At 41.8% G+C, this 103,246-nt stretch overlaps 1 protein-coding gene and 2 long non-coding RNA genes across 11 annotated transcripts; 1 reads left to right on the top strand and 2 right to left on the bottom strand.

The window, feature by feature from the left end:
- Window positions 1-267: 267 nt before the first annotated feature.
- LOC122462378 lies at window positions 268-15,888 on the bottom strand. Its single transcript, XR_006284886.1, has 3 exons — window positions 15,630-15,888; window positions 11,440-11,505; window positions 268-1,381 (listed from the first exon to the last, which is right to left on the bottom strand). It is a non-coding gene; the product is annotated as an uncharacterized LOC122462378 (long non-coding RNA).
- Window positions 15,889-22,135: 6,247 nt separating this feature from the next.
- On the bottom strand, window positions 22,136-43,343 carry LOC122462264. The gene is made up of 3 exons (XR_006284733.1): window positions 43,237-43,343; window positions 41,779-41,892; window positions 22,136-22,717 (listed from the first exon to the last, which is right to left on the bottom strand). It is a non-coding gene; the product is annotated as an uncharacterized LOC122462264 (long non-coding RNA).
- Window positions 38,454-102,435, top strand: STAT4 (signal transducer and activator of transcription 4). 9 transcript variants are annotated; one of them, XM_037912536.2, is made up of 24 exons: window positions 38,454-38,687; window positions 45,254-45,382; window positions 46,287-46,431; window positions 70,868-70,966; window positions 72,580-72,672; window positions 75,022-75,100; window positions 76,556-76,641; window positions 77,609-77,760; window positions 79,317-79,475; window positions 80,344-80,436; window positions 81,381-81,440; window positions 82,841-82,858; window positions 82,945-83,038; window positions 84,163-84,207; window positions 88,708-88,791; window positions 89,628-89,726; window positions 91,329-91,464; window positions 93,398-93,450; window positions 94,470-94,564; window positions 95,036-95,172; window positions 95,301-95,492; window positions 96,547-96,613; window positions 97,374-97,482; window positions 98,763-102,435. In XM_037912536.2, the coding sequence occupies exons 2-24, from the start codon at window positions 45,255-45,257 to the stop codon at window positions 98,787-98,789; spliced, it is 2,250 nt and encodes a 749-aa protein (XP_037768464.1). In that variant the 5' UTR covers window positions 38,454-38,687; window position 45,254; the 3' UTR covers window positions 98,790-102,435. The 9 variants fall into 9 exon arrangements, 7 of the variants coding, with proteins under 7 accessions (XP_037768464.1, XP_043380811.1, XP_043380808.1 ...); XR_006284732.1 differs by having other exon boundaries at window positions 38,546-38,687; window positions 97,391-97,592; XR_005227332.2 differs by having other exon boundaries at window positions 38,546-38,687; window positions 97,374-97,592.
- The last annotated feature ends 811 nt before the right edge of the window (window positions 102,436-103,246 follow it).

Genomic DNA, 103,246 nt, shown 5'->3' with positions numbered 1-103,246 from the left:
CCCTGTCTGGCTTTTCCATTGTTGTACCTGAAGGGCTGGTTGGGGGTGACACCCAAAGTAACATTTGAAATACAGATACATAGTCAATATTCCTAACTTCAGATACAGAAATGATACAGGCATACAAATTGGATAATCACATTCAGTTAATCATAACCTTTCCAATGATATCTCATAAGCCATCTTGCATAAGGTATATCATAAGCATATTTTCATAAAGAATATGGAGTGAAACATCACACATCATATACAGGGGTTACAGTTTTTCAATGGCTCTCAGCACCCGCACTGTACAAATTGTTCCAGCCCCCGTCTCAGACTGATCTACAAGATATCCATTGATATATATTTTACACAAAAATCATTTACATTTATGATCACACTGAGGTGTCTGGTATTGAGATTTGAATACATTGTTTTAATGATCCTACAATTCTGGTAATAAGGAAGTGTAAATATTAAAAATAAAGTTGTGCACAGAGCAAGACGCAGAGCAAATACACTTCAGTGTTTATGGAAATGTACTTACGGTCATCTATCATATGCTTTCCCAGAGCTTGTTAGTAGATGGTAGATTCCATGTTCCCTCCAAAACACGTGGCTTGTTAGGTTGGAGTCCCTCTTACCCCACAACAGTAGCAGAAGAGTACTGGAGGTAGGGTAAATTTAACAGACTGCCAACTTCCAAAGCAACACTGTTTCAGGTTCTGATTCAGCAAACTACTTAAGCCCATTTTCAACTTTAAGTACCATTCATATGCTTAAAGTTCGGAATGTGTTTGTACCTTGCTAAATTAGGGCATCGGTCATTAAAATGCTCCTTTTAAAAATGTGTAAATGGTTACTCAACAGAAGTGGCCATTGGAATCCACCAGGTAAATATGCATTTACAAAACACTTCATACTGGGTGTGGTGCTTGTTGCCTCACAGTAGCAAAAAAGGCAACTACTTAACTTAGGAAGCTCTATTCCACATGGCAAGTATTTATAGGATCAGGAGGACTCAGAGTAGTTTGAGCATTTCAGAACACACCATTAATCAACAGACCATAACAGTTCTCAAAGTCAGATTAAACATACACAAATTCACATAACGGATTCAGCCAAAAATGTATATTTAGCTACGTAAATAATACTTATTAAAATGCTGACTATTTTAGCCAGACCCTAAATAGGTATTAAACAAGCTTGTCTGTAGATGCTGCTCGGTCTTATCTGAAGTAACTAAAGATGTGGGAGTTACCTTGGGCCTAAATTGGCTGATGGAGTGCCTTTAAAAATAGAACAGGTGCCTATATGAAGTGAACTGTCTTACCCTATTAGTATAATGTGACGGTGGAGGATGCCAGCAGGTGATGCTCTGGATTCCCTTAGGGAAGTACTATCAGAAAAGGGGAGAGAGAAAGAAAATAGCCATAAAACAGCTCATCATATCAGTGGTAGGTGCCTAGTTTGTCTGTGAGCTCTGCAGGCTCTCCTACCGAAGGGCCAGGTTGCTCCCTGTGGCATGGAGGATGGTTCGGAAGAGAGGGCACAAAGAACCATTTAGTCTCCCCACTACCCACCTCACACCAGGGTGGGGGGTGGTCAGCAAATGTTGTAATCCTTGTACTTAGGAGTGTAGAGGGTCTGCTCTATCCAGGCCTCCCGAAAGGGGCAGGGGATGGCAGAGGTGTATAAAAAAAGGGTTCTGTCTTTCCCTCTACACCACCCAAATGTAGATGTGACTAATGTGCTTCCCCTGCAAGGCAGAGAATCAGGGGAAGGAATAGTCTCCCGAGGTATAACCCTTTACCAAGTTCCTCCAGAACAGGGTGTCCCTGCCCATCCACCTGATAAAGTTGTGACTAAATGCCACAGTATAGCCCTCTATGTGGAAACTCTCTCTGACCTCATTTGTTCTGTTACTTTTGGCCACTGCAAGGAGAATGAAAGGAGTCAGAACTGGTCTTAGGGCCAAGTCTGTTTCCTTGGTATGTGGCTTTTTCTATGGAACAGTTACATAAACAGAGGCAACGACAGTAACCGGTTATGTAAGGGATGCATGCTCTGAGTTACTGCACCATTTGGAAACAGGAGTGAGCATGCTGCCCAGGACACAGCAAGTGTTAAACAAAGTGGCCAAGGAGCAATGTGAGGCCTAAAGGGCAACGCAGGTATTGTTGGCCTGCTCCACAGCTCATTCAAATCAATGGAAGGATTCCCAGTGTCTTGAATTAGGCCCAAAATGCATTCACAGAGACGTCAGGATGCCTCACGCAGGTTTTTAAGGATATTGGTGTTAATGAACAACCGACTTATTTGAACAACCAGAGTGGGATTTGGGTAATTACCCTGCTTCCAAATTTATTGGTTTGGATTTGATGGTGGTGGTTTCAAACAAAAAACAAAAACAAAAACACACACCACACCACACGAAAAGCCTGTGGTTTTTATTTGCTAAGTGTTGACCAGGCAGGGATGAGGGGGTGTCAGCCTGAGCCTGGGACATTGAATCCAGACACCACAGCGTTGGGGTTCTGCTGCCCTTTTGCTTGACTACATTTATAAGCAGGGAAATGGGGCCAACGCTGTAAACACAAAGCCTACTGGGAATTGGACTGGTTTAAGGAAGATTGACAGGAAAGCCAAGGGACAACTTGTGACCATATAGAAGACTATCGTTACTGTTGGTTTAGTTTTGTAAATAAATGTTAAAAGGCCAAGAGCTGAATCTTTGTAGCAAGAAAGATTGATGTGCTAGTACTGACTACAGCTTTGGTTATTTTGTGTCTGTGTTAAGGGAACACTGTCTGATTAAAAGCATATATTTAAAGAGTCAGAATGGGTCTCCTTATCTGTTTTAATATGAACACTTCTGAGCTGAAAGAATCTTATTTTCCTGTATCTCTTTTAGAGACAGGTGCCATCCCAGAGCTATAGGTGCTAGAACAGTGGTGCTGGGGGTGCTATTGCACCACCAGCTTGAAGTAGTAACAACAACCCAAATACATGGTTTCCGCCTTCCGCATCCCCATTATAAAAATTGTTCCAACACCACTGCCCAGAGCACCCCCTCATGGTTTGCAATGGTCCTGCAGGTACCCTGCCCTCCATTCCCTCTCACATTCTTTGCAATAATTGATTTGAAGACCAGAATCCTTACAATAAGATTCCCTTTTTTGCGATCTCAATTATTCAGTCATTTACCAGCTACAGATCCTTTGCCCCTACTAGGTCTTCGGCTCATTGGCTAAGGAGTCCCACAGCCCTCCTTCCTACAGCCCCGTAGCTTTCAGCTCAGTGCCTCCTGGATTCCTTTGAGTTGCCCTCTAGTGAAGAGCAGCTTCCAGGGCTTGCTTCCTTCTCTCTCCCGCCCGTCAGGGCTCTCCTTGATTTGCCCCAGAGGCCTGATTGGACCATGTGACCCATTCCCCCCCCCGCCTCCACAACTAGCTGAAGGGGGAGGTGAGTTAACTATGACACAGATAGGAGCTGAAACCCATCCCCCCTTAAAGGGCCAGCCACCCTGTAACACCATTTATAAGGTGTACTTTCTACACTTCAATCAACTTGGACAATTAAAAATTAATTAATTTCACTTTGTGATCCTCATCCATTAGTACAAAGCTGCAATGTTTGCTTTCAAAGACAAGGGAATGTTTACATTCAAACAAAAAAACCCTGTTCATTCTAATAACAAAAAAGTAAAATGTTTCTTTTAGTATTAGGTTTTATACAAGCTTTTTTGGTGGGGAGAGGGCTTATCCGTAACCTAAGTGTTTGGCCTAAACAACCTGACAATATCCTTTTAATAAACTGCATTTGATACCCCATATTCCTGACTTCTGAGATTTAGGGCTGTCCAATAATGCGATTCAACTTCAACCCCACACAGAATGCGAAGTATTTATTTTCAGAATGTTCAATAAGAGTGAACAGTGTACTCCTAGGGGAATCTTGTCATGCTTTAGATGTATTAACATGTGAAACAGGAGCTAGTCCTGAATATACAGAGACATTCCAGGAGGTAGGATATTAAAATAGCCCTGTGTAATTAAGAACAGAATAAAATAGGGTTCTGAAACTGCATTTTCATCAATCTACTCAAGGTATTGTTGCACAAATAGAATTAAATTCCTCCTTGTTAACTGCAGATAATTAAATAAAATGTGGATATATTACCCCACAAATTGCTTAAAATGTATCATTAAGGTATTTATCACAGGGCAAGCTTATGTGGCCACCGTACTCCGTGCCTGCGTACCTGCAGCTGGTAATAATTCTGCAGCTGTACATGTTTTAGCTTTGTTTTTCCTCAGAAAAGCTAAATCAAAAAGCAAATTATGCTGTGGTGCGAATACTCACGGTCTCTGGAGGTCAGAGTCAACTAAACTGGAGGGGGATTTCCACCAGGGTTCTGTAGGAGCGCTGCCAGCTGAGGCTGCTGAAAGGATGCATTGAATCAGTGCCATCCTGGCCTGTGCTACCCACTTAACTTCCTGTGCCCTCTCTGACCCCAGCAGAAAGAAGTTTGTGGCTGCCTCCTATTGCTGTTCCTTCCTATGCTTGTTCACTTTCTACCACCAGAGAGAACCTCCATGACCCTGAGGGGAATTTAGCCCAGTTAGCATTCAACAAATGAGTGTTTTGGTTAGATCATGCTCGTCTTGTGTTTGGTGACCCAGTATACTCTTAGGGTTGGAGCTTTTCTTAAAGATGTCTCAGTTCTGCACAGATGCACGTCCTCTGCAAATCTAGGGCAAGGCAGAATTGGTACCTCATAGTTTGATCCTGCAGTTGAATTAATTTTCCTTAATTTAAAAAAAGTAGTTAGTTTTCTTCTAATGCCCCTCATTAGCCATCTCTCCAAACACACAGTGTGTCACCTATTTTTAAATAAAGTGTTGGCCATATAGGTGTCAACATGGCCGCCCTTTAGGTGCTGTTTACACCTTGCTGGCTCCAACATGGCTGTTCCTACCAACCATTTCCATGCCTATTGGGAGGCTGAACGAAGGTACCATATTTCCCACAACCTAGATAATAAAATAAGGAGCAGCTATTAGAAACTTTGTACATGTAACAAACTGACCAAAAAAAAAAAAAAAGATATGGCTAGGAAGAATGCTGTATGTGTAAGTCCCTTTAAGACAAAGTATGCTCTTCGGGTAAAATTCACACACCATGCCTTCTACTTACTGAGAGACCTACGTGGGTTCAGACCATGCCGCATACAGGTGGACATTCACCCCTGTGCTGATGGCCACCAGCACAAGGTCAGGTTTCAGAGTAACAGCCGTGTTAGTCTGTATTCGCAAAAAGAAAAGGAGGACTTGTGGCACCTTAGAGACTAACCAATTTATTTGAGCATGAGCTTTCGTGAGCTACAGCTCACTTCATCGGATGCATGCTGTGGAAATTGCACAAGACATTTTATACACAGACACCATGAAACAATGCCTCCTCCCACCCCACTCTCCTGCTGGTAATAGCTTATCTAAAGTGATCATCAAGTTGTGCCATTTCCAGCACAAATCCAGGTTTTCTCACCCTCCGCCCTCCCACAAACAAACTCACTCTCTTGCTGGTAATAGCCCATCCAAAGTGACCACTGTCTTCACAATGCATATGATAATCAAGGTGGGCCATTTCCTGCAGAAATCCATGTTCTCTCACCCCCTCATCCCCCTCCAAAAACCACACACACAAACTCACTCTCCTGCTGGTAATAGCTCATCCGAAGTGACCACTCCCCCTACAATGTGCATGATAATCAAGGTGGGCCATTTCCAGCACAAATCCAGGTTTTCTCACCCCCCCCCCACACACACACAAACTCACTCTCCTGCTGGCAATAGCTCATCCAAACTGACCACTCTCCCCACACTGTGCATGGCAATCAAGGTGGGCCACTTCCAGCATAAATCCAAGTTTAACCAGAACGTCTGGGGGGGAGGAAAAAACAAGGGGAAATAGGCTACCTTACATAATGACTTAGCCACTCCCAGTCTCTATATAAGCCTAAATTAATAGTATCCAATTTGCAAATGAATTCCAATTCAGCAGTTTCTCGCTGGACTCTGGATTTGAAGTTTTTTTGTTTTTTGTTGGCGGAGGGTGAGAAAACCTGGATTTGTGCTGGAAATGGCCCAACTTGATGATCACTTTAGATAAGCTATTACCAGCAGGAGAGTGGGGTGGGAGGAGGCATTGTTTCATGGTGTCTGTGTATAAAATGTCTTGTGCGATTTCCACAGCATGCATCCGATGAAGTGAGCTGTAGCTCACGAAAGCTCATGCTCAAATAAATTGGTTAGTCTCTAAGGTGCCACAAGTCCTCCTTTTCTTTTAGCACAAGGTCAATACACCTCTCTATTCCCTCTTACATTCCCCTGAATTTCACCCTTGCAAGACCTATCCCTTGGCAGACCCCACTAAAAGGGGGCTTTGACAAAGCTGGTGAGATTTGCCTTCCTCAAAATTATCTTCCCCTCCAAAAAGTGCCAATGAAGATACAGCCTAAGGAGCGGAGGAGAGGGGAAGTACTGAGGCCTACAGATCATTTAAAATCATAGCATCTAGCTACGACAGCAATAGGTGCATTAGAGTTAGATCTGTTGGATCTAGAGCTAGTCCTCTGAGCACGTGCGCCTCTTTTTTCATATTGGAATATTTTTAATTGGGTAGCAAGTGTTTATCTAGTCATCCGATTCAGCTTTCCAAATTAAAAAAAAAAAATGTAATAATACGTTCAGCTCAACCCCATCATCTCCCAAACGGCACTCCAAAAAGGTTAAAATAAAAAGGATTTTAAAAAGAGGGAAATTCTGCTACCCTGTTTGTCATTCCACTCACTGTACTAAGGGTTCTTCAACTGAACATTACACTGATGGCACCGCAAAACAATTCACAATATCCTATTTCAAACATAGCTGTTATCTATAACAACTTATTTTATGCTCACAAGGGATATGTGAGGTGCCTCACTTCACACACAGTGCTAGAATATGTAATGTTCTCCTCTTTTACAAAAAGAGAAATTACATATTCCAGCTCCACAGGAGGGGGACAGCTTACATATCTTCTGTGCACATAAATCACCCTGTATAACTTGTACATAAAAGAAGAAAATATAACATTAAAGAAATCATCCACTACACAGCTAGAAACAGTAACTGAAAAGCTTAATAAACACCAGAGTGACACTTCTGCACTGGGTATATCTACACATTTTCTGCTGTCATTATTAAAGCAAACAGATTTCTTTTGGGGGAGATTTTGTATACCAAATTTCTCTCCCTTCCCCCCACTCCATGCTTTGATAGCTGGAGATGAGAGCCAGCAGTCACTCAGCATTAACACTGTATCATGTGTCTCTTGATTGAATGTCTGACATACAACAAAATCAGAAGCTAACAGCCTGAGAGACTCACTTTGGCAGGACCTAGAATCACAAAGAGCGACCAAACACACCACTGCTGGCATCCATGCATGGAAATTTGAAGCCAGCTAAATCATAGTTTGCTTCAGCATAATTAAGGCAGACATTCAAAGGAGGCATTGCCAGGCTAATTTAAGAAATTATAAGAAACATGTTTTAGCAATCAAAATGTCTTCAAAGACCAAGGAAGAGGAGGAAATGGCATTTTCTATATTTTGAAATGAAATAAGGAAAATTAAAAAGAGTTAAGCATATATTGCTGTGATTAAATGTTGGCTCTTCGTGGAGGCAGTTGTTTCAAACTGAAGTGTTTGGTGGTAAAACTTTCATTCCTACAGCCCTGAGCCTTTGGAAGCCATGTGTCAGCTGTACAGCTGTCAGCAAGAGGGGTTGGCTGCTGCTCCAGTGACTTTATTCATAGCATTTTGCTGCCCTGGCACCAAACTCAAGAAGATGGCAGTGTACACTGGGCACAATCAAAGATGGCTGCAGATAGTTTCATTTGCTGTTTACCTTGGGCCTCATTTTCACAATTCTGAGTATTCACAATTCTGACAAAAGCCAGTAGGAGCTGTGACCCCCGCCCCCCCCCAAGTATCTGAAAACATAATAATAAGGCTCTTTGTGAATCTCAGCTTCTTGCTAAGTATCCAAACATCTGCTTGCTGCTCTATACTCAGGCTAGGTCACTGATATGAGGAAAGGCAGCTGCTTTTTCTCAAAAGTTTGGGGTTTTTAAATTTTTACTGCTGAATTTCATTTAAGAAAGCAGGTCTCACGGGACCCTTCCCCCAACCCTCTTCAGGATTCCTTGCCTCTTTGCCTACAACTAGCCTTGCTCTGTGAACAAGTACCTATGCGTAAGGTCCACTTCTATCTGATCAGTCAACTGGGGCGGGGTGGCATGGATCAGCACTCACGTCCCACTCAGTCAGTACCCGGCCTGGGCTGGGGAAGCTAATGATCCAACCAGCAGACCAAATTCAGCGATGAATCTTGGTCATGTGCCACCTGAGGCACATTGCACATACACTAAGAAGTCAACCAGGGACAATGGTGTGAAGCAATAACCTGCACAGCCTCCGATGTAGGGGATATATTACTGGTTAGGATAGGAGAGCAGAGGAGACTTGTTTATCATTTAGGGATTTACACAAAATCTTTGTAAAACTCATGGCACTTTACAGAATTGGAAACTGTGGTCCTGACCCTGTACACACTTGAGCACATACATAACTATACAAAAAGAACAAAAAATCAATAGTATTGGTCCATTACCAGACAGAAATGGTGGAATTATCAATAATAATGCAGAAAAGGCAAAAGCATTTATAAGTATTTCTGTTCTGTATGTGGCAGGGGGATAGAAACAGATGTAGTGGGATCATATGTTAACACTATTTTGCTAGTATCTCAGAAGAACATTAAACAGCAGCTACTGAAGTTAAATGTTTTAAAATCAGCAGATCTGGATAACTTGCATCTAAGACTTTTAGAGGTGCTGGCTGAAGAGCTCACTGACTTGGAAGAAAGCGAATGCTGTGCCAATATATAAAAAGGATAAACAGAATGACCTGGGAAATTATAGGCCTGTCATTCTGATATCTGGGCAAAACAATGGAGAGGTTGATAGGGGATTGGATTAATAGAAGAATTAAAACAGGGTATTATAATTAATGCCAATCAACATGGGTTTATGGAAACTAGATCCTACCAAACTTCCTCTCTTTTTGATAGGATTACAAGTTTGATGAACAGATGAAGTACTGAACTGCTTTACTGAAAAACTTCCAAAGTTCTGCCTGCATATTGAATTTAGTATCCTGCTGTTATAATATTGCTATAAACTCGGTGAAACTTTGTGATGGATTGAGTTAAAACTTATTTGAGATTGATGGGTGTGAACTCATCCTTCAGTTTAGACAAGGATAAGCCCCCTCCTAAAACAAAAGAAGTATGTGAACCCCCCCCCCCCCGGAGCTTTGCTAAATACTGTTTTAGATGGGGGTGTGGCAGGGCTATCCCTACGCATATGGGTAGGGACGGCCCTGCCACACCCCCATCTAAAACAGTATTTAGCAAATTTCCTGGTGCCCTAGGCAGCTGCTCCAGCCCCTGCTCCCCCTCTTTCCCATTGCCCCCGCTCCGCCCCAGCCCTGCCTCTTCCACCCCTGCTCCACCCCTTCCCCAAAGCCCCCGCCCTGCTCTGCTCCGCCCCCTTCCTGCCCCAACCCCGTCCCCACTCCCCCAAGGAGTGTTGCAGGGTCGGGCCTGCACTCACCGGTAGTGGCAAGTGCAGTGACCCGCTGCACTGCAGGTGAGTGCTGGGGGGCAGTTCCCTGCTGCCCCCCAAGCCAGCCTCCCTCCCCACAAAGGCCTGGGGCCAACCCCCCACCCCCATGGGGGGGGGGCAGTATAGCACCCCAGAATGGCTAGGGATGGTCCTGGGGTGTAGGGAAAGGGAAGAGGCAGAAAATACAATAGCCAGGAAAGAGACAAACAGCCTGAAGGAGCAGCTGAAAGCATACGATCTGACCCTTGAAGAACCCTAGGGAGAGGTTTTTGGGTCAGGGGTGCAAGCTGAAAAAGCGTGTTCTTGATGTTCTTAGCGAAAGAAGCTGTTTGCTATTTGATTCCTTCTGTGCTCAGAGACACAGACCATCAGTGGCTATTGGTGAAAATAGTCAGGGATGCAACCCCATGTTCCAGTGTCCCTAAACCTCCAACTGCCAGAAGCTGGATTGGATGAGAGGAATCACTCAAAATTACCCTGTTCTGTTCATTCCCTCTGAAGCATCTAGCATTGGCCACTGTCTGAAGAAAGTCTACTGGGCTAGATAGACCACTAGTCTAATCCAGTTTGTCTGTTCATATGTTCTTACAACTTCGTAAATAAACAAAACTGCATCAAAAGAAATACCTATCATCAATTTCTTGTCCTAACTGGAACATTCACTAGACCCCACATTTTTGATTAGCCACTTGAGTCAAAAAGGGTAATAATATTCATATAGCTTAGAGTTGCAAAGTCATCTAGTCCAGCTCCCTGCCAGTGAGGATAGTCCCCTATTGTACATTTACGACTAGTTTTTCCAGTACAGTTTTAAATTTGCTATGTGATGGAGCTTCCAATACTTCCCTTGGAAAATTATTCCCTAGACTAATAGGTTTCTTCCATGACCTGAATATATCTACTTTATCTTCCTACAGCCTGAATTTTGAATATTCCCACACTTGTTTTATTGTAATAGTTTATTTCTTCTTATAATTGCATGTATTTGCAAATATCCCTTAATTTCTTTTTATGTTAAATAATGATGAAAAACAAACCTGAAGAGGATTTGTGTGACTGCTATATCTGATGTAAAATGAATCTCTGCAACGGAAACCAATTTTTCAGAGACAGAGGAATACTTGGCCTTTCGACCCAAATTAAAGCTTTGGCATAGGAGGGATTCTGTATGTGTCAGATGGATTCTGAAAGGCTGTAAGTGGGTATTTTCTGTGAAATAAAAACACGGTGGTGAAAGAGACTAACCCTTTATTTGAAATTGTTATCGTTTCATTTACTTTTTCACTGACCATTGATCAAATGTAATTTTTCCATGTGTAAAAAAGAAACAGTACGTAGCATACATTCCCACTAGCGACTCCAACAGCCTGGCAGTTAATGAGGATCTATAGTTGAATTGTGATTCAACTATGAGTCATAAACACAGAAATCAATCTAAACACTTTCATTAATCCTTGTTGCTTTTATTAGATACAAAATCCATGTAGCTTAAATGCTGAATTATATGATAAGCTTTCCAGCTTCTGCCATGACTCCCTCTTGAGTCTCGTTGGCTCAAGGAAGTTCAACCATATCCTCTGCTTTCTTAGTCAATAGAAGATTGAGAAACTAGTTTGGGCAAGATATTTTGTAAGACATTACCCCTGAGTCTGAATCAACAAAAAGCACATTTAAGGGCTCAGGTAATGCCTCTTTCTGTGGGTGATGAACCATATGCCTTTACCTTATAAAATCCATGTTATGCAACTTGTCTATGGACCAGCATCCCCACTGGTTAACACAGGCAATTCTAAGAAACAGTAAAATAATAAGAGAAAATAGGGAAATCACAATTTCATATGCTAAAACCAATGATACGTTCAAGACTGGAATGTTTTCTTGTCATTCACAGATATTCAGCCATAATTTATACAAGTATTATCTTTAGTGCATTATTTAAAGCACAATTTTTTTTTAGTTTAAAACCAATTTTTTGTGGTAACAAGTAAGAGCTGGTTGAATAGTAAAAATTAAAACAAAAAAGGGCGCTAAGACTAGCTACTTATAATACATAGAGGTCGTCGTTAGTCAGAAACATTTGGATGATAGGTTTGTGAATTCCAAAATCATGTATTACTATTGGCCTAGAAAAATTCATTAGAAAGTTGTATTATGCATAATTCATTGTTCTTTTAAAAAAAAGTTGTTATCCATTCAGGGAGCAGAAACAATATCATATCATATCACCCACCATGAAAACCAAATACTTGACATGACCAGTTTGCAGAAACCAAGAAGCTAAAAATTATTTGTTGAAACTGGTGAAAACATACTGTAGCGAATAGAGCTATTCATCAAAGTCAAGATTGGATAGCAAACAATTTGTTAACCAAAATGGGATAAAATTAATAACAAATATTTCAACCACTTCTAGCATTAGTGGTTGATTCCTGTGATGTAGTCAGACCTTATCTTCATGGGTATGATTCATGTCTCACTTATAATGGTGTGAATAAGGAGAACTCCGTGAAGTGAACGTAAAACCAGTGTAAATGAATTAGGGCCACCATTTGAAAAAGGCTGTTGGGATTTATATATCACAAATAGCTTTTGATCTTGTCCTGATACTTTGGTATTGTTAGGAGTGTTATTTTGAAGTTAGAATTAAAATAAAATGTACAAAAGTCTCTAGTGTGTTCCTATATGTGGTAAAAGAACTACTGCAAAAACCCAAGAGGGTTGATTGTAATGACATTACATCTCACTCCTTTTCAGCCTTGGCTCTTGTTCAGATCTAGAATACTCTTGTTCAGATCTGGATAGGCCTCTTTGTGAGCCAATCCCATCTCCAGTTTAGTATGTGTGACCACATAGACATGGATCAGACAGTAATTCAGGCTGACATGACCAAAGTCGGGAGGAGGTAGAGTTTGGGGAACCTTGGTGTTAGCAAACTGGCTTTGGGAAGTATAATTAAACACTAACACTTCATTAGAACAAGGTTTTCCCTTTATAGAAGGCTAAAAACCAACATGCAAACTCAGGCTGCAGACTGGCTGTTACAAAGGTGAAAGGCTGGCCAGCAGAGGGGTAGGGTAGATATTTCCTTGTTCCAGTAGTAATTGTTGGAATGCAAGGGCAGGCAATCCACTGCCAACGGGGGCTATCCCCACCCATTGGGCCTATGTTTGCCTTTGTCACTAGTATTATGGTAAATATAGTTAAGGGATAGATTCTACTCTTTATATTTGCACAAAGTTCGCACCAGTGTCAACGAGTTGCACGTGCAGAACAAGGGTAGAGTACAAGGCTAAGGGACCTTGAGTTGACGTATCAATTCTGCACTCCCCACCTCACTGAAAAGCAGCCAGCTCCATCATGCCCCCCGCTGCCCCAGAGGTGCTTCTATAACACTAGTAAATGGAACTGGATTTTGCCATAAACATAGTACCAAAACCAAAGAGAGAGAACATTTGATTTTTATAAAGTCACTTTCAAAAAAAAAAGGCGGGGGGGGGGGGGGAACAAGGTGCACATAATCCGTGTGCCTCCAAAACTCCATGTGTGTCACTTGCCTTTGTGGTACACAATGAAATGCAGTTGAATTAATTAGAAAATTGCAAATAGATATGATTCGCAGAGCTGGCTTTCAGTACTGCAGCCAAGAGCCATTCCCAGACTGGATTGGGCATGCTCTTGAAATGCTTGTGGCTCTCCCCAGTTAATGGTGATCATTTCAACAGTATTTGTACCTATTCAAGGCAGGGGCCGTGGCTTTGTATGCATTTGTACAGGGGCTCTAGCTGCTACAGTAAAGTAACTATTATATAGTAATAATTATCAGTGCCTTTTGTGACCATCTGTGCAGCGCTGGAGAGAGCTGAAAAGAAACGAGTTACAAGATTCAAGGAAGGGGCAGACCAAGAAGTGGGAGAGTTTGGCACTTGGATCAGGTTGGTCAGTTACCGATGGGGATGATGCAGAGAGCTTGCAACAGTGAGCGGGGAGTCAGAGCCACTTTCCAGCAGGGTGGGAGCAGGGCCAGCCTTGGTGAAAATGGTGCCCTGGGAGAACTTGTATTTTGGCACCCTTTGAGTCTGGATACATTGGGGGGGGGGCAGTTAACCATACAGTGACCCCTTCTCCCCCCATGGCTGGGGAGCAACGGGGGCAGGAAGTGGAGTAGGGAGCTTCCTACAGCCAGGGGAGGTTCTCGGAGGTGGGTCTGACCCAGCCCCAGGAATGGCCCGTGCAGGGGAAGAGGATGTCCCATTCCTTCCCAGTCCAGTCCCCACTAGCAGCTGGAGCCCCCAGCCAGGCCCCTCCCTGGCTCTGTGCCCAGGGTGTTAAAGGGCCCTTGAACTGGCTGTGGGCCAGGGGGGTTGACAACAGTGCCCCCCTCCACATCACCCACCCATAAGGCCAGCCCTGGGTAGAGGACCCAGGAGTGTTTAACAGCTGGGAGTGTGCTAGAGCAGGCTGCTTGGCACAGTAGGGGGGAGTGCTGACAGGTTTAGAAAAGGGCCGCACCAATCTTAAGACCATCTCTTATTATTGGCGTTTGCCACATACTTTTCCCACTTTGAGAATCATTTAAGAAACGTTAACATGTATTCACTGGCAACTTGAGGAATTGAGAGAGAGAGACTGACTCTCTCTAGAAAGGAAGTTAAGAGCAAAGCCAAGGAGAGCAGTACATTAAAGCAAAGAGCTGAGAAATCACCCTCTGGAATACATGTAATTAGGTGAATAAATAACCCTAAAACAATGGCCTGGCTTTATCCATAGACAGCTACAGTACATTCTCACACTATGGCAGAGTGAAGTCTCCCCACCCCGCAGCATTGTGCTTTCTGTCATAGTGACAGGTTGGCTAGGAACCAGGAACATTGTTATGTTGAACTAATACAGGTTATAGCAAAGGCACAACGTTTCTTAACAAGTCAAACCCTTTCTGTAGCAGGCGTATTTTCTAATAAAGTTTACCACAGCTAACACTAGTTAATGTCCATTGACACAAGCCCTGTTGCCAGTCAGTGCAGGTGGTTTGCCAGCTCTCGCACTTTAGCACCTTATTGAGTAGGCCTATTCCAAGAAATTACATGGTAGTTTTTAAACACACTGGATGTTGAAACTTTAACACCGAAATAGTTTCTCCAAAATGTTCATTAGTCACTAGACTCAGGTAAACCGCCCGGCCCGGCCCGCCAGGGGCTTTTCCTGAACAAGCGGTGGACCAGAGTTGAGAACCACTGGCACAGGTAGTTTTTATCTGAATGTAGCTAGTTGAGATCAAAGACTATATCCCCTCACTGGAGGTTGCCTCCACTAGCAACACGGAGGTAAAAACTATCCAGGCCTTGTCTCCACTAGGATTTTGCAGTAAGATAGCAAACTCAAGTTATGTCTTGCTGCAAAAATACCCCGTTTTTGGCAGCAAAAGCATTCAGCTGCTCAGCTTTCACTTTTCTTATGTCATTGTTGTTACCAGCATCCAAAAATGCAGTCACCTTGTTAAACTTTTAAAATTTGACTACAGCAACTTTAAATGGATTGGACCATCACCAAGGACAACGCCCCCCCCCCCCCCCAAAAAAAAAGTGTAACAGATCAAGTTTGCAAACGAAAAGGTTACTTGTTTGTAAACTCCCTTGAGCCTCATTTCAGTCTCCAACCAACTTTAGCTCTTCCAACAGACAAAGCACTTTTCAAGTCTGCCAGCCACACAAAATATTCCAGAGACTTTAAAGGTGCAGTAAACACACAGTCACAACCGTTTTTGCAGCTCTATATACCACAATAATTTTAGTAGTGTCCAGTGACAGTCTTTTAGGGTAGATAACACATTAATCTATCATTTAAAAAACGAAGCGTGCAAAGTAACTTCTTGTCCACTTTATGCAGTATATAAAAATAAAAAGCGCCAGCACAAACCCTATTTTTCTCCCCTTTGCAGGCCAACTTCAAATTAACCAGTATGCTGTAGAAAAGAAGTTGGAATATTCAGCCTCCTTCCCAAGCTCTTCTACTATTAAAACATAATGATATTCTCAGACTTTGGTTGTCCGTTAAGCACCACGGTTGATTTTTAAAATACAAAATTTTCTGCTGTCTGACTGTCTATAGATTTGCATTCTAGATGAAAAGTCTTGAGATTTGCAGGCTGAATTTATAGTTCATCCCAGTGCTCTAGCTCACTGGCTAGCAGCGCTGTGTAGGCATGGACGTGTTAAAAAGTGCATCTTTGAAGTGCTCGTTGGAATTGATAGATCAATAGAAGGTGACACACTGAATTCCACACTCTTACGACTCTGACCTCTGCATCACATCAAAAATAATGTTAGTAGTAACAAATAAAATGACTTTATAGGACTGATGACAGATGAAGAGGACCTTACGTACTGAGGTAATCTCAAAAGACAAGAGAAGCTAAGGCTATCAACTCAAGGATGTTGAGAGTGGGTATAATACTTTACAGGCAAACACTCAGACCTTTTCTGTGTTTAAAACACTTTTTAAATTAAGTTCAGAAAGTATCCTGTCGGTGATATGAGATGACTTAACTGGGCCTGTTTTTAAAGGGGTACAGGCATAAAAGGTGCTAAGAATTTATTTTCAAACAGTCCAAATGATTCTTTTATTCTGATGGTACATTTTGCATGGCATAACAGAGGGCAGAATGTGGCCCAGAGAGTTTAGCATGGCCACACAGGTCCAACTAATTGAAATAATCTGATGATTTATCAATGTTGAGAGAGGTGATACAAAATTACCAGTTAAGCCTATGAAGTCAGCATAGCCAGAGTTGTATTTGGGGAAATATCTAATGTACTTAACAGGGATAGTTTAGGGTTTGAGACACAAATAGTAGGTGCATTATTCTTCACAATGATGTCAGCTTGTGCTTTTATGAAAATATTTTTACAGGATATCCCAGTAAAGCTAGACAGCTTGTTTACAATGGGGCCTTGTCCAAGGGCAGCTCAAAGCTATTATACAGTACATACAGGACAATACAGTTACAGTATAAGCTACCAGCATGCAGTAAATCATGTCAAAGCTTCATGTTACACCTGATTAACCAGCTGGCTCCAATGCTACAAAATGATCCAAGACTGTTTGCTTTAAAATAGGTAAGCATGGTTGGACAATTAATGTCATCTGAAAGTGTTATATAAGATAATGTCTGTATCATTAGAGGAGCATTACTGGGCCTGTGTTTGAAGAAGATGCGGATCATACCCCCAGTATTCTCTGGTGCGTGTTCTTCTAAAGTAGATTCCATTTAGGTGCTTCATTTACTGGAGCAAATTCACATAATCTTTGTGTCTGTACTGCATCACTTAAACTTTTATTACAACTACTGCTGAATTCTACTTCACCAAACACTTGCAAAACGTTATCATAGAGTCAAATAAGACCTGAAAATGGTTTGTGCCAGTTGACTCCATTTGCTTAGCATGTTTTTGTGCTTCTACTTAATGCTTTAAAGCAAACATATCCCCTTAAAGTCAAGATAGAGCATATACCTCCTGCAAAACATAAGGCCCTACAAGTGGGCCAAATACCCACATTTGTGCATGGACAAATTGCAGACAATGGGAGCTTTGTCTGTGTGAGACCATCAAGATGTGCTTATTAGCAGTATGTATATATATATATATATATATATATATATATATATATACACACACACACTGTATTATTACTGCTGTAGCACATAAATCCATCTATAAAACAGGCAAATTCCAAAAACATGTTAGATTTTCATACAATGCAGCAAAGAAAATGAGTCTAAAATCTGATATACAATGTAATAGACCAGCCAAACTGTAGACTCAGTTACATTACAGCCTCGGAAAATAATGTGACAGCAGAAGGGCTGGTCACATTATCAATAATTTAATGTAGGACTGCTTATATGATTTTTATTTGTCTAGTTGTCAGTTGAAAAGCCTCATGCCTACTGAACTGATTGGTACACGTCACACCCTAATCAAAAGCTTAGGTGTTGTAGATCAAGTTCTTTTAGTCCTTAAACCAATCAGTTGGTGGTAACAGAGCATATGGGCACTATTTCTTTAAATCCATAGCAGGAAGCAGCTTTGGAAAGTTTTAGCAGCAGCTTTATGGTGGAGCAGAGAAGGAAAGGCTCAGCTTTATGGGCAATACTGGTTTAATGCTAATAAAACTCCTTTTGTGAAATCCCAACTGCCAGACAGACTCATATGTATTCTTCCTTACAGATACTGAAGTCACATCCATTCCTCCACACTCTATGGGCTTCTGCATCCTTTCCAAACAGCACACCTGTTTGCATATAACATTCCGATTTGATATGAAATGCTCACCACACTTTTTTTTTTTTTTTTTTTTTTAAGTGCAACATCTCATAATTATCAAGCTCCATGCTCAGTAAAGGCAAGTGATTTATAAATAGTTCAGCTTGATTCCTTGTTGCTATCATTAATGAGCCAACATGCACTTCACCACTCTCTGTATTAAGTTAATTGTAGCTTGATTTGGTGAAGTGCTCCTTCCACTCAGCCCATTTGTTGGCTTTATCAAATTCAAAGCCTTACAGAGAGCTTAACATTAGCATGTTTTCCTTTGTTTATTCAGGATGAGTCAACTTCTGACTTGTCACTTACAATAACTATGGTGAAGAAACACAGAGAGTCACTTTATTCTAACACCAAAGAAGGAAGTTTATTAGAATAGGATTATTTCTAAAGCTATTGGCAGAATGGCCAGGCCACATGGATTTTCTTACCTGGAAAGCCATGTGTTTAATTCTTCACTTTCCTGCATGTGTTTCTCCATGGCAAAGCTACAAATGGCACAGCAACTGGAGTTCCCTTTATTCCATCTCCTTGTTTTGGTAGAAACATGTGGAATGTGATTATCTTTCCATTACAATGCAATAGGAGTGACAACTGTAAAAATAAGTGCTGAGGAAATGGGATGATATGACAACAAGAACATGCAAACTCTGTAACAGTCTGGACACTGTCACGTCGGTCATCTGTAAGCCAGTGACCTGCAAAGATGAGGTGGGGGTAGGGGAGAGGAGAAGACAGCATCTGCGGGAGACAGTGCATTGGTGATCATGGACAAGGAATTGTTATAACAGACCATCAGTGAACGCAAAGTCCTGTGGTGAGACAGTTCAGTAGTGTTCACAGGTAAGCCACCAAAACGGGTTCAGAACCCTCATGGGATAAAGAATAGACTCTGAGCTCATCCTGAAAGCGCTGATGATTTGACCAGGATAACGATATCCTCACCAGGATACCAAGGGATAGCTCAGTGGTTTGAGCATTGGTGTGTTAAACCCAGGGTTGTGAGTTCAATCCTTGAGGGGGCCATTTAGGGATCTGTGGCAAAAATTGCGGATTGGTCCTGCTTTTTGAGCAGGGGGTTTGACTAGATGACCTCCTGAGGTCCCTTTCAATCCTGATAGTCATATGATTCTATGAATCCTGCATGGCTGCAAAGGATTGTGAGGTGGGTGTCATGGTAAGAAACCAGAGTATTTTCTTGAGTAGAGGGAGGCTAGTGGGCTCATTGCCGGGAGACAAACTCACTGGGCATTAGAGTGGGGATACCGGCTGCCAGGTGAGGGGTGGGGACTGGAGGTGCTAGAAGGGCTGTTTGTGGGTAGAATCGCTGATGCTTTCTGAGGAAGATACTTCTCTTCTGGTCCCCAAACTGCATAGTGCTCAGCTCTGGAGACTGCACTGCTTTGCTTGAAGAGGTGGTAAATCTGTTTCCCCAGCCCCTAATAGTGCCAGCTTTCCTGCCCCACAGCAAAGCACTGAACAGGTGAAGGGAAGAGGGAGAGGTCCACCCTAATGGCATTTGGCAGTAGGAGTGATCAGAGGGTCAGCAGGGCTGGGTGGGATTGTGCTGATTTTACAGTTAGTGGTTGGGGTATGACCTAGCAGCTGTGCCCTCATAACATGCTCAGGGATACAACCTACCAGCTAATACTGCACAGAACTGCAGAAGTTACTTCCTCCTGTGCTATGGAGCCAACCCTTGTGGCCAGAAGTTATACTGGCAGCTCAGAAAAGGAGCTATCTCAGCTACTGACAGAACTAGACCTGACTGGGAGACTGTTGGTTGTCACAGCCCTAGTGCCATTAGGAGCAGCTTGAGCAGCATTAACCCCTACAGATGTGATCTGGTGTCCTTCTAAAAGTAAAAGGACCCACAGCCATGTTTTTTCCAGCCCTAGCTATGAGGAAACTGTGAATGAATGCCTTGACGTCTTTTGGGCGCAGGCGGGGGGTGGGGGATTATTTAAAAAAAATAAATCAGACTACTTTTCAGTCTGCAATCACATTTTCAAGACCATCTTCAAATGGAAAAGGACTAGGAACATGGGAGGCTTTGTTTTTAAAAACAGATTCTGCTTTAGATTTCCTCATCCTCCTATGAGATGTATTGGGGCTGTAAATATGAGCTTCGCAGGATCTCACAGACTGGCTTTTAACCACACCATTCAAATTCAGCCAGTGCTGGATGGAACAGAGCAGATGCGGAACAGTACACAAAAGAGTCAGAGGGGTTTGGCACAGTGAAGGAGCAGGTCACATCAAACTGATGCTGCAGGCGAAGTTTACACAGGAACAAAAACAGTTCAAGTAAATCGGAGTATCCCTGTAAAGCCATTTGACTGGAAGTCCAGCTACAAGGCCCAGGCACGTGACATACCTTTTCCTTTCAACTAGTACCAAAATGCCCTACTCTGCTAACTGAGGTGTTCAGTCTTGACGACAGTGGATGGAGCAAGGTTTTTAAAAAAGGTGGGGCGGAACCCAAGACTGTGTCTGCATGAGTTCATCACAAGGTTCTTTACTCACCACTAGTGCGCCTCCTTGTGGCTACAGCTGGGGATTAGCTTCATGCAGTCTGATATACCCCTTTTCTATCTCTTGTTCACACTGCGGCTCTCTTGTGCTCCAGGAGTTACAGTGCTCCCTCTTCATGGTTTGGCTCTCTGGCCAGGACACTACAGTTTCCCCCTTCCAGGGTATCAAAGGATCACTGGACTGGTTGACCCAATATTGTTCCTGGCAGCCTTTCAATCCAAGGCTATGCCACTTCCAAGGTGGCTGGTAGGGGAGCCTGAGCCCACCCACTACTCCAAGTTGTAGCTCAGGTACCCTTGAATTAGTAACCAAGGTCTGCAAGATCCCAAACCTTCCTGCCATTTCCCTGAGCCTTTTCTTATTCCACAACTATTGGGCTTCTGGTCCAGCACCCTTCTGGGTAAACCCTTCCTCCAGGGCTAGGATCCCAGGACTTTGACTTCTACTCTCCCCCTAGCTCTGCTCTTTTCCCCCACCTAGGCCCAGAGAGCAACTGAAAGCTTCTACACTACAGCCCCTTCTGTCCTCACGTGGCCTTGTACCAGCCCCATCTGCTCAGCTGGGCTCCATCAGGAAGGGATTGTCTAACAAGCCTAACTCTCCCTCAGGTGTGGCCTATCAGGTTACTTAGCCCAGAAAGGGTTAATGTGGCTCAGAAGGGGCTAGTGTGGGGTGAACACCCCACCATAGGGATTTAGGGTGAAGGCTTCCTGTCAAAGGGGAAGAAGAGGGAACCTTGTGACCTACTCCAGACAGAGGAGAAATTATGATTCTTCAGTGTGTTTAAGTGTGTTCAGCAGAACTCTCATTTAGCATGCAACAACACCTTTTGTTGCACATTACCTGGCTCTGGAGTATGTACTATAAACATCTTGCTGCTGGTGGGGTGGGCCCCCTTGACCTGGGCCTGCCTAGAGCTGGAGATTTGGCAGCCTGCCTGAACTCACATGGGGTAGGAAGAATGTAATCACCTGTGTTGAAATCTTACCAGGCCATTAGGACTAAAACACAAAGTAGTGCTGTCTTATCACCACAAGTGGTCACAACTTTAGATACCAAGTATCAGTGCTTAGGAATAAGGTGACCGTTACATTATAAATGTCAGAGATGAGGTTAGAGCTGTCTAGATTAAATAAAACCTCAGTTTTAAATCATAGCCAAAAAATAAAATAGTGCCTCAACCATCCCAAAAATGAGGAGTCCTTGTGGCACCTTAGAGACTAAAAAATGTATTTGGGCATAAGCTTTTGTGGGCTAGAACCCACTTCATCAGATGCACGGAGTGGAAAATACAGTAGAGGGTATAAATACACAGCACATGAAAGGATGGGAGTTGCCTTACCAAGTGGGAGGTCAGTCTAATGAGCCAATTTAATTAACAGTAGGATACCAGTCCACCTCAGCAGCATGCTGGAGATTTGTTTAGTACAGATTCATGAAGGATACTCACTAATGGCAGCACTAAACACTAGTCTGCAAGCTTTGGCGGCATCATTCAATAGGGTGAGACCTATTAATCTGTTTTAGGAATTCATAATTTTATTTAAATTGCTATCACACCTTACAGCCCAATCACACTATTATTTTTCCGTCTGGGTAGAATATATTAACTTGCATATAGAAAAAAAAAAGGGGGAAGAAGAGGAGCAGAGTGGGGGCAGGAAAGACATTGCAGAATTAATGAACATCAGATTCAGCAAAGACCTTTCAGTCTGCTCGGCTCTGAAAATCTGTAAATCTCCTCAACAGTACAGCATCATTCTTCAGCGGCCAGTCTTGATGAGCCTCTGACTTTCATTATCATCCAACATCAACTTTAAGGTGTTTGGCTCTTTGACATTTCAGCTCTCTCTCAAATATTTTTGACCCAAACTCTTTGCCTTGACCAGGCATTTGTAAAAATCCATAAATGGAAGCAGAGGTATGTGCCTATCCTGATGTTGTCAGACTCAGTGACTAAGCAGAAATATTACTTACAGGTGATTTTTTTCTGGGCTCTGTGGCTTTGCCCAGAGCATAAAATACCAAGTTGATGAGGCACTAAAACCACCTTTTCCTGTTGAGATGTGCTGTACCATTCCACAGCATGTTTCCAAGAATTTCACATAGTACTTGTTTGTAGTGATTCACTCTGCATAGGAATTCCTAAGATAAAATTGAACAGAAACTGCTGTAGTTCTTTCAAATATATCTCTACACTTTTTAAACTAACTTTCAAAATTATTAGCGTAGACCAAACTAAAAGTGACAAGGATTTTTGCCTGAGGCAGTTGTATACATTGTATAGTATATTACTACTATAGCATTAGTTGATTTTTTTAGAGCCATTTCAAAAAGAAGCAGCAGACGTTCCTTAAATAACAAAACCCAGAGGTTGAGCAGGTTCGCTACTCTTCTTCAGCCATATATATTTCTGGCTGAAAAATTTTTGAATGTAAAAGTGATCCTCATGCTTGAGCTTCCCTGTTTTCAAAAAGTCTCCATTTAAAAGATCAATAGTGTACATGAGACATGCCCATTTTACTGTAGTAAAGAGGTAAATACTCTCTCCTTCAGAGGTCCATTCCTATTATTAGACCCCAGTCTGTATCCATTGCTGTTCAAAGCCTTGGTCCTAATTTACAAAGCCCCAGCTACATCTCAATCTACAACCCAACAAGACAGCAGCACTCCTCTAGGACAAGATAATTTAAAGATCCCGGAACAAAGTGTGGGAGACTGGAGATAGACTAAAACAAATAGTACAGAGATATGTACTGTATCCCCTCGGCCTTCTCTCCTTAACCCCCAGCCATGGCCCCTACTCCTGCAGCAGAGATATGAAGTGGGATAGGAGCTGTTGTGTTGGCTCTGCACTACCAGAGGATCTCCATATATTAGGATGATCATCCTTTGCATCGGGTGATGCAGCAAAAAGCAGCCACAGCATAGGGCCTAAATGTATCATTTCAAAATGTCAGGTGAGGAGTACAATATATGGAACTTTAAGACCTCTGCTAACAATGTGGGGTTACTGTGCCTTTGGTCTGTTAAAGTTGGGATGGCAGAGTTCCTAACAGCCTCCAGCTGGAGTTGGCTGTAGAACTAACACGATCTGTGGGTTATTGACTTATTTCCCTTGTAAACAAGGAGAGTTCTCACTATGCAAACTTGATTGTTTTGTTGTTGTTTCTTGTTGCCGTTATTCTGATACCATTAGAGTCACCACAGTAAAATGAACACACTTGATTGGATTTGAGAAACAAGAGTAGTCTCCTTTTTCAAAGCTGTACAGCTGATGAGGGTTTTTTTTGCAAAATCATCTTCCTGTAAGAAGATCCGTGCCCATTCCTGTGCCATACAGCAAGATAGCAAGAGTGCAGGGATTGGGTTTTCCTTTTTCTTTTCTTTTCTTTTTTTTTTTTTTAAATTATCATCCTATTGGGCAGGAGCAATTTGTGCTGACAAAGAAGATAAAGTGGGGTGATAGAATTCAGCATGTCTTGAAGTAACAAGGTTAAGCATCTGGGCTTAACCCTGACTGACTATTCAGCTCCATGTCAAAAGAGCCCAAAAGAGCAGACTTTCCCAAACTTTTTTGGCCACGGAACACCTGGTATATATTTACAGAACACTTATAATATTATTTTGTAGTTGTTTGCATTATTTATGCTCAAATATATTTTATTTTATAAAACAAAGCAAAAATACAAATTTAAAATAACTTGAACTAACAATTTCTAACTGGAAAGCGCATATAAAGTAGTACAAAAATCAAGTGCAAGACCCTTTTTTTTTTTTTTAATTACGATTCTTTCACGGAAGACCGAGTCACATCGTGCGGAACACAGTTTGGGAAACGCTGCAATGGAGGAACACCCACAAGAAAGTTTTATACCAATTGTAGGAGCTCAGGGATCCTAAAAATCAGGATTGAGCTCTTTTATGTTAAATTAAAAGATGATTATAATTACTGCCAAATTCAAGTTAAGTGATACTATGGCAAGTTTAAGCATGTGTTTGTGAATGGAATGTTACTACTTCTGTATAACCAATATGATGACGTTGCAGTCATTATTTCTGACTACATTACCCTGCCACTAACGCCATACCTACAGTATTTTCAGCATTACAACAGTTTTTTAAAGAAAACAGTTATGCAATTGCAAAAATCCTACATCACACCCAATCAAATAAAGCATAGGACTCTTCTACAAGTGACTGTTGTTTCAATGCAAACTAATAGATTTACACCACACCCTTTTTGTCATAAAAGTGTTTGATGCCTAATCATACACAGATCTGGCATCTATGTCTAACACCATGAATTACTAAACTGAAAGCAAATACGTTTCAACATTATTTTTTTACAGGTCATGGAGGCTGGTTGACAAAGTGAAATAATTTAATTATACAATTCTACATCATGTGTCATCACTACCTCAATATGTGAAAGGTATCTAATTAAGCAATAAGAGACAGTGATTCCTACTTATTAGCACACCTAGGGTGTGTTGAGAATGATAAGTGAAGGCTTAATTCTTCCAGAGCACCCGTCACATATACAAATTAGTATTGTAAAATGTTGTGACGTGTCCTCCTGCCATTATGATGGCCCCAATTCAGCAATGTGTATAAACATGTGCCTAACTTGAAGCACTTAGTCATCCCGTTGACTTTAACTGGACTACTCACACCCTTAAAACTAAGCATGTGTTAGGGACCCAGATGAACTGTGGGCAGTATGGCATTCTGAAAACAGGTGTGGCCTAAAATTATAGAGATTAGAGATTAGTTTAATCTCATAAACTAGATATGGGAAAGGTCATTATCTCATCTTCTGCATATCCCTGCCAGGGCAGTCTTGTTTCCTACAGAGCACTGCTTCACAATGAGAAATTACTATTGTCATACTCTGTGTGCAGGTCAGAAGGAAGAGGACAAAGTAGGAGAAAAAATAAAAATAAGGAACAGCAGATGAAGCGAATGATAGAGAACAGAAGAGTCTATTTTTATGCAACTCAGTTTTGCCTCTGGTGCTTAGAAAATGAAAGGCACATCAGAAATACTTAAGGTAGATATAATCAATCTGAGTGGTTTGTAATACATAAAGATGGGCCCAAGCTATAAAACTGGGTTTTGGATTTTGAGGGTGCTTGGGTTTTAAGGTTTGATGTCTTGGAAGCCACCAGAGGTAGAAGGAGATGCTAGGTACTACAGTGATTGGCCCCTTGTGACTATGATGATACATAAAGTTGGGAAACTCTCCTTTCCACTGGTAAAGTAGAGCTTCCTAAACAATTAATAGTATTTCTGGTATTAAGGTGCCCAGAACTGTACATACTATCAACTGTAGTAGGTGTGGTCTGACCAGTGGCTCCCTAATCTGTAATATGATGCCTCTTCACACCAACTCCAAAAGAAACGTCGGCTGGTTTTTGGTGCGATGTAGCACTGGAAACTCATGTAATTTGCTGTCCACTGTTACCACTAGGGAGATGTCATCCTAAACAGAGATTAGTAAAAGAACACATGAGAGGTTAGATAAAGTTCCTTAACTGGTGTTTGGTGAGTTGATCTATATAGTTTGTTATGGTTGTGATCAGATCATTTACTTGGAAAAAATAGTACAGTGGTCAGTGGCATAGTGCTAATTACATGCCTGGGTTAGCAATAATAATACTTATACTCCTACCTAGCATCTTTTATACAATAACTGCAAGATCTTTACAACCATTAATAAAGAAGCACAACAACCTTACAAGATAAGGACGAATAGTCTCATTTTACAGATGGAAAACTGAGGCACAGAGATGCTAAAAGAGTTGCCCAAAGTTGAAGTTAGACAGCGTCAGGGCCCTGAAGAGAATCCAGAAATCCTAAATGGGCAGGCAGCTTGTGTGCTATGACTGTTGCCAGGGCAGTCCCTAGCTATTCTGGGGCCCTAGGCAGCCCCCCAGGGGGTGAGTATGTGTGGGGCTCCAGGCCTTGGGGGGGGTGGGGGAGCTAGCTTGGAGGTCAAGGGGGAACCACCCCCCAGCACTCACAAGCAGCATGGCTGGGGCTGGGTAGCTGCACTTCCAGCTGCCGGCGAGTGCAGGCCCAGCCCTGCTGCAGTCCTCAGGGGCGGGAAGGGGTGGGGCTGGAGCAGCACACAGCTGCGCAGGGCACCAGGAAATTTGGTGTCCCAAATTTCATGGTTCCCTACGCACCTGCGTACTTTGCATATTGGACGGCCCTGACCATTGCTTATCATCTCATTGGTACATTTTGTTTTCCTCCTCTGTTGGTTGTATCCATCTCATCTCATCCTTGGATTGTAAGCAATTTGAGGAAAGAACTCTCTTTGTTATGTTTGTACAGTGTCTAGCACAGCAGGCCTGGGGCATTTAGTCACTACCACAACACAAATAATAAATGGTAATAATAATCCTGACTTCAAATCAGTGGCAGATTTAGAGTTAGTGGGGCCCTGTGCTCAGCTTCATTTTGGGGGGCTCCCCACAGGACCCAGCCAAGAAAAAGAACAATCTCCCTCATCCCAGTTTTTCATTCTTTTTTCCCCTTCATCCTCCTCCTATATTATAAGTAATAGGAAGTAAATGAAAATAAAGTGAGGTACCTTTGTAGCATTCATACGGGGTTCATGCACTTGGCAACATTCAGGGCACACCCGGAGTATTGTGTAGGAGCAGTGCACACACGGCTCCTCTCAAGGGCATGAACCTTGGAATCTCACCCTGATGACATGAACCGTGGGAATCCTCCCAGGACTGGGCTCAAGGCCCGAGAGCAAGGAATGCGGTAGATAGAAATTGGTAAATAAGAATATTATACAAAGCCAGTGTATTCCTTTTATCTGTTGTAGTATGTAATGCGCGGGGAGAGAGAGAGAAATAAAGGAGAGGGTGGAAAAGCTGACAGGCAGACCAGCCCGTCGGCAGACCAGCCTGCTTGCTTGCTTAAAGCTTGTCCTGTCTTGTATTTGAACTGCAACATACCTTGATTGTTTTTGTAGTCTAACTTTTTTTTTTCCCCACAGACCACTTGAAAATTGCTCAGGGTCAAGGCAGACCACTTAATGATCTTTCCAAATATTGTTTGTACCATTAGCTAGCTATTGTAAAGTGCTTTGGATAAGAGCGCTTTATTATTAAAAGTAAAAAAAACGTTAGGGTGCGGGGTCTGGCCAGGAGTGAGGATATGGGAGGGGGCTCAGGGTTGGGGTATGGGAGAGAGTTAGGATGCAGGAGTCAGGGCTGGGGGGTGGGCCAGGTGTGGGGGGGCCACCCCAGCCCACTGCCCTGAGTGGCTCAGGGCGGGGTGAGGGGGGGAGGAAGTGTGTATAGGGGGAGTCCCAGTCGCGGCCGCTGGGTTACCTTATCTGGCTGGTTGGTGGATGCGTCCCTGCCCCGCCGCTGCTCTGGTTCACTGCCAAAGGGAGCTGTGGCAGCAGCAGCCCATGAGAGCTGAGACCCCCTGGCCTGCCGCTCCCTTTCCCTGGCTTTTTTCCAGGGGCCGCCTGCCGCAGGACATGCCAGGGACTGCACCTGCACTGGCCAGAGGAGCGGGGCAGCAGGACAGGCGCGGGCGGGTGCCCCACCAGAGGAACGCGCCCGACTCCCCACCAGTAAGAGTCCCGGGAGCCAGCAGGAGCCCAGCTCTTAAACGGCTCCCTCCCTGCCCTCCCTCACAGCTTCTGCCCCCACAGCGGCTACACCCCCACCCCCCGCAGGGGGTGCTGGGCTGCCAGGCCCACCCTGTAGTTGGGGGGCCCGGTGCCAGGGCACTGTGTGTTTCATTGTAAATCTGCCTCTGCTTCAAGTCATGGGCTGTAATCACTGGATGCTGTATGGGAGGGAATAATTGCAATACAGAACTCATTGTCCATTATGTATTAATTAGGTAGAAGATTTGCTTATCTAAGCCCTGGTCTACACTACGAGTTTAGGTTGAATTTAGCAGTGTTAGGTCGATTTAACCCTGCACCCGTCCACATGACGAAGCTATTTTTGTCAACTTAAAGGGCTCTTAAAATCGATTTTGGTACTCCTCCCCAACAAGGGGATTAGCGCTAAAATCGACATCACTGGGTCGAATTTGGGGTAGTGTGGATGCAATTCAATGGTATTGGCCTCCGGGAGCTATCCCAGGGTGCTCCATTGTGACCACTCTGGACAGCACTTTCAACTCAGATTCACTAGTCAGGTACACAGGAAAAGCCCCAGGAGCTTTTGAATTTCATTTCCTGTTTGGCCAGCATGGCGAGATCATCAGCACAGGTGACCATGCAGTCCCCGAAAGCGGGGGGAACTGGATCTGATCATTGTATGGGGAAACGAATCCGTGCTATCAGAACTCCGTTCCAAAAGACGTAATGCCAATATATATGCCCAAATCTCCAAGGGCAAATGTGAGATGTTTACAATGCTCACAACTGCAGCGGTGAGCGGAGCGGGCTCCCGCTTGCAGTGGTATGGCGTATGTGCGGGCAATCCAGGAAAAAGGGCAAGAAATGATTGTCTGCCGTTGCTTTCACGGAGGGAGGGAGCGAGGGAATGGTCACTGACGACACGTACCCAAAACCACTGGCAGTTTCCTTGTCCGTTATGTCAATTTTTTTAAATTAATAAAGAATGCATATAAATGCATTAAAACAATAGTTACTTGATTTTGAAGGGGGGAGGGTGGTTGGCTTACAGGGAATTAAAATCAACAAAGGGGGCGGGTTTGCATCAAGGAGAAACACGCACAACTGTCACACCGTAGCCTGGCCAGTCATGAAATTAGTTTTCAAAGTCTCTTGTGATACGCAGTGTGCTTTGCTGTGCTCTTCTAATCAGTGTCTGGCTGCTCAAAATCGGACGCCAGGCAATTTGCCTCAACCTCCCACCCTGCCATAAACGTCCCCGCCTTACTCTCACAGATATTATGGAGCACACAGCAAGCAGCAATAACAATGGGAATGTTGGTTGCACTGGGGTCTGACCAACAACGCCAGCGAGCTTTTAAACGTCCAAAGGCACATTCTACCACCATTCTGCACTTGCTCAGCCTATAGTTGAACTGCTCCTTACTACTGTCCAGGCTTCATGAGCCATGGGAGCAAGGGGTAGGCTGGGGTAGGTGAAACTGCACGGTGCTGCCGGCTGGGAGAGCAACCTGAGGCAGAAGCCTCCAGCTCGCAGGAGATCAGGATAGCAGAGTTGCAGCGGAAGCGGTGGAGCGAGCAAAACGCCATTGATAAGGACGGCTAACAGTCCGACTGCACCATCTGCTGCAGAGTTGCAGCGGAAGCAGTGGAGCCGTTCACCATTGATGCGAAGGCACCCAGGAGCTGCTGCTGTGTGGCCAAGGCAAAAGAGCAGGAGCCCTGGAGCTGTTTCATGTGGAATGTGCGCCTGAAAGACTTCTTCACCAGTGACAAAGGACAGGAATATGATGCACCTAAAATCTAAAAAGGCCTGCACATTTCCCAGAGTCACTACCCTTGATAACAGAATGTCAATGATTGCATTGGCTACTTGGATCACAGCAGCCCTCACAATAGACTTGCCCACAACAGCAGTGGTGACAGTGAGCTGAGTGGGCTCCCGCTTGCAGTGCTATGGCGTCTGTGTGGTTAACCCAGGAAAAAAGCCACAAAATGATTGTCTGCCGTTGCTTTCATGGAGGGAGGGAGAGAGGGAGGGGTGACTGACAACATGTACCCAAAACCACCTGCGACAATGTTTTTGCCCCATCAGGCATTGGGAGCTCAACCCAGAATTTCAATGGGCAATGGAGACTGCGGGAACTGTGGGATAGCTACCCACAGTGCACTGCTCTGAAAGTCTACGCTAGCCACAGTACTGTGGACGCACTCCGCCAACTTAATGCACTTAGTGGGGACGCACGTAATCAACTGTATAAAACCGCTTCCAAAAAATCAACTTCTATAAAATCGACCTAATTTCATAGTGTAGACATACCCTAATAGACCTATGAATCCCACTTACTATAAAGAACCTCTTGTCCAGGACAAGCAAGTATTCCCATCTGTGATTAAAATGGACAAGACTTAAAAAACAAACCAACCAACAAACTGTGTGTGTGTGTCCGGTTGGTATCTACAGAGTTCCCTCAAGCAAACAGCATGACAAATGAAACTTCTCTCACTTTAGCCTTTATTACAAGGAAGAAACACTGCTTATTACTATTATCAGTCAGACATAATGTCATACACAAATCTGAACCCTGATGCAAGAGCCAATAATCTAGCACATTTAGAAATTGAACTTTGCTCCTGCAGTCCTTAGGGTGGTTATTGAGCATTTGATGAATAACAGGAGAATTATTCTTCCTTGCCTGATATTTATAGGCTAAGGGAATTATGTGCAATGCTTCTTGCTGAATCTCACAGGGGAAAATCATGCTCTCAGATCTTAGTGGTAGAGGCCACCTTGGATATTCTAATGTGTGTGTTTGTGTAGAATTCCTATTGATGCCAATGGGTGTCACACACACCTGAGACTAAAAATTTTTGCCTGCAGTTTGTAAAGTAATACATACATTGATAGCAGATCTAATCAAAGGTGTGCATTTTCAGACTGGAAATAAACTGGATTTGTTTTTGGTTACCATATTATTTGTTCAGCCTTCTTTTAAGAAGGTACTTAACATGTTTTCCACTGGAATATTATTTACATAACCTAAGAGATGGATCCAAACCAGAAACTTCAGATCTGGCTTCAAATTTCCCCAATATTTCCAGATCTGGAGTTTTGGCTTGAACCTGTCTCTATATAATTTGTTTAAGAAAAACTGTATATGGGCATATAAACTTTAATATATGGCTAATACTTATTGACAGATCTCCCTAAATGTTATGCATTGATGCAATAGCAAGAAATCTGTTGGAATTAACATTTTTTAATCTCATGCACCTTGTCAGAAGCATGGTATTAAGTGCCCTCTGCTGGCAGTTTATCCTCATAACAACCTGAAGCTGGGAGTGTTTTCAAAAAGAAAACACAACCTCTGTGGACCCGATTCTCCACTGCTTTGCACCTTGTGTAGTCACTAACACCTATCCAAAATGGCTGTAAAAATATCACCAGATCAGAATTTCCCACTTAGACATACCAGTTTATATTCACTTTGCATAGAGAAAAAGGCTTGAACCTATGCCCGTTGAAGTCAATGGGGCAGATTCTCCATTGTGTTACAGCTATAATGCTCTGGCACTGCAAAGTGACCATTAAGTCTTCAGATACAGCCCCCAAGGAATTCCCCCAGACCAGCCATAAAGGGATGCAGGTATGTAGGAGTCTGGCTGGAGAGCTGCAGCACTCTGGCTATTCCCAACTGCTGAAAGCCCTCTTGGGAATGGGAGCAAGCCCAAGGCTGTTCTAAGTGTTGGTTGCCAAACTGGCCCCTGACCATTCCAAGAACAGGGGAAATGGAGATATTATTATTTGGTTTTTTCCCCTCACGTTCCTTTTCTAAGCCAATAATAGCTCAGCTGGAGCAAAGAATCAGCCCCAGTGAGTTACAATTTGACTATCTGCATTCTTCTTTCACATGGCATTTGAAAAGCAATGGGCTGAGATTATAATTGAATCTAGAGATTTGAAAGCCATTCTAATGCTTCTGTGGTAGCTTGGTGTATACCCCTTATGCCACCACAGTAAGCATGAATGGGGCAGTTGTCTGTGAGATGTTGCATGGCTTGTACCTTACTAGCGTCACAATTTGGTGATTCTTATTTATGGAGGAGATACCCACACCTTCCATGTGTTGGCTGAACAAGGTTGAGTGCAGTCCACTGCCTATGGGAAAGATTGAATAGCCAACAAAAGAAGTCCTGGGATTCTATCAGGTCTTTGTCTGAGCTGTCCATGATTCAAGCCAGAGAGCGCTGACATCCTTTCCATTGGCCTGTAGTGTTGACAAGCATATCCAGAAAGGTTTCCTGGGTTTGAGTCAGGAGAATGGCAGTGAACTGAGGTCTTGGTGTATCGACAGGTCTGATGAAGCCAGGATCTTGTACTCCTGAACCACAGCAGCATCTCACCTGATGTTGGCTGGCGCAACACCTGCCAAAACTGAAAGCCACAATATTGCCTTTGCTTTGAGAGAACTGCTTAAAATTAATGCTGTGCTCAGGGTTTGTGTGTCAACAAGATTGGTGTGGGAGCTGTTGCACCAAACTGGGGCACGATACTCGGCCATTGGCAAGACCATGGCTTGTTCAAAGCATGCGTGCATCATATCCCAAGGACATACCAGGGAGCTTCTGGATGATGTTAACCCTTATCTTTTTTGGTGTTGTCAGGGTGTTGGAGATGGCAATAGCTGAATGTCTGATTGAGGCCATTACCAATAGCAAAAGATGATAAAGACTATTTGCATGAATAAGTCAAGTGGGATTTGGAACCAAACACTCCTCTGGACTTCAGTAAACACAGATGCAGGCTCTTGGTCCCTTTTATGCATAATATTTGTTTGTGGCATGCTAAGCAAATGTGGCTTTGCAATGGGCTGCACCCGGTCTTCAGAGAAGTAATAGAATATGGAGAAAATCCTGAGGTACATAAGTTTAGCAGCACTTGAAAAAATATTACCAAGTAATCACAAAAATCCACACTGAAGTGCACAATTCTATACATTGGAATTTTGCAGTGTTTGTGTTAATGATCTGGGCTCACAAACACGTTTAAGAGAAAATTAAACCTTTGCCCACAATCGTAAAAATTTGCAATGCTGACATCGAACAGGTTTAACCATGGTTACCGAAATGGTGATGACCACAGTTTGTCCTAGTTAACACTTGATATTTAGCACTGGTTCAGCTGTACCCACACTTGACACCTGTTGTAGCATTACAGTTTCCTAAATGTTATCGTATGCAATCTTCATACTTCAGAATTTCTCAGCTCTCATTGCGCCTCTCCTAACAATAAGAAAAGGAGTACTTGTGGCACCTTAGAGACTAACCAATTTATTTGAGCATAAGCTTTCGTGAGCTACAACTCACTTCATCGGATGCATACTGTGGAAAGTGTAGAAGATCTTTTTATATACACACAAAGCATGAAAAAATACCTCCTCCCACCCCACTCTCCTGCTGGTAATAGCTTATCTAAAGTGACCACTCTCCTTACAATGTGTATAATAATCAAGGTGGGCCATTTCCAGCACAAATCCAGGGTTTAACAAGAACGTCTGGGGGGGGGGGGGGTAGGAAAAAACAAGGGGAAATAGGTTACCTTGCATAATGACTTAGCCACTCCCAGTCTCTATTCAAGCCTAAGTTAATTGTATCAAATTTGCAAATGAATTCCAATTCAACAGTTTCTCGCTGGAGTCTGGATTTGAAGTTTTTTTGTTGTAATATCACAACTTTCATGTCTGTAATCGCGTGACCAGAGAGATTGAAGTGTTCTCCGACTGGTTTATGAATGTTATAATTCTTGACATCTGATTTGTGTCCATTTATTCTTTTACGTAGAGACTGTCCAGTTTGACCAATGTACATGGCAGAGGGGCATTGCTGGCATATGATGGCATATATCACATTGGTGGATGTGCAGGTGAACGAGCCTCTGATAGTGTGACTGATGTTATTAGGCCCTGTGATGGTGTCCCCTGAATAGATATGTGGGCACAGTTGGCAACGGGCTTTGTTGCAAGGACAGGTTCCTGGGTTAGTGGTTCTGTTGTGTGGTATGTGGTTGCTGGTGAGTATTTGCTTCAGGTTGGGGGGCTGTCTGTAGGCAAGGACTGGCCTGTCTCCCAAGATTTGTGAGAGTGTTGGGTCATCCTTCAGGATAGGTTGTAGATCCTTAATAATGCGTTGGAGGGGTTTTAGTTTGGGGCTGAAGGTGACGGCTAGTGGCGTTCTGTTATTTTCTTTGTTAGGCCTGTCCTGTAGTAGGAGACTTCTGGGAACTCTTCTGGCTCTATCAATCTGTTTCTTCACTTCCGCAAGTGGGTATTGTAGTTGTAAGAATGCTTGATAGAGATCTTGTAGGTGTGGGGTGGGGGGGGGGGTGAGAAAACCTGGATTTGTGCTGGAAATGGCCCAACTTGATGATCATACACATTGTAAGGAGAGTGATCACTTTAGATAAGCTACTACCAGCAGGAGAGTGGGGTGGGAGGAGGTATTTTTTCATGCTTTGTGTGTATATAAAAAGATCTTCTACACTTTCCACAGTATGCATCCGATGAAGTGAGCTGTAGCCCACGAAAGCTTATGCTCAAATAAATTGGTTAGTCTCTAAGGTGCCACAAGTACTCCTTTTCTTTTTGCGAATACAGACTAACACAGCTGTTACTCTGAAACCTCTCCTAACAATGACATTCTCCCTCCACTCTCTGGAAAATATCATTGCATTTCAGCAGCCATACCCACCTTTGCTATGACTACAGCTCCAATGTCTGGCTACTTTCATTTGTGAATGGATTGCCACCAGAATGTCCCTTCATGGGAAGAATGGAACACACTATGCTAGCTACAGTAAGTTTGTGAAGCCCAAGGATTCCTCTTTGTCAGTTTCAGTACAAAGATTGCTATTCAGTGCAATTGTAAATCACAGGTGAGCGAGTGTTATAAATGTTTCCCAGTGCTGATCCAGTGCTTTTCCCAGTGTTTCCCAGTGCTGAAGGCATGAATTGTTATAGCCTCTGGCTAGCGTGACCAAACAACAAGTGTGAAAAATCGGGACAGGGTGGGGGGGGTAATAGGCTTCTATATAAGATAAACCCTCAAATATCGGGGCATCTACCTACCTCCCTCCCTACCTCCGGCTGCAGAGTCCTTAGCTCTGTAGCAGCTCAGGCTTTTAGCTCTGGATGGTCCCATTTCAATCTCTGTGTCAGCCAACAGGGTAGCTATCACATAGGACTATCTCAGTGGTTCCCAAACTTGTTCCGCTGCTTGTGCATGGAAAGCTCCTGGTGGGCCGGGCTGGTTTGTTTACCTGTCACGTCCGCAGGTTTGGCCGATCGCAACTCCCAGTGGCCACCATTCACTGCTCCAGGCCAATGGGAGCTGCTGGAAGTGGCGGCCAGTAAGTCCCTCGGTCCACGCCGCTTCCAGCAGCTCCCATTGGCCTGGAGCAGCGAACCGCGGCCACTCAGAGCCATGATCGGCCGAACCTGCGGACGCGGCAGGTAAACAAACCGCCCTGGCCCACCAGGGGCTTTCCCTGCACAAACGGCGGAACAAGTTTGGGAACCACTGGAGTATCTCATACTCCATGCTTGGAATAAGTGCCTAGGACAATGGAGTCCCCATCTTGGTTGGGGCCTTCAGGGGTATGTCTATACTGCAGCTGGGAGCGCAGGTAGACAGACACACTAACATGAGCAGAGCTAGCACACTCAAAATAGTGTTGACTTCCCATGGCATGGATGGCAGCATGGGCTAGCCACCTGCATACAAGCCTGCCTGACTCTCTGGGGCTGTACTCAGGTGCTTAGCCTGAGCTGCTGCCAGTGACAAGTCCTCCATACTGCGATTTTTAGCTCACTAGCTCAAATGGAGCTATCATGTGTCTGTCCACTCGGTCCAGGAGGCACACTTCTAGCTGTAGTATAGAGATGTCCTAAGTGTTACTATAATGCAGAGAATAATAAAATAGAGGAATATATCATAAATCAAAAAAATCCTTAAAATCCCCATTAGGGCATGTCATAAATATAAAGGGAAGGGTAACCACCTTTCTATATACAGAACTATAAAATCCCTCCTGGCCAAAGGCAAAACCCTTTCACCTGTAAAGGGTTAAGAAGCTACAATAACCTCGCTGGCACCTGACCAAAATGACCAATGAGGAGACAAGATACTTTCCAAGCGGGGGGGGGGCGGGGAGGGGAACAAAGGGTCTGTCTGTCTGTGTGATGCTTTTGCTGGGAACAGAACAGGAATGGAGTATTAGAACTTGTTAGTAAGTAATCTAGTTAGAAATGCATTTGATTTCCTTGTGTTTAAATGGCTGGTACATAAGCTGTGCTGAATGGAATGTATATTCCTGTCTTTGTGTCTTTTTGTAACTTAAGGTTTTCCCTAGAGGGATTCTCTATGTTTTGAATCTGATTACCCTGTAAGGTATTTACCATCCTGATTTTACAGAGGTGATTCTTTTACTTTTTCTTTAATTAAAATTCTTCTTTTAAGATCCTGATTGCTTTTTCATTGTTCTTAAGATCCAAGGAGTTTGGGTCTGTGTTCACCTATGCAAATTGGTGAGGATTTTTATCAAGCCTTCCCCAGGAAAGGAGGTGTAGGGCTTGGGGGGATATTTTGGGGGGGGGAAGACGTCTCCAAGTGGGCTCTTTCCCTGTTCTCTGTTTAACATGCTTGGTGGTGGCAGCATAAGGTTCAAGAACAAGGCAAAGTCTGTACCTTGAGGAAGTTTTTAACCTAAGCTGGTAAGAATAAGCTTAGGGGGTCTTTCATGCAGGTCCCCACATCTGTACCCTAGAGTTCAGAGTGGGGAAGGAACCTTGACTGAGCAGCATTCCAGCTGCTTTGCACTGCCTCAGGCCTAGGATCCTGATTCCTCACTGCCTTGATCTTTGTCTAACTCTAGTCATTTCCACACAAGTGCAAAATTGATATAAAATGTTATTCTGATTTGGTAGCATTTTATATCCATGTTGGACAGGTGTAAACAAACCTTGCCACATGCGATGTTGGAGAATCAGACCAAAATTCTTCTCAACATATAACTTTTAGATATCAGAGCATTGTGCTAGCAGTGGGACTGCTCACTGAAGAGCCACTCTTTTCCATCCAGAGCTTATTCAGAAAACAAAAATTATTTGAGATACTTCTGTATTGCACCCACCCCCCTAAATTCTGACTGTTCATACGTCTGACCTTAAAACTGTCCACTCCTTAAATTGTGCCTTCTTTCCAAACAAAATGTGTTAGTAGCACATCTAGGGCAATATCAGAAAACACAATGACAATCACTGCCTCTAAAGTTCCATACATCAAAAATTGACATTTTCCCAGCTCCAGCACTATCTGCTGCACAAATTCTTCACAAGTGTTCCTGGCCTTTTAAACTCGTATTAACCACGTATTTACTTTATGAAAGTTGGACAAAACATTGTGAAAACTTAAGACATTGGCTGCCCAACCTCTGGGCTGGCAAAAACTATACCGACTCACTGAAAAGCAAGAGAATCTTAGCAGGACATACGGTCACTCTATACACTAGTAAGAAGATAAGCATATTACAGGTTTTGGAGGGCTCTACTCAGCAGTGACAGGGCTATAAGAAAGCCTGTCATCATTTTTTGTTTCTCCGATGAAAACTGGCCCACTCGCTCCAAACCAAACTTGTCACAAATAACTGTCAACAGCTTAATTTTCCACTTTTGGAAAATATATATAGAAATTGGATTCAGGATTGTTAGCAAGCATTTTTGGCATACAAAGTTGTTAATGACAATCTAACATGATTTTGATATAGGTATTTTAAAATGTCACAGAGATGCTGGCAAAAAAGGGAAAACCGGTCCATTTTGAACCCTGCAACACATAAGGTTGAAAAAAAAAATGTAAAGAGAAAATAATCCTGTAATAAAAAAAATATAGCTCGGAGAATAATGTTCCGTTGCCAACATCATGCTCAAAGCTTCATCAGTGGGAACATTGGGGGCAAGGCGATGCTTGGCCAAATCACCCCTTGCTGGGGCCAACAGCTGCAGTAGGTAGATAGGTAGGAAAGCAGGACTCCAAAATCCACCTCTTGGGGTGCAACGTGGGAACAGCAGCAGTGAAACCCTCATGTCACGCCCTGGCCACGAGCCTGGCCAGCCCCCCACCCGCCCCTTGGGGATGGTTCGCCCAGTGCAATTCCAGCCCCCAGCCCATGCTCGGTTCGCCACCGCGCAGGGTCTCGTCTCCTCGGGGGACACGCCGGGGCCGGACTGCGGCGTCCCTAGTGGCGGGGTGGGGTCTCCGGGGCAGGACGGGGACGGGGACCGGGACTCCCCGCTGACGCACAGGAAAGCCGGGAGGCAGCGCGCAGAATAAAGCGCGCGGCAGGCGGGGGCCGTCAGCCAGCCGCCCGGCGGAGCTCAGCCTGCGCGCCTCGCCACCCGCGGAGCCTGCCTGGGGGCGCCCCTCGGACAGGCAAGTGGGAGGAGCGGGCTGCTGCCCGCCAGCGGGAGGAGAGCGGCGGGCACTGGGTGAGGGGCGCGAGGGCAGCCGGGGGGGCGCGCGAGGGCAGCCGGGCTCCAGGCTCTGCTGGGGCTCCGCTCTGGCTTCCCCGGGGAGCCCTGGCCCCGCGCGAGCTGCCGGCCTGGCCCAGGTGGGGCCCCGCACGGAGAGCGGGGCGGGCGCAGGAGCAGCGGCTCTTGGCACCCGTCGAGCTGCCGCTGCAGGGGTCGCAGCAGCTGGCGCCGAGTGGGGGGAGTGGGGTCTCCCAGCAAAAGCGGGGACAGCCGGGCCCCAGGGGGAGCTCGGCCTTCAGGGGAGCCTGGGGGCCTCCAGGCAAAGCCAGCGGCTGCCTCGGGCAGGGCTCCCCTCGGCTCGGCGCCCGCTCGCAGCGCTCTCTGGGGTGGGGGCGAGTGAGGCCACCCATCTTGACGCACGTGCCCCTGGGGCTGCTGCGCGAAGGGCTGCGTGCAGCACGGCCCCGGCTGCTAGCTCTGCCCCCGCGGCCGGCAGCTCCAGGGCCGAACTGGAGGGGAAGGGGCAGCGAGCCCCACAGCCGCGGGCGTGGAAGGGCAAGTTTCTTGCGTGGGCACCTGCAGAGAATTGCTGACGGAACGGAGGAGCGAGGCCAGCCGAGGAAACAGGGGACAGAGACTAGCTCGTTGGCCCCCTTCGCCCCCCCCTGTACGCATAGCCCTGAGTCCTCAGGGCTCTGCAGAGCAGCTTTGAAGGCGGTTCCTTGCCATTGTGCCCCATTAAAGATGGGCCTCGGCGGGAGGTGGGGGGGTAGCCTTCCCCAGGTAAGCTCTGCGGTTAGAAGTTCAGAAAGAAGTCATTTTCAGGAAGTCATTTTCTGGAAGCTATTCTGAAACCCAAAATTTGCACGGAAACACTGCTAGAGCATAGTGCGAAGACAGCCTTAAGAGATCATCTTCTTTTACCAGAAGGGTACAGGGCATTTGTGTTTTGAAAACAAATTAATCTAACTCCTGAAAGAAACCGGATAGAAGTAGATGCTATGGCGCTGTTTTATAAGATTCCCACTTATGCACAATAATGGCCCTCTTAACAGCACAGAGCTTTGAGAATTAAACAGATACATTTAGACATAGGTCCTGGAACTAGGGGTGCTACTGCACCCCCCTGGCTTGAAGTCATATCCATCATATACAGTGTTTACAGTTTGGTTCAATGGCTCTCAGCACCCCCACTATACAAATTGTTCCAGCCCCCCTGCATTTACCTTCCGTGTGTGAATTTGATAGTTTTAGAAGATACACATTTTGAAGCCCTGATGCTTTCCTAACATATCATTGAATTTAACTGTCCTAGAATGTATTTATAAGTTATAGAAACAGATCATCCAAACTGTATTCCACACACACACTATTTTGACACCATAAATGAAATATTAAAGTTACATTGCAACATTAAGAAATAGTCTGTTGCATTACATTGCAATATCAGCTCTGTGTACTGCACTAGATGCTTTAGAGCAAGAATCTAAACTAAACATGTTTTCAGTTTTTTTAACTTTAATTTTTCCTGAAAAAGGAAAGTACTTTTTGGTATGAATTTGAATAAAGTCTGTGCTTCAAGTTGTCTTACAGTTTGTTTCACCACAAGAGAAAAGTAAATAGATTTGCCATGTTCATGCCCTGTGACTAAAAGCGAAATGGAAAGCCTGCCACAATGTGTATTGTTTGTGTTTGATCTGGATATGCTTTAAAAAAAAAAAAAAAGTCTCCCATTTACAAAACAGGCCCCAATCGTACAAAGGGTCATGCAAGCAAGTGACTGTGAGCATAAAAGAAACCTTAAAGTTTACACTACAGACAAAATCCTGTAGTCCTTACTTAGGGCCTTATTAGGTGTTCCTAGCACATCCAAAACTCCAGGATTCTCAAAAGCCATTTAATTCTATTAAAGTTTTGCACTCAAAACTCCTACTGAAGTGTGTCTAAGGCCAGAAGGAACCATTGTGATCATCTAGTCCAGGGGTGGCCAATGTGTGGCTCTGGAGCCACATGTGGCTCTTCAGAAGTTAATATGCGGCTCCTTGTATAGGCACCAACTCCAGGGCTGGAGCTACAGTCGCTAACTTTCCAATGTGCCGGGGGCGGGGGGGGATGCTCACTGCTCAACCCCTGGCTCTGCCACAGGCCCTGTCCTCACTCCACCCCTTCCCGCCCCCTCCCCTGAGCTTGCTATGCCCTCGCTCCTCCCCCTCCAGAGCCTCCTGCATGCCAAGAAACAGCTGATCGGGAGGTGCAGGGAGGGAGGGAGAGAGAGGTGCTGATCAGCAGAGCTGCCTGTGGGCAGGAGGCTCTGGGGGGAGAGGGTGTGTGTTGGGGAACTGATGCGGGGGGCTGCTGACTTATTACTGTGGCTCTTTGGCAGTGTACGTTGGTAAATTCTGGCTCCTTTTCAGGCTCAGGTTGGCCACTCCTGCTCTAGTCTGAGCTCCTCTATAGCTCAGGCCACAGAAGTTGCACAAGATGGATGGAGAGAAAGAGAGAGAGAGTGTGTGTGTTTGTGAGAGAGAGAGAAATCACCAGTCTTTACATATGCAAGAGACACAGTCAGCAGTATGGAAGAAACACATGCATTTCCCTCTTCATATGCATCATTGATCAGTTATGCAAACTGTGTAAAGTTATCAATACAGCTGCAGAAAGGGAATGAAATGCTTTCATACCCAATTCCCAGAAAACAAAAGTAAATAGTTAGTAACATTTTCTCTTCCACTAAATAGAAGAAATGTAAGAAGGAGGCGGCTTGAAAGTGATGTTGCGGGGAGTTTTTATAAATTGTAATAATGTAATCCTGGAGAAATGAATGCTGAATAAGATCTGCATATCATTATCAATGCATAAATATTCACAAGCTTCTTTTTGGAGACAATTGTCATATATTCATAACAATATCTGGAGGGGGGATAAATCAGTAATTATATAAAGACCTCAAGATTTGGCTGTTAATCAGTTTTTAAACTTAGGTACTCTTATTGACTTAATGTACAGCAATCAGTAACACATATCACAAGATTAAGTTATGTAGTACTTACTACGGAAAGACTGTCATTGACCTCCCTTAATTTTGCCTGATTAAGGCCACAGGACTCAATTATGCCCATAAAGTACTTCAGCTTCTTCAGTGTTTTCCTTTGGTTCAATGAAAACTAAAAATGGAAGTTCATAATGTTTTAGTGTTTGGTTTGAGATTCTTATTCAAAAAAATATTTTTATTTTCCCTTTAATTAAAAATTTTAAGCATCTATAAAGTTATTTTTAATTCATTTGGAGGACATGGAACCATTTCATTTCAATGAGGTAGAACACTTCTGACTTTGTAGTTTTGATGAATGTAGACATTAACATTAATATTTTAGTGTCACAATTATATTAAATACCCTAAATGATGTTACCTTATCTAAACATCAAAGCAAACTGTTCAGTCTTGAGAATTAACATTTTGGAATTTGGATTCTATGGAAAATTGATTTTTCAGATTCAGAACTAGGGTTGGTTTTTGTTTGTTTTTAAAACATCAGGATTTTCTACAGAATGGAAATTCTGCTTTATGACCAGCTTTATGTATAACGCATCACAACAAAATGGGACCACAAATTGAAATATCAACAAGTCACCCAAAAATAAAGTTCTACAAAATTGTTATATTTTCAATCAAAACAAAATGCTTTGTTTTAAAGTTAGCTAGACAAGGTGGGTGGGGTAATAGCTTTTATTGGACCAACTTCTGTTGGTGAGAGAGAGGGGGGGTCTTTTGAGCTACCCAGAGCTCTTCCTCAGGTCTGGGAAAGATACTCAGTGCAGTTTAGACACCCATGCCTGGGCCATGCCAGTGGAGTTGGGCTCTCAGTGCTTGAGCTAAGGGGCTGTTTAGTTTTAATGTTTGGGCTCAGGCTGAAGTCTAAACTGCAATTAAACAGCCCCTTAACCCAAGCCTCTGAACTAAAGTCAGCTGGCACAGGTGCACCACAGGTGTTTAATTGCAATGTAGACATATCTAGAGTGTAACAGCTAAATACAAGGTCAAAGAGATGCAATGTGCTAACTACTAATGCTAAACTAAGGGGCCATTCTAGGTGAAGTGGCCCATTAACACCCTGTAGTCATAGGGCAAAAAAGGGGGTTAGAGGGTTACAGATTGTTGTAATAACGAAGACACTGAATTTATGGCTTAAGACCATGTTTGATATGAAACAACTCAAAATAAAATGCTTCATTTTGAATTTTCACATTGAAAAACTGTTAATCTACATTTGTCTCAAAAGACTGACAGTTCCATAGTCCTTTTTCTCTCAAAACACTTCAACAAGCTGTAATTTTTGTGCAGCACCTAGCACAATGGGGCCCTGTAAGCAGTTCCACTCACCACAGTACCATCCCCAACATCCAGGATGGGGTATTGGAGGGATTGTCACCTCTAGAACCTCCCTGCTCCTCTCCTCTTTGACCCTGTGCCTGTCCAATGGTACAGAAAGCCCAAAACAGCAACTCACACAAACAAAAGGGTCTTTCACACTGCTTGGGCTCATCTTCAGCCCACCCTCCAGACTCAGCTCCCTATCCCTTGTGGGTTACCTTTAAGTCACTCTGGCTCCTTTCCTAGAATCCCCTTTCAGTCTCATTCCCTCTTCCACCCCCTATTTAAGGACCTACAGGAACCCGACCTGCTCCCTGTGATTCATCTTCCAAACTGAGTTTTCTCAGCCCTTTTGTGAGGCTCAAGTGTCTCATACTGTCACCTGACCACAATTAGCCCTACCCCGTCTAGCTAAGATGGGGCTAATTACAGCACAGGGTTGACTGCCCCAGGCCTCTTGGCCCTAAAAAGAGAAATCCACCCTGTTACAGGTCTCAAGCAGAGATTGGGACTTTTAGGTAATATCATCAAATAATAATAGTAATAATAATAAAGGCGTTACAGGCCATTGTAGCAACATTTTTGTTGTTTGGGTGTTTTCCCCTTCTCTGTTTTACTCTGAAATATGCAAAATATCTGCAGCATTGATTGGTAATAACTTTTTACAACATAAAAATGTAAATTAAAAAAATAAATATGGTCTAAATTCTCAGGTTTCAGAGTAGCAGCCATGTTAGTCTGTATTCGTAAAAAGAAAAGGAGTACTTGTGGCACCTTAGAGACTAACAAATTTATTTGAGCATAAGTTTTCGTGAGTTACAGCTCACTTCGTCGGCTCACTCTCTACTCTCACTCTCTACCTCTTTTGTACCACTGAGACCATGCTAGGGATACTGAGCTGATATAGCTGGCTTCTTTGTCACTCCCTCTTTGCAGCCCCCAGCATAGGAAGTATGTCAGGAATGGAGAGGGTTAGGCAGGAGCACTGGCTGGAACATGATTCCAACAGGTGCTCTTTAGAGCAGCCTCTAAGCTACTCTAATGTGTGCTCAGGATTAAGGCAGAGAATCAGGGAGGTATAACCAGCTTCCTGATGGCCACCCCTCTCACTCTAGTCTGCCCAGGAGAAGTTGGATGCAGCATGAGAATCTGGCCCAATATTTACAACCTTGAAAGATTGTTGCAATCCCGCACTCAAGTTACTGAAGTTAATGTCGGTTTTGCCTGAGTATGGAGTGACGATGCAGGTCTAATGTCTGTCCCTTATCCCCATGCAAGCTCATCACATGGTGGCCTATTCTTTATATCTGCCTTTCTTTCCAGTACTAAGTTTACCAAAAACACACAACTACAATCTTAAGCAACCCCAAGGTACAATCCTTCTAGGTGAGATAGATATAGAGGCGCTTAATCTAGATATGAATTTCAGAGCGGGGCAGTAGATGCCCTGATCATGCCTACATTTTCATCTCTTTTATTTCTTATGTGGCCTTCCCATTCCTGGGTTTGGACCCAAAGTGCACACAGGTTTATTGCAGTTAAAGATGTACTAGAGCAATAACTCAATGTGCTAGGGCAGGATATTGCACCCTCAATAGAGAAGAGGATGGAGTTCTAGAACCAGCTGAAGTTGATGAAATACAATGATGAGTGGAATATAAAATCAGAGTAGTGTGAATTAATCAAACCAACAAGGGCACCTTCCTGCCAGCTTACTGGTCTTGTAAGTGATGATATCTGGCTTTGTAAACTACTTTCCTGAAAAGGGAAATACTGTTAAAAGAAAAGTCACTGTTCTGCCTGATATTTTTATGATCTACTTTTATGAGTCTTTCACACAGCAACCAGGGAGAGAAAATCATTTACAGTAAAAAGGAAAAGGTGGTGTGAAACCACAGAAATCCGCAGGGTACCCAGATCGGTGTTACACCTGAAACTACTGTTTACTCTTTTTTTTTATCTGAATAATTCACTGTTTCAGGTGGACAGTGTACCTTTGAAAGCAGAAAAAATGAAGGGTAGGAGGACTATAAAATTATATGACAAAGGATGAACGTATGCTGAAAACAAATGATACACGTGCCATGGAGTGCTTGTGTAGTATCAAAGATTATACATTAAATATTAAACCAATTTCATCATTTCTTTTATAGTATGTCTCAGTGGAGTCAAGTCCAGCAGTTGGAAATAAAGTTTTTGGAGCAGGTAGACCAGTTCTATGATGATAACTTTCCCATGGAAGTCCGACATCTACTAGCACAGTGGATAGAAAGCCAAGATTGGTAGGATTAAATGTTCTTCTATCTACTAAGGTTTGATTTGTGGAAACTTTATGGTTTATTCAGGCAGATTTCTAGTATGTTTGCTTGTGAACTGTGAAGGAACATGCTTTGCAAGAAAAGTGTACCTTTAGTTATGTATTAAAGGCCATCTTATTCACATAGCATGTTGCCCTTTATTTATCTGAGAGAGTCAGAGTGAGTGAAACATTAAAAGTGCCAATGTTTTCACTACATTAATTTACTAATTACAAATTTCCATTGCATATATTTTACTTGTCGGGGCAGATTTATAATAAAAACACTAATTAGTGTTTAGGGATCTCTTTCTTGCTTTGATTTTTAATAAATCAAATACCACATTTTTATTTAAAAATAATTCTTTAAAGAAGTAAGCTGAATGAAATTTTCTTTATCACACATTTATTGAAACATGGCTTCATCTATCTTTAATGAAGAGAAACAATATTAAAGCTTAATATAATCAGATAATACACAGTCATTCAAGCTGTCCTATAACTTTTAAAGATCAAATTTCTCTCTTTCAACCTCAAATTTCAGGTGTGATTGAATAGATTTTTGTTTGGACTCATCTCTATACAAAATATTTTATTTGTTTTTAGAATATTAACATTACAGTTTTTTGCATGAAAAAATGTCAGTTAGTTTTAGGTTTGTTTTTTGTTTGTTTGTATTTTGTAGTGTGAAACGATTTCATCTACTCTTTTCTCCAGACTGCATGCAAGAAGCAAACTACCTTTTAAAAAAGTCTTTACTTGTTTCCTTTAATTCTGAATTTTTCACCAAGATGCAGATTATAACGTACTTAGCAAACAAGTTGACATATATCATGACATTTTTGTTCATTCACATGCATATTTCATGTTAAGAATTTTGTGTTGCATAGGGAGGTCGCTTCCAACAATGAACCAATGGCAACAATCCTCTTACAGAACTTGTTAATACAATTGGATGAACAGTTAGACCGTGTTTCTCAAGAAAAGAACCTCCTGTTGATACACAACCTGAAAAGAATCAGGAAACTTCTTCAGGTAAGATTATTACCTCAGATTGCCCTTAAATAAATGTGTACCTTCTTCCTGGTTTCTAAGGCAAAATCCAACTACCACTGAAGTCAGTCAGTTCTGTTTATGTTCTTAAACTGTGCTCATCACTGTAGTGTCTAAGCAACTATGGGAAGATCAGACCCTACTATCTCCAGGCAAAATTAAGTTGACATTTATGGTCAAATTCTGTTCTCAGTTACACTTATGGAATAACACATATGATTTCAGTGGAGATTGCACAAGTGTAACAGCAGAAACTGGAACCAAGGGGCTTGATATGCAGACAGATCTCAGTTTTTGCAAGTGAAGTTTTGCAGCCTTGTCTAATTATAGGTGTGATGTTAGTAAAATGGCTAATTACCTGATCTGTAGGCACAAAAGTAGATATTTAACTACGAATAGTTGTGTACACATACTCCTGGGGGAATTCTGCGCCAAAAAATTGAAAATTCTGCACATAATATTTTAAAATTCTGCAAATGTTATTTGTCTAAATAACACTACATAATCATGCCAGTTTCAATTATTTTGGTAATTGATTTCAAAATACCTGTCAGCAAGTATGTCTATAGCAATACAGACACACACAAAAATTCCCCTAGAGTAGAGAATTAAAGAAACCCATATGACAACCCAGTTTCTGTTTCTCTGCCCCCCCCCCACAGCCCAGATACCCTCCCCCGCAGCCCAGAGCCCAGCCGTGGTCCCCCCAGCCCAGACATCTTCCCCTCCCAGAGCCCATCTGTTGCCCCCCCCCAGGCCAGATACCCATCCCCCTCTCTCCCAGAGCCCAGATGTTCCCCCCGCCCAGCCCAGACACCCTCCCCATCCCTTCCAGAGCCCAATCATGGCCTCCCCAGCCAGATACCTGTCCCCCTCGCCCACAGAGCCCAGCCATGGCCTCCCCAGCCCAGACACCCGCCCTCTAATGCCCAAGGTTCCAGAAGGAGAAACAGCCTGGTGCTGGGTCCCAGCCAGGCTTGTGTGGAGTTTCCTGCATGCCACCGTCTCGTTCCTTCAGGGCGTGCAGGAAACTGCAGCTGCTGGGAACCCTCTACTCTCCTCCCCAGCCCTAACCCGCAGTGTCTTCTATGTACGAGTTGGGCTTGGCCAGGTCCAGCAGCCCCTAGTGGCGGCCAACAGCACTGCAGCCCATTTCTCTCGGGGAAAGGAAATTATGTGAAAAAACCATTAATTCCTGAAAAATTCTGCATTGCGCAGTGGCACAGAATTCCCCCAGGAGTAGTATACAATTCATTGCAGACACAAAAATGCAGGCACAATTATTTACAGGTGAAAATCTGCAGCCAGCACTGGATATGAGGCTCTATAGCTGTGGTTTTAAACCTTTTTTCATTTGCAGACCCCTAAAAAAATTCAAAGGGAGGTGCGGACCCCTTTGGTTGTCTTTGACATAATCTGCAGACCACAGGTTGAAAGCCACAGCTCTATAGCATATAGACCTTCAGTTTGATGCAGATTGAAGGTTGTCTTTTGACGAGCTTAAAGGTTTTTCCATCAAGCTTTTGCACATAGCGATATTTTCTTTTATTGGTTGACATTAGTAAAAACACAGTCTAATAAATGTTTGTTTATGGTAAGAATTCTGGGAAAACGATAGCATTTAGTTAATGATTTACTTCCTGTTATAATTGTGCCTTCTGCACAAAGCAGATACATATCTCCGTTTTATGAAAGGTTTCTTTCCCTTCTTTGATGGTGGCATGTTTCCTACTTGGACTGCAATGACTGTTATAGTTCTTGCAAAGGGTTATCTTTATTATATGTACTGTAATGGAAAATCTTAACATGACACTGCCAATCATTTTGTTCCCTTTATTCATTATTGGTGATGGCCTCAGAAACTTGACAATATTTCCATTCCTACCAGTTTTTCCTCTTGCATTATTCAAACACTATTTTTCTTATGTGATTTTGATGCAACTTGAAATTAAGGTCACTTTTCATTTCCTTCCTTGTTTGTATATCAACATCATCCATAATTTCAAAACAGTTAAAACAACAAGTTTATTAACTGCTTCTGCAGGACAAGCAGAGAGGCCCAGCGTATTGTTTTTGTCTTGGTCCTAGGACACACAGCCATAGTGTGGTGGAAGTACTGCTGCATCACCCTACCAGAGGCATTCTCTCTGCAGGATCATACGTACAGAAAGAATGCCTCCAATGGCACTGAGATGAACAGTCCTGACCATCTTTTGAAGGCTGAACAGATACGCATTTTACACAGTCACCCGCACCAGATGCTTGAGTATAGGGATTTGTCTGTATTTTTATTCAGACTTTGTTTTGTTGTTTGGTTTCACTCTTTAAATGTTCCCCTCTTCCCTTTGCTACATATTTGACAAAAAGAGTATTATCAAATGCTAGAAACACAACCAGCTCTAAACAAACGTGCACTCTAGATAACCTATAGAACATAGGACAGATTGGGACGAGCACTCAGGTCTTCAGTGTACTTTTGTGAGCCATCTTTTGTGCCACCTGGATTCTGATCTGGCCAGGGTCTGAAGTGGTAACCAGAATATATTAGAACAATCCCAGGAGTCTTGTGTTCCTCTTCTGGGTTGTATTCTCCCCCAGCCTCTTGTGGCTTCACTGCAGCCTCTGCATGCTACTAGAACCTCATATAGGGGCCAGAGCAGGAGGTAGGGCCCAGAGTCTGCCTTTTCCTGCCCCACAGCCATAAGCAGATAAAGACTGCATAGAGGCTTGGCAACCACTGCTCAGCCCACTCAATGGCTGGCTTTCTCAAAAGAAATGCAACACAAGTGGGGGCATATACTGAATAGTTCTCTGTATCCCTGTGCAGGATTGGGTATTAAGATCCCAGTCCTGCAAGCTGCTCCAGGCAGAAAGGTCCTTGTATGGAGCTCCATTGACTTCAGGAGCTTGGGGTCTAAAGGTTTACAGATTTTCTCAACAAGTCACTGTTCTGCCTATTAAAAGTGATATCAGTCCTGACCTTTGTGGTAAAATATTTCCATCTGAGAAAAAGAGCAATAGTTCTCTCTATTAGTAGCAATGCTGGCCTTTCTCAGTTGTATCACGACAGCAAAGAACTGACTTTTTTAGATAACAAGTGATTGGTATGTTTTCAGAATAGAAATGTCAACCATCAGACATCTAATAGCACTTTCACTATTAGATCTTTTTCCTGATTTTTCTTTTCCGACCTTTAATAGTAAAACCCGCAGTCTAGCCTGATTTCCACAATAACTGCTACTGGCAGGGGCAGAGCGGATTTTTTGAATGTTCCGTACTGTAGATAAAGCAAATAGCTTGTGGCGCTTTTAAAAAAAATAAATAAGCTGTAACAAACACATATTTCATTTAAAGTACTACATGTCTGGCCTTGAAATTTGTATAATTTCTGCTTACATCTTTAACCTAAATAAGTGCTACAGGGCAGAATTCCAAAGGTCCAGATTTATTGATACAGACCCTGGATCTTCAGTTATAAAAACTAATCCCACTCAGTTTAGTTCTTTTGGGCAGGTAGGAAAACCACAACCAGCACCCTCGTTGTTCTCATTTATTATTTGTCAAGCACTGAAAATGTACTGAAAGCTGTACAGGACACACAATACAAGATAATCCCTACTCCAAAGATACTAAAGTATGCAAATCGCATGTGGGAGAGCAAATTTGGCATCTTTTCTCAAACCTATTTGTGCTCTAGGCTGGGCCTAGATCCTTGGTTGTGCCAGAGTTCTGCTTAGCACGCCTGAAGAAGGGTAGCAGGGCACTTCCCTGATCCCTGGCACAAGTAAGAACATACACAGCACCCCTCTAACTTGTACCAACTTGCAACAGCCCCCTACAGCTGTTATTCCAGCAATCCCTTCTGGTGTTGCAGCACACGCTGGCTGTGCCACCTCCTGTCCCAACACACCACCAGTGCCAGGGGAAAACAGGTGATTGGGAGGATGGGTTATAGAAGTAAGGAGAGTTTCTATTGACTTAAATGGGAGATGGGTTGGACTTTTAATGCGAGAGGAAAAATATATTTGTAATTAGTCTTCTACTTTTTGGTGTCTGTGTGAACAGTGTTAGTCTATTTATCTCTGAAGCTTATAGCCCACCTGACTTACTCTTGGCTCTCTAGTGCAACATTTCTTTGAATTTCTCAGTTCACTCCTCTTCCTTCCCCTCTACACCACACACACACACACACACACGAGAAGCTACCCAACCTCAACCCATGATCTGAAAGTGTAGCTTATATATTATTTTAAGCACAGTTCTGTTATAACTTTAAAGAACACTTTGTCAAGCTTGACAGATCTGGAAGCTATAATTTGTCTTCAAGTACAAAGGCTGAAGCAGTCTGCCTGTAGTATTCACCACTATGTTCCTGAGTAGAGTTAATTGGAAAAAGGACTAGTGGCACCGAAGTTGCAATGAAAAACAAAAAATGTTATGGGATTTTTTTCCTCCCTGTTCTCCTACTAGATCTACTCCTGAGTGACCTCTACAGCAGACTTTGCTCACTGGTTAATGTAGTGGGTGTCCAGCATGCATCTCACTTGTATACCAACACATTCATCTGCTCTGTTTTTTGGAATGGGCAATATGCTATTGAAATTTACAAAACTCCTTCTCGGATTATTCAGCAAATAGGAGTCTTACACATACATTTCAATATGCACTAGTGCCTTCTATCAACAAATGAAACATACATACCCATGAGCCAAGACACAGCTGTGAAAGGCATCCCCAACCCCCAGGACCATACAGGAGAACCTGTTCAGAGAGACTCAGAGGGAAGAGAGCAGAGCAATCCACTGCATTTACCAATCTGGCATTGAAGAGCCCTATCTACTAGAGCTGCTATTTTCCAATGACGCTTAAAACACATTTTGATATATCTTTAATTATCACAAGTTTTATAATGTCATTCGGATGAACCAACCTTTACAAAGGGACACAACACACACATTGTCAGTGCCTTGCACAACTATTTTCTAGGTGGCAATGGAATATTGGGAGTCGGGATTGTTTGGTTGCTGTAATGATCTTGTGGTTCATTAAATAACAAACCAGTGAATGAGACAGGAATAAAACTTGAATAAAACAAACTGGAAAGCGTCTCTGGTGAACAGCTGCACGCAGCCATACAGAGTTCCCAACCCCCACTGTCAGGGCACATCTCTAAATTCCTTTGACATAATACTGTCCCTAATGAGGGAGCATCTCTAAATTATAATCTTTTACAAACCTATCTCTACAGTTATGTTCCTGGCTCTGGAGGGCAGGTGTGTCTAATGGTTACAGATATCTCAGCCAAACACATAGATCTGGCACATTCAGTGGCTATCAATGCGACTGCATCTCCCATACTCGACACAGGTTTCTATTCACAGTTCTTCCTGCAGTGTCTTTGTGCAGCCTCTCAGTTGTCCAATCATTAATAGGGGGGAGATGCCTGCCTCCTAAGTTAGAGGTATGAGACCTTGCTCAGTAATAAAAGTTGTGAAGTGCACTGAATTATTAAAACCAGTTAGTAGAAGAGCTGACACTAGACCTCATGGTCTTCTTCGAGCCCAGCCCTCCTTCCCTGGCCAAAGCAATGCTGCTGCTGCATCCAATCTGGACCTCAGGTTTTGAGTATGCTCAGTGCAGATGGCAGGAAAGTGGAGTGGGGGAACATGCTCAATTTAGCTGGACGGTGAGTGGGGCTGGAGGAGGCACAGTGCAGATGGAACATTCAGAGATTGCAAACCTTTAACAAGCGCTGCTGAGAAAGCTTAAATAATTATTTTCAGATCTGATGGATTTTCACGGAAACAGCAAAAGACATCTGTGTACCTTTAGGACAGTTCGCACCCCACCACCTTCAATCAAATTTCAAGTTCCTGCTCTAAACCATGAAGATATTAGACTTCAAAGAAACAGCTGAAAAAGCATTTCATTTATTATTTATTTCAAGTTAAATACTAAAAACAATTCCTATGCAAGGCTCTAGGCACCCTAATCTTGTAACATTAGCAAAGCTACCAATTTTTAATTAACTTCATTCTCAGAAATAGCCAATTTAGCAGAAAGTATTAAAATTAAAAAAAAAAAAAAAAAAGCAGCTTGAGGCAGAGAGCAAGTACGGGAAACTTATGTCTGAATGGTTAAAATCTGGCCAAGTTACAAGCCACTGAAAACTGTGTGATAATGGAAAGTGCTGGTCAAACTTAAAGTTGCTGCCAGCTCCTTCATAATACATGTGTCTATTGTTTACTCCTCTATACACTCCTTGGCTGAAATACCATTTCTAGGTATTAATCTGATATAAATCAGTCTATAAATTGCTTGAGGATTTCTCTACATGACTGGCACGATGTACGTCAAAGTTTTAGCTAAAACACTGGACATTGTTTATTTTGGTTTTGTTTTTTATTTCTGTATTCAGTAAATTAGATTCAAGAAAGTGAAAGCTATAGAGATGAGGTTAACCTGTCATTGCTATGATCTTGGGTGGACGCTATTACAGCAGGTTTACTTATGAAAGGTCTTATTTTCCTTATATCCGTCCATAGAACTGCTATTCACATGAATAGGAGTACTGTGAACAGATGAAGGGGAGGAAGGGGAAAAAAAAAAAGTATGCAGCTACAGTACTTGCTCATGCTTAAAGAAATCAGGTGGAGGGAAGCAAACCAGATTAGTCACAAATACAATTTTTGTTGTTGCTAAGACAACAGTGTGATGGTGAGGTGTTGAGCCTAGACGTAAGTAACCAGATAAAATGAGAAGACTGTAGGTAGGAGAAAAGTCTGCTATCATTTCTAAGAATTAGTTCCAAGATGAAACACAGCAGACATAACCTTAGACTGTGACCAATTATATTTTGTTTTTAAACATATTTTGAAATGGCTTAGATAGGATTTTTATAAATGAGAATCAAAGGCAAAATGAGTCACATTCCTTTTATCCTTCAACTTTAAACTCGCAACATATTTTCAAATATATTATTTCCCCTCCCCATAATGTGTGGGTGAATTTGGTGCACAAGAAAATGAACAGAGACTGACACATTATATGGTGGGTTTACGATATAAACAAATGAAGAATAGGCAGAAAGGACCAGAATCATTCCTACTTGTAACTGAAGCCAAACTTTACCCTCTGATATTGAGATACCTGCTCCTTAATTAGAACAGTTTGCTTTTGGTATTTAAAAACACGGGGTCACATTAGGTCATTGATTCTTAAGCAAATCTTACCATTGAAATCACTGGAGGAACTCTGCTTAAGTCAGTGGCACAGTGTAACCCACAAAAAAAAAGATATTTAGTGGGGAAGTGAAGGACGTGCAGTTATAACATAACATCTCAAGAAGTTGAAGACAAATGGGAAGGAGAGCTCCTCCACCTATTTAGCATTCAAGCTTTGGGTTATTGTGTAGCAGTTCATACTATTGGACAAAATCTGGATTTCCCACCTAATGCAAAACTCTGATTGAATGTAAAGGAAGTATATGCACTAGCCAACTGGGGCAGGGTTAGGGGGGCGGGGAGAGTAGGGAATGGGAGCTTTTCCTGAGTAAGGATCTAAGTGTGCAGGGCTGGCCCTAACCCAAATGGCGACCCAGGTGAGGTGCATCTTTGACACCCACCCATTTGTTAACCTTTCAAATATTTTATTTTTTATTGCAATTGTAGCCCATTTCTTGACTTTGATCCACGATTTGCATGCATGATTTATCCCTGTCATAAGACAATAAATTTGCATGCTATGATCTGTAACTCTGTATTTATTCATGCCATATGTAAACAAATAAACATATCCTTTTCTCTGCGCTTATAGAAACTTTAATTTGAAGAATAATTGAAATGTACTAACATCAAGCAATTGAACTGTGCACCAACATTGCGTGGACCAGTATTAAACAGTGTTGCAGTAGGTGATAGTCTTAGAATGTCAACCCTAGTCCTTTAGTTCAGGAGGTTGTTTTTCCTCGCCTTTGCCCTCGTGAACTGAAGCATAGCATCAGAGAGATCAAAAGACTGGTCAATGGCATTTTCAAGTGCCATCATCAAAGATATGTTTTAATGATCCTGAGCTTTAAAAAAAAAAACTGTGCTCACCACTCTTGACTGTGACCAGTAGCATGAGTAGAATCCTCAAAGCTATCCACACATTAAGAAAAATGCCTGTCTGCTGTGCATCATGAATGAACTGGAAAACTTGGAGTGGAGAGTATGCTTCCCATGTTGCAAAATGTGATGGATGTTGTCCAGTTTGGCAGAGGTCTTTATCATTGATGTCTGAACATTCTCCAGGTGTCAGCATCCGGTAAAGGTCCGTACAATTGTTCAAGAGTGTTTTCCTGTCCACTGGCAGCTTACTAAGGTCATGCAAAAAGCCCAGGTCTTTTTGTGGTGCTTCATTTGTCTAAACCCTTCTATGATGGACATTCGAGCCGTATCAACGAATGAACAAAACAATTCCCTTTTGAATTTTTCTTCCGAGCTTCCCATCACCTCATCTCTGACCTCATAACTAAACTGTCTCTTCTTGCAATGAATATGAGTTTCCTTGAAGACAGGCTTAACACTGGAGCTTTTTGCTATTTCTTTGGCAGCAGTGAGGCATATTCAAATCTGTTGTCTCTGTAGGCCACAACAAAATCAAGGCAGCTTTTCATCAAAGTAGTCGCAGTCGCGATGTCCATCGACTGAGTTTGTTGTAATGCCTTGCTTACAGCGTTTACTTGGAACAGGATATTGTGCCAAACCACAATTGATACCAGAAGTCAGTGATCTGGTTTGCCAGGCTTTGTCCTCATTTCTGATTCCAGCCACAGCTTTACTCAACTGCGCCAGTTCCATCAGGGCATCATAAACCTCAGTCACTTGGTACCTCACTGGCCTTATGCTGTCAGTGCAGCTCTCCCAGTAAGTGTCACTTAGAGGCTTCATGGTCAGATTTGTAACATTGTCCATGAGGATCTTACACCTGATAGTTAATGCTGAAAACAGGGTGTATATCCTTTGCAGTACTCCAAAGAAAGATACGGAATCTAAAGATGATGATGCTGCATTTGACACAACCAGTTTGAGGGAATGGCAGCCACAAGGCACAAAGAAAGCTCTTGGATTCAGCACAAGGATCCTTGCCTGGACGCCACTGTTTCTTCCCTTCATATTTGCACCATTGTTGTAGCCTTGGCCACAGCAATCCTGAAGCTTTATTTTATTCTCATTCAAAACATTCATAAGCAGTTTTGTCAGGCCTTTTCCAGTAGAGTCATCCACAGAGCGGAAACAGATAAAGTGTTCCTTTACTTGGATATAGCCATCCTTGTCATCAGCGTATCTTACTGTAAATGACAACTTTTCACTGTGATTAATATTAGGACTGCAGTCCATTATTACGGCGTAATAATCAATATGTATCAAGCACCTTCCTTGCCATAAAGTCAATCAATTTGTTTCCAACTGTTTTGCTGCAGTAATGATCCATAGCTTCTTTATGAACTACTTGACTCACACATAACATGGTCGTATTTCCCAAGGAGCTCTACCAAATCGAGAAAATTACTGTTATGTTAAATGAACAACTTATCTGATGATCCCTGGAAGGCCAAATTATTCTTTGCAAGGAAGAAGGTAATTGAGATCAGGTGCTTGAGCACGTTCCTCCAGTGCTGGGTGACTTTTCATGTTACTTCAGAGCATCAGCGAAGTTATGCCAATAATTGTACCTGGAAAATGCAAGCAATGATTTGGCATTCTTGTCAAATATTTTGCAACAAAACCAGGGCACTTTGTCAGTTGATTTTGAGAAAACTAGCCAATGCCCAATTCAGTTTCTCACCATTCTCGAGCCCTTTTTCGGAGTGTGACTTTGAGCAGTGTTGCTTCTGCTCATTTACTGGAAACGTCACATCCTTGATTTTGCTTGGCCCGTTCAAAATTGTACGATCAATATCAGCAGAGTTTAGGATCGCCAGCCATAAAGCAGGATCTGGTATATCGATATGTGGTGTCAATTTTTCTCACTGCCATTTCTGTCATCACATAAGGCTGATTCTTCTTTATAGTTTCTCTCTTTTTCATGTAAACCAGATTTTTCTTTGTCATTACTCTCCTTTTCATGTGAGCCACATTCTTTTTTATCACCAGTCGCCTTTACGCTGCCAGGAAAACTGGATGATTCTCCATCACTTGCCTCACATTTCCATTCCTTACCATCAGGTAAATCTGCTAATTCCATAGTAATAGGACTTCTATCATTTACGCTTTGCTCAATTTCTTCTGCACTGGGACAATCGTTACTGCCTAAAGCCCGATCTATGTTGTTCTGATTCAGATATTTTCCCATCAAATTTGCCCCTTTCTGCAAACTAGATTGCAAATGAGCTTTCCGCTTCCTATATTGAGCTCCTGAAGGCTTCTTCAGGGGCATCTTTTATTTTCTATGGGGGAAAACAGACAGTATTAGGGATAGCAAAAGTCTATGTTCCACAGTCTTAGAAAGTCATCAAACATTACGTGTGAAGTATGAAGTAACAGTATTTCTTTTATATTGTTGCGTAGATAGGGGTTCAATAGATATCTCTGGCATCTCATTAAGTATGTCCTTTATTAGTCACTACTTACACTCTTCAAGTCTTAAAACACAAATACACTTTTATTATTACATAATAAAACAAGATTCACAATATCACAACTGGTCTTTCACTTTGTTCTTATATCTGACTGACTGGTGACTCCCCACTTCTTATATACCAGCAAAGGCATGGCTGACCATATTCTAGGAGATTCAAGGAAAATGTAGTTCTCAGAAAGTCTGGAAGGTTCCACGAGATTCTACAAAGGTCCAGAACATTCTAGGAGGTTAGTGAAAAATGAATTCACATACAGAATACCTGAAACATTTTAATTCAAACATTCTATTTTCCCTTTTGTCGCTAACAACAAAAACAGCACCCCGAGCCTGGCGCCCTCCTCCCCTATCCCAGCCAGGCATTCCAGGTGATCGCCTGCCCCTAAATCCGGCCCTGTTAGTATCTGGCCCATTTACTTCACTGGCTGCCTGAGTAAAACTGAGTAATTTCAAGATTTATCCTATCATTATACAGCAATCACATATATCAAAATGGACTTTCGGAGGCACTGCTTGTCATGTTGTAGATTCAGCGTTAGGAGACTGACTTGAGCAAAGTCAGAGAAGTGTTATTCTCTTACCATCCATTCGGAACCAAACACTGGATACGGCATCAAGGGACTATCCTGAGAACACCTGACAAGTGTGGGAATTTTTATTCTTTTGGGACCAAATACCAAACTCCTTGTTTTTCTGATCCTGCAAAGATATGTACTAGATAGATGGAACCCTTGCATGCAGATGGAACCCTGTTGAAGTCAGTGGGATTCCATATAGGTTGTGATAAGTTTGTAGGGTGCAGGAGTCCATGCAAGCAGATCTCAGTGCAGGATTGGGCCTCAGTTTTTATTCAGTCTTTGCTGGGAGTTTGTCCTGAAAAGGACTGAATAAAAACTGAGTGAGGAGAACAGGATGCATCCATTGTGTTTTGGCACAGACCTAGTTCTCACCATCTCATTCAAAATCATTTATAGAGACTTACACAGTACAGCTAAACTACAGGGAAATGTGTGTTGTTCTTTAGAACTGGTTGGAAAGCATCTTGTGCCCTATGCAAATTTTTGACAAAAACAAATAATTTTTTTTTGTTTTCATCTGAACTTTTTGTGAAATTTTCAGGTTTTCACCTCAACTGCAAAATGCAGGCAGTCAGATAAAAAATGTTTAGTAAATTTGAAAATGTTGCCTGCCAGCCTTACTTAACTTAAGTAGCCAAAAAAAACAAACAACCCCCCCCCCCCCCCCGCCAAAAAAAAAAAAAAAGCAACCAACATTTTTGCTGCTGAAAACTGAAAATAAATGGTCTGTTTTTGATAAAATTTTCCTAGACATTTTTTGTGGAAAATTCTGTTTTGATTAAATAGTAATTTTCCATTGAAAGAACTTTTGACAAAATTTCCAACCAACTCTGTTTTCTTTCCTTTTGTTGTTGTGGATGAAGCATACAATGAACTGAGTTTTATTTATATGCATCTCTCTATCTTAGGGTTCTATTTTACTACCCATCACTGTAGTATCTGAGTGTTTCCCATGCAAAAATCAAGAATAGAGAAGTCACTAGTGGACTTCATAAAGTCTCTTGCACTTTTCTGTTTTGGAGGGCTCATATCTCTCTTAGGGGTAGGTAGGCTTTTGTGTGTGTCGGTCAAGATTTTTTAATTTTGTTTTATATATTTACTTTTGGTTGGTAGGGGTTAGGGAAAGAAACAGGTGTCAGTGTTGCAAGTATCACTCTTATATAGAAAGACTTGATATAGAATTGCTGCACTGTAACTTTTCTCCTCAACCACAACGTCGCTTTCTCATGGGTTTATGATGTGGGCTAAGTTAAACCTAAGTGTCGGCCAAATCCTGCCTTTCATTGCCCAGTTGCACTAGAAGGAGAAAAGGGCTTAGGGAGCCTCTTCTCCACTCTCCAGTCCCCTTTAGCAGCTGGGAAGGAATCTAACTTGATGCTCTAGGGAAGGAGAATGGCTAATGTGCCAGCTGTGTAATCTTAGTCCCAAGGGAGCATGGTCTCTCAAGGGAACATGGTCAAAACCCCTCTTCCCTGCCAGACTGGTTAGTGCAGATTGTTCATCTGCAATATGTGCTAAGTCTCACATTTTTCCTTTGCAGCCGCCCATCTTGGGCCCTATCCTAGCAGGATGACTCGGGTAATGAGCAGCCAACATCCCACCTTTCACCTCCAGCATGACTCCTATGAGTCTAGATGTCTTCTAAATGTCTAGCCCTTTGCTAATATAGTTGTTTTTAAGGATGTCCCATCCTTATGGCTAAACTATTTCTTTTTAGACTTTGCTTTTTTGCACATAAATTGTTTTTTGATCAGATAGTACCTGTGAGAGTGATGAATGCAATAATACTGGTGATCAGATTGAACCTTCTAGGTGCTACTGTAATGCAAATAATAAATAATAATAACTCTGCTTTACATGCACAGTAAGTCATTTGACAGTTTGTCACTGATATTATATCAGGGTTTCACACATATGACAATATCAGTCCCTACCTGTAAATAACCACCCTCCCACCAACAATTAGTCTGGGGTGGGGGGGAAGTGAGAGAGAGACTAAATTTCTTATTTCAGCATGGTTACAGAAGTCACTTCCCCAGTAAGAAAAAATGTGACAGATGTTTCCTAAAATTGTTTTGTTTCACAGCAACAAAGGAAAGTGACAAAAACAGCGTATGCTGTGAAATAGGAGATTCCAATTGGCATTTTAACAAATATTTCTAACAAACACGGTACTGAGAAGCAGCTTCAGAGGATGGAAACAATAGCCATTGAAGTGTGAGCTGCAGTTTCCTGTTAAAGATTATAACAGGGTGAGAATGGAACATATAAAGAAACACTCAGAACAAGATAGAGTGTTGTCTTTTAATGCCCACTGCAGTGCCATATTGCCTCACTTGAAATATCATTCCTTTTATACAATATCTTTATTTTAATGCTCAGTGTTAAATTGTTACCTTTGATGCCCAAGAGCAGAATTGGTTTTTTAAAATCTTTTCATGTAGATTTAGTACTCATGAACAATACCAGATTAACAACCCAGCAGACTGAATTCCACTATTTATCCACAAGCCAGATGCCGGTCAAGACGCAGGTGTGAAAACTTCCCCTTACTGCAACTCAATCCTAACGCTGACATCAGCAGTGTGAATTAATACCAGTGGGGGCTCTTATCTCTGTAAAGTGAATGGAGGTCAAATCCATTAGCTGCTAACAACTTTTGGTTGCTAGTGACCTGTGCTAGATTTGATCCTGTGACCTATGAAGGACAAGCTCTAGATCTCATCACCGAGTACCCCTTGGGCCTACCATCATCCTTTCTCTGTCTCCTTCAGTCCCTGTGTGAGAATTTGGCCTACAATAATGCATTAAATCCGAGTGGGTGAATAACAAATAGGAAAGGTATATTTAATGTGTCCTGCTGTATAAGGCTGATTAACTATTAGTTTTCATGATTAACATCCTGCTCCAATGGGTAACATACTTTAACCACCAGCACGCCCCACTAAAAATCTTGACCTGGAGAAGGCATAATCCCATGACTTTTGCATTATAGACCATTCTAGTCAACTGAGCTAGCCAGCCTGCCACCAGTACATTAGCTATGGTGGGGGATTTTATTTATTTAATTGATTCCCCCACCCAAAATAAGGAACAGGGGGGAAAAAAAGGCAGAAGAACAAAAAGGTAGTACATTGGAAAAGGGAGGGGAAGGAAAGAAGGGAGGCAGAGAGGAGAAAGGAGCTGGACATTTGTTTCTGTTCCCTAGGAATTAATCAAAGGTATCTAAAAAGTCACACAAAAGCTTTTCAAGTGTATCTAAGGTCCCTGTTCTCTGAAATGTTACCTGCTCGTTAGCTACCAGGACAGTCCAGTTGCTGTGCTAAACTTCTGTCCCTCAAGGCAGTCCGCTTTTCTATCTAAGCAATATGAGTCATTTAGCTAGAAGCAGTGCTCAAGACAACCAAGCTTTCCATGAGTGTTTCCAAGATGATGGGATAGATCTCAAAACACACTTCTGAGAATTAACGTTAAAGAAGGTAACAATTATCTTATTAATCCTCCTGCCTGCTTCTAGCCAAAAGGCTTGTATCCTGGGACAGTCCCAACCTATGTGAGCCATTGAGGCTCTGGGACACCCACGTCACCAAAAGCAATCTGTTTTGGAAAGGCCCATGCATTGTAACCTATGCAGGGACCAGTGTGAATGAAACAGTTTTCGTTGGGTCAGCCTTAATCGTAGATCAGTAGTAGAGTTTTTAATGTTTTGAAAGGTGCTTCCCTCTTAGCTAGGGTTCAAGGATAGACACAAATCTTTGTTCCACCAGAAGGAGGAAGCTGGACAGGCAGGTGCTCTGTGACTGGGGGGCCTATTTCCAGTCTGTTATCCAAACACACCTCCAGGTGGAGTTCATCTGGGCAGTATCCACTGACTCCCTAGACACCTTTGAGGAGCAGTGGGTGCTATCAGGGGATCTCTACTCAGTGCCCCCGCCCCCCCCCCCCCCCGGATCCCTGATTTTTCAACCTTTGACTTCATTTCCATTCCTGTTTCTTTTATTTGTTGTCCACAGTAATCAGCTGCAGCCTGGGCTTAGAAGTTCCTCCCCCTTAAGTAAGGGGGCGGACCTTCAGTTATGGACAGGGTTAGGCCGGTTTGTCCCAGTGCTTCAGACAGTACAAATCTTTGTTCCAGTCCCAGTGCAGGCAATCTAAACTAGGGAGGGTCTTTGCAGCCAGGGAATACTAAAAAGCTGCAGCTGGTTGGGTGAAACTGTGGAGCTTTCTGGTGGTGGGGAATTTTTAAAGAGAACTGTTCTAATTCAGACAAGATGTAAGAATGGAAATTGTGTTACTAGAGTGGAAACGCATATTCTGTTGGCAGGCCAATTCCTAATTATTGCTTGTTTAACTCAACGCTAACAGTTCGTGTACATGTTCACTGGTGTTTATAGGACTTATAAATGTAAATTGGCTCATAGATGGGAGCGAGAAACTCTTATAGTCTGTGCTCAGTCCTGATCTACTGGGACCTGACGGTGAAGTTCTGAAGCAAGTATCATCTTGGGAGGTTGTTACTAATGCTCTAGTATAGAATGACTGTAGGAGAAAAATAAATCGGTCGATCCTCTTCCTTTGCCACCATCTCCCCCCCATCGCAAGGAGATTATGGGTTTGACTAACCTTTGCTGTATAATGCAATGTGAAAGTAGAAGTGTATACTTAATTTTCTACCTTAAATAGGCTTGCTCTTCAGCATCCTCGCATTGAATGACCATAATAACCAAAGACTCCAATCGGGATATGAGGCAGAAATTGGTCTCACACAGATTTTAAGTAATCACAGAAGATTCTTTCAAAGTTAAATTATTTGTATAATCAAAATAGAATACACATCCTGGTTAACGTCAGTAACTGTGTGAAATTACAAAATTACTTGAAGTCAGTCTGACATGCAATTTACCAGAATGTGTTCTCTCTCACCAAATAGCATTGATCAACAAATATTACTGGTAAATTAGGGAAAACACTTTGGTATCACAAATGGAGTGGAAAGGAAAGTTCATCTCCTGCAAACTCCAGTGGGCCCCAGATCTCTTCCGCTGTGTGGGGATGCTTAGTAGCAAATTCTATACATTTCATTGCATTAAATTTTCTGGGTTTCCCTCCTCCCACAGCTCTGTGTTTCTCTATGGGAGATGGTGACCTGGCCTGCACTAATTAAACTCTGCTGTTTATCTGCCCACAAATTATTAAAGTTTAGTTCTGTGTGTCCTAAGGAATTTAATGAGATCCTGGAAATTACACAGTTTACAGTAGGCGGGCATTGATGAAGAGGGGAAATACAGAATTGTATATGTACATTCTAGGACTTCCCCATATCATGAGAATTGCCTAAAAGAAGGAGGTTGCCTTTGCGTTCTCTTCTTTCATGCATCCTGAGGATGATGGGGGAGGGGAATCTAAAATATAAGTTTAAGATAAGTACAGTAAATAGATACTCACACAGGTACTTCCTCTTTGACCTAGATAAAACAGAAACATAATGGCTGTCTGAATGTCCTTTTAATAATAATACTCCAGACTTGAAAAGTTTCCTTTAGAGAATTCTCAAGCACTTTATAAACAAAGAATCATAACACCTATGAGAGAGGTACAGTAAGTATTATCATACCTACTTAATGGATGGGTAAACGGAGGCAGACTGAATTGGGAAAGAATCCTGTGCCCTTTGAAGGGTTTGCTATCCTTTTAAAGGTGGAATGGAAAAGAATGCAAAGGAAAACAAGGGTGGGCTGTGCTTTTTGTTCTTCTTTATAAGGCATAAAGAAGGTCTGGAGTTTTTTTCTAAAAATAAAATGAAACAAAAAACAAAAACAGTTTTTTCCTGCCTTTAAAAAAAAATTGGAAATTGAAGATCTGTACAGCCTGGAAGACTGTATGGTGGTGACTGGAGATCTAGTAAAGTGAGGCTATTACAAGAATCAGGAGATTGAAAAATGAGCAATTGGGAAGGGAAAGGATTTTTGTCAGACTGTTTAAACACCCTGTCTTTTAAACCCCTGTTTAACTTCAATAAAAAATTAACAGTTTGGGGAATGAAAACTTTTGTAAAAGATTCAGCAACAACATCCCTCCAACCAACATCTTCTGAGCCATCCAGTAGGACCTCTAACAAAACCTGGGAAGACCAGAGTTGACATCCCTGATACTTCTACTTTTTTAAAAAAAGCAGGGAAAAATCCCCCAAACCTAAAAACATTTTTGTAAAGAATCAAAAAGGACACAAGCCCAATTAAAAAAATAAAGAGAGTCCTTTGCAGGTGAGTGACTTTCTCAAGATCACACAACAGGTCAGTGTATGTCAAAAGTAGAACCCAACAGTCCTAACTTCCAGTCCCCCGCTTTAGTCACTGTCCACACAGTCATTCAGATTCTCAGCTGGTGCATACCAGAGTCACTTCCATTGAAGTATATCCACTATTAGTGACCTGCAGAGCCTGTACTTGTGGTCTGTGTAAAGCTGGGGGTAGCTTGTAAAAATCTGATCAGGTCTTAGTACAGTTTGAAGTACACAGTGCTGGCTGTTCCTCTTTGTTTTCAGCTGGTATATCACCTGAAGCAAAGCTAAGAATTAAATACTTATATTAATTTACCATATAAGCAATTGCTGTAGTTGCTGTAGGACTGTTATGAGATCATGATTTGTTGATGAACTGTGTGAAAGAGGTGACCCACATGATCAGATGAGAGAGGAGGTATCCACAAAACAGTCTGTCAATTAAGTTGTGGTCCACACTATAAAAAATGTGGAGAACTCTCTGGTCTAGGTGACTTGTTTCACATTAAGCAATAAAACGGAGTTGCCAACTCTAGCATAAAATCACAAATGATACTGACCCCATTGTGAAGCACTTTGAGGTTTGCTGATGAAAAGCACTAAAGAGGAGCTAGATACTGTAGTATTGTTATAGCAAGTCTTGGTGTTTTTTAGTTTTTCATGATCTTACAACTGCTGGCATCAAACTTATTAATTTTCCCATATTCAAAATGGCCACCCTCTCATTACTTTCAATGGAGATGAAGCAAGCTGTTCTCAGTTAAGATGGCCAAAGTTTCCCAGCAGTCTTTGTATTCTGCAGTGAGGCTGCCTCTAGTAAAGATGGCTGCCTACTCTCACCATTTTCAGTCCAACTGAAGCTTGCCTGGGAAGATGGCTGTGAGCTCTATGATTAGGGGTCTGGGCAGGAAACTATAAGAAAATAAGAGACTGTAGGGAGCAAGAGAGGAACTGAAGAGGTATAAGAGACTGAGGGGGTACAGGAGAATTCTGGATTTACCTGAGCAAAACTCCACATTTGCACATAGAAAGGAGTTTCTAGGCACCAAATAATAATTACAGTCTAAAACTAGTTAAATATGCAGTCCCCCATTTAGCCTGCACAAATGCCTTTCCGCATCCGCACATGCAAGATTTTGTATTTATTAATATGGGACATACTTCTACAAGCTGTTTGAAAACTTGGCCAAAAATATCTATCTCGAAAGGTTATTGTGAATTAACTGTTTTAGCAGTAATAGGTTTCTCTTTTTCTTCATGATCTATTAAGATATTTGTACCTCATCAGTTGTCTTATATGGAGTGCAGAATCTATATGCTCTCTGGGAAATGTATGGGGGTTTTTTCTTAGTAAATGTCATCAGCATTCAGAGAATATTTTCACCTGTTCAGAATGAAAGCATTTTCCACTAACTGTTCGCTTCATTTAACAGTGTCCTGGTAGTTACTGAGAAAAAACCCAGTCCAAATATTAATTAGTTATTTATTGTAGATCACTATGTAAATGTTAGGAAAGGAAATACTTTTATATTTAGGAAACAAAGGAAAGGAGCAGGAAAATATTTTTGACATTTAACGATAAAAACAAAACTTTCAGATGCAAAGTTCACCCCAGCTCTCTTCTCTGTTGGCCTTCCTTTAGGCTATGTTAGGTATTAATAAGCCCATCAACACTTATAAGAAAAACCCAGAGGCTTGAAATCAAGTTATGGGAAATAACTGAAGGAAGCAAAGATTTCCCACTGTCTCGGTTTAAAACTTATCCACAATAGAAAACTGCTGTAAGAGTAAAGTGTTTATCAAGATACTTGGTGGTTTTTTATATACACAAACAAATAAAATACTGCCTAATTGTGGCATCTGTACTCTCCTTTGGTGGCTGGCAGGATGGCATGGTACATTATATCACAATCTAGGATTGGATTGGATTCCCTGACTTCAGGATCTTTTCTCAATTTTCCCCATCTTCTTCTAACCCCACCATCTTTTTTTGACCCTCCAGTTTTGGGAGATCATTTTCTGCTTCTCACTCAATGGCCAAATTCATGCTTAGCCAAATTCTGTCTTCAACTACATTGGTTAACTAAGGGCAAAATTAAACCAGGATGGGAGTTTTTGTGGAGAATTTAAACTGATATTGAAGAAAACTGGGTGGTTATCTGCATACTTTTTTCAACAGCAAATACAATAATCATTGAGAGTTGTATAAAATGGGTTGGGACATTAAGTATTAAGTCTTTAAAGATGTTCTTCTGTATAGCAGAGACAAGGTGGGTGATGGAATCTAGCTTATAAATGAGCTTTCGTTGATCTTGTTATTTTTAAGACACTATCTACGTTCTGTGAGGATGAAATTCACCCACTGGTGTTGATGCCAAAGCAGCTTCCAGTGCAGCAGCACTATGTTTGGTCCTGCTGCTGAGCGATGGCAAAGTGGGACACCAGAGACTTTCTACTCCCGGGAAGCCATGGAGCTGAGCTCCATGCCAGCTCCCCATAGTCCAGAACAGGGTTTTTTAGGGTGTGTAGCAAAAAGGGGGCTGGGCTTACTTTGCCCCTGTGTCTAGAAACATCTATGTAGCAGGTCCAACCAATCACAGCCTCTGCCTCACATAGGCTGCAGAGGTGATCTGCACTCCTGTGGCGAGCAAGGAGTGAGAAAATTCTTGCCCCACCACCAGTCAGTGTGTAGTTTATTACACACAAAACTTATTTACTTGAGCTTTGTGGAGCTGAGAGGGAAGGGAGTTAATTCCCCCTTAATCACTTTGGTCTTTTAAACAGCTAAGTCATTAATTTTTTTCATTGTGAAAAGAAAAAGAGAGACAAGAAAAAAGTTTTGTGTACAACTGGTATCTGTAGAAATGCTGGGAAAGTCCCTGTTACCTGGTGATCGTATGGCGGGGGATTTTAAATCATCCCACTGACAAGAGTTTCTTTTGAAACGCCTTTTCTATGTAAATACATTTCCTGACTCCAACACAGAATTTCATTTTTTGTTGACTTTGTTAAAACAGCTTTTGTTTGAATCCTGTCTCTTTCACTTGGCAATGACAAAAGGCTAGAGTCTGAGGGATTTAGTTTTTGCCCTCTTTTGGTTTTTGGGATGGCCACTCCTCAGCCATCTTGATGCGGACCCTCTGACCTCAGTTGATCGCCATCCCCCCAATCTAAGGCTTAAAATGGGCTCAAAGGCTCAGCCTAAACTGAAAGAGAGATCTCTGAGATGGGTCTGTCACTGCATGTTATGATCGCCTTCTGCAATCCATGTTGGCAGACCCTTATGTCTTGGGGCTCTTTATGGGTACAAGGGTCTGCCCATGACAATTTGACAGCAAGATCAGGTCTGTGGTGTATTAAACATGCTGCCAAAACCCTAAGATTTTGTTACAGGGTAGTGGGATTCTGTTGCTGGGCAGTGCCTAACCCAGACTCCCCACTCCTCAGGCTGTCCACTTGCAGATTGCCTGTGGAGACACCATGACACAGCAAAGACTCCTTCCAGCCAGCCATCTCCAGGACAGAACACTCAAATGTAGGAGATAGGGCAGTAAAGAATATCAGCAAACAAAACCTATAAGAATTAGAAAGAACTAGCTAAGCAATCTACAAACATTAACCGATTAATCATCAGGGCTCATTCCTCAGCTGGTATAAATTAGCTATTGATTTCAATAGAAATTATGCTAATTTACACCAGTTGAGGATTTGGCCAACCCTTAATCTTGTCCCTTTCCTTATGAAACACCACTCTCGTCAAACAGGATGAGGCTTCAGTCCTCTGCAGGAATATCCTCAAATCCCAGCCCTGATCACATGTGATGTCCCATGTTCCCCTCACCTCCTTTCATGTATGTTGAAAGTGGGAGCAAAGTTTCATTCAGAATTTACTGAGGGCTAGATTGACAAGATGCCCGTACAAGGGAGTAAGAAGCCTCCTTATACCACTGCATGGGCTACACCCTTGTGTCCACATGAGCAGTGATAAGCAAGCACTGTGCACCTGTTTACTCTCCTTCATTCCTACAGAGCCAGTGAGTGGGAAGTAGGCAGAGAGAATTGAGGAATGTGCAGAAGTTTGGCTCTGCTCCTGTAACACGCTGGCCAGCACAGCTGAGCTGGTGCAAGAAAGGGTTTGTATAGATCAGTAAATGACCAACAGCAACCTTAACCACCCACCTTCCCCTTATCTTCACCCACAGCAAGGAGGAGGCAGGATGGGAATTGTGCCTTAGAGGGGTGTCTGACGTGCAGTGCCTCCTGGAATAGTGCTGGTTATTCACCACTACCTTGCTCAGGGCTGAGCCTAAAAATCAACAATCTAGCCCTTGCCCTTCATTCCCCAAAGCAAATGATACAGATTACTGCTATAGTAGAACATTCTTTCTTTTTAGGTTATGTACATAGTGAATTTGAGTCCATGGTGATGTTAGAGTCTTCACTGCTGAATGTAAGCACAACTCCTTGAACTTGTCACAATCTTTTCAGCACACTTCAAAGGGACATTAGGAGATACAGCACATGTGGCAGCTGTGGGAAGTTTATTTTACCTTATATAGCAGGTACATTACTTAGCATTCAGCTGGTTAACTCAGAAGCCTTGTTTCAACACTAAGGGCTGGACTACCCTTGCGCTTAAGTCGATGTAACTTACCGCACTCACGGGTGTGAAAAAGACAACCCCTGAGCGACGTAAGTTACATCGACCTAAGCCCTGTCCACACTGGCGCTATGTCAGTGGGAGATGCTCTCCCGCCGACACAGCTTCCGCCTCTCAGGGAGGTAGAGTTATTAAGCTGATGGGAGAGCGCTCTCCAGTCGGCATAGCGCATCTTCACCAGATGTGCTACAGCGGTGCAGCTGCGCCGATGTAGCGCTTGAGTGTAGATTTGCCCAGTGTGATGAAAGCCAAAAGCTTCTCTGGGAAGGGTAAGGTTGCCCTTCACTCCCCGTTCAATTGACTGCAAAAGTCCTGTGCCTTTTACATCAGTACAATTTCTCTCTGGAAGCACAACACTAGGGGAAGCACAATGTTTAATAACAAGCAGCCAGTCCCAGTGATTAAAATGATTTGTATTTCTCTTGAAAGTCCGTCTTTCTCTCATACTATGCTGCCTTGCAACTGCAGACAGCGTATGCAATGAAAAACACCTTCCAGCTATCCATGCCTCATCCAAAAACACCAAGGGATTTTTTGTACATTTTTTGTTTTTTATATGTAGTGCTACTGCTAAGAATTCAACTGTGCAGTCACACTGGTGTGAAAAGATATGATGAGTCTATGCACTTTTCCATCACACATCCTCACCCTGTTGACAGACAATGGAACAACTGGTTTAAGAAATAATGAGATGGTTTAAGAATTGTGAAGCTGATTGTGCCAGGCAAAGAAAAAGCAAGAATAGGAAAAATACTTAATAGAAACAAAGCCAGATGAGAGTGAAAACTGAATTAGAAAGATGGAGAAGGGGAAACACTGCAAAAGAGACGAAGTATTTGATTCAGGAAAAGTGTGAGAAATTGTACTGTACGAATGATAATAAAAATATGAAGAAACACTAAGGTAAACAAATATTACAGAAAAAAAGGCAAAAGCACAAAAGAATATTATTGGGAAACGCACTGCTTCAGGGAAGTGGTACAAGCTTTCCAGTTTGCCAAAGACAGCATAAACTTTATTAATATTTGGTCCCCTTTGGCCTGATTCTCATCTCACAATAGTTCTAAACCAGTATAACTCCATTAAAGATAGTGATTCTGCTCCTGGTTTACATTAGTGTAAATAAGAGGAAAATTGGGCTCCTTGTCTTGGGATGAAAGCTGCTTCTTCCATGTGTTATTGGAATGAAAATTGTTCAAAGAGATTGGCTAAAATGAGAACAGATTTAAGTCTGTTGGTATCTACTGTACTGGGGAAGGCTTTTCTGCTTACATAGTTACTATGCTGTTATGTGATATATAGTTTTCTTGCTCAAATGCAATCTACATGCTGGATTGAAAATGGAAAACCTGATTTAAAAAAAAAATGCATCAAAAATATGCTGACAAGAAAACCATCTCAAACCAGATACGTTTTCATCTGAAGGTCAAATTGTTCCATTGCTACATATAAGTCATGGCTATATTTAATGGCACTAATGGATGCTGCATTGCGTCATAAATCTACATGCAGTAATATGTTTTATCAGATTATTGTAATCAATGCAATCATATTTGTTTTTAAAGAGGGCGAAAAATCTACTACTACTGCAGAAGCCTCCATATTATCTACACATACAAATAAGTTACTTAAGACGCCTTTTGATTTATACTGTAATCTTTGTCCTCGCACCCCATTTGCTCCTACCTCCTCATTAAACTTACTTGTGTGACTGGCCTGTTGTAAGACTGTAAGCTCTTTGGAGCAGGGACTGCATCATGCTGTGTGTGTTTGTATAGCACTTAACACAGCGGGACTCTGATGGGGCCTTTAGGTGCTGCTGTGATGTGAATAAATGATAATAAATACCATATAAATGTATGCAGTACTTCTCTTTAAAGAAGTCATGCAATTGCATCAAGCTGGCTTATTCTCAAAAAATTCCAACCATTGTTAACACCTTGTCAGCTGTATCAGCATTAGCATCATTGGGAGCCCTAACACGCATGGCTCACTGTGTACCAGCACTGTGTCATCTAACCCAGCTCAGAAAAAGTCTAAATGACACGGTGCTGAAAATGGTGTCGCCAGCAGGCAGGCTATCTACATAAGGGCTCCCATTGTGGGTAACGCTGGTTTATAGCTGAATCAGTGTTAACAATGGTGGGAAATATTAGCGAAATCTCCTAAACCTGTACAAGGCCAGTCAGTGGACAATGAAATCAAGATTTTTATTATTTACATAGGGAAGACCCTAGATTTCTTTTAATTTTAACATTTACAATTTATTTATGTTTGCAGGGAAAATATCATGGTAATCCTATGCACATAGCAGTTATTATTTCAAACTGCTTAAGAGAAGAGAGAAGGATATTGGCTGCAGCCAGCATGCCTGTACAGGTAACGTATTACATTTTATTAATCTGCTTTGGCCATGTTGATCACTTGTACTGAGGACCAAATTCGGTTCTCTTATGATGAAACCAACAGGAACAGGGAGGACAAGATCTGGCCTTCTGTCTCCAAATCATGTAAACAGCATGTGCACGTTTGTGTGTGCAGAATCAGGACCTTACACATTAATTTAAGTACCTTCAGTATGTTACTGTTAATCTTAAGAAACTATAGGAATGCCTTGTGAGAGAAGACATTATTTCTGATCACAGGCGCTGACTTTCCAAAGTGCTGGGGGGTGTTTGACCCCCGCTCTGCCCCAGGCCCTGCCCCTTTCCCCAAGGCCCCACCCCCGCCCTGCCTCTTCCCACCCCACATCTTCCCACCCACGCTCCACCCCCACCCTTGAGTGTGCCGCATCCTCGCTCCTCCCCCCTCCATCCCAGCCTCCTGCAAAACGCAAAACAGCTGTTTGTGGGAGGCGCTCAGCACCCACCATTTTTTCCCCATGGGTGCCCCAGCCCCAGAGCACCCACAGAGTCGGCGCCTGTGTTTCTGAAGCATGGAGCAGTTTTTGACTCGTGTTGTATAAGACAAGTTTCATTGTTAAGTTTTATCTTGTATTTATTATATAATACTTATGCTAATGATCACAGACGTTAAGGACAGAAGGGACCATTGTGATCATCTTGTCTGGCTTCCTGCACATTGCAGGCCACAGAACTTTACCCACACCTGAAATAGACCCCTAACCTCTGGCTGAGTTATTGAAGTCCTCAGATCATGGTTTAAAGACTTCAAGCTACAGAGAATTCACCATTTATACTAGTTTAAACCTGCAAGTGACCCATGCCCAATGCTGCAGAGGAAGGTGAAAACCCCCCAGGTCTCGGCCAAACTGACCCAGGGGGAAATTCCTTTCCAACCCCAAATATGGCAATCAGTTAGACGCTGAGCAGGTGGGCAAGACCCACCAGGCAAACATCTGGGAAAGAATTCTCCGTAGTAATTCAGAGCCCTCCCCATCTAGTGTCCCGTCTCCAGCAGTTCGGGATTTTTGCCACTGGCAGTCGCCGATGGACCACATGCCATCGTAGGCAGTCCCATTATACCATCCCCTCCATAAACTTATTAAAAGAAGTTAATATATTTTTAAAAACCACACAAGAAAATCCCAAACTGTACAATATGCATTTTGTGAAAACTGTTATATTGATGGAAAAATTCAGACAGATTCATTTAAGTTATGTTAATAAGTTAATAAGGGAATAGAATGTATGTGCTTACTGGGGTATTAAAATATTTTTTTCAGCAATATAACAATCTTACTACGATATATTTTCATTTTGGATTTTCTTGTTTGTTAAACATATATTAAATTTTAAAATGTTTGCAACACTACCTTTATCCGTTCTGATCTCAAGATACAGTGGGTGTTGTTTATCAGTCTGTGGAACTACAGTGATTTACACCAGCTGAAGATCTAGCCCTAAATTCCGTCTTCTGTGCTAGCTGTTGGAGTGGAGTTATTTGTATGGAATGTTCTATGTAAGGCGAAATAGCTTTGCTGTTTAAGAGATCATAGATGGTCTACACACGACATATTTAATTTGTTCTAGGGACCACTGGAAAAACAATTGCAGAATTCCATAGTTTCAGAAAGACAAAGAAGTGTGGAGCACAAAGTGTCAGCCATTAAGAACAGTGCCCAGGTATGTTGTGTCTGTTACAGTCTGGGACAGTGTGTCAGGTTCTAGGACTCCGCACAGAGATACAGATTTATTACGGCAGATTCAGTGACACAGCCTGTTCAGCTGGGGCCTACTACTGTATCCCAGAAATCTCTCTCTACAGTAGAGGGAACTAAGGACAGAGAAAGAGGTCCTGCAGGGATAATACTAGAAACAACTTAGCTCAAGAAGAAGTTTGGCTTGAGGATTTGTTTTGTTGTTCTTTATATAAGAACAAAGGAAAAAAACAGAAAAGGGGAGAGTTTGGGTGTCAAACCCAGGGAACGGGGCACTGGATCAGCACCTATATATTTAGGGTCCAGATAGCGTCACAGAGGAGAACGAGCCTGCTCATAATGTTGGTGTGCATTGATCCTCTTCTGCAAACTCCTGCATAGAATCTGTTGCTGGGGCTTTTTGTGGGGAGGGTGAATTTCACTGAAAAGGAAAGGGTAAAGAGGAATAATGTATGCTTGAGTTGTGCATGAAAAACAGCCAAATGTGCATGCAACTGCACACCTTGCATTTTCATTTCCAAAGTTTAGTCCCCAACATAGGAAAAAAAAAAAAAAAAAAAAAAAAAACAGATGTGGCGGTCTGTGCACACATTTAGATTTGGAGACTGGATTTGTATAATCTTCTAAACATTTACTACGGTTGACAGGTGTCCAATTTTCAACCAGAAAGTCTGGACACCAAAAGTCTGGTTACTGTAGGCCGGTGGGAGTGGGAAGGTGGGGGGGAAGATGCCAGGTCATCAACCCGTGCCAGCCCCTGCTCAGCCGGGGCCGTCTCCTACTTGCATGGGCTGCAGCTTCCATTCCAGCCCCGGGGAGGGAGGTGGAGAGCATCGAGTGATGGAGGGAGAGGAGCGAGTGTGAGGGGTGTGGCCTTAAGGGAAGGGAGGGGGTGTCTTAGGGGAAGAGCCTGTTCATGAATCATCTTTTATGATGGATTACTTGGAGAAGTCTTTCCAAACCCTTTTAAATATTAAAGCATGAAAGTGAAACTCTGAAAAAGGCCAGAGCAGTCATTCAGTTTCACTGCTTTGCACAAAGTTCATAAAGGTGTCTTTATCTAAAAATGAAGTCTGTGGCTACAGACCTGCAGAACTTATGTCATTCTGCTGGCCAGAACTTTTTCTGGAAATCTCCACTCCCTTCTTGTAGGCCCTGATCCAGCTCCCAGGGCAGTCAATGCAAAGTCTTCAATTGACTTAAATGGTGTGGGATCAGGCCTTTAGAGTAGTATGGCCCTGTTCTGAGATATTCATCTGTCACAGGAGAGGGTCTTTTGCACAAAGTATGACTCAGCTTGTTTCACCTCAGAACAGTGGAGAAGAACTTTAAATCTCCAAATAGGCCAAAGAATTATAAAAACAAATGAAACATTGGAGCTTTCAGTTAAAAAAGGGAAATTATCCTGCTGTGGCAATACTCTGCAAACAGGTGTTTTTGTGTGCACACCAAGATGGTAGACGTGTTTTGTTTAGGGGTTTTTTTTAAATTAGTTCTTGGGATTATACTTTTAAAAGATAAATTCTTTTCCTGGATATCCACATTAAAAATCCCCATGCCATACTTTGAGTAGCTGTGTGTTCAAATCCACAAGCATAATTTAATTAATAATTTTCATAGTTAGTGTGAGTAAGCAACTATTCTTCAAAGAATGACAATTTACAGTGCCAAACTACTAGATTTTAAAATGTGGGTGGGGGAGGGGCATCCTTGATTTGTTTAAGTGTCAAAGGGCAATTACTCTAATAGTTTACATAAATGTGTTTTAGTTAGGTTTATATTATTGGTAAGCCGTCTTAACTAATTTTAGTCATTTCTACTTTCAAACAAATAAGGATTTGAATTATTATTTGGGGAGACTGGTTTAGATGAAAATAAATTGTGTGGCCAGATACAGACAGGGTCTTGTTCTGCAGGCAGAACCTGAATCAATGTGGTTTTGCCACAGCAGAGTTCATGATTGGGCTGATTGTATCAATAAGAATATCAGTGTGTGAAAGAAGAGAATATATGACTTTCCTGGGATGCAATGAAGGGAACCCCTCTCTCCTTCTATAATATTATGGTCTGCAGCTGCACACAAAATTATCATTTTTTTGGGAGATTAGTGAGTAGGAGATAAACAGTCCTGTCAAGTCTTTGACAGGGAAGGGAAATATTGAAATAAGTCAACTACAGTCTAGTTTCAAAATATTGAAATAAGTCAACTACAGGCTAGTTACAAAATAAAATAATGTAAATTAGGAACTGTCGGATATGGTGAACCCTCAAGTGCTATACTGAATCTTTTTTTTTCTTCTTAATTTATAAAAAGATGACAGAACAAGATGTCAAATACTTAGAAGATTTGCAAGAGGAGTTTGACTTCAGGTATAAAACAATACAGAGCCTAGGTAAGCTTTTTCATAATTATTTTAAGATGCTGTGAGAAAGTGTTGATTATAGAGCTAGATTCCAGTCACAGATGTGTTTTGTGTATTACCTTCTAAGCGTACGTAAGCACAGAAGCTGATATTTTGAGATATAAGCATGATGTGTATGCAGAACTGCTGTCTGTGCCATAATGCACACTTCTGGGGTTAAAAAAGTAATAATATCCTCAGTGTCCAGATGCAGTTACTTTCTGTAAAAGAGCTATGAAGCAGTGTGATCAAGTCTTGGGAATTATGGTCTCCATAGTTTAGAGGACACTTTTTTCAAAACAATTTTTTCATGTTTAACATGGCCCTTCCTCTTACAGAGTGGAATATATAGGTCCCCATGCTTACCCCCATAGTGGAGTTTTCTAAAACCAATTTATTAGCCACTAACTTGGCCTTCCAGTCTTTTTGACCAGAGCGGTGATAATCATCTGGTAAGCATTCCAAATGCAAGCTTGAGCAGCCTGCAGTGGTTCTGGGATCTGCAACCTGTCACACTGCAACAACTTCTTCATGACCCTTCTTCAGAAATGAAACTGGCACCCAGCTATGTCTGCACTGAGACCTTAATGGCACCTCCCTTTGAACATGTAGAGAAATCTGGGCCCCTAGGTGCCCCAAGTTCTTCAGCATGCCAGTCATATGAGACTGAGATTTAAGGTGTCAGAGCACAAATTTGTATGGAAGGCACATGCCAGGGCCCAGCACAGATACAGATGGCATTAAGTTCTTCTTTGAAAGTAGTTGGAGATGTAGAGAAACTGAGGGGTATAGAGCTGCAGAGGAAAAGGGAGTGGGTCACACTAGGAAGACATGAAGCCAGTGGATGACCAGTAGCAGGAAAGATCACGTCAAGATGAAAACACCTAGTAACCAGTACTCACAACTTCCAAAATTCTCATGGTTACGAGCACCATAAAATCCCCCATCCCAAATACCAAACCTTGCACCTATCCCCCAGCTGCAAATATTTCCTCAACCGGACACATGGTTCACGCTAAGATTCCAAAGAACTTTGCTATGATTACTGACAGCATCGGACACAATTTTATAATGGCTCATCACAGTTCAGTACTTGAATCCCATCCAAACCAGAATGATATAATAATGAAATAAGAGTATACACAGACATAGGAATCTAATAATTTCTATGTTACTAGTACTCATTTCTTCCCTATACTCCTCCTGTTCCACACAAGAAAAAAAAAAATCAAAATACCCAGCTCCTATAATAATTCTTAAATTCATGTTAGAATCAGTCTATGCAATTGAAATTATATTATATAACCTTTAATTACAAACATTCGTAGATTTCTTTACTAGCTACCAGGATATAATGTGTTGAGGACTTCCCACCTCCTACCCCATTATAAACACATACACTTACACTGAGGTTACCAGATGATTTTTTTTCTCTTCCCCCTGTAGAGCAGGGTGACAAAAACAGCGTCCTGATGAAACAGGAAATGATGATGTTGCAGGAAATGCTCAATACCTTAGACTACAAAAGAAAGGTTGGTAACATGTTTTGTCATTTGTGGTTCATTTGCTTTCTCCCCCTGCTCCCACACTGAGTAATCACATTTAAGGAGGCATTTGCACAAACTCTCCCATCCAAAGGAGCAGGTAAACATAATTTTGTGTTACAAATACCAGGGGGATGATGGGGGAGTTTACTAGCAATTAAATAACTGGCAATTCTAAAGAGTACAACTATGGGCATGAGCCTGTTAGTTGGCAGGTGAGGATTAACCATCAGCTCACAGGAACTGTTCTGGATTCATCCTCTTTGTTTGCAAGTTACTGCATTTAAAGTCAGGAAAAAAACCACTCCAGATCAATGTAATCCCATAACCACAAAACCAGACATCACACTATTGAGTGCAATTGCATGCCAACGGATGGTGGGGAAAGAACTTCTTCTATGTCTGTTTTTCTGCTGTTCACCTTGGAATAGCTTAAAAACTTCCATATAATTTCCACATATTCTTTTCATCATTAAAGAAAAGTCTATGTGGGGATACAGTCCAAGATCACAGAAAGGCGCTTGTGACCTTAACGGTGCTTCTACATGGCAAGGTCCTGGAGGTGTCATGCCATAATAAATTCAGTAAAAAAAAGTTGTGTAGAAAGAATTCATTAATATTCAGGACTATTTTTAGTACAATGGCCAGAGAATCCAGTCACCTGAACCCAGGCAATAGTGGTATAAGTATGGTCACTTTCTCAGAAATAAAAATTAATCCATAAGCATGAGACATTATATATTTAAAGCCTTAAGTAATTTGAATATGGTGTTTCAAAGAGAAATGCTTAAAAACAAGGTGAATCCAAAACACTTTATTGCACATTAACATGTTGCACATTTTTCCTAACTCTAAGAAATTAAAATTTATGGCCAGCATAATAATTGGTTTTCATTTGTGAGCTTTATTGGTGTTCCCTGTGATCAGTTGGTGACACTTTTCCTATTCCTTGCAGGAAGTCCTTAGTAAAATGGCACAAGTAATAAATGAAAGTGATGTCTTGATGAACAACATGCTGCTTGAAGAGCTTCTAGATTGGAAGAGGCGCCAGCAAATTGCCTGCATTGGAGGTCCTCTACATAGTGGGCTTGATCAGCTCCAGAACTGGTAAACTTACCATTTACTTTAAGTTTCCAGTGAAAACCACAGGAAGTCTGCTGCCTCACAGTAGCCCAACACATGTAAAAAGATAGGGTCCCATCAGAGCTTCTGTCATATGTATGAATTAATTGAGTTTGCTGCTGATATGGTACTTAAGGAAGTAAGTAACTGAAATGCAATGGGCTTTGATAGGTGTAATCTGCTGTTAGAATGAATACAAAACAACAAGCTCTACACGGAGACTCATCACTTGCAGATTATCAAACAAAACAACAGCGAGAAGCCTCCCATATATCACATACACTTCCTCAAAGGAGTTTTGCTAAAAAGAAATAAATAGCTTGATTAAAACCACATATAAATGTACAGATCTAGTCAAAAACCCACAGAGAAACAACGCTCTTATCTCATGGAGTCTGACTTCTCTGTGCGTATTAGAGTGGCACACTGAGCTCACTAAACTCGTCACTTGAGGACAGTGGGAGTTTTATCGGGTAAAGACTTCCTGCTTTGACTCATTCAGTGCATCACTTCACCAGATTTGAAACAATAGGTCATTGCAACAAGTAGGAGTTTAATGAGAGATCATAGCCTGTATTTGAGAGTACCACAAGGCTCAAAAGGAGGTGGTCATGTCTAGATTCAAAGTTCAAATTGGAACATAAACATAATTAAATTTGACAGTTGTAACAGAGCCAGAGAACATTCTTGTTCCATTCAGTGCCTTCCCAACAATTTTTTTATGTCCCGTGAAGCTTTTCTCCCCCGCCCACTGGAAGAGGCATAGTGAGGTCAGCAAGGAAAAAGGGAAAGAATGGTTGCGGGGGGGAACAAGCAAAAACAAAACCATTTTTCATTGTTGAAAACGTTTCAGTTTTTCATCAGAAAACCAATATCAAAATGAAAATTTGTATTTTGGTTGAAAAGCTTTTTTTTTTTTTGGTTACCAAAATATTTTTTCAATAAAAATTTTTTCAACCAGCTCTACCTGATCTTTTTGTAAGGACCTATGTGAATTTGTGACAAAGATATAACAGGACAAATCTTGAAGTCCCTGCTATTTTTTATCCACTCCTCACACAGTTATGGGAAGGGAGACTTTTATAAAAGTCCAATATGGGATTTTAGCCACATGAATCCCATTAAAGTAAACTGTTAGCCAAGTGTGCTTGGATTGGATTTTCACAGTCATCTCCTCACCTTTCAGGGATATAAATGTTCTTCTCTTAGAGAGCATGTTTTGCAAAAATACTACTGAGCTGTAGCATTATTGTCCTGTAGTAGTGGTTGCATATATATTTCTCTTTAGCAAGTCACAGGCAGCTTCAAGTCGGTGTCCATGAGGTCTTTGGGAAAGGGCTAATTTCTGAAATGATAAAGGAAAAATTTGGCCAGTGGTTCACATGTATTCATTTAACTGGCTGAGGTTAGCTTGTATAAGGCTAGTAAATGCCAATCAATTCTAATTCTATGATTTTTCTGACAAGAACTTCAGTAACTTTTATGTTCTAATAAGCGATTTATATGAGAGAATTGTAACTTAATCATTTGTTCTGCAATAGTTTTACACTGCTGGCAGAGAGCCTATTTCAAGTAAGAAGGCAACTGGAAAAATTGGATGAGCTGTTGACTAAACTGACTTATGACGGAGATCCTATTCTACTGCAAAGGCCTCACCTGTTGGAAAGAGTCAACTTCTTGCTCTACAATCTTTTCCGAAGGTACGTGAGCTGTTATACATTTGTGTGTCATTTAAGATGCAGGAATCTAAAACACTTCAGCAGCAACACAATTTATCATCGAAAGAAAAAAACCTGAACACGTCTTGGTATTTAAGAGAGTATTTAACAGAGCTTGATATGTAAAGGTGATGAGCACCTATAACACTAACAGACGTTGGTAGGAGCCTGGGGATAGGAGCTTCACAAATCAGGCCCTTAAAGTTTTGTGGTCAAGTTCTGCCTTTGGATAAACATGCATAACTCCCATTGATTTCAACAGGAATCATCCATGTGCCTCTGAACAATGCCTGGGGATGCCAATTTCTTCCATGCCTCTCATTCCCCACCATGAGTGCCACACTCACGTGTCCCTTTTAGTTTCTTCCTTTTAAGTAAACCATATTTTGTTACTATTCCATCCCTGGTGTTCTGCCTATGCTGTGGATGTACCCCGTGACTGCACTGTTAGTACATACGTAGGACTGGCTCTGTTGGAGAGCAAAATTTGGCCATTTGTTTTCAAAATATGACAGAAATGTGAAATGATTGTTGTATTTCATGTTTTAGACATTTTATTGGAATCAGTTTTGTAGCATGTTTTCCTTCCTCATTTGTGGTGTATCTTTCCTGTATCTTTCAGTGGAATAGGATATCTGTGTGCTATGTTGTGTTATTCTATTACATTCACCTAGTCTATTTTTTATGGGAATAACGCGCAAGAAATCTCTAGAAAGTGAGGTGTTGGACTGGGATGTACACCTGCCACTCCAATATGCATAGAAAAGTCACCCTCCATGATGTGAAAGCCTTTTGACTAGTTCTGTACATTTATGCATGCTTTTAATCAAGCTGTTTCTTTTCCAACTAGTTCATTTGTGATTGAAAGGCAGCCCTGCATGCCCACCCATCCCCAGAGGCCAATGGTACTTAAAACCTTAATACAGTTCACTGTTAAACTAAGGTAAGTAAAGGAAAACTAGTGTTAATTCCTTTATTTCCATATTACATTATATCCTGGGAGAGCCAACATTTAACTCATTGGGCCAAATCCTGGTGACTATACTCAAGCAAAGATCCTATTGCCTTCAATGAGAATTTTCTTGAGTAAGGACATACATACATTGGTCCAAATTCTGCCACCTACAACTATACATCGAGTAAGATAGTGCTCAACATGAGTGAAGATGGCAGCTTCTCACTGTGAGTAAAGACCTCAGATGTTTTCCTGTTCACATTTTTAAAAAAATCCTGTATTGGATTCTTGCTTTAATGACATTACAGACAAAATAAGGCACAAAAACGAAGTGAATAATAATAATATATCACATCACACAAGCCAGCTCTGCAGTAGTTTCAAGGCTACTCTTGCATATAAGCAAGGCAAATTACTGCATTTTTTGGAGGCTTGAGTCTTCAACAACTCAGAGCCTGAATTTGCTCCCCACTGGTTCCTTGCCTTCTCTGAAAATAGGACTGGATGGTGGAATTCGCAGCTGAATCCCATCCACCAGCAGTAAGAATAGAGGGAACAGGAGCATTCTTGTGGGGGGACAAGGGTACAGGAACCCCCATACTTACTATCCTCTTGATGTCTCTCAACGCAGTTGCAGGTCTTATGCATTCACACTTTGTCTGTGCCATCCTAACTTTTGTCACATGCCAGCACTTATGATGAGGGAATGAGAGAGATAAGGTGGCAAGTCCCTCCCTCTTCAACTTAAGCTTGGGACCCTGCAAATCATGATGCAGCTCTGGATACTTGGTCTGGTTTTCTTTAAAATGGGATTTTAGAGACCTTTGACTAGGGAACTACCGGCCTTTATTCTATAGTGACAAATAACTTTACTATATAAAAGGGACAAGTCCTAGTTCTGATTATTCAGTTTTACACTTTTTATTTCCCAGGCTGCTAATTAAATTGCCAGAGCTGAACTACCAGATCAGAGTGAAAGCAACTATTGACAAGTAAGTGACTACATTATACACCTAGGGCTCAAAGTCTGTGTTGCTGCTTTATGTGGTTTGAAAGTTGTTGTGTTTTTAAAATACAAGACCTATTCGAATGTTAAGGAGGTTTATTATAGTCAATAACTGGTGAAAGATTTTATTTTATATTTAAAAAAAGCTTTCTTTATACCGGATATTTTAAAATTCGAGTCAGCAGTTCCAATGAAGATTTGTAACAGGAGCTGTGTGAAACACAGTGGTTTTGGCTGGCAGCAGCAGCATATTCATTCAAACAGTTTTTCAGCTTTGAGTCCTCTGGGATTGTGCCCCTTGAGATCTGCATTTACACAGATCAAAAAAGTTAAAGGGAATGCCAACCAGTTTTGCTGAGTTTTGGGTGGAAAGCATATGTTAGCCCAGGTTCACTAAAAGGTTGTCATACCCAAGTGAACCTGGGTCGAGCTTTGGCTTTCATAACACATCTGTCTTTGCAATGCCCCTGTGCTCTTGACGAAATCAGGCTGCATTAATTTGTAATCACAAAACAAATAACTGCTAAGGTCCGGATCCTCGAAGAGAACGGGAGTTTCAGGTTTCTCACTGGCTGTTCTCAGCAGAACCTTAGGCGCTAGCCACATTTCAACTTCTAATTGAATGATTCTAACTTGTAACTAGTTAATAGCATAGCTAGCTCTAAAAGCTAATTTATGTCAGAACACAACACAGGCCCAGATCCTGCTAACATTTACATACCTGCTTAACTTCATTTCTGTGAATAGTTCCATTGATTTCAGTTGGATTACTCAAGGTAGTAAAGTTAAGCATGTTCTTGGAGGACTGGTGCTATAGTTAATCACTATGGAAGCTTAGAGTGTTCCACCCCTGCCAGAGACTGAGCGTGGCACATGGCTGTCTTCCTGTAAGTGGTTCCTCTGAGCCCCCCCCCCGCCCTTCTTTTCTTTTTACAGAGTGATTTGGTTAGTCCTCCTTCTTCCCAGGTGTCTGGGCAGGAGGACATCTCAGAGTGCACTGCCCTACATATTGATGCTTTGTGCACGTCCTCCAGTCATTCTGTGCCCTGCTGTACAGATGCCTCTATTTTCCCAGAATGCATTGATGCAAACATAGTTAGGCAGAGTGGTAGCTTTGGATATGCACATATAGCTCTGATGGCAGAAAAAAGGCTGTGAAGGCACAAAGTGAATCATATTACTTATAACTAGCTATGTGCCTGCCTGATTACAGAGCAAAAGTCACAGCTGCATTGATAATATGAATGGACCTTTAGAGACCAAGGCATAATTTAATCTGCTCTTTTTTAAAAGGCACTAATTAGTTTGAGTGCATACTATATATATATATATATATACACACACACACTGGGTTACAGGATATATTTTCTCTTTCTTTTTTTTAAGGAATGTGTCAACTGTAAGGTAAGGCTATAAAAGTTTGAGATTTCTTAACTTATCCCACATTATTTTATCTGCCATTGTGTACATTATTGTAATGTGTTTTCTAGTAATCGCAGATTTGTTCTATGTGGCACTCATGTCAAAGCTATGAATATGGATGAATCTGCAAATGGAAGTCTGTCTGTAGAATTTAGACATTTGGTAAGTTTGCCAGGTACTGTTCTTGTCATGTGACATTGGTAAAGCATCACAGAATTTTTTTTAAACCTGAACAAGGAAAACTGTATCATTCCTACAGCTGTCTGTCTTTCTCTCTGCTTCACTATAGAGCTTCTACCTAGAACCTTTCACAGCCCCATCATGCCCCACTTTTTGCTGGAGTTTTAAAGAAACAGCACACATAGCCTCATAGTACTTGCTTTTACTCTCTTTATCAAATATATGCTATACAATGCTCACTGTTAATACTCCACACAAGATTAGGTACCATGTACTTTCTGCTCTACAAACCAATCTCCTTCCCATTCCCTCTGTGTCCAGTGGCTCTAGATTTTTAATCTGACTTCATATGATTTGTAGCGTTTGAGTTTCCATATTTGCTACTGATAATTATTTTGGATATTTTCTAGAATGAAAAAATGAACTGACCAAGTAGATGAAAATTAAATAAAGGAAAAGGGGTGTTTGAAATACTTGGAATGAAAAATTTTCCTATCAAAAATGGAGTTTTGTCAGAATCAACATTAATGCTGGGTCTTTCATGTCCCCATTCTCCTGATTGGTCCTGCTGCCTGACGGGACTACATCTCCAGTGATGTGCTGTGGTCTCTTTCTGTGGCTTAACCACTGTGGGGTATCATAGAAGTCCTGCAGGAATGGAGTCTGCAATTAGAATGCAAGTCTTCACTTTTTGCATTCTTGTTTAGTTATTTTATTATGAACTTAGCTTTATTGAAATATTATGAGTTAATTGTGTATTTTAAAAACTTTTCTTTAAAATAATCACTGAATAGATTTATGAAGAAACACCATCTGAGCCTGAATTATAGGTGTTCAATGTAAATCGTGTACTTATCACAGGATTATCCAGTGCCATTAGTTTATGTAAAGACAAATTTTGATTCCATCGGCCATTTAGTGTCATGGGACAATTACTTACTATTTTGAGATCCCTGAAGAAATCATGTGTTAGTTTCTGAAGGATGCACAGCACAAATAGACCATCACTATACAACCATAGTAGTAGAACCACTGTAGTGAATACTGCTGCTAAATATTTCTGTCTATAAACTTCCTGAATATAAATCTTAATTTCCATTTTACAGCAACCCAAAGAAATGAAATCAAGTGCTGGAAGCAAAGGAAATGAGGTATAATGTGGTTTTTTTTATGACTTTCAAATAAAAAGTATTTTAGAATGGATTTCCGCTAATCTCATTTGTAGGCATGTTAGCTTTTGAAATAAACACAGTCATGATAAACTGAACGGTAGACAGTCGTAATAATAAAAATACATGAGAACTTTTCAGAAATAAATTTCTTAGAAGTTTGAATGAAAAAGCCTCAATTTTATACAACAAAAACGGTTGTGTTAGACAGCAGGATATATGTATCCAAATGCATGTGTTTCTTCTTAAGGAATATTCTTTTAAATTGGGCCCAACATTTATATTTTGTAAAAACAAAGTTTTATGAAACCCAGAACAAGAGAAATGTTTCCACAAACTTTTTTGTTTTTAATCCAGTAAGAACAGTTCATTAAACAAGTAAACTGAGGGCCAAATTCACAAGTGGAATAAGGGTGTAATTGTATTGAAGTCAATGGAGTTGTGCCTTCTTCAATCAGCATTGAATTTGGTCCTGCTTTGGTAATATTTATCAGTAGCTGGTCTTAGTGTGCCCCCTTGTGGTTAGATTATAATATAAAACTTCAGATTTACAGAATAACTAACACACACTGGACTATCCATGCCCTCTGACAGTTGGGAGACTTATGTACACTTCTGCTTTGTAAAGTGAACAGATGTTGTGAGTGACTGCATCCTAGAAGAGTCTAAAAGTATGCTTCTCCCATATACCCCAAAGAAAAATTTACATAACCTCAAAATAGGCATTTTCTTGCTCTCTAAAAAACACACCTTTAAACAAATACCATTAATATCGGTATAAGGACATCAGTATGAATTAGTATTTCGAGTAAGTTTGCTATTTTTCCCTCTGGTTTTTGTTTAATATAAGATTGAAACAAAAATTAGAATTCTACACATGAATGTTCGTATGGCTTTAAGTGTACCAGTATAGTTAAAGTGGTATAACCCTCTAGTGTGGATGCAGCTATTCCAGTATAAACATAGTATGGAGTATTCCTGTCCAGGAAGAGGAAAAGCTATACTGGTCTACAGTACCCTTCTACCAGTTTAACTGCATCCGCATTAGGGGTTATACTAGTATATCTTTAAAAAAAAAAAAAAAAAAACCCACATTCCTAAAAGACACAGTTATAAGAGTACAAAAACTGCGTATAGACCAGGCCTTAGTCATAGAGTTTATGTGCAAAATAAGAAAAGATCAGCATGGATGGTTTAAACAAAAACAAAAAACCCATCACAACCTAAAACCAAGCAGGACACATTTTTGCACACACATCTGTATTCTTGACTGGAACAATTCACCAGTTGATTAGTAAAACTGAAACTCAGGGTCTGATTCTCTGATGCTCTGTGCCTTGTGAAGTGAATTTGCACTAGGGTAAATGAGTGCAAAGTGGGTGTAAAATGCTACTGCCCTGCCCTCAGTTTGTGCACCTCCTATTAAGTTTGGATTTAGTAACAGATGCTGTGGTCTTATCCAAGGGTTTGGCTACACTTACATTTTATAGCGCTCTAACTTGCTGCCTCGGGGGTGTGAAAAATAACCCCCCTGACAGCAGAAGGTTTGAGCGCTTTAAAGAGCTTGTGTGGACAGGCTCCAAGCGCAGGGAGCCACTCTCCCAGTGCTCAGAGCTAATCCCCTCATGGAGGTGGATTACCAGGAGCCCTGGGAGAGCTCTCTCCCAGCACTGGCACGTGACCACGCTCACACTTCAAAGCGTTGCCGTGGGAGCGCTCCCGCAGCAGCGCTTTGAACTCTCTAGTGTAGACATAGCGTAAATGCTCCCCTCCCTTTATGCAACACAGTGGGAAGCAAAAGAGCACGGATGGCATGAAGAAAAGTTGAGGCCTATGCAGATGGGACAGGTAGTGAGAGAGTATATTCCTCCAACAGATCACATCCTCCCCCTGAGAATTCTTGGTGCCAAGTGTCCACTCAAAACTACTATCAGGACTCCCAAGTGTTCAAAATGTATGCATCAGGCCCCCAAAGAATGCTATGTGATCTTTTAAAGTCTCCTGATTTTTAAATAATTAGTGTTTGGGGTTTTTTATTTGCCTTCTAGTTTGTTAGCCTTTTAGGTTTACGTTTTCCAAATTCTCTCTATATCCAGGAAGGTTAGCAACATTCATTTAAAGAAAACCCACAAAAAGTAAGGGGAGATTCTCACATAACCACAGGTCTCCAGGAATTGGGACTTGACGTTAAAAAAAAAAATAAGACAAGATTCACAATAAAATTATAAGCGTTGGCACCAGTGTGAGGGATATGGGCTGGATGGAAGAGCGGGGCCGGGAAAAGGCTGTACTTTGTGTACCATTCTGTTTGGTAAATGGTATAATATCCCGAATGCGTACAGCAACTCTGAGCAGCTACAGATCCTCTGATCATCCTCCACCATCAGAGGGAGTCACAGCCATGCTGCCAGCATGTGGGGAACCTAGTGGCAGCAAGGCAGCTAGTGCCTATTGTGCTGGGGGAGGACAGGAAACAGCACAGAGACAGAGTGATTCCATGTGAAGATCCTTGTGATTTGGCCAGTCTGTTACTTTTGTTCTCCTGCGTGTGGCTCATCTGGCCATGCCACAGATTTGCCAGCTTTCTCAGTATTGCTGCCGGCCCCCACTTTCTGAGGTGATAGTGCAAGCATATGGGTGGCTACTTCTTGTCCTCAAATCTTTTCTGCTGGCTACTTCCATTTGCTGCAGGCAAGAGGAGACTATGACTTTCAGTAGGATTATTGGAGCTATATAGCTAGTTTGGAGTGTTTAAGTAAAACTGCTGGTGGATCGCTGCATGCAGTGACAGATGCCAAACTTCTACCAGCTTCTGCCTTTTTATAAGCACAGACTTGCTCTCCAAGTATATCTGTGGTTACGGTTTGCAGATCTGCCCTTCAAAACACATATGGTCAGTGTTCTAGTCCTGGATGGGGAAGTTGAGTTAATCATTTTTATTTAACAGATGGAGACAATTGTCAATGTTCCATGCTGCAACTGCAATTGGGAAAAAATATACTGAGGCTCTAGAAATAGATTCATAAATGAGATAGCACAAGTATCCTGCTTGGTTATTATAGCTGTGTTATTTGTGCCACACTGCTGCTGGTCCCAGGTTCTGAAAAAAGGAGAAGGCAAAGGAGTGTAGTAGCTAGAATAGGCAAATGAAATCTCTCCTGAGAGAGGTCAGGTGCTTTTGAAAATCCCACTGGGCAGCCACCTGCATCTTTAGGTGCCTAAATACCTTAAAAATCTGGCCCAGAGACAGTTTTTAATTCTTTGATTGGTTAGTTCTTTCATTCCAGGTAAGCGTCCGTGAAAGCCTATTGATCAAAAGGTTCTGCAGCTGTGGTTTGTGCCACATGGGGGTGGGGGGTGGGGGGGGGGCTTTTTATTCAAAGCTTACCTTAAAAGGTGAACTGCAAAGCCAGTGAAACTGTGCCTTCCATGGCTTTGGATGATGCATAAAGTTGACATCATACCTTTGGGTTTTTGTCTCACTTTTGGTTGTAAAAAACTGGCTTTTCCCCATTGAACAGTATACTAGGAATGGCAGGATTGGGTAGTTTCAGGAGGGGAACTTTGACCTGATAGGAGGTGGAAACCTGATCTACAGCTCCCGGCTGTTATTTGCCCTTGCAGGCATGCACAAGGGGAAGGGGAGTCATGGAAGGAGACCTTCCTCCTGCGGCCTATGCAAAGACAGAGAATTATAAATACTCTCTGTAAGCAGGGATTTGACCTTAACCCCTCCACAGAGCAAATCAACTGGAAAGGGTTGAAAAGGAAGTGGGGCTCTAGCACACTAGAAAGCAAGATACACCACCCCTTTGGATGGTACAGAGCAATGCATGCACCCCCACCCCATGAGCACTGAGCAGCCCTGGGAGAGTTTATGCCTGAGGCCCAGTCTCTCCCTGCGCTGCTGCTGGTGCCGGAGGGCCTCCATGCAGCTCTCTGTGCAAGTTGCACAATCTAGCCCAAGATATGGAGGAGCTGTTGGGCAGCAGGAAAGCTAAGTGAGCGGCTGCTCACGTTTATCCCTCCTGGGATGTTGCATTCCCAGTCCTCCAAAGATAGACAGAGTCCGCTGGGAAATAGGAATCTGTTTTACATTGAAATTGTCAATCACGAAAGAAGCTTTTTTTTAAAAAAAAAAAACACATTTGAGGCCATCTCTATAACTTGCAAAAAGCATAGTTCCTTTTGTTCATTTTTCACTTCAATCCTTAAAAGTGCAACAATCCCTTTAACAATGTTTTCTTAGCTTCTTCAGAAAACAGCAGAAGTTTTAGGCAGAGTTTAAGGTCGGGGCACTGCTTTTTTTTTTTTAAATAAAATACCCACGATTTTCCACTGGCTCTGCTTATACAGTATATTCAACTGACATATTTTCTTTCAGTGTTGTGTTCTCTGTATGGTTTGGTTGTAGTCAGGCTCCCAAAACCAGTTTTAAGTGCCAGCTTTGTTCACAGTTTTATAATGTGTTTGCTTCCTCAGGGCCCTCAGATGGTAACTGAAGAGCTGCACTCCATCAGCTTTGAAACACAGGTCTCCCTGTATGGTCTGACTATAGATTTGGAGGTGAGTGTTTTTGTGTGGGGAAGAATAAGCAATTATTTGTCCTCAAGCCAAATCAATACCTGTTACTTACAAGAGTTTGGGAATTCTTGGATAAAGATGCACAGTACGTAGATTTACAGCAACTTTTGAGCTAACTCTAATTGGCTATGCGTGCTTTACTTTCGTACAGTATAAATATGATGTTCTGCAGAGCATTCCGTGCACAGTCCTGCCCCCAGTGAAGTCAGTGGTAAAATTCCCATTGTGTTCAATAAAAGCAGGATTGGGATGCCCCGTGGAGCAGCACGGCATACTGCTTTGAGAAGGATATGATATGGCAAGAGAAAGTTTTAGGGGCCCATGATACACATGACTGCAGGTCTTCCTGGTTCACCACTTGTGCGCATCATAGTGTGGCTGACATGAGCCCTCCAACAGTGCTAGGGATACCATAGATCCCCTCCCTGCCAGACAGATGCCTGGCTGTTGGCAGCTATACTTCGTGCAGCTCTTTCATACAGCTGATAAGGCAGCCCCTAGACACAGCTACAGCCGGCCATCTGGGTCTCTGTGGAGTCCAGCACATATAGCTGAGCTCTGAGACTAACATTCACTGAACATTTGGGGGCCCATCCCCAGACCAACAGTTAGCCAGCAACAGCACCCCAGGAGATCTCTGCCCCAAGGAATATGCCAAAAGACAAAGAGGTGATATTGAGACTATTGCAATTTCCAATACTACAAAACTATTATGCTAATTTAAAAAACAACAACATGCTGGTAGACTAATACATTCCCCAATGAATGCCTTGTATGCAACACTCTGTAACATTCACATACTCTGTCTTCTTCACCAGACAAGCTCTTTGCCTGTAGTGATGATTTCCAATGTCAGTCAGTTACCTAATGCTTGGGCTTCTATTATTTGGTACAACTTGTTGTCAAAGGATTCTCAGGTAGGTCTTCAAATCCAAAATATTAATTTTCTGTATATTTCAGGTTTCTAGTTATCCACTTGTCAAGCAGAAAAAGATTTTTTCCCAGATCTGATACTAATAGGAAATCTGGCCTTTTTTCCTGCACATACACTCTATACTACAAATTAGCTGTAATCACATTTATAATAATATGATTAACACTATGTAGAGGATTGAATGGGCCTTTGGATCCAGACACAGTGCCTTTTTTACCTCCAGATTGACAGTTCAAATGTAAGATAGGTCAGTATTGACTGAAAACTGTTACCATTTGACTCCTGGTTTTTGGTCTGTGTGAAATGACTTACTGGAAGTTTCCAATCTATTTATTATTGATTTGTATTATCATAGTACCTACAAGCTCCTGGCATGGACCCGGACCCCACTCTGCTAGGCACCATACACAGTTCTTAGTGGACAAATCTCAACATCACAGAGCAAACATTCTCAACTGGCATGTTGGTAGTCCTGGTAAAAAGACCAATGATAGAATGGGCTTGTAGATTTAATTACCCTTTCACTCTCTTGATGTGGTTTCTCTGCAACAGGACTGGGGAAAATTGAAGGGGTGTACTTAGAAGTCTTGTACTCCTGCTTCTTGCACTGTTCCTAATTTGTGAGTATATGGAACACCATAGAAGATTGCCTTGTACTAAATGCTGTAAACCTATATCATTCACAGACACTAACTTCACTGAAAAAAATGATCCATGCCTGTGATTAATATATACTTACATGTTATACGTAAAAGAGCTTTCATTATTCAGATTAATTCTTTGCAATATGTAACTCATAGCTTGAGCATCAGTCTGTCAAATTGGATATATAAGAGTTTCTGTACTGTATTAAATACAGTTTTCCTCACTTGTTTCACAGGAGTTAGTGCTTTTATTAAATTAGAGCATAAGTAAGTGGACTGACACCACCTGCTAGTAGCTCCAACTTCAGGGGAAAGATTGTTGCTTCCCAGTCTGCGGTAGGTTCAGAACAGACTGCTAACTTAGTCACATCAATTACCTTTACCAGCATTACTGCTACCATATCGTGGAATAGCTATAATAGTAGCTCTAAATGAGAAGCTCCTCTACTTTTTCAGTCAGGGATTGGTGGTTGCCTGTAGATGTTGCGAGGACAGAGAATGCAGGAAAGGATGTGTCAGAATGCCACCAAGAATTGGCAGACCAAATGACAATCCATCTAGATTTTTAACCCAAACAAAACTCTTAACCTAAGTCTTTGGAGCACAGTCATTAGTCTGTTCTAGATTAAAGGATTCAAATAGAAAAAAAAATCCATCAGCCAGGCCATAAAAAGAATTTAACAACATATTTCTATACAGGGTGTCTTAAAGGATTAGTTAATAGACTTGGCACACTGAAGTTGTGTTTGCTCCAGATGGAAATTGTCTTCTGAGAACACCTGCTCTTATCGGGCAGCTTTTCAATAGTTAGCATTGTTAGCAGCACTTCCTTCTGGGACTATCAAAACTAAGGTGCATCTGACTTCCTCTTTGCAGTTTGAAATGTCTAATGTTTTTCAGAGTGCTACCAATGTATAAACAAAGCGTGAATTCTATTGCAGAACCTGGCTTTCTTTAACAATCCCCCCACAGCCACTCTGAGTCAACTCTTAGAAGTACTGAGCTGGCAGTTTTCATCTTATGTTGGTCGTGGACTCAATTCTGAGCAGCTCAATATGCTGGCAGAGAAACTTATGGGTAAGAACCATAAAACTACGATAGCTGTTCAATTTCTATTTACTTCTAAATATTACACATGACAGCCACACTCTTCCCACTTGCAGGTTAGAAGTCAAAATTTATGCCCAAAATCCCCTCCTCCACCCCACCCCCCCTTCTTCCCCCACATTGTTCACTAGTTCTCAACCAATTTGTAAATACAGTTTGCCTTCTTCCCCTTTGTGCTCTCATGTGCTATTGCTACGGGTGACATCACTTTTCAGCAACACCAACCACCTCCATCACTCCGCTCAGCGTTGCCAATTGTTCGCTAATACTTTTAAAGTAAACAAAGTATGTTTCACCTTATTCATGGCAAAAAGTGCCTTAGCTTGTGAACTTCCAGACGGTTAGGCTAAGCAAAAGGGTGTCATAGTTGCAACAAACTATGGTAAGTGTTTTTAAAGAACTGTGAACCTATTATGAAATGAAAGGGCAGTCTTGGTCTGTTAAAATAAACACACACACACACACCCCACCTTTTATCTTCTGGGTCACTTGTCTCCTGAAGGCAAAGAGGGATCACTCCTGCTCTGCTGATGAAGGAGAAGGGAGCTCCTCTATGGGCAGGTAGTGTATCAGTTAAGTCATAGTAAGCTTTCTAGTAGCAGGATGGACACTTGAAGGTTTCAGCTACCTGTCCTCCAGAAGGGGGATTCAAGCTTTGGAGGAGGCTGGTAGATTTATCTGTGGTTAAAAGGTGGAGAGGCTGTTCCTTCTAATGTCAGTCAGGTGGATATTGATTGGACTGATTGCCCTTTTTGATGGAGGGAGGGAAGAAAAGATGTTGACAGACCACAGGGGGCTCCTTAGCTAGATTTTAGTTTTGGTGGAGACTGAAGTGGGGAGGATACTTCTGAGGTGCAGCAAAAGGGGATTAAGGCAGCTGCTATTGGTTTGGGGAAGGCTGCTGCAGGAGGATTGGGAGGGGAAGGCAATTTGCCTAGAGGAATGAAACCACTTTTTTTAGTGGCTTGTTGTACAGGAGGAGGGAACATCCAGATTAGAGCCACTTCTTGCGGTGAAGTGATGGTGGTGCGGGTTGAAGAGAGGTGCAGTTGCGCATGTCCAGTGTGCTCATGGTCAACCTCTTCCGGGGCTGGGATCCAGAGCTGCAACCACATTAATAAAATTTGAGGGACGAGACCAGGAGTGAGAATGCAAAAGACCTGCAGCCACAACAAGGGGAACCCTAAGTACAATAGAAAAAAAAACTGAGGGAAGGACATGTTTGCATTCTCCCAGGCATTGTGCCTGTATCTCAATCCTCCTGCAAGATGGTCAGGCTAAAGGATCTCCCCTCCCAGCTCCCACTCCTGCCCCAAACACTTCAAGTGATCGAGCCCGTTACTGGATAAATGTCTGGGACCTGTTGCAATTTCCGGGTGCCATTCCCTGTCTAAACACGATCTCCCTCCTCTGTTATCTCAGTAACTAGGGAAAAAATAGGTTAAGGTTGGTTTTATTTCACAGGAGAATTAAGCCATTCAAGATTTGAAACAACATGACTAATAACTACATTTTAAGCAATGTTACTCTAAAGGTCCTATATTTCTTCTCTGCTAGCATTTACAGAAGAGTACATTGGTAGGGCCGTATGTATCATAAAAGATTTTCTTATTAGAACTTCGAACAGAAAAACCTCAGATAAAGTGAAGTCCATGAGCAGCAAACTCAGATAAAAAGTGGAACTCTGTGTTTAAGATGATATAGAACAGAAGTCCCCAGTTGCTTCAGGGCATTGCTGTAATGTTTAAATTGCAGGTCCACCTATAGAGAAACTTTGCTTGTAATCATGTTGTTCAGGTAAATGTCATGTACAATGTAAATGCTTTAATATTCAAGTATCACAAATGAACCTATTTCAGGAACTTCAGACAAAGGGACTGATATATTTCTTTTTAAATTTTAGGGCAACAGATTAGTTACAATGATTATCAACTGTCCTGGGCAAAGTTCTGCAAGGTAGGATTGTAAAAAAAAATTAAAGTATTTTTCTTTTTCCTTTGAGTGCCTGCATGCAGGCTTAATTCTGCCCCATTGACATCACTGACAAACCTCCCACTTGACATGTCTCAGATCAGGATTGGTCCCATTCTGAGCTGCCCTGTGTCAGGATTTCCAGGCGTAGCACACTCAAATTAAATTCTAAAATGCTGCTTAATGGAAGGAACCAACAAGGACCCTAATGGTTAAATCTGACTGGGAGGAGTTCATGCCCTAAACCACAGTTGGTCACCATTTACTCCACAAAATGACCTGTCCTAAAGTTGTTGAAACGGAACTATTTTTTAATAAAAGACATTTTAATGGCGATGCAGTTTAAATTGGCAGATACAGGCCATCTCTAGAAAATGAATGGCTTGACCATTAGTCAGTAGTTTTATTTGAATCTTCTTTGACCATTCCAGTTAGCTTACAACTGACTTAAGAAACCATAAACACTGATGGGAGCCAGACCCTAACATTGTTTTAAAAAGTTAAATTACTCCACATGCTCATTTGTGAACTAAAACAAAGATACTTCAAGAACTGATTGGCTGTAAATCAATACATCTAAATACTTTTGTCAGAATCAGACAAAAATACTGAGTATGGAAAGTAAATCCAATACATTCATATTAAAGATGCATTATTTAAAATATATTTGTAATATTTGAAGATTCTTGGAAGGAAATAGCTGTGCTCTCAAGCTATCGTTTCATAGTGAGGGAGAAATGATATAGACATTAATTATTCTAAATAAAGAGTGTAAAGTGAAGCACTTCCTCTAAAAATCTTGAAAAGCAAATCATATAGATATTTTGTTTTTTACACAAGATAGTAAGATTTGAATTGCTGCTTTGAATAAATTTCTCTATCATTCTCAGATAAATAGAAACTAGAACTATTCCTGTGAAAATGACAGGGACATGCAGCATTGATACTGTGTTAAAGATGTGGTTGAAATTGTCTTTTTATTTGTTTGTTTATTTTACCAATAGGAACATTTATCTGGAAAGTCATTTACCTTTTGGGTATGGCTCGAAGCAATACTGGACCTAATTAAAAAACACATTCTTCCTCTTTGGATTGACGGGTGAGTAATATACTGGCAACTGTCCATTGATGTAACATGCTTATCTCATTTGTCCCTTCTCTTTATTTAAGTCTACATTCAGCATTACAGAAAAGAATTTTCAAAGGCCTAAAAATCTCCAAGTATGCCATATTGTTTGCAATTATTTGTAGTCTGAAGAAAACTCTACTGAAACTATTCGAAGTGGATTTTAGATTTCTCCTTTATGGACTTAGTTAGTTTACAGGCAAGTAAATTTTGTCATGCTCCACACTGTGATGGGGGCCCATGCTGTGTTCCTGTGCAGATAAAACTCCCACTAACTTCATGTTGAGCCTTTGTGAGGTCTATAGCAGTGGGCCCTATAAAACCAGCCTTTTACTTTGTTTGGCACTTATCTGGCATTGCAATATAAAAGTTGGGAAATGAATGCCACAGAATGGATGCTGTAATTACTCTGTAAGTAAAGCCATGGTTTTCTTATACTTGCAGGTATATAATGGGATTTGTGAGCAAGGAGAAGGAACGAGTTTTGCTCAGGGACAAAATGCCTGGAACGTTTTTATTAAGGTTTAGTGAAAGCAATCTGGGAGGAATTACCTTTACCTGGGTGGACCAGTCAGAAAATGGTAAGTGCAGCTTAAAAGTGTAAAATTCAAGGCAATCCAAACTATAAATGATAGGTGAAATGTGTAGCTGATTATGACTGTTGACCTCTTTACCTATTCACCATTATATTGCCTTTGTGTCTTTACAGGAGAAGTAAGGTTCCACTCAGTGGAACCCTATAATAAAGGTCGTTTAACTGCGCTGCCATTTGCTGACATTTTGCGAGATTACAAAGTTATTTTGGCAGACAATGTTCCTGAAAATCCACTGAAATATCTGTATCCAGATATTCCCAAAGATAAAGCCTTTGGCAAATACTACAGCTGTCAGCCAAATGAAGGTTGGGCTCTATAGTCTATACTTACCCTTTTTGGAAAGTAACATTAAATTCAGATGATACGCAAATTAACTTTTTTTCTTAGGAAAACAAATGTTTACTTGTGGAAACAGTACCTCATTTTATGGAATTCCTTTATAAAAACTGTGCTTGTTTTTTCATGCACCCCCTGTCTGCCTGTTGTTTCCACCTGTTGTCTCTTGTCGTATACTTAGATTGTAAGCTCTTTGGGGCAGAGGCTGTGTTTTTGTTGGGTATTTGTACAGAACCGAGCATAGTTGGACCCTACTCTATGAACTGTAGGTAATACAATAATAAATAACAATGACACTTAGATATGCACAAGCTAAGAAACATCTCTGTGAAAGCAGTCATATTATAGAAAGTTATTCAATTCATTATTTACAGAAATACATTTACTTTCAACTTACATTTCTTTGCCCATGTTTCAGATATTTATTTCTATTTACAAGACCACTTGCTTGTCTGCTTCCAGAATTATGTAGCAGTGTCACTTGCTGTTCCTTCAGTTCCAAGAACCTCTCACTTGAGGTTCAGGGGACTTAGTAATGGCAAACAGCTCATGAGAGTAACTTATAATTCCAGAGAGACAAACAAGCAGCAGATCCCATGCGATATATATTGACTAAAATTGCCAGTGTAGTCAGAATTACTTATGAATGAACACAATCCTATTTTGTCCCCTCATGAAAGGTTTCAGTTAAAGGCAGCTAAAGGTTTCAGTTAAAGCTTCTAAAGGCTCAGACCTGCAAAGACTAGAGCACATACCTATAATACATTTAAGTACTCCTCATGACTTCAGAGGAACTTCTTAAGTGAGTCCAGTTACTTATGTGTGTAAGTCTGTGCAGGTTCAAGCCCTGTCTTGTTGCCCATGTTCTTGTTGCTCGTTCCTGATTAAACAAATACTTATGTTTCCCTTTCAATACATTATGCTCTACAGCTTTTAAAATATTTGTATTAAATCTCAGTAAATAATAAGCGTAGAAACTTTAGGGCATTTTTAAAAATTTCCCTAACGTTGATTCTTTTTTAGTCTCAAGACCTACAGAAGGAGGGGTCAAAGGTTATGTGCCTGCTGTATTTATCCCAATCTCCAAAATGTGAGTAATCTAAGAGCTGTTTTACACTTTGGATGTTATTCATTAAGTCTGTGTACCTCCCTTCATCCCGCAGTTTCTTTGATTCTATCTTTTTCCCATGGAAATACTTAGTGATAGCAACACAGAGATATGGGCCCCAATTCTCTGGCCTGGCAAAGGAGTGCTCAATGAAGGGCTGGGGGAATAAGTAAAGAGGGCTTTAAAACCACCTTTTCTTCCCCAGTCCTGATGCTGTCTATGCATCAGGAATGTATGCAAAATAAATTAGAGCAGCCTTTAGGCTCCTCTAATGTCTTCCAACTTTTAATGTCCCCCAGAATCTTGGGTATGGCAGCTGGGTTTCACCTTTCTTTCCCTGACTACAGCTCCTGCATCAAGTGGCCAGAAAGTGGTATAGGAGCGCCTCTGCAGTTCCTGATCACAGGAAGATCCCCCTACGCAGACAGAATTAACAGATTAAACAAGGTTTAGGGCACCTTTGTGCTCCTGGAGTAGCACAAAGTGTACAGTATGGTTTTGTGTGTGTGCCTGCAGCTATATCTTTTCAAGGTATTCTCATTGATGTTGTGGGCTAATAGGACATTAGCATGCAGTTGGCTCTTTCACAGGCTACCTGCTGCTACATCCGTGTTACCCAAACACCGATCTACCATGGAATGATTACGTTCATGTCCCTTATTGATGCATTAAGTTGCAAAGGGGTTTCTTCCCATTATTTCCTAATCATCTTTAAGGTTATTTTATTTGTGTTTCTTTTAAGCCTGTATGATTCCACAGATCCACATTCTCCATCAGATCTTCTTCCCATGTCTCCAAGTGTTTATGCTGTGCTGAGAGAACACCTGAGTCCCACAGTGATTGAAACTGCTGTATGTTGCAAGTTTTTTCATTCATAATTTACTACTAAGCAAATGGGGTCTACTTTGTGGAGAGAAAGAGTTACCAGTGGAGAGAAAGGCTTCTTTTGCAGTGCAAAAGGGTGAGAGTACAGTTGTAACCATTAAAAAGTCAGCACTTGCCTTCAGTTCCCATACAGTGCTATGGGAGATAACCCAGTTCTTTCCTATTCTAAATGCAGTAGAATTCTTCAGTATGGTAGGAAATGTCTTTTTCATGGTGACCATTGTACTATGAACTTTATATCTTAGAACTTCGCAATGCAAGGATCTCAAAAGTCCATGCAAGGATCTCAAAATTCTGTACACACATTAATTAAGCTTCAACACCCAGAACTGTATGTAAGTATTATACCGATTTTACAGATAACACAGAGGGCTTGATTCACCCATTGCCATGCATTTTATGAAGTTGCCATTTCTGATGTGGTAGCATTTTACAGACACTTTGCACTAATGAAAATGACTACTCCAGCTGCACGTGTAGATGGGTCTGTCTCAGAGATGTTAAAGGTGAACTGAAATGTCTTAACTAAACAAATACAAAACATTCATTAAAAGTTCATGGAGAGACTTAAAAGTTACATTACAAATGTATTTATTTATTTTAAAATCATTTTCTATTTTACTTGCCTGCTAAGAACGGCATTCAGAGTTCTCTGCAGAACATGAGGCAGCTCAGCCTCACAAGTTGCACCCAAAGCAGGACAGGTTCTTGCATTTCTTACCCGGGTTTAAATATCTGGGGACCGAAGCTGGGCTGGTGTGATTTGAAGCTCTCCTGTCACCATCAGCATAGAGCAGCTTCACTAAAGCGCTACAGCAGCGCAGCTGCGGCGCTGTACGTGAAGACAAGCACTCAGTATGTGGCAAGAGGGAACTTTTAGTGTACAGTAGCAGAGTCCGTGTGGCGAGTTAGTGCACAGCAAGTTAGTGTGCTGTCTATCCACTTCTCAGCTTGCCACATACAAAGTCTCCAGGTAAACAAGCCCCTAATTTCCCCAGAGTGTGATTGGGGGTGTGCGTGGGGCATCTCTCTCTGTATAGTTCTAGGGTCTGAACCTAAACTACCAGACAATGCCTCTTTAAGAGGCTAGGGTGCGGAACCATTACATAAGTCAGGGCTTAGTTTGCACTGTGATTGTGTGTTTGTCACTGGAAATAATTTGAGCAAACTGTGGCTTGTTTAGTTTTGTTTTTCAATATGCAGCAATAATTGCCTTAAAGCTGATGTTTTCATTCCTCTCTTCTAGCTGAGTTCTCCATATTCAGCTGACTGAAATTCAGACACCATGAAGAACAACAAAGCAGCCAAAATACTTTATAAAATGAAAGTTAAAAAAAAGAAGTTGTTTCTGCAGCTTTGTAAATAAGGGTTTCCTGGAAGCCAATGCCATGTTCTTCTTGGGCCTATGTGTACTTTCAAATGCATGGAAATCAGAAGCCTCCCAAGGGAAGTCACTGGAGTTACAAACATCTGGCATCATTTGGGGCCTGCCACTGAAGTCCTCACTCAAGGCAATATTACCTCTTAACTCAATGGGCCAAATCCTTCCCTGGTGTGCAACTCCATTGACTTCCGTGGCGTTACACTAGGTATGAATTTAGCCCAGTGGGCCTGCTTATGGAAATAAGGACTGCAGTATTGCTGTAAAACAAGACTTACTGTAGGATGGAGATGTTCTGTTCATGGAACATTTTGAAAGCAAGACCTTAGAATAACTACAGGGATTTAAGATGTGTTCAGAAAATCAGGATTTATGCTGTACATTTCGTGTTCTGTTTTTATAATGTCTATTTCTTTGCTTTTATTTTAAATTAAAGGTTCTCATCCATCCCTTCATTACACTGACCGTAGGTGCCAGGAGTCAGCTTTTCCTGCCATGAACTGCTTTCAGTACAAAGGGACAGATTTTATCTTCCTCCAGTAAAATCCATGGAAGGGAAGAGGGAGGAGAAGGGAATAATGGAAATAGAAGAGTTCTCTAGAAACTTTAGAGCAGGGGTGGGTAGTAAATTAGTTTTTGCTACGGTATAAATTTCTCGGTCAAGGTCCAGACTCCAGAGAAAATAATAAAAATAATAGCAATAATAAGTAAATAAAAAGATTTCGGGGTCCGTTTAAAAGTATCTGGCGGTCTGGATTTGGCCCGCGGGCCATCTGTTGGTTACCCCTGCTTTAGAGGCACTACACTTCAAAGGTCACTAAATTTCTGTGCCTCCATTCCGCATCTGTAACAGGGTTAATAAAATCTCTGTGTCTTGCAGGACAGTTGTGAGGGTAAATTTATTCATGGTTGTGAGGCACTGTGATGAGTACTTCAGAAAAGCCCATAAAGAAACAGTCCTTATTCAGTGCAGGGTTTAGATGATGTGCCATAATCGAGGCCTTAGGGACACACTGAATGATAAAACGGAGACCAAAGAGCTGCTTCATTTGCTGAGTACCGTCAAACATGCACCTCGTCATAGTGCAAAGTTACAAAGAGCTAAATTGCCTCAGGTACAGATGTAAATACGCAGAATAACTGGTTCTTAACATAAAAGGTCATTTGCCTTTTTAAAGCAGCCATGTTACTGTTAGTCATGACAGTCGGTCTTTTCTCAGAATTACCCATGACAAATTAACTGTTTTAGAATAACAAACACTGACAATTTACAAAAGATAGATATCCAAGTTCTGCCTGCGAAGTATGCAGTCTGGAGCATACTTAATTGTGCAAGCAAAATATGCATTTGTACAAGCAAAGGGTGAGGTACAACATCGGTCTGGTCTATACTAGAAATTAGATCAGTTTAACTATATCAGTCAGGAGTATGAAAAATCCACAACCCGAGTGGCGTTGTTAAGCCAACCTAAGTCCTCATGTAGACAGCACTCTGTCAATGGAAGAATTCTTCTGTTAACCTAACTACTGCCTCTCAAGAAGGTGGATTACCTATGCCCGTAGGAGAACCCCTTTCATGAGTGTAGGTAGTGTCTACGGTGAAGCGCTACAACTGCACAGAGAAAAGGAGTACTTGTGGCATCTTAGAGACTAACCAATTTATTTGAGCATAAGCTTTCGTGAGCTACAGCTCACTTCATCGGATGCGTACTGTGGAAAGTGTAGAAGATCTTTTTATACACACAAAGCATGAAAAAATACCTCCTCCCACCCCACTCTCCTGCTGGTAATAGCTTATCTAAAGTGATCACTCTCCTTACAATGTGTATGATAATCAAGTTGGGCCATTTCCAGCACAAATCCAGGGTTTAACAAGAACGTCTGGGGGGGGTAGGAAAAAACAGGGGGAAATAGGTTACCTTGCATAATGACTTAGCCACTCCCAGTCTCTATTCAAGCCTAAATTAATTGTATCCAATTTGCAAATGAATTCCAATTCAGCAGTCTCTCGCTGGAGTCTGGATTTGAAGTTCTTCTGTTGTAATATCGCAACTTTCATGTCTGTAATCGCGTGACCAGAGAGATTGAAGTGTTCTCCGACTGGTTTATGAATGTTGTAATTCTTGACATCTGATTTGTGTCCATTTATTCTTTTACGTAGAGACTGTCCAGTTTGACCAATGTACATGGCAGAGGGGCATTGCTGGCACATGATGGCATATATCACATTGGTGGATGTGCAGGTGAACGAGCCTCTGATAGTGTGGCTGATGTTATTAGGCCCTGTGATGGAGTCCCCTGAATAGATATGTGGGCACAGTTGGCAACGGGCTTTGTTGCAAGGATAGGTTCCTGGGTTAGTGGTTCTGTTGTGTGGTATGTGTTTGCTGGTGAATATTTGCTTCAGGTTGGGGGGCTGTCTGTAGGCAAGGACTGGCCTGTCTCCCTAGATTTGTGAGAGTGATGGGTCGTCCTTCAGGATAGGTTGTAGATCCTTAATAATGCGTTGGAGGGGTTTTAGTTTGGGGCTGAAGGTGACGGCTTGTGGCGTTCTGTTATTTTCTTTGTTAGGCCTGTCGTGTAGTAGGTGACTTCTGGGAACTCTTCTGGCTCTATCAATCTGTTTCTTCACTTCCGCAGGTGGGTATTGTAGTTGCACAGCTGTGCCACTAGAGTATTTTAAGTGTAGGCAAGCCCTTAAGCACCTGAGATGAAATCCAGGCCCCACAGAAGACAATGAGGTTCGTTATTGACTTCAGTGAGGCCAGGATTTCATGCCTACTCCCCCCAACCCCCACCAAAAAAGAGTGACCCTCAACATTTACCATACCATTTTGTTAGGCACCTCCGAAGGAATCTTACTAAGGCCTTTTGTGGGCCATCGCTGGAGGCTCTCACATTTAAATTGATAATGTATCTGGGACCTGAAAGTAAAACAATACCAATGTATTACCTTTGGTGGCCCTGTTTTAGCTCTTAGCCTAGTGGCTTGGCTGATAGCTGATAGTACTATAACATTAAATTGAAAAGTTCTAGAGAAGTTCTAGAACAATCTTAGGATTCTTGCTCCTCTGGTCATGAGAAGTAGGGGTCAGTGCACACAGCCACTATGAGCACCTCCAAGAAGCAGCATAGGGAAAAATCCACTGGGGCAGGGATATAAGGTCAGAGTAGATGGTTAGAAGCGGAATAAGCAGTAGGGAGTCCAGATCTTCCCCACTACTATTGTCCTCAGTTGTAAACTGTTGAGAAAGCAAAGGGAGGGAGAGCCCCAATGATCTGCTTCAACTGGCATCTCCTTGTTGTGCAAATGGAGTATGTTTAAAATAAATGAATACATTTTTTTCCGCTGTCTAGTCTGAATGATTTGTACATAGTCAGGGGGATGTAGTCAAACTTTGAAAAACAAATGACCGTAAGTAATTCTCCGGAATTACACATAATAGCACAGAGCTGATATTAAACCGTGTATATAGTTTGATAATCTCTGTAATTTATATGACTAATAGAAATAAAAATAGATTTTGTTTTGCTGTTGGATACTTGGTCTTGTGGGACTTTTAAAGATAAGACAACAGTGGGAGGACTCAGTAGCCTTGGTTGTTCTTGAGTCTGAATCACCAGTGTGAACTGAGACATTTAAAGAGGCAAGCATCAAATTCATCCAGCATAAAAACAGACCTACTGGGTCAGAGCAAAGGTCCTTCCAGCCCAGTATCCTGTCTGCTGACAGTGGCCAATGCCAGGTGCCCCAGAAGGAGTGAACCTAACAGGTAATGATCTTGTGATCTCTCTCCTGCCATCCATCTCCACCCTCTGACAAACAGAGGCTAGGGCCACCATTCCTTACCCATCCTGACTCATAGCCATTAATGGACTTAACCTCCATGAATTTATCCGGTTCTCTTTTAAACCCTGTTATAGTCCAAGCCTTCACAACCTCCTCAGGCAAGGAGTTCCACAGGTTGACTGTGTGCTGAGTGAAGAAGAACTTCCTTTTATTTGTTTTAAATCTGCTACCCATTAATTTCACTTGGTGTCCCCTAGTTCTTATACTATGGGAACAAGTAAATAACTTTTCCTTATTCACTTTTTCCACACCACAGCATGTTCATAGATAGTAGATATTTAGATCAGAAGGGACCATTATGATCATCTAGTCTGACCTCCTGCACAACGCAGGCCACGGAATTTCACCCATCACACAGTTTGTTTAACCTATAATGCTTCTGTGACCAGGGTCCTAGTGGGGAGCCAGCTGTGGTCATTCAATTAGGCTGAACTGCAAAGAATGGGGCAGACAATCCCCATAAAGCTGGTGGATATTCCAATACTTAGGTTCACCAAGA

The sequence above is a fragment of the Chelonia mydas genome, chromosome 11, assembly GCF_015237465.2.
Source record: "Chelonia mydas isolate rCheMyd1 chromosome 11, rCheMyd1.pri.v2, whole genome shotgun sequence".
Lineage (NCBI taxonomy): Eukaryota > Metazoa > Chordata > Testudines > Cheloniidae > Chelonia > Chelonia mydas.
The sequence above is the reverse complement of the archived record's forward strand: the minus strand, read 5'-3'. Positions and strand labels throughout refer to the sequence as shown.

What these genes read in the sequence shown, in the direction of transcription:
- STAT4 (XM_037912536.2), top strand. Translation starts at nt 45,255, where the DNA reads ATGTCTCAGTGGAGTCAAGTCCAGCAGTTGGAAATAAAGTTTTTGGAG. An exon ending in CTTGATCAGCTCCAGAACTG is followed by an intron (nt 77,761 to 79,316) that starts GTAAACTTACCA and finishes GTTCTGCAATAG; the next exon opens with TTTTACACTGCTGGCAGAGA. An exon ending in CTCTACAATCTTTTCCGAAG is followed by an intron (nt 79,476 to 80,343) that starts GTACGTGAGCTG and finishes TTTTCCAACTAG; the next exon opens with TTCATTTGTGATTGAAAGGC.